The sequence below is a fragment of the Phoca vitulina genome, unplaced genomic scaffold (assembly GCF_004348235.1).
Source record: "Phoca vitulina isolate PV1807 unplaced genomic scaffold, GSC_HSeal_1.0 scaffold40, whole genome shotgun sequence".
Taxonomy (NCBI): Eukaryota; Metazoa; Chordata; class Mammalia; order Carnivora; family Phocidae; genus Phoca; species Phoca vitulina.
In genome coordinates, this window is record NW_022589743.1 from 16,843,387 (window position 1) to 16,985,032 (window position 141,646).

At 54.0% G+C, this 141,646-nt stretch overlaps 1 protein-coding gene and 1 pseudogene across 1 annotated transcript; both read right to left on the reverse strand.

Annotated features, from left to right (window-relative positions):
* Positions 1–2,382: 2,382 nt before the first annotated feature.
* On the reverse strand, positions 2,383–2,504 carry LOC116647780 (annotated as a pseudogene).
* Positions 2,505–48,451: 45,947 nt separating this feature from the next.
* Positions 48,452–101,565, reverse strand: TMEM132E (transmembrane protein 132E). Its single transcript, XM_032429109.1, has 9 exons — positions 101,490–101,565; positions 60,270–61,200; positions 58,702–58,848; positions 58,252–58,444; positions 57,239–57,382; positions 54,706–54,911; positions 52,570–52,858; positions 51,438–51,629; positions 48,452–50,575 (listed from the first exon to the last, which is right to left on the reverse strand). Exons 1-9 carry the CDS (start codon positions 101,554–101,556, stop codon positions 49,520–49,522), a joined length of 3,225 nt encoding a protein of 1,074 aa, XP_032285000.1. The 5' UTR covers positions 101,557–101,565; the 3' UTR covers positions 48,452–49,519.
* Between the last annotated feature and the right edge of the window lie 40,081 nt (positions 101,566–141,646).

Consider the following 141,646-nt stretch of genomic DNA (forward strand, 5'->3'; position numbering starts at 1 on the left):
CATGAGACAGCAGGGGTGGGGGAGAGAGAGAGGGGGGGGAGAGAGAATGAGATATGGGGGAGATATACTAGTTGTCTCATGGAGTCCTCTAAAGAAGAGAAGCTCTTCCCTCTCTCTCTTTTGCTGTCTGTTCTTCTTCCTGGGGCCTTAGCACCATCCCCCTTTCTCTGGATATCTGGGCACACCCCACCCTCAGTTCCTATGAGCCCAGGTGTGTGAAGGCGGATGTGCTCCCACCTGCCCAATAAGCTGTTGAGCGCTGTGACCTGCTGCCAATGCCTGGGGGTGACGTTGCCCAGCTACAGTTGCTGGGGGAACCTCAAGTTAGAATTTCTTCACTTTAGGGCGTGTAAAGTCTCAATCACTACACTGAATTAATGTTGCTTTTCCCTGGCTAAATGTAAGTGAGTGTCGGCTTCTGGGATGATTGAAGTTAGAGCATTCCTGCTTGGATACTGTCAATCACTCCTCCCTCACTTTCGGCTGAGTGCACTCAGCCTACACAGTCCAAGTGGAAATCATGGAGGAAACACAGGAAACCATTGGCAGGCCTCTGAAAAGCCCCTATCAAATGGCATTTACATCCAGGGAGGCCTTCTGATGGTGGAGTTAGTCCCCATCCTGAGAGTTCCCAAGCAGATGGAAAAGACAACTTCTAGCCTAAGGAAGCTCCTGGTGTGATGGGGAAGACCTAGGTCCTATTTAAAGTAAGCACTTAGTCTGATAGGGGATACCTAGTCCCTGCCCTGGGAACCTCCGGTTTTATGGGGAGGACACTCTCATTGGGAGATGGAAAATGTGATGGCACCATGCTGTCCTTCAGATGTCCTATCGGATAGGTGTGATCAGGCTGGCTAGGCAGGACTGTTGACAGAGAACTGCTGGGACTCATGCTGACTGGCTTTCTGACACACAAGGGCTGTAGAACCCTAGCTGAACCCTATTTTACCCAGGAAATCCTGACCACTCCTTCCTGCTCTCACCCCAAGGCAATTCTTAGTTTTTTCCATTCTTGACCAGCTTCGCATTCCCTCTTTGGACTCCCCTTCCCCCAAAGGTTTATTATAAAATTTTAAACCTGAAAAGAAGTGTGAGTACTCACAATTGAGTACTCAGCATGTAGATTCTACAAATGTGAACATTTTGCTATATCGCCTTCAAATATCTATCCATATAGCTACCCTTCAATACATCTTATTTTTGGTATATTTTAAAGATGCAGACCATCAGTATATGTCACTCCAAAACACTTCATCATGTGTATCATTAAGCAGAATTCAGTATTTGCTAGTGGTTCTTTGTGTGTGTGAATGTGTCAGGGGGTGTTAAATTTATATCAGTGATATGGTAAAATACACAGATTATAAGTATATTCTTCCAGAAGATTTGACAAATGCTTACACATGTGTAACCCAAATCCCTATCAAGATATGGAACATTTCTATCACACAGGAAGTCTGTTCATGCCCCTTTCCAGTCAATCACTGTTCTCATCTTGCAGAAGCAATCAGTTTTCATTTTTAAAAAAATCTTTCTAGAATTTCATGTAAATGGAACCAAATAGTATGTACACATCATGTTTTGGGGATTCATCCATTTTGCTGCAAGTGTTGATACTCTGTTCCTTTGTATCATTGAGTAGTGGTTATAATTTGTTTATCCATTTTTCCTGTTATGTGGTGTTGTTTCCAGTTAGGGGCTACTGTGAACGAAGCTTCCATGGATATTCTTGTAAAAGTATTTTTGTGGATTATGTTTTCTTTTCTTTTGGGTAAATACCTAGAAGTGGAAATGCTGGGTCATAGGGTAGGCATACATTTAGTGCATCCATCTTATTTTGAAATGTCTGTTCAAATATTTTGCCCTTCTCTTTATCGGGTTGTTTGTGTTTTTATTCCTTATTTATACTTGATATAATTCCTTTAATGGACATGTTTTGCAAATATTTCCTCCCAGTCTGTGACTTGTTATGCATTTTCTTTCTTGGATAGGAAGTAGGGATTTATTGGTGGGTGTGAGTAAGGAGGGGGCGACGCAGAAGCTCTCAGGAGTGCAGGGCTCACCATTTGTCCAAGGGGGTCACAATTGGGGATGTATTTGACCCTACAGCCATCCAGGATAAACTGCTTTTCAGCTGCCCTGTCTTCAAATTCATCCGTATTAAACTTGGTAAAACCCCCACTTCTTGGAGATGTGGGTCACCTGGCCACCTGGGAACTTGAACTTGGCTCTGTGAAGGGCTTCAATCACATGCTCCTTGTTCTGCAACTTGGTGTGGATGGGTGAACCATGGTCACTATGCCCTGGAGCTTTCCAAAGGCACCTAGTCTGGAGCCTAGACTGGGGACAGCATGAGGTCGGACATGCATGTTCACTGGAAAGTGTGGTCTCCAAGGTCCCTTAGGACAACCCCTAGGAGCAACAGGCTGCATTCACTACTGAGGAGGCCACTGTGTGCAGCCACTGCACACCATCATTTTCTTAACTAGGTTTTTGATGAGCAGAAATTTTTAATTTTTATAAAATCTAAATTACGATTTTTTCCTTGGTAATTATTATTTTTTGCCTCCTGCCGAAGAAAATTTTGCCCATCTGCAGGTCATGAAGATACTGTCCTATGTTTTATTCTAGAAGTTATATAGTTTTAGCTTTTACATTGAAATCTATCATTCATCTCAAATTAAGTTTTGTGTATTTTGTGAGATAGGGATCAGTGTTCATGTTTCTCCATATTAATAGAGAGTTGTGCCAGCCACACCTGTTGAAAAGACTGCTTTATCCATAGGATCGTTTTGGTTCCTCATTGAAAATCAAATGACCATATACATGTGGGTCTATTTCTGGACTCTCTATTGTGTTCCATTGAACTATACATATCTCTTTACACTACCATCCTGTCTTGAAGATTGTTTACTAGCTTTATAGCAAGCCTTGAAGTTAGGTAGTGTTAAGTCCTCTAACTTTGTTTCTCTTTATCAAGATTGCCTTCAATATTCTAGGTCCTTCGCATTTCCATATAAATTTTAGAATAAGTCTATCAAGTTTTACAAATAAAGCCTGCTAGAAAATGGGATTGGGATTGTGTTGCACTTGTAGATCAAATTGGAGAGAATTGATGTTTAAACAGTATTGAGTCTTCCCAGAAGAAACATTTATTTAAGGCTTCCTTAACTTATCTCAGTATTTTTTAAGCAGTTTTCAGTGTGTAGTTCTTGTACATCTTTTGTTAAATCTATTCCTAAGTATTTTTTAATTTTTTTTGCCTTACTGTAAATGAAAATTTTTAAAAATGTCTTTATCCAATGATTTGCTGCTAGTATATGGGAATATAATTGATCTGTAAGTATTGCTCTTTTACCTTGTGGTTTTTTTTTTTTTAGATTTTATTTATTTATTTGAGAGAGAGAGTTAGAGAGAGAGCACAAGCAGGGGGAGGGGCAGAGGGAGCGGGAGAAGCAGGCTCCCCATTAAGCATGGAGCCCAATGTGGGGCTCGAATCCAGGATCCTGGGATCATGACCTGAGCCGAAAGTAGCCACTTAACCTACTGAGCCACCCAGGTGCCCTTTATCTTGTGACTTTGCTAAATTCATGTATTTGTTCTAGTTGCTATTTGTAGGGATTTTCTACATAAAAAAATCACATCACCTGTGCATAAAATTTTAGTTCTTCCTTTCTGATCTCTGTGCCTTTTACTTCTTTATCTTGCCTTATTGCCTTGGCCAAAGCCTCCAACGAAATATTAAATAAATGTAGTGAGAGTGGACACACTTGCTTTGTCATAGATGTACTTTATCAGGTTGAAGAAATTCCTTCTCTTCCTAATTTGCTCAGATTTAAAAAAAATGATGAACAGGTGTTGGATTTTATAAAAACAGTCACGGTTTTTCTTCTTTATGCTGTTAATGTAGTGAATCACATTAATGAGTTGGAGTGTTCAAACAATCTTGCATTCCTAGGATAAACCTACTTGGTCATGATGTATATTTTTGTGTATTACTGGTTTTATTTGCTAATAATCTGTTAAGGATCTATGTTCATGAAGGATATTGGTTTGTCTTTTTTTTTTTTCTTTTTGTAATGCTTTTGTCAGGTTTTAGTATCAGGGTTAATCTAGCACCATGAAACAAGTTGGGAATGTTCACGTTCCTCTATTTTCTGAGTTTGTATAGGATTAATATTATTTCTTTCTAAAATGTTGGATCAAATTCATAGTGAAACCATCCAGTTATGGAGTTTTGCTTGTGGGGAGGTTTTTGATAACAAATTAACTTTAATAGATAAAAAGCTATTTAGATTTTTCTATCTAATCTTGTGTCAGTTTTATTAACTTACATTTTTCAAGGAATATGTCCAGTTTGTCTAAAGTTGTTTATAATGTTATTACCCTTCTAACGTCTGTGGGAAATGTAGTAACAGTCCCTCTTTCAGTAGTCCCTCTTAAGTCCCTGATATTAGTAATTGTGTTCTTTTTTTCCTTCATCAACCTATGGACCCTCCCCTACTCCCTACTTTTTTGTTTTAACTGATGCTCTTGTCTCTGACTTTTCTGGAAAAGTCAAGGGTGGACCTCCTAGGCCACTCAGTTCTCCACTCTCTACTTCAACACGCCTTTATCTTCTTTCTTCCTTCCCTCCGACCTTAAAAGAAGAATTATCATTGATTCTTCCTGTTTGAATGCTCCTCTGACAGGAAACACATGTCCTGAACTCCCATTAGGGTTCCAATATTCCCAACACAACATTTTTCTTGATCCTTCCCTCTTTCCATATTATGGCCCACACTGCTATCTATGCCATGCTGTCTTTAGGCATCTCCAGCCTCAGCTCTGGATCTGATAGTCCCAAGTATCAGAGTGACTTATAAGTCTAGAACATGTTATGTTTCACTCCCTGGTATTTTCCTCAGGCTTTCCCTCCATATGGAGTATGTTTTCCCCCACAGTCTTCCTGGAGAACATTTACACAGTTCTTGAGTAACTTCCTCCTTGAAGTCTGGTGAAATCAATCATTTCCTTGTTCTGCGGTCTACTTGGACTGCTACTGTGGATAAAAGCATCTGTTATACTTCATTGCATGCACTTGTTGATGTCTTTGCTTCCTCCACTGATACCATAAAGTCCCTGGGGCAGGAACCATGTCTATTTATATTTATATTCTTAGGGCCTGACACACTGTAGGCTCAACATATGTTTGTTGACTGAATATAGAACATTCGCATTTTGTGAAGATCAGGGTTTCCAATGTGGAACCACACACCCTTTCCCCATCAGTCCTTTCTTCTCCTATTCTCTTACTCCCCCTCCCTTTCTTAAAAGTGTGATGTCACTGGTGAGTCCTTGCTCTTCATTATTTGCCAAATTCTGCTCTGCTGAGTCCTTTTCTTTTGCTTCCTATCAGTCTCTGTTGTCTCCACTAAATTTTGAAGCAGCATTACATTACTCATGAACCATTACCTCAAAATCTAGCTCTTGGACTTTCCCTTTGCCCCACTCTAATCCATCCTTCCTACCATGCAATGATTAATTTCCTTAAAACATATCGTGAAAAATGGGACTACATCAAAATAAAAAGCTTCTGCACAGCCAAGGGAACAGTCAACAAAACAAAAACAACCTACTAAATGGGTGAAGATATTTGCAAATGACATATCTGATAAAGCGTTAGTATCCAAATATATCAATACAACTCAAATTGTAAAAACCCCCAAATAATCCAATTAAAAATGGGCAGAAGATATGAACAGACATTTCTCCAAAGAAGACAGATGGTCAACAAACACATGAAAAGATGCTCAACATCACTCATCATCATGGAAACTCAACTCAAAGCCAAAATGAGATATCACCTCACATCTGTCAGAATGGCTAAAATAAAAAACACAAGAAACAACAAATGTTGGCAAGGATGTGGAGAAAAAGGAACCCTCATGCACTGTTGGTGGGAATGCAAACTGGTGCAACCACTGTGGAAAACAATATGGAGATTCCTCAAAAAATTAAAAATAGTATTACCATATGATCCAGTAATTCCACTACTGGGTATTTACCCATGGAATATGAAAACACTACTTTGAAAAGATATATGCACCCCTAGGTTTATTGCATCATTATTTACAATAGCCAAGATATGGAAGCAGCACAAATGTCCACTGATAGATGAATGGATAAGGACACACACACACAATGTAAAAAAGAATGAAATCTTATGATTTGCAACATGAATGGATCTAGAGGATATAATGTTAAGTAAAATAAGTCAGTCAGAGAAAGACAAATACCATATGATTTCACTCTTATGTGGAATTTAAGAAACAAAATAAACGAACAAAGGAAAAAGGAGACAAACCAAGAAACAGACTCTCAACTACAGAGAACAAACTGATGGTCACTAGAGGGGAGGTGTGTGGGGGGATGGGTGAAATACATGAAGGGGATTAAGAGTGCACTTATTGTGATGAGCGCTGAGTAATGTATGGAAGTACTGTATCACTATACTGTACACCTGAAACTAATATAACACTGTATGTTAACTATATTGGAATTAAAAAAATGTATATCAGGGAAAAGCTTCCCTTACTCTTCATCACTCACAGGACAAACCATAGCTCCCTTGAGTACCGTTGTTTTCCAGGTGCTGCATAAATGTTAGCTTAGTGTTACTTTTTAGGGGCATGTATTAGCGTCCTGGTAAGGATAAGAAAACTGAGGCTTAGAACCATAACTTACTCAAGGTCACTCAAGTACTAGGAGGAAGTGGACCCAGATCTCTGCCTTCCCTGGCAAGCTCGAACCTTGTTGCTTGAACCTTGTTTCCTAATTCTCTTCTCTCCCCACCTTCAGGCAAAGATGCCTATAGTGGAAGCCCGGACAGTTTTTTCTTTTTACTTTTTTGTAATGCAAGGGCTGGCTTATGCTTTGATTACCAAGGCATCCACATCAAAGACCGCGATCTCACCATCTGGAATAAACACTTAGCTGGCCACAGGCTGGGTAAAGAGCCAGGCCGCCTCCTCCAACTGAGGCTTCTTTGTTTTAGAGATCATGGCTGATTTTGATAAGTGACCATTGGGGCCACTAGTCTTTTCTCTTCCCTGTGCTTTCAATTCCCACCTATATATTTTAAATTCACCAATAAAGAGTGAGCCTGAGAAACCTTCAGCCTCCAACCCTGACCCCAATAAAAACAGAACCCCGGTCCAGATGGGCTCTCTCTCCACCTGTGACCTCACTGTTTGGCCCCAGGTGTGCTGTGTAATTTCCAGGCCTTATAAGTAATAATCCTCTCTCTCTCTTTTTTAAGTTTCCTGATGGTTGTTGCTGAAGCGTGTCTTGCAATCATAACGAGAACCACAAGGGCTGATCTAGTCATGACGTTGGTTTGGAAAGGGGAAATGTCTGTGGGAAACTCACCCAGGCCCAGGTGAGTGCCCCCAGGCATTTCTAGCCCATAGCATTACCGCTGTTGGTTGAGACTTCACAAAAAAAATACCCTGTAGAGAAACCCTGGGGCCTATCCTTGTGTGTTCTTCACTATCTTCCAGAAAGGCCATGTGCTGCTACCCTGGGTCTTGGCTCTCACTGATCCCCTTTCCAGAATGCTTCCTCCCCAGCCCCCACCCCCATTTCTGGACACTTGCCAAATTTCCACCCCTCCTTCATGCCTCATGCAACTCTCTCCTCTTCCAGGAAGCCTGACTGGTTATACAATCGGGATATCATGACCCTTTGATCGTTTCTTCCTGAAGGTGCTGGTTGCCTAAACTCCACATGAGCCCTGCAAGGGCAGGTGCTCTGCCTTCTGTCAGCCAGCATAGGGCAGGTTCTCACAAATGCTTCTTGTCGTTGAGGGTTTCCTGTTCACCTCAGAGCTGGCTCATTTGCTCACTTGATCTTTATTCCCACCCCCCGCCAGCTTTACTGAGATTTAATTGACATATAATATTGTGCAAGTTTAAGGTGTATAACGTGATGGTCTGATACATTTATATATTGCAAAGTGATCACTACGGGAGGGTTAGTAAACACCTCCATCACCTCACATAATTACCATTTTCTTTTTATGGCGAGAACATTTAAGATCTACTCTTTCTGCAACTTTTAAGTCTATAAGATAGTCGTCACCATGCTGTACATTAGGTCTCAAGCTTATTCTCCTTGTTACTGGAAGTTTGTGCCCATTGACTGACATCTCCCCATTTCCCCACCTCCCAGCCCCTGGTATCAACATGACATACTCACTATGTCAAACATCAAGCTACAATCTGTTTCTACAGGATTGGCTTTTTAAAATTCCACATGTAAGTGATAGCATACAGTATTTGTCTTTCTCTGTCTGACTTATTTAACTTAGGATAATGTCCTCAAATTCTATCCATGTTGCCACAAATGACAGGATCTCATTCTTTTTTAAGGCCGAGTAATATTCTGTGGTATATATATACCACATCTTCCTTATGCACTCACCCATAGGTAGACACTTAGGTTGTTTCCATGTCTTGGCTTACTGTGAATAATGCTGCAGTGACCACGGGAGTACAGATATTTCTTCAAAATTCTGATTTCATTTCCTTTGGCTATGTACCCAGAAGTGGGATTGCTAGATCATCGGGTAGTCTTAATTTTGTGAGGACCCTCTACCCTGTTTTCCATAGTGGCTGCACCTATTTGCATTCCCACCAAGAGTGTACAGAGGTTCCATTTCCTCTGCATCCTAGCCTGCGTTTATTATGTCTTGTCTTTCCCCACCCCCCAGCTTTATGGATGTATAATTGACAAATAAAATTATAAGATATTTAAAGTGTATGTGTGATGATTTGATATGCATATACGTTGTGAAGGGATCCCCCCATCAAGTTAAGTAACACATCCATCACCTCACATAGGGCATTATGCTAAGTGAAATAAACCAAACAGAGAAAGACAAATACTCTTTACTATCACTCATATGTGGAATCTAAAAAAAAGAGTCGAGCCCATAGAAATAGAGTAAAAAGGTGGTTGGCAGGGACTGAGGAGTGGGGAAAATAGGAAGAGGTTGGTAAAAGGGTCAAACTTTCAGGTATAAGATCAATAAGGTCTGAGGATCTAATGTATAACATATGACTATAATTGATAACACTGTGGTGTATAACTGAAATTTGTTAATAGTAGAATTTAGATGTTCTCACCCTCCCAACAAAAAAACACACAAAATCCCAAACAAAAAACCCCACTTTGATCTTTAAATAGGCCCTAACAAGAATCAGTCATTGAGAAGGTGACCTAAAGCTGAAGCTCTAGGGATCCCGGGATGATGACGTGAGCACACAGGTCCTGGACACTTTTTCTGTGCTAGGTTCTATTCTAAACCTTTTACACAGATTATAAATTCAATCTTCACAATAATCCCTTGAGGTAAGAACTATTATTAGCCTCATTTTACAGATGAGGAAACAGGCACAGAGAGATTTTTTTTTTCTTTTAAGAAATTTGTCAGATGGTAACTACACGTGTGGTGGGCAGACCATAATGTATAGAGATGTTGAATCACTATGTCATATACTTGAAACTAATGTAACATTGTGTGTCAATTATACTCAAAAAAAAAAAAAGAGAGAGAGAGAGAGAGAGAGAAATCTGCCCACGATCACACAGTGAATGGCAGATCAGGAGCCAGGCATCTTGGCTGAGTCCAATCCAAACAGCTGGGGAGCTCCTGTTCCTGCATAGGTTTACTCATTACAGACTAATAATGATAACCGCCACTTATTGGGTACTTAGTATGTGCAACATATTATTCTAAGCACTTTAGATGCCTTGTTTCACTTTAATCCTTTCCCCCAAAAAATCCTATGAAGCCGGTATTATGACTCACATTTCACAGGTGAGGAAATAGATACTCAGAGAAAGTTAACTTGCTCAAGGTCACACCGTAAATAAGCTGCAGAGCTGGGACCTGAGCCCAGGTCTGTCTGTCTGAATTCCAAAGTGCTTGCTCGTAACTGTCCCATCCCACTGCCTCTGCTATCACAAGATCTCAGAATTAGAAGAGCCGCCTTTAGAATCTCCTACTTGAGGTGGAAGTTGTTCTGTTAATCTCTGACAGAGGATCTTCCGGGCCCGGTTTGAATGTTTCCAGGGGTGGGGAGTTCACTCCCTCCTGGGGCAGCCCAGCCGTCGTTGCACAGGGCTGATTGCCAGAGGACTCTTTTTTCCAATGAGCCCAAGAAGTCAGTCTCCCTAAGTCCCCAGAGAGTCCCTTCCAGAACTGCCTCTATCCCCATCCTTCAGGACAGACTGTGTGTTCCTCCAGCTTTGCCTGTGGGAAGATGGAGTCAAATTTCCTGGGCCAGAGAGGGGCTGACTGGCCTAAAGTTGTGCAGTGGGGGTGGGGAACCAGGATGTAGCAGGCATCCCTGGGAAGAGATGTTCCTGGGTCTTTCATCTTAAGTGGTTTCTGATCTGTCTGCCTGAGCGATTGCCTAGAGCCACTCCTGTTTAACATTCGCGTAGACTCCAGGCTGGGCTGTTACAGGAGTAAATCACCCTGGCCTGACTTAGCCCCCACCCAATCCTAGCCCCCCAGGACACGTAGCTCCCTGGTCTCCATGGCAACAGGACCATCTGTTTCACACAGCATCCCAGGCCAGGAGAAGTTCATTCTGTCCCAACTCTGCTAAGTTATGGGTCATGCAGGAAGAAGTGGGAGAAAGGAGCCTCAGGGGAGGAGGGTGGGCTTTCGTAGTTCCTTGTGATTCCATTTAGAACAAGAGAGCCTGTCAGAACTGGAAGAGCCCTTAGAGGTCCACTGGCCCAACACCCTCACTTTATGTATAGACACTGCCTTGAGAGACGAAAGTGGTAGTCACACAGCATGTTAGGGACAAAGCTGGGGCTAGTGGGTAACCAATAAACATTTGCTAAATGAATCATAGAATCATAAAGAGTTGGAGGCAGCCAACAGATTATGCCAAAATTCTCATCCAGTGCATGCAAGTGTCCAGAAATTATACTCTACAACAGACGGTCATCCAAACTGCTTGAATGCTTGAATTTAGCTTGATCACTATCTTAACTGCCTCCATTACTGGCCACTGTGAATAGAGAAAGCTTCTTCCACATACTGAGTGGAAGCCTGAATGCCTGTCTGTTTACCCATGGGTTGTGATTCTGTCCTTTGGAGCCACAAAGATTCTTCCAGCCCTTCGCCAGTGATGTCTTGTTTGACTAGCTCTAGGGGGACGTCTGAGAAGAGGTGATTCTTCATCTTCTAGGAGTCTCGGGGGTGAAGTAACTGACCAGAGGTTGAGTGAGAGCTAGTTAAGAGTGCCCTGGCCCTGGGGTGGGGGCAGTTGTCTTCTATCTCCTCTGGGTGCTTCCCATTTTCCTCCCATCTGGTGGGCTGGCCCAGCCCATTTCTTGTCTGTACCATCGGCGGAGTAAGTTTCCCAGCTGCCTCTTTTGCCTGCCCTGCTGCCTGCCCCGGCCTCCCAGGGACCTCCGGTCTCTGTAAGGCAAGAAAGCAGCCCCCTGCCTGACCTCAGGCCCAGGCCTTGTGAATGGGTGCAGATGGTGTCAGGTCCTGAGTCCCCAACCCAGCCCGTCCCCCCCAGCTCCTCCACAGCAGCCTCCGTGATCCCCGGTGTGGAGGCTGGAGAAACGCAGAAGGGACACGGCATCTCTCACCTTCCTGCTGTAGAGACTCTGTTCTGTAATTTGGGGGGAGCTATGAAGCTCCTCCAAACATTCCTGTTTCCCTTCTCAATGCCCCCAGTGCCTTGTATTTCTTGCAAGAAGCTACACGTGGGGAAGGGCTTGAGGGGGGTGGGCTGCGGGCCATAGTTCCCCAAGGGGCAGACGGGGACAAAGGAATGAGTGTTTGGGGCAGGAGGCAGAGTTAGGGCTGAGAAAGGCGCAGCAGAAGGTGATTTTGGGAGACTCTCCTCTTTCCTTCCTTCCCACGCATCTTAAATTCTGCCCCTTACTCCTATTCTTCCAATGAGGCTAAGAAGCTCAGAACGGTAACAGACCATCCTTCCTGGACCTCAAAATAAGCCAAATGCTTTTGGGTGGATTCATATCTGGATTCCCTCTGCCTTAACTGGGAGCTTGCCCTCCACCACAGGGGGCAGTGGTTTAGCCAATCAGTGCAGGCATGCAAATGAGAGAATCCTGAGTAGCCTTTCCCCTGGCCATTCATCAGCAGAGTTACACCCTCAGCTCTATGATTGGTCCATCACAAGACTGAGCTTGGGAGTTCAGGCTGTTATTTTCTTTAATAACTGGGCCAGTGGGCAGGGGAGGGAACACAAGAGTAGATAATTAGAACACACGCACACACTTTCAGTTTACTTTGGAATGCATTATATCACAATTTTTACATCCTGTTTGACTTCAAATAATGCAACAATTAGTTGACTTTTGTTAGGTGGTGTGGGGGATTGGGAGGGGTTGAGAAGGGCAGCCAGGGACAAACATGGGGTGGATATGGTAGCTACCACCGCCACCCCTACCCAGTCACACTTCCCCACATTATGTCCTGTCTCCTTTCTGGTTGGTGTCAGACCCCTCTCTGTTGCCCCCTCCCTCAGATGTGTTCACTGAGACCGCTCCAACATTTAGCACCAAGACCTCGGGTGTGCCCTGAGTGGGGCTCTGTGTGCACAGACCAGACATGAAGATGGATTGTTCCCTGCAATAAATATCGACTGGTTCATAAATCTGGTTGCCAGATTCAATCAAAGTCGCTGCCTGCATAATCCAGGAGCATAAGACCCCAGCTAAGTGTGTGCTGGGCCGGCTGATTCCCAGCGGAAGATGTTGTATAAACGTCAATGTCTCTTAGCTCCGTGCAACCTGGAGGCTGTGTGCAGGGGCTGGGAGAACAAATTTTCCCAGCCGAGAGGGCAGGTGGTGAAGACAGAGTGAGCCAAGGGGCAGAAGGTTCCACAGGGCAGGACTGCCACTGCTTCTCCCTCACCGTCCCCTGGCCTCCTCAACTCCAACCTGTCTCTACAGCAAACCACTGTCAGCCTGAACCTAGGGAATGCTGAACATCTGGACGAAAAGCATAACCAGCCAGTCCATCACTCAGATGTTTCTAAATACCTAGAGCTTTGTATGGGGGGGCGGGGAGGGGGGAATAAACCACCTTGACAATGATGATTTTTCACTTTACATCCAGATGTTGGATGTCAGGTAAATACAGCCTTGGGGGCCTTAATTGCTCTTTCTTAGAACCCCCTCTTATTGGCTTGGGATCCCACAGCCCCTGTGAGGAATTTAATAAAAGGGAGAAGGCAGTTGCTCTTGCTGGCACATTCCTTTTGGGTGCTTTGGGGAGGTTTCTACTTATACTGTGGCTGGCTGTGTGGCTGGTGCCGCTGGGGTTATTTGAGGGGGAGATAGAGGGGACCCGCCCCATCTGCCCTCCTTCACCCCTCCAGCACTTGGACCCAGCCCCCACTCACCTTCACTCTCACTCATTCCCTCGTGAGGCATCCTTTCATTTTCTTGCTTTGTGCAGCCCTTCTGCTCTCGTTCTGTTCTAGGCTCAGAGTCAATAATCCAAACTGCTCTCTCATCCCCTGCCTATTACAGGAGTGACTCCAAGAAACCAGCCCTGCCCTGCCCAACCCTGGACAAGACTGGGTTCCCTGTGCTCCTGATGGAGGAGGGGCAGGGCTGGGAGGGTACAGGAGACAGGGGTGGTCAGGCCAGGGGCTTGGGGAGGGCCCGCAGTAGGTACAGCTGCTAAGAACGTGGGCTAGGCTGCCGGACCCTCCGGGCTCTCATCCCAGCTTTGCCACCAGCTCTGTGGCCTCAGGCGGTCCCCTGAGCCTCAGTGTTCTCATCTGGAAGACAGGGGTGGTAACAGCGCCTGCCTCACAGGATCATCGTGGGGTGAAGTCGGTCAGTGCGCGAATGAGCCGGAGCAGTGACTGGAACAGGACATGCACTCGGGCGTTGGTGGGGACTTCATTCTACCAAGTGTGTGGAGCACCCAGAGGGCGCAGGTCCCTGGCTGATGCACGGAGCCTGCAAAAGTCAGTCAGAAATAGTCCCCGTCATGCTCCTCTGTGATGTCCATAACGACTGCAGGCAATGGGCAGAGGGCAGGCCTGGGTCAAATGTTCCAACCGTTTGGAGAGTCAGGGAAGGTCTAATGGAGAGAGGGAGGATGGCCTTTGGCGGAGTCCCTGGAGGATGAGTGAATCGTTATGACTGGCATGGGTGGGCACTCAAGGAGGGGGCCCTAGTGTGAGCAAAGGCACGGAGATGGGAAAGCACAGGGTCTGGAGAACAGAGGACGAGATGGGGAGCCGAACTGGGAAAGGGAAGGTGGTGCTAAATCGTGGGGGGCCTTGACTGCTCTGGGAGGGTCTGTGCCCGATCCCGTAGGCAGCGGGGAGCCATCGAAGGATCTGCAGGGGGGTGGCAATCAGAGCCACGCGGTGATATGGTCTCTCTGGCGGAGGTGTGACAGCGGAGAGAAGGGGGCGAGACTGCAGAGGTGGTGGGGTGCCCTGGGCCTGAGCGAGGCCCCGTGGAATGGAGTGGACAGCGACCCCACTAAAGCGAAGGGTGGGATTCCAAGAGCTGGCATATGCCACCAGGAGAAAGAGGGCGTGGGCAGCGGGGGGGGACACACGCGTCTCTTTTGGTGCTGACTCAGTTTCCCTCCAGGGAAGGGGAGCAGCCGCCTCCCTCCGGGGGTAGGTCATGGAATTTGGAACAAAACCCTCTTAAAGCCACGAAACATTAGAGCTGTTGACACCCAGAGAGACCACGTGCTGCAGCCCTTTATTTCCTGGGCGCCCGAACGAGGTCTCCAGAGGGTGGTGAGCCGTCACTAAGGGGCAGAACAGGAGGAACCCACCGCTGCCCCCGCCCCGGCCCAACCGAGTCAGTTCCTCAGAGGCGGGCCGGGCAGCGCTGCCCGCGGGGCACCAGTGAGGCGAGCGGGAGGGCAAAGCAAGAGCGGCACTCGCCCCCCCTTGCAAGAGGCCGCGCCGCGGCGGGAGAGGGACCCGTGCAGGCCCAGCCACACGTGTGGTCGTGCAGCCAGAATTCCAACAGCATGAGGGGCCGCCGCCTTCCAGCAACTGCGAGATATTCTAGGCAACTCGAGCTCTCCCGTTCTCCCCCTCTGCTTTCCCGGCAGTCTCTGGCTGCCTGTTGACTCTGAATATCTTTTTCTAAATTTTCCCCTCTCCTTTCCCTCCCTCCCTTCCTCCCTCCCACTCACACCTTCCGTGGCTGGTCTGGACCCTCCTGATCGAATAGAAGCATATGCTGCAGTGGGGAGAAATGGGCAGCTGTAATGACCACGATAATTGGGACCACCCAGCGGAAATTTCCTGCCTGGCCCGGCCTGACTCCCGCTACCCTCACTCACACACTTGTTCGCAGTTGGGTGGTTTTACAGGTGCCCGGATGTGACATCTTCTCCTCGCTTCCGAACACCAACCCAGACTGTGGCCCAGGTGGGCCTGGCTCCCACCTTCAGAAGGTGAAAGACCCAGGGATGATGCACACATGTGCCAGGCACAGTGAGATGCTCCGGGGACAAAATCCCTGCCCTCCCAGAGTGCGTGTGGGACAGACAAACACATACATACATTAGGACAAAATGTATTATACTAGATGGCCGGAGGTATTAAGGAGAAAAGGCAAAGAAAGGAGTTAGGCCATGGTGGGGTTGACTTGCAATTCTAGCTGGTGTCGCTGGGGGTGGGGGGATATTTGAGTCAAGACCAGAAGAAAGTGAGCCAACCATGTGATGTCTGAAGGACGTGCGGGCAGAGGGAACCACAATTGCGAAGGCCCAGAGGCAGGACTGAGCCTGTGGTGTCTGAGGAATGGGGAGGTGGCCCATGCAACTGGGGAGGGATGAGCAGCGAAGACGGAAGTAGGACGTGAGGTCAGTGAGGTCACAGGGCCCGGGTCATACAGGTCTCTGGTGGCCAGCACAGGACTGTGGGCTTTTCCTCTGGCTGAGCTCCAACCCCTGGGAGAATCCTCCTAAGACCCAAGCCCCGAAGGAGAGCAGCTTCGATGTTCTCCACCAAGAGCCTCCTCCTCCTCCTCCCCTTCTTCCTCCTCCTCCTCCCCTTCTTCCACCAACCATCCAGAACTTTCTGGGATGGGGGTGAGTCCTTCCATGTTCCTGGTGCAGTGTGTGAGTTTCCATCTAGTCTACACACCTGTTCTGGGGGTGTCCAGGTGCCCGGGCCTTGGGGCGGCTGGGCTGTCCACACAGGCAGGGCGAGCCTCTGAAGGGAGAGAAGAAAGGCCAGATCCCAGGCGACCATCTGATCTGTGGGTGCTGCGGGCTGGGGTCCACCCTGGCTGGAAGCAAGGTCAGCTGTCTGTTGCTTTGCTCAGACCTAGCACTCCTGACAGACAGCATTGTTTTTGTTTTTTTTTTTTTTAATTTTTTTATTGTTATGTTAATCCCCATACATTACCAGACAGCATTGTTTTTTAGTGGATGAGATGATTCCCAGCCCTACTCTGACCCTCTCCACCTGGCTTCTTCCCAGCTTGTGGGATTTCCAAAAATTGAATCCGAGGGTAGTCTTGGGAAGAGCGTGGGCTCTGAGGCCAGACAGCTTGCAGTTCTAGATCTACCATATGCCTGCTGTGTGATCTTGAACAAGTTGCTCAGCTCCTCTGAGCCTCAGTTTCCTTATCAGTAGAGTGGGCAGAGTGGAATGGTGCTGCTGTGGGAGGGCTGGATATGACGATCATGCCCGGCACGTAGCAAGCCCTCAGTGAACCTCGGCAGCAGCCAGAACAAGGGTAGATCCTGGGGACCCAGCCTCACTTGGGGGGGTCAGGAAGGCAGAGGCATGAGAGCCACTATTTCTCAGTGCCCAAGGCCCTGCTTGGGGCCCAGAGGGCTCTGGAGGTGGCTATGGTTCTAGCATTACGGGTCACCCAGGGACTGTCCTCATTATCGTGCTACTCTCTGTGCGGCTACTGCCTTCTCTCAGGTGCCGCTTGCTGGTTCAGTGACCTCCTGCTTTTCTCTTTAAGTGCATGGTTTCTGCAAGTTATAAAAAATGACCATGTGTAGCAGAGGGAGGAGAGAGAAATCCACACAAGGGGACTCAGGAAACGTGGGTTCTCACCCTACCTGTGCTGTGTGGCCTTGGTCGGGTCACCTCTCCTCCCTGGTTCCACGCAATCATTTCTATAAATGCTCCAGTTTGGCCCAGAGGATCAGGGGGTCCCTCAGGCTGGGAAAAAAAAAAATCTATTCTGAGGATCAAAAAATAAATCAAACCCAAGTTCTAGTGCCAAAGTTGAAAGCCTCTCATCTGTGAAAAGAGGGTTTAAATTACCCTGTGTTTAAAAAAGAAGAGAGAGGGAAAAAATTAATGGGGCTTAGAATGGAAAGTCCAAGTGTGACCCGCTCTGTGGGCAAAAGGGGTGGGGGGGGCAGGGTTATTATCTTCAGCATCTGAGCTTTTGGAATCTGTAATCTCTGATTTAAAAAGTTTGGCAGGTGTGGGGAGAGGGTGGGGGAGTTCCAGATTAGGTATTAGAAGGGGAGGAGGTAGGCCCCAGAGTGGGAAACTGGGGAAGATTGGGGGCGGGGGGGACAGCTGGAGGAATCTGGCCAAATATGGCTGGTCTGAGGGTGGGGGTAGCTCAGAGGCTGGGCCAGGCTGGTGAGAAATTTTCTCAATCTAGAGAAGGAGTCAATTTTGCTGAGGAAATCCTGGCAAATGGTTTTTGCCAGTGAGGTAGGCTCACAGGCCTGATTGGGTCATCAGAATTTGCATTTGCTTCCCCCTATAGAATTTGCTCGAACATCAATGCTGGCCGCTGGAGTCAAGGTGAGGGCACGAAGGATGTGCCCAGTGCAATTTGGGGCCAGGCAGGACCGAATCAGGCTGTGTGGGGAGAGCCGGGACAGGCCAGGAGTGCGTCTTTGGTGGTGGCCATGGTGTAAGAGGTGGGGTATGGGGCCATCTCAAGTGTTTGGGGGACAAGTGTTGTTAACCAACTGGAGGACTGGAACAATCAGATAACCTGGTGTGGACCACGAAGGACAAAGATTTGTGGGTAGGGTGTTCCAGGTGGAGGGATGGCATGAGTCAAGGCTTGGAGGTGGACAAGTATAGGTCTGTTGGAGGAACAGGAAGTGACCCAATGTCAACCATTGCTTCTAGGCCTATTGCTCATTTTAGAGACCCATGACCCTCTGACAGGACACTCATGTCTAGGGAACTCTGGCTCTTGTTGGCACAGCTGATTGGATCACGGTATGCTGAGCCAGTCAGAGAGCCCCACTCCTGGGAATTGGGAATTTGGACTCAGAACTAGTCAGATGGATGGTGAGGAGGTGAGGTGACAGGAAGCTCATTACGGGAGCAGGGATTGGGGGCAGACCAGGTAAAGCCGCCTGCCGGCCCAGGTTATGGGGCCCTGAGTAAGCAGAGAAAGCTGGTGTGCAACAAGGAGCAGGAGAGGATAGCAGAGAGCAGAGGGAAGCGGATACGGACCCTGGAGACCCATACGAGGTGTCCTGTTCTGCTTCCATTAAACTCCCTTGAGTTAGTACCAGTGGGTTTATGTTCCTGGCCACCAGCGACCCCTGGGCTGGGACCCCTGGCTTGCTACAAGATGGAGCACATGTGCTGGGGAGGTGGCAGGTGTTAGAGAGGAGTCTGAGGTGTTGGGGGCCAGGCCGGGCAGGGCTTTGAACGGCAGGTTTCCAGATCCCATGTAACTCTGTAGGTCATATGTGGACGGAGGGTCACTGAAGTTTTTGAGTGCCTCGGAAGCCCAGATGTAGTGGAAGGGAAGGGGACAGACGGAACCTGAAATGAAAATCCTGAGTGTTCCCAGACAGAGAGCCTCAAGGGCAGGAGGCCGCTCAGAGAGTTGCCAGTGCTCCTTGCAAGGCATGGGCCCAGATCCCCAGTGGATGAAGGAGGCACCTTCCATCAGATTCCATAGCCTGCTCCCTCCTCCCAGGACTGGCAGTCTTGAGGAGCCTGCTCCCAAACCCAGTAACCCCCAGCCATCCATAGGTTCATGCCTGCCCAGCCCAGCCCATGAAAACAAGAGCCCTCCAGCTCCCAGCACGGTGGTATCAAAAGAGCTGGGCATTTGGATTCTGACAGATCTGGGTTCCGATTCTGGCTCATACTTAAGAGCTGTGTGACTTTGAGCAAACCCCTTAACTTCTCTGAGCCGCAGGGACCTCATCTATAAATCTCGGTTGATAATCCTCCCGCCTAGAATTGTCCTGAGGATTAAATGAGGCACGAATGTGAGAGGCCCAGCACTTGCTTGGCACGCTGTGAGTACCCAGAATTCCCTCCCCTCCCTCCACTTTCCTCCCGCAGGGGGTAGGGCTGGTCACGTCTACACTGCTATAATCACTGTGCTGTAGGGTCCAAGAAGGTCTCCCCCCTCCAATGACGAGGGCGCACCTGGCACTACCTAAGTGTTTAGTATGCGCTCATTGAATAAATGAATGCGAGTAGAAATGATTCCTGGAGATCCCGTTCCTGGAATCCAGAGGCTACCACCTCTTCACTTAATTCTTCCTTCTCTCCACCATGAGCATCCAGTGTATGGAGCTGGCCTTCTGCTCGGTCCGGGGAAACCAGTTCCTTGTCTGCTCTCAGCTGGCGGAATCCCTGGGGGCTAGACCCAGCTTCCAGCTACTTCTCATCTCCTTGTCCAGTGGCCTCTCCCACTGGTGTCTGGGTACCATGTCCCCCTGCCCCCCGCCCTGTCCCCACCCCAGACTTTTGGCTGAAGCTTCCTGCCTCCCTGGTGCTGGGTCCCTCTGAGGCTGTGAGTGGCCCCAAGTTTGCCTCCCACCCTATAACTTGATATCAGTCTTGCTGTCTCTGATACCCTACCCTTTCCTCTTTTACCCCCTCAACCCTCTCTCCTCAGTGATAGCCACTGTTCAGAGCATGACAAGTGTTCCTCCAGACCTTTTTCTATACATAGCTTAAAATCCTTCCCTTAATATAAAATCCAAACTCCAGACCTTAGCTGACAAAACCTTTTCTGAACTGGCCTCTGCCTTCCTCTCTGACCTCACTCTCCCTTCTTCCCTTCCTCCCCTCCTCCCCTCCTCCCCTGCCCCCACCACGCACATACCAGGCTTCTGTCTGGCTTCCAAACACAATAAGCTCCTTCCTACCTCAGGGCCTTTGCACGGGCTGTTCTTTCTGCCAGGAACCATCTTGGCCTCATGGTCACATGACCAGCTCCTCATACTTAAGTTTCCACAAAATGCTACCTTCTTTTTCTTTTTTTTAAAGTTTTATTTATTTATTTGACAGAGTGAGAGAGCACAAGCAGGGCGAGCAGAAGGAGAGGGAGAAGCAGGCTCCCCACTGAGAGCAGGGAGCCCGACGCGGGGCTCGATCCCAGGACCCTGGGATCATGACCTGAGCTGAAGGCAGACGCTTAACGACTGAGCGACCCAGGAGCCCAAAATGCTACCTCTTGGAGAAATCTTCTCTAGCGATGTTCCCTATTTTTTTTCACAGTATGTATTACTGTTTAAAATTACTAACTGCTGATTTACTCATCAGTGGACCATCTCTCTCTCTGGAATATAAGTTCCACGAGGGTGGGGCCTTACTTTTTTTTTGCTACCCTGTATTCCCTAGTAGCTAGATGAGAAACAGTGCACAAAGCTCTGGTGAATATCTGTTGAAGGAATGAATCTTTCTGTGTGTGTGTGTGTGTGTGTGTGTGTGGTGTTCATTTAGGTGAAGTGGGAACACACTGTAGGTTTTTTTTTTAACTTGCTTCTTTCGCTCAGCTGTGGGGCAGGGCCATCTTCTACCTCCAGGGTTCACTGTTGGTTTGTCTGCCTGTTACCGCTAGTCTGAGCGCTCCCAAGGCAGGGCTCCCCCAGGGAGGAGGGGAAGGGAGAGGCAGGGGTCTGCCTATAGCATCTCACAGATCTGGCTTTGGTCCTGCCACAGGCTGGCTCCGTGGCCCCAGGCAAGTTCCCTGGACGCTTTTGTTGCCTCAGCTGGGGTACTGATGGCTCTCGCTTTTCGTTCCAGCTGCTGAGGGTGAGTGACAGCGTGACAGGTGAGTGACAGGCCCGGGCAAGCTGGCTCAGGATACACGGCCTGCAAACCAAACGAGGGCTTTAGCTGGATTTGTGGCACCAGGTGCCGGGCTGTAAACACAGAGGGTGGCCCTGCCCCTCTGCCCCACAGCCCTGGCCTCTGGCCTCCCACCTCTTTCCCCTGGGCAGGGAACCTGAGGCCCCAGGTGGAAGCGGAAAGGCTGTCCCCAAGGAGACTGGACAGCCCTGAACAGTCAGCCTGGCCGACTCAGCAGCATCTGCCTCTCTGCTGGGAAAGCAAAGAACGAAGACAAACCTTGCTGTCATCATGCAATTAGTAGAAATCAAATAATCCCAAGAACAGACAAGCCAATTAATAAAGGAGCAATGGAAACTAACAGAACCACGGGGGCTGTGAGGAAATGTTGCGCAAACACAAACAGAGCCGGATGCTGGAGGTTGTCGGGAGATGGCTGGGCTCTGGGCTGTGGTCTGGAGGGGGGCCTGTCTGAAGGTGCCCTGCCATGGGGGATCCTCTTGGGCACAGCCCAGCCCAAGCGGGCTGCCAGACTCACTGAGGAGACATGGTCTCTGCCCTGGAGATTAGGGATTCGAGTTTATTAAGCTGCTGTTATATGTCAGACCCGGTGCAAGGTATTTTTACACAACATTAATTCCCCAAAAGTTATTACCTTCAACTTGACCATCTCGTTTGGCATAAAACCCAAAGTGCTCCCTCCCATGGCTCACCAGGCCCTTCTCACTGCGGCCCCCATTGCCTCTCCAAAGTCCTCACCTACAACTTGCTTCCTTCTACCATCCTGGTGCCCTCATGCTCCTTAAGCACTGCAGGCACACTCCTGCCTCAGGGCCTTTGCACTTACTGTTTCTGCCTGCCCGGAACATGCTTCCCCTAGACATTCACAGGCCTTGATCCACTCACTTCATTTTGCTCAAATGTCACCTCATCCTCGAGGCTTTTCTTAACCACTTTTCCTAAAATAGCACCCTACCCCACCCTTCAGTCCTCATTCCCTTTCCCTGCTAACTTTCCTCCATAACAATTATTCCCACCTCCTGACCTTTTGTATGTTGATTTGGTTCTTTCCCATCTCCTTCCTACTAGAACATAATGTCCATGAGAGGAAGAGTCCTTACTTTATCCCCCACACTTAGACCAGCATATAGTAGGTATTCCACGCATAGGTGTTAAATGAATGACACAAGTGAAGCACAGGGAGGTGAAGTTACTTGCCTAGGATCACCCAGCATTAAGTGGCAGACCTCCTCACCTGCTAGCCCAGACCCTTTTGCCCTCACTACACGGCGTTCCAGGCTCCATGGCTCCTGGCAGGATGTAAGCAGCCAGGGGCCTCCCAAATGTGCCCACATCCTACCCCCGGCACGGTGAATGTGTTAGGTGAACAGCAAAGGGGAAATAAGGTTGCAGATGGAATCATTTGTTAACTGGCTAAGCTTACGAAGAGGCAGAACATGACCCGTTATGCACGTGGGCCCAGAGTAATCACAAGGGTCTTTTGATATGGAAGGGGAGGGCAGAAGAGTCAGGGCGGGTGTGATGGCAAAGGCAGGAGTGAAATGATTCAATGGGAGGGTTCCGCAGGCCCTCACCGCCCAAGCTGGGGATCTCCGGGGGCCTCTAGAAGCTGGGAAAGGCAAGGAAGCAGGTTCTTTCTCAGAGCCTCCAGAAGGAACCCAGACCTGCTGACACCTCGATTTCCACCCAGTGAGACCCGTTTCAGACTTCTGACCTCCAGAACTGTACAATATTAAATCTGTATTGGTTAAGACACATCATGTCCAAAAGCTGCCTGGTCTCAGGGGGGCAGGAGCCTGAGCAGAGGAGGTGGCTGGGCCTGGGGACAGCACAGGGCACAGGCCTTCAGTAAACCCGAGCCCCTCAGGGCTGGGGCGTGGCCCCCCAGGGAAAGGGGCGGCCCTGTGGGCTGGGGGGAGGCAGGCAGGAGGAGGTCTCAAGCTTGTACCCTTGGTCTGGTGGCTGTGGTGGGGCTGGGGTGGAGAGGTTTTTCCGGAGCACCGTGAAGCCATGCCCCGGACCCACAGTCCCTCAGTCATTGCAGGGCGCTCTGTCCTGATCCCTCCCACTCCATGTTTGCCTTTGGCTCACCATTAAGCACACACATACCCCAGTGGGTACCAAGAGCGGTGGACCTCTGCCCCTGGCCTGAGTGAGGCTGGGGGAAGGGTTGGAAAGAGAGGCCAGCTAGGCAGGGAGGTGGGGAGCAGCAAGGACAAACCGCGTCACTCCCTGGTCTGGGGCAGACGTTAAAGCCTCCCAGGCTGCTCCTCAGAGGCTGACGGGATAGAAGGGAAATCCTGACCTGAAGGCACCGGTTAGGAGGCACAAGGCCAAATCACATACTGACACCTCCCAGTGTGCGGGGGCCAGGGAAGGGCTCAGGCCCCAGATGTGGCCATGCCGGAACCCCATGTGTGGCCCTGCTCACACTCACCCGGTGTCCCTGGGCACGTTTGTTGCCGGAGCCCTCTTGGCTTCTGGCTTCAGTTGCCACATCCATAAAATGGGGGACAGTGACTCAGGTCCACATTCCTTACCTGGAATTCAGGAAGCCAACAATCCCTGAAAACTAAGCTGGTTTTCAAAACTCATTTGGTGACAGACTTGATTTGAATTGACATGAGGCTGTAAACACGGAGTTTACTTACTTTGCTTGATGTGAAGAGTCACATGTCTCACTGCAGATACGTTAATGTATTTGATGATGGGATGCACTCCTGGAGGCTTTATCAAATAAACATTTTATGCACTGAATTACTTTTAAAACATCTGGTTCCCAGGGTTTTTGAAAACGATTTGGACCCATTGCATCCATGCTATGGGGCTGAAAGGAAGCAGTCTTCTTGGGGCTCCTGGGATGCTGTGGGCACTCAGCAGATGCTCAGATGACCCCTGTAAGGAGGAGGTAGTGTTCTCATTCTACACATCAGAAAACAGAGGTTCAGAGAGGTTAAGTAACTTTCCCGGGGGCATCTAGCAGCTAAGAAGCAGAGCTGCACACAAACACAAAATTCCCGGGCTTAGTCACTCTACAAGTCCCTGAATTAGAATGTCCACCGTCAGGTGACTCGTTCTTCCGAGAGTCAATCCAGGATGAATTCTATCCCATGACTTCTGCCCTGTGCACCCCCACCTTGGTCCTGCTAGACGCAGGACTTAGAGAAAGGCTGGCTGGAGTTCTCGGCTCTTCCTTTCTGACCAGGTAGAGGTTGGGAACCCATAACTTCCACATTCCCGGATGACCTATGTGCAGAGAGCTCTTGAATGCCAGTCCTGGGAAACTGCTCTGTCATCCAATACCCTTCCCTCCCTGGCCACTTTTACCAAGGTCTCTGGGCATTGGAGGTGCAGGTTCTTGCTTACTCATAGCTCTAGCTGGGTGGGGTGGGGGGTGGCATTGAGGCCCCTCTTTGCTATCTGAAGCCTGTGTGATTTCTAAGTTCATGGAGTCAGGGAACTGTGGGGTGCTCGGGGGTTAGGGAGGGCTGGCGGGAGGTGCCTTGGCACCACTGGACCACCTGGAGCCATGCGGGGGCATGTCTCGTGAAACCAGGGTCCCCAGTGAGGCTCTCCGGTGTGTCTAGGCAACAACATGCAGTATGAATGGAAGGCCTGATGGCAGTGGGCAGTTCAGGGAGCCAGAACAGCCCACGCATGGATCACCCTCCGAAGAGTCAGGGGAGATGCGGGTACCTTGTGCCCGACGACACCCAGAGTGCCCCCAGCGATGCTCAGGAGCCCAGCCACCAGAGGTGGAATAGAGGCCAGAAAGGACTAGAGAATAAACTGGATGATAGAATCAGAGACCACGAGGATCTCGGTTGATTGGAGCAAACACCAGAACTGGACAAGATGAAGCTTAACAGGGACCAAGGGGACATCCTGCTGTGGGTGTCCCAAGAGCCAAGGCAGGGCCCAGCAGCAGGAGGGACGATGACCTGGGGGCTTTAGCAAATAGTCAGACAGCAGACACCAGGCAGCAATGATTCTTTTGGGGGGAGGTATGGATGCGCAGGCAGGAGATGTTCTGCTGGGCTCTGTTCACACAAGAGCTGCAGCCAAAATAAGGGGCGAGATGGTTCTTCTGGGGCCAAGTCCAGTTCCTAGTGTAAGATTCAGGAAGGGTATTGACAAAGCGGGACGTCCACATCCAGGGGTGGCCCCGGGGGTCTGGAGCCTGACTCTATACATCAGGGTTTAGAGTTAGGGATAAAAAAATTCCTAAGGGGCGCCTGGGTGGCTCAGTAGGTTGAGCGTCTGCCTTCGGGCTCAGGTCATGATCCCAGGACCCTGGGATCGAGTCCTGCATTGGGGGGGTCCCTGCTCAGCGGTGAGCCTGCTTCTCTCTCTGCCTCCCCCCACCCCCACCTCCCCCGGCTTGTGCTCTCTCTCTAGCTTACTCTCTATCTCTCAAATATATAAATATATAAATAAAATCTTACAAAAAAGAAAAGAAACTCCCTATCTGAGAGGCCCTGTCCCCCGTCCGGTTTTAGACAGCTGTGACCAAGAAAGCCTCAGGTCTAAAAGCTGTAGGGCATGGAAAAACAGGAGGGACGGGGCCAGAGACAAAGCACTTTGTGAACCGTTAGGAATGCCAGGTTCAGTCAGGCGTCTGTTGGGACTAAGATGCCCTCCATGGTGGGTGGGCTGACTCAGGGCAGGGCAATGGCCCAGGTGCCCACGGGGTGTCCCTCCCAGCCCCCCAGCATGGCTGTGACCCACCCCGGAGCCAGGAAGAGAGGAGCACAGTGGGGAGTGGGGTGAGGAGCCCGGGGACCGCTCTGTCTGAGACAGACTGGCAGCCTCAGCTGGTTCCAAGGCCCTGGGAGGGAAGGAGGCGGGCAGGGGCCTAGCGGAGCGCATTCTCCCTTTTAATTACCCCCTCGGCCTAATTGGGCTCCCAGCCTCCCCTCCTGCTGTGAGGAAGAGGCCTTTGTTTGCTGCCTGCATGTTTACCAAGCAAATGGTTTTTAAAAGCTTTCATAGACACAGAGAACCCATTTAGGAGGCTTGGCGGATAAAATTATTTATAGAGATGAATGGTTATCGTTCCCATGCCTTTAGAAAATCAGGAGCCATATGCCCAGGCCGGGGTGGGGGGGGTGGTGGGGGGGTGCGCTTCTGCTCGGCTCCCCGCCTCCCCTGCACTCCTGGACGGTCCCTGGTCCCGGTCCTTTCCGTGTCCTCTGCATCTTGTCTGTTTCCCCTTCGGAGTTCCCTGCAGCTTTCTGCGCCTCTGCTCTCCCCCAGCCCACCTTCCTGCTCTTCCCCAGTCCTCTAGCCCCTGCTTCCCTTGGCAGGCTTCCTCAGCTCTCCGTTTGCTTTTGTCCAGGTGTCTCTGCCCTTCTCTGTGTTCTCCGTCTCCCTGAATCTCTGGCCCTCCTTTCTCTGCTTCTGTCTTTGTAAGCCTGCAGCTCTGTCTCTCTGTCTCTCTCTCTGTCCTCCATCTTTGTGTCTCTCTCTCTTCCATCTCTGTCTCTATCTCTCCTCTATCTCTGTCTCTATCTCTCCAACCTTTCTGTCTCTACTCTCCTCCATCTCTCTGTCTCTATCTCTCCAACATCTCTGTCTTTCTCCTCTATCTGTCTCTATCTCTCTGTCCCCCCTCCATCTCTCTGTCCATTTTGCTCTGTCTCTCTGTCATTTCTCTCTCCCCCATGTCTTTGTCTTGGCCCCTCTTTCCCTTTCCCCCCTCTCTCTCCCTCTTTCGGGCTGTACCCTGTGTGTTTTGTCTGGCCCACCACACTGGGCTACAGGCAGTGAGGGTGAGTCCCTCTCTCCAAGGGTCTCCTAGGCCATTGTGAAGCCCTGTGAGTGGCTGGTGGGGTGGGTTCCTGAATGATCTGGGCCTGGCTGCCTTGGCTGGGGTGAGTACATCATGGCTCCGCGTGTGCGGGGTCTTGAGGGTGGGACCTCTGCTTCCCCCGCAGAAGCAAGGCCAAGGAGGGGAGCAGAGAGAGATGAAGCTGGGAGCTAGAGCACCCCTCAAGCCCTTGCTTGTCCTCAGGCTCAGACTCCCTGGGATAGGGGGAAGTCCTAAGAGGGTATGCGAGGCTCCAGGGGTCAAGGATTCCAGGAGAGCTCTTGAGAACTGGGCAGACTTTGTGAAATTTCTCTGAGATCAGGTCCACAGAGGCCTGCCCCAAACAGTGCCTGCTGTCTACCCACTAAGCCTACCAAATGCACCCCAGTCCTTCCCTCCAGTCTGATGGGGACCCTCAGGGATGGGAAACCCTACAGTAAGCCTACTAGTCTGCCTTCAGGCAGCCGTGCCTGAGGAAGCATCAGCTGTACACTGAGACACTCCCAGGTGGGGACTCTGCGTCTGGAAATAGAGGGTCAAGCAAGCCCCTGACTTTGGGAGGGCCTGGTCCAACGGGGAAGACGTAGCCTCCACCTACGTGAGGTAGTACTGTGGTATCCCAGAAAACAGTGGTGCTTGGAGAGTGGGGACAGCCTGGGCTCCAGTGCTGATTAATGCGTCACTAGCCCTGTGCCCTGGACTAGTCACTTGGCCCTTGAAAGCCTGGTTTCTTCCTCTAGAAAATGATTTGGTGATAATACATCTCAGGGTCGATGACAATATGACATGGTAACTAAAGCCCAGACTCAGGGTGGGAGATCACTAAAAAACCCAGGTCCTAAGTCATATTCCCTTTCTTCTTAGCTGTGTGGTATTAGGCAAGTTACTTAACCTCTCTGAGCCATGGTTTCTTTCTCTATAAAATGGTGATAAAAATAGTCCCTTTCACCATAGAGCTGTTGTGAGCACAGTTCAATAAGATCGTGCATGCACAGTCTTGGCTTGGACAAGTTACTTAACCTCTTTGTGCCTCAGTTTCCTAGTGTGTGCAATGGGGGTAATAATGGCACTCACCTCCCATGGTGGTGAGGAGGCTAAGTGAAATAGCACTTGGAAAGCACTGCTGCTTGGTAAGGAGTAGGCGCCGCCCGAGGCTCACCTGTTGTTACTAGCACAATGCCTGGCCTGCAGTAGGATGTGGTCCCATCCACGTCCCACCCCCCACGGACACTGACCCACTTCCTCGGATGCGGGGAGCTCCCTTTATCCCTGTCCTGTCCGCTATGACTGGCAAGAGAGGAAGCAGGGGGCTGTGGTCTCCTGGGAAGATCTCCACATTCCTGCTCATCCATCCATCCACCTGTGGACTTGCAGCTGGAACCTCCAAAAATCTCTTTAATGAGCCCCCATGGGGGCTTTCAGCTCACCTGCTTCCCAGGAGGCCCACGTGTTGTTCCCAGTGGGCTCGTGCAGCCCAGCGGAGGTGGGGTGGGAATGGGGTAGAGCATCCTGAGCGGACGCCCCTAGGTGGAGGAACCTCTTGCCCCCCATACTTCCTGGCAGGGGTACCTGGCATTTCAAGCCAGCATCGGGAGCAGTGTGCTACCCGCGTGGCTCCTTCACTACACCGAGGTGGACACAGCAAACTGGGCACGGGACTCCTGAGATTTGGGTGGCTGGGCCTCTCTGGTCATCCTTATTGTCCTGCCTGATCTGCTCATTAGATGGTCCTGCCCTTCTCCCTCCCTGGGGAATTGATGAGGGGAATTCAAATCAGGGCTGTGGGTGGCCCACGATTCAGGTTTTCTGACTTTGTACTTGAACTTACGTTGAGACATTTTGAATCTCCTTATCATCTGGACCTCAATTTGCCGGTTTGTAGGATGGAATTAACAACTCTGACCCCACTTAGCCTTTTATGGGGGGGTGGATTAATAATTAATAACCATACTGATGCCAGCTAGCGTTCATTCAGAGTTTAGTGTGTGCTGGGCACCGTGCTAAGGTCTTTTTCATGGTCCTATTTACTGCTTGCAACCTTATGGGGTAGGGGCTATTAGGGTCCCTGTCCCCCATGTGAGAAAGCAGACAGGTGAAGCCCTGGGCCCAAGGTCACACAGCGAGTAATTTGTGGAGGAGCTGGGGCTCCAGCCTCGATCTATCCGATGCACTTTCCACTGAACCACACTGGGGGCTCTAAAGACCCAGGAACTTTGGTGGGGAAGGGTGCTCATTTCCAATCTGGGGAAGGAGGACCCACTGTAAGGAGGTCTTCCCAGGGGATGCTGTGGCATTGAGGCAGGCCAGCTGCCCTGGAGTCTGGAGAGCCCTGGCTTTTGGGAGGGAGGATTTTTGGCCAGGCTTGTTTGGAGGGGTGGGGTAAGGACATAGGGTCTCTCTGGTTCCTTAAGGCCCTACGTGATGCCAGGGCCAGTTGGAACATGAGTGACACCAGGCCTGACTGAGGTCTAGGGAAGTTGAGAGAGACCCAAAGGGGGAGCCCTCCTGTTTGGCTCTGCTCTCAGAGCACTTGGCACAGAGCAGGTGCTCAGTTAATGCTGCTCGAATGATGACTGAGGAGCCCAGCAAAAAAGATCCTGAGCTAGCTCCCTGCTTTCCAGAGCCCCCTTCTGTGAAGCCCACGTTCTGGACATGACTGAGAAGAGGGAGGCCCCTTTCTGTTCAGAATGTGGGGCTGAGGCGTCTCTTTGGGAGGGAACCGTGAGGTCTTTCCATGTTTCTGTTAGCAACCATGTAGTGCAACAGCTGTTGGGAGAGCTCACTAGAAGTCCCCCGCCGCCTTGGTCATGTCCCATGAGCGGTACTGGGACCGGTCAGACAAGTGGGGTGCACCATGCCCCTAACCCCTGCCATCCCAGTTTCCAGATGAGAAATTGCCAGCCATCTTGGGAGTATTAAAGGATAATTTATTTTGAAAAAGTACCATCATGATTCTCATACAGAAATAAAGTGAACATGTGTCAAGATTGTATTTAACTCATTAATTAGTGAGGGACCCCATGAGATGTTACAACCTGTTCAAAGGAGAATTCAAAGTACCTCTCATATATAGTCAAATAAGGTATGCTGGAATGAATTTATGAACAGATGCAAAAACTGGCAAATCTAGTCTGTATCCACACAACAACAATCAATGGCATGCCTCGGAAAGCAATTTGCGTTTCTATGGGCAAGAATGATTTGCATTATCATCACTTGGGATGTGAATGACAGCAGGGCAGGGGTCCAGGGAAGGAGATCAGAAGGGCCCCACGTTTTCGCATTTGCCTCCCTGCACTTGGCTGGCCCGCTCCCTGTGGGCGGGCATCACCTGCAGGGGCTGTACGCAGCGCACCTGCGCACAACCTGGAAGCAGGCTGAGCTGAGCGGCCCCTCCGAGACCTGCGTTTTACCTGCTGGTGAGCAGCTTGTGGCCTGAGCACTCCACCCGGAGTAGTCAAAGGGTGCCCGTGACCCCACCCCTGGAGGTGCCCTCTGCATTATGGACAAGAGGCCATGGGGGGCAGATCTGGGAGGAGGTGGAGAAAGGAGGAGGAGCCCTGGCTGGGATGGCGGGCTGGGGAGAGAAAGTTTGCAGGGAGAGAGGGCGAAAAGCTGAGAGGTGGTTTGATGAGGAAACAAAAGTGGCAGCCTGGAAATCTGGGGCTGAGGTCCCACACTCAGCCCTAGCTGCCTGGCCTTGGTGGGTGGAGCCTTGGTTGAAGGGGTGACCTAAGATCTGCAGGGCCCCATTAATTCTGACTTCTCTTTGGGTCTGGCGGTACCCGGGAGGGCGCTGTTCCCCAGACCTGCCACTCCCTTCCACGCCTCTGTGCCTTTGTCCATGCTGTTCCCTTTGCTTGGAATGCTTTTCTTCCTTGTCCGCCTGATAAAGTCCTATTCCCTGGCAAGGCCCGTCCTTGTCAGAAAGGCATCTTTCTTTACCGTTCCAGATTCTCCCATGCATCATCAGCTCCTCGTCCCTCGGCTGTGCCGGGTTATGAGGTGGTAGGTAAAGAACAAGGGACTTGAGTTCGGACAGACTGGGTCTCAACTCTGGCTCTGCCACGTAGACGTGCTACCTCGAGCGAGGCTAGCCTCTCTGAGCCTCAGTGTTCCTGGGTCTGAAAACAGGACTATTTCATTCCAGTAATGGCACCCACCTCCCAGTGTGGTGATGTTTCCGGGGATCATGCTTGGAAATCCCCCCACCCTGTCCCTGGAGCCTGTGAGATGTTAATATACACCTGTAAGCTGGCGCATGGCTCTCTGGTCACTGCGGTCAGTTGTGACCATATGCCCCACCGAGCCGGGCTGTGTCTCATTTACTTGTGTGCCCCCATGCTGGGTCCAGTGCCTGGACCTTATCAGGCTCACAGTGAATCCCAGTAGGATGCAGTGATTTTGGAAATAAAAGGCAGAAGTGGAGCGACGGGGAAGGACTGATAGGAGGAGAGGCCGAGCTGGGCAAGGTGTGGAGGTCTGAGCTGCCAAGAGGAGCTGCCGGGGACAGCGATAATTAGCTTGGGAGGGAGGGGACAGGCCCAGCCAAGGCTGGCTGCTGGTAGGAGAGCTGGCATCTGGCTGGGGACTTATCTCTCAGGGCAGGAACCCTCTGGATTTTCTCCAGGACACGGGAACTCCCTCCGGACATTCCCAAGGATGGATGTAGACGGGCGTGTGTGTGAGACTCAATCCTTGGCTTTCTTGAAGGGAAAGAAAAGAAAACTTGATGCTCATCCCAGGCGGCTCCAGCTAGGAGATGCTCTCACCCTTCTCCCTGAGATGGGGACCAGGGCAGGAAAGAGCGATGCACTTACTAGCTTCTTTCCTAGGGCTGCCTCAGGAACTGAAGCACAGAGAAAGGCAGTTACTTGCTTAAAGTCACACAGCAAGTCGATCCATTCGACTTGCATGATCTCATTTTACAACCACAGAGTTGCGGGAGGTAGGGAGGACAGCGCGGGTTCTTTGCATTTGACAGATGAGAAAATGGGCACTTGGAGGAGGCAGGCACAAGCCCAGGACCAAGACTGAGGCAGCAGCAGAGCAGTGAGCTCGAGCTCAGGATCTCGGTCTTCTGTGTGGAGCCAGAGGCTGTCCCTGGGCTTGGGCAGGGCTTTGTTCCAGAACAGCTTATAATCAAGCTTGGTGACGGGAGCTGCCCTGTCAGGGCCCAGGCAGGGGCAGCTCACCCCACTGGTAACTAGTGTGGCAGAGTCCCAGGCTCCCAGGCTACTCTGGAAACGGAGGGACCAGGGGCTGCCAGGTTTGTTGGCAATGTGGCAGCCCCACCCCGGGAATGGGGAGAAGATGGGATTTGGGAAGCGGCGTTGGGCGGCCCTCCAGCATCCTGAGCCCGCTCCTGGCAGTGCCCACTTAGATCCCAGTTGCTCTGGGCCTGTCCTGCCGCCACACAGGGTCCATCTTGGCAGCTGATCCCAAGCCTGGATGCTGCTTAGAGAAGCCGCCTCTTCCCTACCCTTCGCTACATTACAGAGCGGAACCAATTCACCCCATCCCTCGGGGGGCGGGGCAGGGAACTCAGGGGCCCAGAGCTTCCAGCCTGCCTCTGTCCTGCTCACTCCCTGTTCTAGCTGCCTGTCTGCTCGGCCAGGCTACGCAGAGGCTCTAAGGGCAGGTGAGGGGGGTCAACTCCCCTCCTGCGGGGGTCCTGGACCTTCCAAGCAAAGGTGGGAGGATGGGGGGCAGGTGAACACTAACATTTACTCAGAGTCTGTATGTGCCTGTAGACATCATTAATCCTCCAGAAAACCCTATGAGGTAACTGTCCTTGTTCCCATTGTACAGACCGGGAAATAGGCGCAGAGACACTAATTCACCTGGACAAAGTCATAGCTTGTAGCTGGTGGAACCAGGACTCAAACGCAGCCCTCAAGCTCATCCCTCCCCCATCTCCTGGCCCCCAGCAGAGAACTCTCAGTGGGGGGAGGTACAGATGCAGTGACCAATGACCCCCCCATCTAACCTGATGCAGGAGATAACAGAAGGGAGAGGAAGGTGCCCCGGGAGCTCAGGGGAAGGGGCACAAACTTCAGATGGGGACAGCAGGAAAGCTTTTTCACAGGGGAGGCCTTTGGAGCTGGGCCTGGCTGAACAGGTAGGGACATCTTCAGGCAGAAGAAAGAGCCAGAAGGCTCTGCTCTGCCAGAGAAGGCGGCAGCAATAGGGCTTGAATGTCCATCTAGAAAGTTTGGGCTGGATCCTGTAGGCTTTATCCCTTGTGGGTGTGACTATTTGATTAAGATCTGTCTCTCTTCCCAGTTTGTAAGCTCCCTGAGTGTAGAGGGCATGTCTTTTATTTATATCTCCTTCCCAAACTTGGCACACGGGGGATGCACAACAGATGCTCAGTACATCTTTGTCAGTTGAATGAGAAGGGCCTGTCTGAGCCTAGAACTCAGGACCCCTCGCTCTGCCCCTCCCTTCACCTCTCTCCCACCCACCCTGAGCTTTCCAGCCCTTCGTCCTTTGTAAGGGATTTCTCCTCTGGGGCTGAGTCACACCACCCAGCCGGGCTCCTGAGCTCTGGGTGGAGGCTCTTCTGCTGCTTTGGCCTCTCTTCTCTCCCTCCTCGGCCCACCCATGCCTACCATCTGCAGGGCCCTGGGCAACAGTGCAAAGGGAGGCCCGCACACCGCACGTCTAAATACCTAAATATCATCGAGACAGCCATCCGACTGGCAAACATACCTTCGTAATGACAAAATTGCAAAGAATGTATGAGGCTACAGTGATAAACTATCAAACAATTTAATGATGACTATGCATGTCCCGGAGTCCTGTTGGTGGGTTGCTGTCTGGATGAGTAATAAAATAAAAACACATAGAAGAAGCTGGATGCCAAAAAGTAGATGATACAGGATTCTGTTCATGTGAGGTTCAAGAACAGTCAGAATGCATCTGTGGTGACAGAAATCAGAACATCAATTGCTTCTGGGAGGTGGGTTTCAGGGAGAAGGAATACGAGGGACCTATCTGGGATCTGGGGTTGTCTTCTATCTAGATGGGGGCATTGGGAGAATGGGAATATACACCGACCCAAACTCATCCAACTGGACACTTAAAATGAGGGCGTGGCACCATACGTCAATTATACCTCAAACATGGTAACAGAAAACCCAATAACATCAGACTCATGAGAAATTTAGAACAACTCAGGATTAAAAAATCACACAAAAATAGCTGTGCACAATGCTTAAACTGTCACATATTTACTCCACAAAATTTATTTTTCCTGCCATCATGTCAGCAAATCACCAATTTTGCAATCAGGATTTTTATATAATTTGTGTTCTATTTACAGGAATGATCTAAGGCAACCTTTTCCGGTAGAAATAACATGAGTCAAAGATGCGAGTCACATTTATAATTTTCTAGCAGCCACATTTTAAAAAGAGAAAATAAACTGGTGAAATTCATTTTAATAATATATGTTATTCAATCCAAGGTATCTAAAATGTTTATTTCAACAAGTAATCGATATAAAAACTTATTGACATAGTTTGTGTTCCTTTTTTCTTACTAGGTCTCTCTCTGGAATTTGGTGTGTATTTTACACTTATAGTACATCTCAATTCAAACTGGTCACCGTTTAGGGGTGCCCGGGAGGCTCAGTGGGTTAAGTATCTGCCTTCCGTCAGAGTGTGATCCCCCAATCCTGGGATGCTCAGCAGGGAATCTTCTCTTTCTCCCTCTGCCCCTCCCCACCACTCATTCTCTTGCTCTCAAATAAATAAATAAAATCTTAAAAAAAAAAAAAACTGGCCACATTTCAAGTGTTCAATTATTATATATAGAGTGGCTACTGTCTAGGACAGCTCAGCTAAAGGATGAAAAAAATCATAGCAATCTTATTCCAAGTGTACAAAATTTGAATATATTTTCATTGAACACTTAAGTTCAACTGATAGAAAAAAATTCAAAAATTAAATTTTGTTCATGTTTTTTAAAAACATGCAAGATGATTGATTAAAACCAAAAGATGTAATTACCTGTTGTAATTATATATTATAATTAATGATATCAAAAATTTATTTTTTAATTTTTTGTTGTTATGTTAATCACCATACATTACATCATTAGTTTTTGATGTAGTGTTCCATGATTCATTGTTTGTGCATAACACCCAGTGCTCCATGCAGAACGTGCCCTCTTTAATACCTATCACCAGGCTAACCCATCGCCCCACCCCCCTCCCCTCTAGAACCCTCAGTTTGTTTTTCAGAGTCCATCGTCTCTCAGGGTTCGTCTCCCCCTCCGATTTCCCCCCCTTCATTCTTCCCCTCCTGCTATCTTCTTCTTTTTTTTTTTCTTAACATATATTGCATTATTTGTTTCAGAGGTACAGATCTGTGATTCAACAGTCTTCCACAATTCACAGCCCTCACCATAACACATACCCTCCCCAGTGTCTATCACCCAGCCACCCCATCCCTCCCACGCGAATATCAAAAATTTAAATCAAAATTATTTGCATAATGAGGAAATTTTATTTTAATTTTTTGGAAAAGATATTTATCATTCAATATTTTTGTAAAAAATTTTATAAGAAAATAGCATTAGCTGTTCACTTTTTTGTTATTGTAATGGATCAGTATCATGCTTTTTACATCTGGACCTGCATAAAGACCATATGATTAATGTGAATTGCTCAACGTAACAAACTGTCCCTTAGTTGCTGTGTCAACTGTAGCAAATACTACACGTAATAACTTGGTAATTGTGAGCACTTCCAGAACCATTAATTGGAGCAGTCAGATAGCTAGAAAAGGACACTTGACGTTACTTGGAAGCGATATTTGTTTTTCAAGAATCTATTGCATTCATGCTATCTAAGAGCAAGGATATTCGAAAAGCTAATTAATTCTTCTTCTTGGTTTCCTAAGGGCTTCCGCGGCTCTATGCTTTTCCACGTTCCCCATTCCATCAAGTGGAGCATGATGTCAGCGGCAGCAGGTCCCAGAAAACTTCTCAGATATCTGACTATTGTTTATTTTGCAAACCTGGAGCAAATGATGTGGATGGGGAGATGCATGTTCCTGGGGCCTTCACTGGGCAATCACGAGGGTGGGTATTTAGGATTATGGGCCATCTGATGCCGGCACTGAGCATAATGTTCCTGAGTGACAAAAGGTGCCCTTGTGTTCTTTATGAGGGTGTGTATGTAGTGAGTTCCAGCAGCTAGCTGCCTGGTTTTATAAATAAAGTTGTACCACAGTCACCCTGATTTGCTCAGGGATTGTCTGAGGCTGCTTTCGAGCTACAGGGGAGAGACCACGGTGTGTGGCTTGCAGGCCTGAAATAGTTGCTATCTGGGGCTTTAAGATAATTTGTTGACCCAGGGCACGGTCTTGCCTGGGTCTGAGTGGATCTTCTCCTTGGGGCTCCTTGAGCTGAGATCTCACATGCAGTCCAGATTCATACCAGACTTCTGCTGTGGCTGTGAGCCTCTTAAAGGAGGAGATCTAGGGGACCAGGGAGGTCACCCAAAGCAGGTCCTCCAAATTCAATTCTGAGGGCCTCAGGTGAATTTGCTCTATGCATGGCATTTGGGATCATATTCTTTCCTTAGTGAGGCCAAAGTAAGCAAGGGGTTGGGGCTGACCAAGATAATGGTTCTTTTCCTTCCCTGCTTCTGTCAGCCACTCTCCATCCCTCCACTCTCCATCCCTTATAAGAAGAGCCGTGATGGAATTTCCCATAATTCTCCACTCTCCTCTGAACGAGCAGAGCTGACGCTAGGCTCTGTCTCCTGGCCCCAGTGTCCTGGACAGGGCATGCTGGTAAGCTGGGCCCTTGCCTGCCTGGGGAAGCCCGATTCAGCTCCAGAGGATGTGCCAATGTGGCCAGAGATGCGGGGTGAGTAGATAAAGGGCAAAGTGTTGGAGTGGGGGCTGCTCACCCCTATTGCAGTACTGGTCACAGTAGCATTTTGTTTGATTCCATACCCATCTCCTCTAGTAGATGCATCGTTCTTGGTCAGCCCCGTTGGGCCCACGCAGCACCCGGCACATGGCAGCTCCCCAGTCAGTGCCCGTGGTCAGCCATCTTGGCATGTTGTTCAATGCCAGGCATATAGGTATGGGTTACAAAGATGAATCCAATGGGTTTGTGCCCTCAAGTAGCTCACTGTCCAGTGGGGGAGACAGAGAGACTAGCAGCTTGGGTCCTCAGTTTGAGGGCAGAAGCCTCAAGGAAGAACTCCCTCTGAGAGCTCCAAGTAGGACACCATAATTCAGCTTGCAGGGATGGGAAGGCTTGGGCAAAGGGTGACAAATTAGACGACTTGTTGAATGAATGCGTGAACAAATGAGAGATGAGGGTCTAATGCTGGGTCTGTGAACTTCAAAAATGTGGGAAGGGATTGCTTCTGAAGTTTTAAATTGAATCCGTTTAAAGTGTTCCTGGGCTGAAAGAGGGAAGGGAGGCGAGGCCTGGAGGGAGGGACTGAACTGGGAGGGGCTGCCGGGAGCAGGAGGACCAAGGCCAAGGGGATGGACTCCTGGGCCTCCTGCCCAGACTCACTGGGCAATCCCCACAGAGCCGCCAGCCCAGGAAGGTTGTCGCTGCGGGCGGGGGAGAGAGATGAGCTGTCACAGCGGCTGGAGGACAAATCTCTTTTAATTTTGTTCTTTGGAGGAAGGGGTGGGGTGAGGCCAGTGTCGGAGTGAGAGATTGGCTGCGTGAGTAATGGCCATGCCATCTCCACTAACACCCCTGCTGAGGGATGAGGAGAGAGAGAGGCCCCCTCCCCTCACCTTTCCCGGGGCTTGCCACCAGGGCACAGGGAGGGACTTCTGTCCTCCTGGCCTCCACCTGGCCAAGCAGAGGCCGACCATCTCAGAAAGCTGAAGCTGGAAAGGTCCTTAGGAACCATTTTCCAAGAGCTTCTGAAGTGGCCTCCATGGAGTTTTAAGGAGGAGTCCATGGGAGGGTCTTCAGGGGTCCACCACCCCCACTGAGAAGCAGGTGAAATTTTGTATGTGTAGGAATTTGTTTTAGAAAAGTGGTGGGGGTACATTCATGGTTTTCCTTGGCTTCTCCGAAGTGTTCATACTTCTCACCCCAAGTTAAGATTCTGCCCTCTTGCTTAGCAGATGGGGAAGGAGAGCGGCTTGTTCCATGTCCCATGGCAGATGTGTGGATCCTGGGGGCTGCGCTGTATTCATCTTCATCTCCCCATGATCTCTGCTAAAGGGAGGTACCGAATGAGAGAATCCCAGTCTCCCCATCTTCCCTGCATGGCCTTTCTCCTTGTGAACCATGTGGTGGAAGGGCTGGAGGGGTGAGAGGTAGGGGTGAGACCAGGGGGTTCCAGCAAAGCCTGTTATGTGTGGTGTGTGCATGAACTGCCCCACCTGCTTCTCCAGAGGTCACGAGGGGTGGCGAGGGGGCTTTGGTGCTCTAGGAGGCAGACTGAAAGCACCTGCAAGGACCCCTCAGCTGGGGCAGCCTTTCTCTGTACTCCCCCAAAAGACACCTGTGTGGGGCAGGGGGAGGGGCATAGGGCAGCCTCACTGAGGGGTGAGGCGACCACAGGTTGCAGTGGAGGCCAGGTAGGAGGGTGTTGTAGAGGTCCTGGTGAGAAGTAGGAGGAGGGAGGACAGAGAGAAAGAGCAATGGAGTGGTCCCCGTCCCTTGTGGTGACAAAGGGGGGTAGGGCGGACTTTATGCTGGTGCTGGGAAATTTGAAAATGTGGAAAGGGATTGCTTCTGAGGGTTCAGACTATATCTAGCCCTAGTCCCTGCTTTGGCTTCGTGTCACTCTAGGCAAGACTGGTCTATGGGTCTAACAGTTTTCTCGTCTGTTAAATGGGAAATAATCATAGTAGCATCCCTTCTTAGTAAACAAGGCCAGAAGGCGGGGGGGGGGGGCATGAAAGCACTTTGATGCCTACGGAGAACAGATGTGGGATTGTTGACAAGCCTTCCAGAAAGGTTGCATGGGAAGAAGCGATAGGGGTGGGGAGGAGAGGACGGGGCAGGGAGGGCCAGAGAAGGAAGCATCAAACTCCGCTCAAGGTGTCTACTTGCCTTCCCCAAAGCACAAGCTACTTGACAAGAGCATCTGACAGAGCCTGACAAGAGGCGGCCTTCGACCGGGGAGGGAAATGGTGAACTATGATTTTCCGCATGTTCTAGCCCAGTCCCCGACTGCCCTGGAATACAGATAACTCACTACAGGGGAAGATGGGAGGAACGAAGTCCAGAAATAATACAGCTGCGGGAAGCAGAAGCGGGATAAGAATTATTCAAATGTTGAAAGCCAAATTGCTCGTAAGATCCATACTCAGGGCAGTGGGAAATAAAGAAATAAAGCTGGGAGGATCTGGGAAGGCTCCCCAGGGGAGGTGGCTTGTGTGTGGGCTCTAGGTAGGATCCCGAGAGGGACAAGGGGAGAGGCACAGCCCAGTGCGGGGGACCACACAGGCAAAAGCAGGGCATCAGGAACAAGGGGAGCCCAGCCGTTTTTTTCCTGGATCCATCTCGGAGGCAAGAGAGGTCACGAGGTGGGCTCATGGTCCAGCTGACTTCCCAACTTTTGCTTCTTGAGGGTGTGTGTGACTCCACCGAGGGTCCCAGCCCGTGGGCACCCACGACTGGGAAACGCATCCCAGTGCTTTCTGTCAGCCTCCCAGCCCCTGCGGGAGGCCCGCTGAGCTAGGCTCAGCTCCAGGCTATTCTCCGAGAAGCTCGCCTGTTTACCACTTCGCTGCAGAGCAGATGGATGATGCGGAGGCCACATTTTTCTCCCCGAGCAGCGGGGAAAATGAATCTCACCAAGTGCTGCCGACACCATCCTACCAGGTTCCACATCCATCTCGGACCGGGGCTGCTGACAGAGCACCGGCCTGTCCCTCAGCCGTGCTCTGGGACCCAGGAGAGAGAGTAAGACAGAGGAACATTCCTCCCTGCGGCTCCTTCTCTCCCCACGCTGGGCCTCCAACCTGGTTAGCACTTGGAAGCAGATGCGGCTCCAAGACAGAGGGAAGATGAGGCTGTGGTTGGGGGAGAGGAGATGGAAGGCTTTGCATTCAGGCCTGATAGACTTACACAGTCTTAAAGCGTGACGCAGGGCTGTCACTTCACTGAAACCCCAAAGGGTAAGGCCTCCCGGGGATGAGGCAGCTGGCTAGATGGGACAGTGGTCTGCAGACCCCGATCTGAATCCTGGCCCCTTCCGTGAAGTTCTAGGACTTGGGGCAAATCACTCTACTGCTCTGGGTCTTGTTTTCTTCCCAAATTGGAATGGATTCCTCCCAGTGTTTGTGAGTGATGACGCACTGGGGATTGAAAGATATGATACGAATTGTCCCACCATTTATTGAGCACTTACTGTGTGCTTTAGACTGTATGGAAAAAGAGGGCTGATCCTCACAGGAACCTTGGGTCGAGGCCAACTTCAGCCCCATTTTACACTTGGGGTAACTGAGATGCTGATTCAAGGTGACTTTTGAGAAGGAAACCGCAGCCCCAAGGCTCAAACCCAGCCCTGTCATCTCCACAGTCTTTTCTTCTTACTCGATGATGTGCCCATCCCAGGGCGCAGGGACTCTTGGGGGCCTGGAACTTGGGGAATCTCACGGAGAAATAAATAATTGAAAGGAGGGATTTGAGAGTCTTGAGAGAGCCCTTGGGGAAAGCACTCCCATTCCGGGACTCAGGTAGCACCTCGCGTAGCTCTCTCTCTCAGTGGGCCCCAGGCCCCCGCTGCCATCTTTCCAAGAGCTGATCTTCTGGGGCCACTCTCTCAGTCCCCATGGGTGCACACTGGCCCCAGGAGACAGTCCACACTCCTAGTTCAGCCCCACCTGCCTCCCCAGTTTGCCTGCTGAGTTCTGGGGTGGGGAGAAGCCTTGTGCGTCTCCCCAATCCCCGGGCCCTTCTCTTACTTCTCTGTCTCTCTGGAGTCTGGGTTTCCTTCCAGCGTGAGTTCTCCTTATGCTGTTTCTAGAAGAAAGTTTTGACCTTCCTTAGGCCTTTTCTATTTGGCCATTGGACTTTGTTCGACCTCCTTCCCTAGCCCTCGGGAAACCCTCCAGGCAAAAAGGTAGAGCCTATTTTTACAAGAGACTGAGGCACAGGCAGGGGTGAGCCTGAGCACTCGAGGGTAGGGCTTCTTCCAGTCTGGTCTTTGAGCGCAGCTCCGGCCATGCCTGCCTGGGGCCTATGGGTTGTGGGTGGGCCAGGGAAGGCAGGCACTGCCCACCGTGTCACTGGGGACCAGCTGGGGCAGCCTCTCTGCCTGTGGGCCCCGGTGGGTGAGAAACAAGGTCGATGCACATTCATTCCCTTCCAGCAGAGGGGCCTGGAGGACAGAGTAGCCCAAATAGAATCACACACCCTATCCCGGTGCACAGTCTCATGGGGGGACTGAGTTTCAGGCCTCGGAAGGGGAGAAGAATGGGGAATGGAGTGGGGAGCCCTGGTTGCAGGCCCCCCAGCCTGTGAGCACAGCCCAGAGAAAGGCCAGTGTGAGACAAGCTCCCTGCCGTTAGGCTGGGCCTTATCTCCAACCTGCAGATATCTATCTCTGCCCAGCTGCATGCTTATGGCCCACAGTGGTCCTCTGAGCTCTGTACCAGGTTGAGGAGTGGGAGCAGGGTCTGTGTGGCCTGGCAGGCTGCTCCCTGGCCCGCCTTAGCTGAGGGCCTGCTTCTCCAAGCTGAGTGTCCTGGCCTCGGTTCCAGGGGCCCGCTCTCTCCAAGCATTCCTATCCCTTATGATGTCACCTGGACCAAGATTAAGTCACTCCACCCCTCTCCTCCCTGCACACACACAAGAGTCAGTTCAGACCTCCTAGTTTTAGAATAGCTCCAAGGAATATCAGTAAAGGGTCTGTCCTGAAGATGATTTTAAATGTAGGTATTATGACACCAACCTGGATTCAGATCTCTTTTGGGTTGTCAGACCAATTGATTGAACCCCTCCTGCCCCCCAGATTAGCAAAACATCAATATCTCTCTTTTAGGGACTCCAAGCCTCTCCTCTAAATTGTTGAAATACCCCAGAGAGGTGGCTCAGTCTAAGAGGGAAGTCCCACATCTAAACACCAAGCTGAAAAAAATGGGAGTATCATATGGAGAATCAGATCATGTGTCATATCACTTTAGAAAATTCATCTTTCCCTGGAAAATGATAAAATAATAGCTAGCATTTACTAAGGTGAGCCACAGGCTGGACATTTTCTGTTCTTCATATGCAAGAACTCATTTCATCTTCTCCAGAACCCTGTGAGGTGAGTGCTATCTTGTCCCCATTTCACAGACAGGGAACAGAGCTCAGGGAGGAATCGATTTTGCTGCTTTCCATGGCAAAGCCATATTGGCTGGGGTGACCCCCAAGTCACTTGGGGTGCCCTTCCTGTCCAGCCAGCCTCAGCGGGGCTCCTTCCATCCACAGGAGAGGTGTTAATCTCTCCAGATCTCTGTCCCCTTTTCCCGCAGGAGTCTTCATGACTTCTGTGCAAAGAATATCAACCCAGAGAACCAGGGCGCACCCCACCCCCCATGAGGCTTCTGGTCCTAGGTTCTACCTCACTAGGCACCAGTCCAAAATAAATCATTTCATTAGAGTTAATAACATAGTCCCTTTAACTGCAAAGTGTTTCCAAATAGAGGGTCCTCCAGTCTGCTTTAATGAACAGATAAGAATCTTTGTAATTAACTCAGTGATGGCTTGCATGTAAATGGGAATGCTTCTGAGTGCCAGGAGACTATTTACTTATTGTTTTAAGTATGGGGTAAATATGGCAGGGCAAAATATGCTCCTGACCAGCCCTCCCTCCAACAAGGTCCTATGCAGTCAACCAACCCCCCACCCCCACCCCGCCAAGTTTATTTCTGCGGATGGGCAGCAACACCTCTTTGCAGAGACCCCCTGGGTACACGAGAGCCCAGAGTGCTGCCTGTCTTCATTCCACCCCCTCTTCATTAGGCCCACCGTCCTTCCCTCTGCAACTCTGGGCCTTCCTGTCCACTGGCGCGGTGGGGCTGGGAGGGCTCTGCCCCATGATGCGCTCAAGCATTAGCCACTCCTGCTCATTCCCGCGCTGGGGCTGTAGCGAGCATGTGCCGTGTGCGCGCGTGCATTTGCAGGCCTGTGTGTTCTCGTGTGTATGCGCGCGCGTGTGTGTGTGTGCATTCTGTGTGCACGCATGCGTGTTGGGGGCAGCGAGCTTGGCGGGCATGTGAGCGTGTAGCGGCGCTCAGAGAACGTGCATTTCTGAGTGCTCTGCCCGCGCGCTCAGCCACTCACCAGAGCCTGGTTCCTCATCTTTTGACAAAGGCAGCAATTTAATCATCTGATGTTTCTGGTGCTTTGTGGTGTCTGTTCATGGAGCAGGGTTTGCTGGGGTGGAGGGTCACCTCGTGGCTCTGGCATCTCTGCAGATTTCCTGGAGGAGCCCAGCTGCTGATGGATGCTTCTCCTCCCTTCTCCCCTCCCTGGGAGAGGTAGTCCTTGCCCAGAGGGCTAACCACTAGCTCCCCTCCCCTGGGCCCACCCTTCCTTGGATACCTGGTTAGAAAGCCATCTCACCAGGGGACTGGAATCTGGACCAGAGCAACGAGGAGGAGGGGGGCAGAGGCAGGAGGACCCCGTAGGGTGGGCAAGTGTGTGTGAGGGAGGAGGCCCGGGACCAGTGTCCTAGCTCCAGGGGAGGGCGGAGTATGTGTGGAGGTGGGGGGGGGGCGGGTAAATAATTAAGGAGAGGCAGAGAGGGGGGAGGCTGGGGGGACCCTTCACTCTGTAGCTTTCTCCCGCCCCCTCCCTGATAGGTCCGGGGTGCAGGGCTGTAGGTGGAGTCCACTTTCAGGGCCAGAGCTGGGCTGCAGGGCTAGGTGTTAACCATGGGGCCCAGAGATCCACGCCAGGGCCCTGATCACGTTCCCTCCTTCCCTCGGCTTGCTGTCAGTTCTCCTAGCTGGCAGGACCCCTCCTGGAGGGAGGAGCTACAGGGAGCACCCCCAGTGCCCCTGCTTGAGGTCCATGCTTAGCACCCAGGGCGGGGTTGCCAGGCACCGTGATGTCTGTGCTTGAATTTATGTATATAGGTCTGCATATGGGTCCCCTCTGGGCTTCTGATGGGAAGGCACAAAGGCACAGTCCCGGGAGGGCCCTCTGACGACATCCAGTCCACACCCCTTGCCTCTCAGAGGAGGGCCAGAGACTCCTGCCAGGTCACACTGAGGGGGGTTGCCCAGGGGACTGGAAGCCAAGCCTCGTGGCCCCGATCCAGGCGTCCCCGCTGTGCACCAGCCTCCTTTTCCTCCCTGAGGGGCAGAAAGGGTTGGGGCCTCTCCCCGGCCTCTCCCATGCCTGGACAGCAGCGCTCTCCCCAGCAGCCTGGGGCTTCTCCAGGGTCACCCAAGGGAGGGTCACTTCCTCCCCTCCTCACACCCACTCCTCTTGGTTGGGTTCCCGTAGAGCTCCCTCCGTTCAGCCAGGAGAAATCCATCCCACCTCCCAAGCCCCTGAGTGCCGGGTCCCGACTTCCCAGCCACCTGGTAGAAACCACCTCATGCCTCCCCTGAGCACCGCAGACAACCCGGCTCCAGGCTGCCTTTCTGGATTCGTGCCTGCCTTCCACGTTTACTTCATTCCCTCTGCTCTGTGGGCTAAGTGCGTGCATCAGGTACTTTGGGCTTACTTGCACCAGTTTGTATGTCTGTCTGAATACACGATGTCCTTTAGTCAGGGTGTGACCAGTCTCCCTCATCGGACGGGGTGTTTGTCAAGGGCAGGTGGCTTGTTTTCCCCCTCAGATTGGGAGCTGCTGTAGGACAGGGCCTGTTCCTCTTCTCTAAGACTGGGAGCTCCCATGGAACAGAATCTGGTCTCTCCCCTCAGACTGGGAGCTCCCTGAGGACAGGGGACCTTTCAAGCTCTGTCTTAACCCTGAGACTCACTGCCCCTCTGGCACGCACAGGATAGTCACCATTCCCACCCCCCTTTGCTCCTCCACTATGCTCTTCCCACCCCAACATGGCAAATGCAAACCCATGGTGGCATCAGGTAGAGGATGGCAGAGCTGACAAAGCTTTGAGGATAGCCAAAGACCACTGGAGCCTGTGACCCTCCCTCCTCCCCCACAGTAGCTATATCTCTATGGTGGGGGAGGTGTGACGTGGCAGGGCTGGGTGGTGCCCAGGACTTCACACCTAAAGACACACAAACCATCAAGATTGAAGGCACTCGAAGGACCATCTGGGCCCTGGATTCTAGCTGAGGGTCCTGGCTTATTCCACACATGGGGCTCAGTCTGTGGCTGAGTGAGAACCCACACCAAACCGCTGGGCTTCCAGCCCGGTGTTCTTACCTCTGCATCAGAACGATCCTCCGAACTCCAGGTCCCCGAGAGGTGGGCAGTGTGGGGCAGTGGGAAGATCTGGAACTTGGAGCCATGTAATCTGGGTTTGAATCCTGCCTGACGCTGTCTGCTATTTATTTGTTCGGTGCCATGAGACACGTCGTATGATGCTCTCAGTAAGGGAGGGGGTATTGTCCCGCTAACAGCTGCAGCGAGGCCATGGTGCTCAGTGTTCCGTCTGTCCCCCCACACCACCCATGATCTATGCCTTCAGCGGTGGCCCCACGAGCTGCCCCCATCCCTGAGCACATCAAATCTTTAGAGACCCCTCCTTAATCCCCCTCTCAACCTCCAAATCTCTGCAACCTCATTCCCCTCCAACTGCCAATGTGGCCTAAAGATGTAGCAGAAAGAGGGTAGATTTGTGGGTGCCCGCCAGGTCACTTCCGAGCTGGAGGCCATCGGAAAGTCACTCGCCCCCTCTGTGTTCCTATCTCTTTAACATGGCAGTTATAATTCCTATCTATCTAGACTCTTGTTGGCGATATAGGTGTTGAAACAGTGGGGCCTCGTGAGGGAGGTCAGTGGACACTGCCTAGCAGTGGTGATTTCCATGTTTGTCCAGTTGGGGAAACGAGGGCCCAGAGCTGGTGATAGACTGGCTGAAGGTCACACAGCAAATGTGCTGTCAGATTCCGGGAGTCCTTGCCGACTTGTCATAGGAAGTATCCTCCCTTCAAGTGAGGGTTTCCTTTCTCTGGCCCATTTATTGCATTTTCAGCGTTCTCAGTTTGGCTCCAAGACCTCTCCCTCTCCTCCCGAAGCCTTCTCTTAAGGGGAGCATCATGCCTGGCACTTAGTAGGTGACTATGAAGATTTGTTGAAGACAGGCATGGAGGCACATGCAGGGCTGGGGTGGGCAGGGAGCTGGCAGGGGGGTGGGGGGTGGGCAGGGAGCTGAGCACCAGGGTGGGCACAGGCTTGAGGTCATTTCGCCGTCCCTCTGGCTCTGCCTTTGCCAGGCCTGGCTGTTTGAGAAATCTCATTTTGCTAGCAAGCTGATTCATGGGCCTGGGGTCCTGGTGTTCCCTGAGCAGCTCTCTGTCAGTAGCTATTCTTTACAAGGTCCCTCGATTCGTTTTCGGGGTTGAAGACAAATTTTTAAAGGGAAGTTCAGTGCCAGGGTCATTCCAGAGGGGCTGTTAACTTAATGTCCTGCCTTGTTCCCTCCATGCCTGCTCTCTTTTGAACTACACGAGGGTCAAGACTTGCCATTTCTAGCAATTGCTTCTGAGTTCTCGCATTTGGACAAGGGGTGAGGAATGGAGAGGAAGGGGCACGGATTACAGGACAGGGCGGCAGGCAGGGCTCTGGCTCCATTATGAAGTTTGCCAGGTGACTCTGGGCCAACAGTCCCCTTCTGTGGGGTTCCCTGTGTGTGAAAACGTGGGTGCTGACAAGACACCATTATGGTAGCATCCACTTTGTCTCTTGGAGTGGCCTGGTCTCCAAGGTTCATTTGGGCAGGAAGTCTCGGTGTCCAGCAGTGGCTCATGTCCCCTCCCCCTCATCCCCACGCGGGACAAGGCGGTTGGCAATTCCATAGCCGAATGCCACGGTGTCCACCCAGCTCTGTTCCTGCTGCCCTGGTTCTTGTCCCTTCTGCTGCAGCATCCTCTGAACTGGTTCCCCTGCCCCCCCAAATCTTCCTTCCATCACCAGGTCAGAGGGAAACAGTCTGAACCACAAGTCTGAGCCTGACCCCCCAGTCCATGCTGAACCCACCACACTGCCTCTGGCCTCTACAACTTTGCATGTGTGTTTCGTGTTTCTCCCACCACTGGGGACTCATATTCCAGAAATACGTGCATAGAAAAACAAAGGAAACATGCGCAGAGATATGGCAGCAAAAAAAAGCACGGGGTTTGGGGTATGCGGCCTCCGGGCCTTTATGCCCACTGGCTTTCCCTCCTGGAATGCCCTTGGCTCCGTCCTCAGCAAACTCAGTTTGAGAATGTCTCCTCCCTCCTCCTTTGTGTCCCACCAACCCATGGTGAAGCTATCACACATGGCATCAATCATTCCAGATAACCGTGGCCAGCTGACATGTCCATCTTCCCAGCAGGGCTGGGGCTCCTAGGGGACAGGCCCCTGGGTTTGCCTCCATGCTCCCCGGGAGGGCCCGATGCACAGTAGGAGCTTAGTGTGCTGAGTAAACCAATGGATCCTGAACATTAAGGCCTGAGAAACTCCATTTGCTGAGAGCCTCTCCGAGCAGGGTCTGTGCTAGGAGCTTTGGTCCTCACAGCACCCCGAGGGCTGCCGTGATCCGTTGAGCAGATGACTATGGAAGGCAGGTTTCCTTCCGTGGTGGGCAACAGCATGTTGGGGCGGGTGCCAGTGCAGCCCTAGGCCTGTCCCTGGTCCCTTGTGGGACAGATGTTGATGGCTGTAGCTCCCTGGCTGGGGCCCTGGAGGCTGGCCAGGCAGCCTTGGCTGGGCTCTTGCCTCTGGCCAGGCCCCCCATCTCACCTCCGCTCCTCGGGCTACTGCCCGTTCTGGGGAGTGGTGACCCAGGGCCATGGGAGGCCCCGTGCATACACACAGGCCAGATGTACCCTGACGGGCGGTGGGCTAGCCCTTGGCCTGCTGAGAGGGAGAGGCCTACCCAACAGCCTTTGCTTTCTCCTGCCTGGCTCTCTACCATAGAGACCCCCCAGGCTTTCCTCCATGGAGACGGGCAGCCTCCCTGAGCGGTGACAGTGACAGTGAGCGGGACGGACCTGCTCTGGGGGATGGGCTGAAGGTGGAGAAGGAGTCCAGAGTGAGCTCAGGTGTGCACACCAATCCTTTCCCACCCCTTTCCTTACTCTTCTGTGCCCCCACCCCCCGGCCCAGCCTTTTCTCTGTAGGCCCTGAGGTTTGCCCCACCCTCCCAAGTCAATCAGGGCAACTCCTAGAGGAGATGCCTCTTTGTAAGGGCACTTTCTGGGTCAGCGAATCCTTCATCTCCCGAGGAGGGCAGCCCCTCAGCCCTAGAGGGTCCGAAGGGATGTGGATGCTGGAGGAGCAGAAGGACTGTGGCCCGGTTCAGCCGCGTTTTGAATCTCATGTCATTTAGCGTGTCCACCGTGTGCGGGTGCATGTGCGTGTGCACACATGCACAAGGACGAGACACAGAGCCGGGCACTATGCACTTTCTGTTCTCCAGGAGCCGTTGCTCTGGTCCAGTCTGGTCACCCCCATTTATTTAAGAAAATCCGACACAGTGGTGGGTAGAACCCAAGAGAGAAGTGGTGGTGGGCTGAGAGGGGTATGGGAGACGCCCGGCTCCCTCTTGCCTTTGCCCATCCCAAAGTCCTCCACAGCATCCCCTGGTACCCTCTCCCCCTCCCACCAGATTCCACTTCCTGGGGAGATGGGTGGCTGCCCCTGCAGAGAGGAAGGAGTGGTCAGCAGAGCGGGAGGGGCAGGGCTAAGGCGCAGTGTTGACCTCGCTCTGGGCTCAGCAGGGAGACCCGGCCTCCCTGGGCCGCCCAGACCACAGTGCTGGGGTGTGGCTTACTAGGGGCGGGCCCAGGGCTCCTCCCCATTTAGGCCCCTGCCCATAGCCGGTGGGGACAGAGGAGGGAGTCCTGAGATCTCAGGAAGGTGCCCGGCTTGGCCCAAGACCCCACTGTAGGGTCAGCTCCCAGGTCCTGGGAAGGGGCTGGGGAGCACCTGGAAGCCAGCAGATGCTACAAGTGTCCCCCCATCCTCCCGATATTTTGTCCACAGCAAGATCCTTGGCAGGGCAGGCAGCCACCGCCTCCCCACCCTGCAGGACAGAAATCCCTGAATAGTGGTTTGAGAAAAGTCTTTGTGCAGCTTGTGACACAAGACCCCCCAAAGCCCCCCCACACAGGGGGAAGACAGGGGACATGGGGGGCAGGGGCACAGTGTGGGCCCGCCTCACCCCAAGCTTGGCCTCCATGCCTCACTTTTGGGGCAGGGGGTTGTCTAAGATGGGAGGAGGTCTGGAAAGGGTAGAACAAGGGCTGGGATTGCTTTCCTCCTAGCAAGCTCCTGAGGAAGGAGCCCTCCACCTTCAGTGGCAGAATCGGGTACGGGGTGAAGTGGCGGGAAGGACCACGTGGGGTAGGCGGCCGCCCAGCACAGAGCAAAGCTGCAGGGGCAGGGAGTACAAAATCCACTTCAGCCGCCCTGCATCGGTGTGAGCAGGGCTCCCAGCCGTGGCCCACACAGAGCCCACCCCCTGGGCGGACTGCGCCTCTATGCCATCTCTTTGATTCTGCGCATGTAATTGTGCAGGTCTGGGGGCGCAGTGGGCCGCGTGGTGCCCGCCACGTCCGGGCAGCCCCAACCCAGGTCCTCTTCGTCCTCCTCCTCCTCCTCGCCGGCGGGCACCGAGTCATAGCCAAGCTCCTCCGTGGGCAGCGTGGTGAAGGTGGTAAACTTGACCCGCTTGCGCTTGGAGGTGGGCGAGCTGGCAGCGTCCTCGGCCTGGTCCCGGGCCGAGCCGCCCGAGGAGCCGTCGCCCCGCCCGTGCACCTGGCTCTGCACGCTGGTCTGCGAGCTGCCGCTGCTGGGGTGGTCGCCGTGGCAGCAGGCGGGCACGGTCTCCAGCGGGTTGCCCGTGGGCGGGGACAGCTCCCCCTGCACCCGCAGCGGCTGCCCGTTGCCCAGGAACACCCAGTGGTGAGAGTGGTCCATGCTGGTCTGGCCCTCGGGCGGGATGCGCTTGTGCCGGTAGCGCAGCACAAAGACGATGCAGTTGATGAGGAAGACGAGGATGGCGAGGCAGAAGACGCCCAGCAGCGCGTACATGCCGATCTCCAGGTCCGTCAGCCCGCGCGGCATCTGCAGGAAGCCAGTGGGCAGCGGCAGGAAGTCTTCCGTGGGCGGCACGGCGGGGCTGGCGGTGCCCGGGCCCGGGGCCTCGGCTGCCGGCACTGCTGTGCCCAGTGGGCCAGCTCCCCGGGCCTCGTCCTCGCCCCCACCGGGGCCCGGCTGGCTGGGCCCTGGGTAGTCGTAAGTGGGGTCCTCCTCGTCCCGCCCAAAGTGCACCCGCAGACCCACAGGGGTCGTGGCCAGCACACTCTTGCGCTTGGTTTTCTGGCAGCTCTCGGCGATGGTGAGCTCGGCACGCAGCAGTTCCCCTGTCCCCTCAGCCTCCGCCACCACCAGTGGGAAGGCCCGGTCCTGGGTCACTGTGGCCACCCGCTCGTCCAGGCTGCTCACCAGCAGCCCGTAGTCCCGGGGGCTGTAGAGGGAGAGGGGGGCGGTGGTGCCATCACTGTAGGAGAGCCAGAGGCTCAGGAGGGCTTCCTGGAGGAAGAGGAGGAGGAGTCGGAGAAGGGGACAGGAGTCAGAGAGCTAGTCCTGGCTGGCTTCACCGCTAGGTGCTGAGCAGATGCCAAGCTCTATGAGGACAGGGACTGCGGTACTCTGGCTCCCGGATGTATTCCCGGCACTGCAACCGTGCCTGGCAAGTGGCAGGTGCTTAGGAACAATTGTGGGAGCAGGAAGTCCTCCTCTAGAGGTTGTGGGCAGGTAAGGGGTATGTTATGGCCTCATACCGCCCTAAGAATTTCCTTGTCCACTCATCCTTCTCCCCTTGATGAGCTGAACGTATGTTCTGCCTTGGGTCTACCTCAAGTCCCTTTTGCTGCAGGAGTAACCCCGTATCTCCATGCCTGACTTGGGATCATCCCCATTAGACATGTGGAGATTGAGAACACATACCCCACCCCAGCCTTCTCCTCTGTTAAAACATTCTGAGAATTGCCTTCCCTACAGATGAGGAAGCAGGGCCCTAAGAGAAGGGATTGGCCTGTGGTCATGGAGCAAGTTAGGGGCAGGGGGACTCTTGGCTCAGTGCTCAACACCTGCCTTCTTGCTCCCTGTGCTCCTGCCTGTCACCTTTCCACTCTGTCTTGTGCCCCGGTGTGTGGGGCTGCAGCTGGGGCTCCAGAGATGGGTGGGGGTAATTCCTAGGGGTGGAGGCGGCCAGACTCCCCGTGCAGATGTCAGGGGAATGGGGTGAGCCAGGTGTGTTGGGCACCAAGGGTAGACAGATCTTCCATTAAAGCCTGAATTTGGGGGACTGATGGCACAAGGACAGACTGGAGTTTCCTTCTTCCTCCCACACCCCCAAGCCCCCAGTTTGGCAGGCTGGGCATCTGGTTACCTGCTTGAGGAAGCTGAGGGTCTGCTGGGCGGCCGTGGTGGCCAGGATGGTGTGGCTGCTCCCTGGGCTGGGCCGCAGGGAGAGGGCAAGGCTGGCCACCACCTGGGCCTGCAGCTGTGTGATGCTGACCTTCTCCTCCGTCACTGTTAGCAGCGTCTCCCCAAGCACAGACTCCGTCAGTGGGGACACCACCTGCGGCAGAGTGGGGCAGGGGTGAGCGAAGGCCAGGAAAGCAGCACCCCCCAGGATTCCCAGCCACAGAGGAGTCCCAGTGCTGCTGGAAGAGAGGCCCGGAGTGCAGGGCGGGGTGGAGGGGTGGGGGTGGGGGGTGGCAGGCTGGGAGGCTGGACTCTTAGGCTCTGCCTTAGGGCTGCAGCTGGAAATCAGGGTCCAGGGGCTCACAGGAGCCAGGCAGGAACACAGATGAGAAGAGGTGGGCAGAATTTAAGGTAAACAATAGCCCCACACAGTGATGAATAGCAATTGATGTTTGGCCTCAATGAGAGACAAAAGGGAGTGGTGGGGACTGTGACAAATAGGAGAACTCGTGCTCATGGGGGGGGGGGGCACCAGTATTGACTCTAGCCAGTTACTGCCAGGTGGGAATGTAGGCCCAGGGTTGCCAGATTCATATTTTGTAAAACCGGAAGTCTAGATTTTTAAAAATGAAAGAGCTGCCAATTGTTTCAATGTTGGATCAGTTGCTTTACAGATAAATACATCTGCAGGCAGATTCTAGCCAATGGGTCACACTATTCACCATCTCTTAGAGGGATGATTTCTACCCAGGCACCCAGATGTAGAGGAGGAGGCTCAGCTTTGAGTTCCTAGGTCCCTGAATTCCCTTTCCTGAGCCCCCTCCTCTCACCCACACCTGCTCTCTGGGACCACACCGAGCCATACGGGGTTGGTAAAGGTCGACAGGGCTTGCAGGGAGATCCTTCGCCAAGCGGAAGTGAAAGGAGCTTACCTCTGATGGTGGGGTTTCAGGCAGGGGGGGTGGGGGCGGGCTGAGGGGCAGAGAGTGTGTTTTGGGGGCCTGCCGGGGCTGATCCCAGAGGCCGAGGCCCTAGAAACCCTGTCCCAGGGACGTCTGTGTTGTTCTCTGCCCACGCAGTGCCCCTGTGCCTACCTTGAAGGGGGTAGTGCCCGGCTCCAGGCCCGCCAGCGTGCTGCTGTCCACCATGCGTGCCACTCGGGGGTCCCCCACCCGCATGAAGTCGCTGACCAGGTCGGTGACCTCCACCAGCCAGTCCGGGCCCAGCATGGGGACCACCTGGTCGGCGCCCTCGGACGACGTCGTGTGGAACTGGGTGAAGACCTGCAGGGTGGCGTGCTGGTACTGCAGGGTGCAGCCTCGACTGGCGCTCTGCCGCCGCTCCTCCTCCTCCTCGTCCTCGTCCTCGCTCTCCCGGGCCGACCTGGGGTGGGGAGGCCGGGGCTCAGGGCTCCCCGCCTGCCCCCGACCTGCACAAGTCACCTCCCTCACCCGTGTGGGCTGCAGGCTCCTCCCCGCCTCCCATGGGTGGGCACTGGGCACACGGCAGCCTCCCCCCCAGCCCCATTCCTTCTGTCTCTGACCAGCTTAGAGCCAGGAGTCCCCAGCCTTTTCGCTCCTAGAAAGGGGCCTTCTTGCCCCCCACCCGCACCCCTTGGCCCTCTCGGCCTCTGCGGGGCTTCACCGATGCCTGACAATAGCCAGGGTCCGATCCTGACAAGCGCGGTCTCTTTTTCAGCGCTAAGCCGGCGCCTGGCCCTGTTCTCCGCTCTAAACTGGAGCGAAGGCATTCCTTGTTCAGAGGGCCAGACCGCTTGGCTGGGGGGTGCCCTTGCAGCTGGGGGCGAGCAGAACTTGGAAGTGATGCGCTTGGATATTTGGCTGAGGAGATTTCCAGGCACCGCGTGGAATGTGTGGCCTGGTTCCTCTTGCTGCTTATAGGAAAACCCAAGAGGAGAGAGGTAAACTGAGGGAAGCACCAATAAGCAAAAGGGAGCCAGGACTGGATGATTCGGGAAATTCAGCCTATCCAGGTTGCCGAAGATGCTAAAACCAGGAGATCCGCGGTCAGGAGAGCATGCTCTGGAAGAGCGAGCCAAGGACACGGCTCGTGCTTTGCTACTGCTGTGGATGGATCAAACAACCAAAATATCCATTCACAGGGGGCTCTTTTACCTGGGTTAACCCATCCTCACAACCACGCTGAGGTAAGTGTCAACGTGCCCATTTGCAGATGAAGAAACGGGGCGCACAGAGAGGTTGTGTAAGTAGTCCAAGGTTGCCCAGCTTGGAAACAGCAGTCAGGATTTAAACCCAGCCTGTCTCCCTTCAGAGTTCACTACGCCCTCGTGACTCAAAGCTGGCCCGGGAGCTGGGCCCAGGGCAGAATCACAGGCCCCCTCCCAGACCCACGGGATCAGAATGTGCACTTTAATAGGCTCCTCGGGAGCTCATGTGCACGTTCAAATTTGAGAGGCTCTGATCCACACGGTCTGGCTTTTCCTCATCTCTGTAGAATTGAACTGAGCCCAGCTCTCCCTTGGCCACCGGCTTCTCCCCCAGCCCAGCCCCTCCCCTGTTAGTTGCCCACCCCTCTTCCTCCCTCTGCCCTGCCGGCTCCCCTCTCCAGCAGCAGAGTGAGGGGCGAGTGGAGTGCATGCCCCAGAGATGCACACTCAGGTGTGTGAGGTCCCCCCCAACAAGGGAGCCTGGTGTGAGTCACTGTATGCCTGGGCTGATGCACTCACGAGTGTGCCCCTGGTGTGCACAGGCTGAGGTACATGTATATAGGTGTATGTGCTTCTGTGTTGCATGTCTGCTCCATTTTGTCTGTGGCCTGGCTACTCTCTCACCCTGTCTTCCCAGCCAACTCCTTTCCACTCATTCTTTAAGACTTAGCCAAGAGTCACCTCTTCCAGGAAGCCTGCCTTGACTTGTCCTAGAGGAAGAGGCGGTTCTCTCCTTTGCGTCACTTGATTCCCCGCACAGAGGGCTTCCTGTGTCTACTGTGTCCTGTGGCACGTACAGGACGGCCTCCCTGATAGACCCAGAGCTTGGCTGGGTCAGGCCCTGGCCACACTCACCCCATGTCTCAAGCACCCATCAGTGCCTGGCACACAGTAGCTGCTCAATAAAAGTTTGTTGACTGCCCAACCGACCTGCAGCCTGTGTACACTTAGGGCCTTACACACATATGTGGATCAGACCATGGGCCAGGGCTGTGTCCACCTGTGAGTATGCCGAGTATCCACTGTGTGTGGAAGGCTGTACCTCCGGTCGGGGAGGATGGGCACCCTCCAGCCCTTCACTTGGCTGAGGCGTGCGTCCGAGAGTTCGATGTGCAGGGGCAGCTTGGGGACCCAGACTGTCATTTCCAGGGGGGCACTGAGGATGTCATAGCGGAAGGTGACCCTGGCATTCATGGACCCGCGCGACTCCTTTCCGCTCACAAACACGTAGTCGCAGCTGCTGGATACCTGGGGAGGGGGAAGGAGGTTGGTTGGCACGGCTTGCCCTACAGGGCCTCCTGTGGGCTGAAAGAGAGGAGCGGGGGCGGGGGGGGAGGCACCAGATTTATTTCCCCTGGGAGGTGTCAGCTTTGGGTGTCCCTGTTCCCATTATTTCTTCACAGATCATCTCTCAGCGCTTCTATGGGAGGTGTTTCCTCCCTGGCAAGGAGCCACCATGCACCTGACTACAGGAGACTGTTTCTGATGGGGCAGACCACACCTCAGAGGAGCCTTCAGGCTGAGGGGCCCCTGGGCTGGTGCTCTGGCAGAGGTGTCTTTTGGTGGCATCCTCCACAGTACAGAGGGGCATGTCCTGAACCCATGATTCCTCCACGGCCCATCTGGCCCTGCGGCAGCAGGAAAATAAGCAGCTGGTTCATTTCAGGTGCGGGGACGGTTCTAGCCAGGGGTGGAGGTGGGGATGGGGAGAGGAAAAATTAGGACAGACGGGTGGATGGCTGCTACCAGTGGGTGCAGCTTTTACAAATGCATGCCCACCAGGACCCCAACTCATATTCCTAGAGGTTCCTTGGATGACCACGCACCTGCCGAACACATCTCGAGGAACACCTGTGCCAGTACTCAGGACAGATGTAGGTGGGTGTGTATACGTCAAGTGTGCCCAGTATGTACCTGGCACACTCTGGAGTGAATCTCATGTGCAATGCATTGAGGTGTTCCTGCTGGTACACGCCCATGGGTGCACACCCTCGCATTTGGGGAGGGTCTAATCATGCGGCTGGTGGGCTCATGACATTCTGAAGGCTCTGGTGGGGGGCAGGGAGGGTGCCGGCACGGTGGCTCATCTCTGATGAGCCCCTGGCTATTCCCAAACTCCTGCTAGCTCCCTTAACCATCTCGGATGGGGGTGGTAGAACGTGGGAGAGCAGCCCCGCCAGAAATGCTCATTTCCCACTTCAGAAGGCAGAGAATTCCATCTGAAGGCTGGTAAATTCCATTCCGAGTGTTTGCAAACTCCATAAAGAACCTGAGTGTATTTCATTGAGAGTGGAAACAAATTCCATTTAGAATCTTTGTGAATTCCCTTTGGTATCTAAGCAGTCAAGACTTTGTTCTGGTCCACTTTGAGGCCGGAGGTGGGGAGTGGGGGAGTCTGGGGGGCAGAGGCAGATGCTGGATGAGGGCCTTTGAAAGCAGGTCCATTTTTTTTTCCTGTCCCAGCCTGCAAGCCCTGGAAAGCCCCAGGGGCCTGGGCAAGGCTTCTACTCTGCAGGGGATGGGGGTGTGGCATCAAGCCATCTGCTCTGGCTCACCTGGGGGGCATTCTTCCTGGGTGGGGGAGGGATGAGGTGAGGCTCCAGCTCCCCAGACCTGAGGGATCTGGGGCAGAGTGTGGAGAGAGAGAGTGCACACACCCCAGGCTAGCCCCAGTTAGCTTGAGGGAGAAGGACACCCACGGCCCACTCCTCCTGCTCTCTTTCAGGCTGAGCTATTTACAGGCTCAGGGAACAGACACCCTTGTCTGATCATCTGATTTGGGCACCTGCTGGAGGCTGGCCTGATAAACAGCTCACCCACCACACCGACACCAGGACTGCCACTCCCCTGCGTCACTGTCTGTCCCACTGCCTGAGACGGCTGTCCGAAGGGGCAAATCTGGAGGCCCTCCTGGGGAGGTGGCAAACTGGGTCATTTGAGTCAGACGGCTGTCCTGTTTGTTGGGCTGTGAGGACCTGGGGCCCAGAGTGGGTCTCTGGCGAGGGAGCTGTGGAAGGGGCCCACAGGAGTTGGAGGATTTGGGGGGGGTGTGCCTTGAGCGGGTCCTTCCTTACACAACCTTCACTCCTGGCCTAACTTCTTACACGACCTTCACTCCATGCTTCTGGGGCTTCCGCTCTGAGCTGAATCTCCTCCATTTGGGCATGAGCACCTGGGTTCAGGGTGTCAGGGTGTGTCCTTGAGGCCCCCCCCCCCCCCCCGCCCAGTTGCCTTGCCCAGTGTCTGTCCAGGCAGGGGCTCAATCATCACTTGCTGCACTGGATTGAGCTCAGGCTGTCAACACTGCCTTCTCCCCTCTGCCTGCCAAATGGTCTCTTTCATATTCCTGCAGGAAGCCCTCCAGGACCAGTAGTACCCGGGGCTTTTCCTCACCCCCACCAGCCACGGATGCCTGAAGCTATTCCCACTGGCACCTCCCTGCCCCACCACGTTTCTCCTCCTTTTGCCTGCAACAGGAAGCTGCCTGGGATGCCAATTCCCCTCTGGCTTGGAGTTCCACTCCCCCTGAAGGTCTGAGGCCTTCTTCCCAGGGTCCCCACCTCCAGGAAGCCCACCTTGATGATGTCCTCATTGTCAGATTCGCATTCCACCAAGGCAGAGACATCTAGGACGAGGCCAGTCACCTCGATGGCGATGACCTTGACCGGGATGGCCACTGTCCTGCCAGTCAGAATAGCCGTGTTGATGATCTCGGTGTCCTGCAGGAAGGGTGGGGCTCTGCTGAGTGGGGACACTTGTGGTCCTCTGCTCTCCCAGGACACGCCAGCCAAGGCCCAGGCACCTGGCTGCCCTACTCCTCAGATGCGCAGCCTTCCCCTGGGGACCCCTGCACACATGTGCGGAGAGGTGCAGCCGCTCAGTCTCACGAGTCTTCTCAGACACTCTGCTCACTTGGCCTCCTGCAGTAGCCTTCTGGTCTACCTCAGCCCGCTGCCAGGAAACAGTCCTTCCCCAGTGCCCCATCATCTTCTTTTGATGCCTTACATGCTCCTCCGCACTCACGGAGTTGCATCCAACACATCTGCCCGGCCATTCCAGGTACCCTTGGGCTGTTTGCCGACGATCCCTCCAGCCTTACCACCCCATGGCACCCTTCCCCCATCCACCGCACCTTAGAACAAACTACTCACATTCCCATCACCACACCTTTGTCTGCGTGATCCCCTGCCTAGAGCACCCTCCTCACCGTCTCTGGTTGTATGAGCCCTTCCTTCCACATGTCCTTCAAAGCTCAACTGCACGGCCACCTCCTCCAGGAAGCCTCCCCTGAGTGGCTTCTCCATCGGTGACTTCTTCCACCTCTGTCCCCCTGAGCATCTGCTGTCCTACTCCAGCACGAGGCACAGAGCACCGCCTGCCTCCAGTGAGTGCGCGTGCACATACACACACACACACACCCCTACACTCACAGGCACACCTGGGTGCAGGAGGCACTCACACTCTCGGGCACGGGCCCACATGTACACACACATCGATCCATATGCACGCTCAGTGGGGCACATGCCGGTCACGCACACACACCCGCGACAGACGCACGCATCCACTGGCCAGTCACCGCCCCGCTCACCATGGCTAGGGGCAGGATTGCTTGGACATCCCGCTGGATGACTGTCAACTCAGTGACCGCCCGCTCCAGGTCAGGCCGGGCGCTGGGGCTGCGGTAGTCGATGTGCCACATGATCCTCCGCTTGACCGACTGGCTGGTGAAGTTCTCCATCTCAAAGTCCAGCTGCAGGATCTCCAGGGGCCCCTGGCCTTCCCTGCAGGGTAGGGGCAGGAAGCAGAGCCCAGGAGGAAGGGCTGGGAGCAGCCCAGAAGCTCTGAAATCCCTGGTGGGGCCCCCAGCCCTCCTCGGCAGCCTGCCTGCTGGTGCCTTCTGAGCCACCTGAGGTGCCCCAGCCTGGACCTCAGAGTCCCCACCACCTGAGCGCCTGTCCTTCTGCCAGCCTGGCTTCCTCCATCAAGAATGCCCCCATCCCTTCAGGTGCTGTCCTGCAGAGAGGACAGAGGTGCTTACCAGTGGGGCAGCGGGGTGCCCTGGGCCCAGGCCACATCCACGGTGGCTGTTGAGTGCTTTGCCCCAGTCAGCAGCTCCGAGGTCACATGCCACTGGCCACTCCGTGACTTGGTGCCCAGAAGGGTCACACCCTTCTTGGCCTTCACCCTGGGACAAAGTGGGAAGAAAGAGAGGGAGACGGTCAGCCTAGGTCCCAGTGGCTGCCCAGCTGGCCACTCCCCTCTTGGCTGGGGCTGGGAGTAGGGGGAGTAGGTGAGTAAATGACCTCAGTAAATTATCTTGGACTCAATGCTGGAGATGAACCTGGGGAATCTGGTATCATGTAGCTGAAACCTCCGACCCTCCGTGGAGGCTACAATTGCTTCCACCATATCTCTCTGCCAAGTTCTTATCAAATCTCTACTTGCATACCTCAGTGACAGGGGACTCACTACCGCACACATCCAATTCCATTCTCAGAAAGCCCCTAAGGACTAGAAATGCCTTTCCTATATTTAGCTGAAGTCTAACAGTCATGGGTTCTGCTGGGGCAAGAGAGAACAACTCTCCTTCACCTCAATTGTAACAGTTCTTTGGACAGCAGGAGGGAAGCAAGTGTTCCCTGAGTCTTCTTTTCTCCAGGCCTAAAATCTCTAGTTCCTCCAATTATTACTTTCTGCCATAGTTTCAAGTCAAACTTTGCAACTAGGGTTCAACCCTTGCAATCCTCCTCTGGACACTCAACACACAGGCGTTGTGGCCTATACTAAATACAACACTTCAGCTGTGCTCTGATTAATACTGACTAAAGCAGAACTGTGACCTCCTTAATTCTACATGTTCTACTCCTATTAATGCAGCCCAAAATCTGTGATGAGTGATTTAAGTCATATTCACATTCAGGTATTAATCATTGGATCAGGTCTATCCCTTCCAGGAATATCTGAACTTTAAGGTGGTACACTCAGGAAAGAGGGCAATACTTAACTCAAAAAAGTTGGAGGTTAATGGTGATGTTTTGAGTCCTATGCATAATGTCTGGGGTGGGGGGAATATTTTGGTGGGGCCTTGATACGACTTAAGGTATTTCTGAATTTGTAAACTGTATCCCGTTCAGGGTGTAGAAAAGGCTGGGACTCCTGAAATGTTTTCTCCCATCTCCAGGATTGGGCAAATGTCCTGACACATGGACGAGACTCCTGCTCATCTTTTGGCTCCCAGCCAATGGGCTGCTCTCTGATCTCCATTTCTTCTCTTTGGCTTCGTCTCCTCATCTGTAAAATGGGAGAGTTGCACCAGCTAACATCTAAGGGCCCTTCCAACTCCATTCTATCATTTTGACACCTATGCTTGTGGGAACTGACATTTCTGTGAGCTACAGAGGTCGAGCAGAAATTTTTGTTGTCATCAAGCCGATGAGAACACAGGCTTAAGTAAATAAGGTGTCTTCCTGAGGTTTCTCAAGCGATGAATGGAAGAGGTAGGATTAGGGTGCTGGCCAGGCAGGCGTGGGCGCACCCCTAAAGGGAGCGAGCTATGCATTTGACCTCGGAAGGGAAGGCAGACCCCTCTACCCACAAGCCCCCTACCTGAGTGTGAAATGCTCCACACTGGGGCTGGAGGGAGAGGAGGAGTTGGGGGCCAGGTAGAGGAGGATGCTGAGCACCTCCCCAGGCTTGAGGGGCCGATCTGGCAGGCGGATCATCAGGTTGCTGTCCAGCCGGTGCTCCTGCAGGGTCCTCCTGGGCGGCGGGCGGAACAGGCTGATGCTGCCGATGCGCAGCAGGGGGTGCTGGGTGGGGCTCTCGGCGCGGGCGCCCGGCCCCGGCCCCGCCCCTCGACGGGCGCCCCCGCAGCCCCCCGACGCGTCCGGGGGGTGGAGGGTGTAATAGAGCTCGGCCTGCTGACTCTCCCCCGCGGCCTCGGGGTCCAGCCCGTCCGGAGACTTGCGGCGGGCGGCGGGCGGCGCGGCGGGGGCCGGGGGCCCGAACCAGGCCAAGGGCAGCTCGGCCCGCACTAGGCAGGTGGCCAGGCCCCCGCTGAGGCGGCAGGAGCTCTTGACCTCCCGGGCATCCCGGAAGGCGTGCAGGCGGACACAGGGCAGCCGCTCGGTGACGCCGAAGTCGTCCCAGTCGCGGCCGGCCACGTAGAACAGCACCTGGGCCACGGGCTGCGAGGCGGGCACGCGGGCGCGGACGATGAAGGCCCGCACCTTCCAGTTGACCGTCAGGCGCTCGGGGATGTCCAGGGTGCTGGACGGCTGCAGCAGCTCCCGGGCCACCACCTGGCTGGTGCTGAAGGGCCCTAGGGAGACGTTGAGGACGGGCAGCTCCTTGGTCTGGAACACGACGAAGGGCTCGGAGCGCTGCAGGGAGCCGTTGGCGACCGCAGGCGGCGGGGGCCGCGCCTCCCGCAGGAAGAAGGCCAGTCGCGTCCGTGACAGGTGGTAGCTGACCGGCAGCACTGGGCTGGCCTGCGGCCCCGGAGGGCTGGGGCTGGCCGGGTGGGAGCGGCCGGAGGCTGGGGACAGACAGAGGCAAGAGCCCGGAGGGGTCAGCAGAGGCTGTGCTGGGACCGCAGGGCATCCCAGCCTCCCACCCGGCAGAGGGCATCAGCTCCGAGCCTGCCCTGCCTGTGCTGGCATGACAACTGTCCCCTCACCATTGCCTCTTTTGCCCCAGCGTGGGGGTGGACCTAATACCACCGCAAAGCACTGTGAGGCTTTAGAGAGGTTTTATTCCCGGGCATCCTCATCTGAAAAATGAGGATAAAATGGGTTTCTGCCTCTAAGTGCGGTTGTGAAGATTTACCAAGTAGTGTGTAGAAAGGGCTGAGGGCAGAGTGTGGCGTCGGGAAAGTTCGGACTCTTGCCGTTAAACAACCTGCTCAGCGCTCTGCAGGCATTAGTTTGCTTGATCCTCAGATGGATCCTCCCAGCTAGGTATTCTACCATCTCCCTGGATTCAATCCGTTTTCTATCAATAATTTCTCTTTTTTGAGAGCCTATTCTTATATCTTACAGGTCAAGGTGAAGAGTGCTTAACTAACTTACCCAAGTCACATGAGGGACAGGGGCCAGAACTAAGATTCGAACCCAGGGCCACCTGACTCTCAAAGCCAAGCCCGTTCCTGTTCCAGCTGCCTCAGATGGGGCAGGGCCCTCAGATATCCCTTATTTCCCCCTACTCCCTCCCCCCATGTCACTATACATACAGGGAATTTGACCCCAGTCTCCCAAACCCAACATGGGCCTTGGATCTGATGTCTCTGGTCCCCTCCCCACATCCGTGCAGGACCCTGCCAAATTCTAGCAATTCCACCTGTTGATTCTGTAGTGTGTCCTGAGCTACCCCTGTCCTCCATCCCCAGAACCCTGCCCCAGTTCTGGCCTGGATCCTGTTGCTATGACAACGTAACATGGCACGACTGGGTCTCCCTTCTCCCCCTAACCACCTCCCTGGCATATCCTCCCCTCCACAGCAGCAGAGTGATGTGTTTGCCCTGGACACAAATGGGACTTGGCTGGCCCCTTGCTGCTGGCTCAACTCCTGTTGGATACTGTCAAGGAATAGGAAGGAACAAGATGTGGGGGTTTGAGGTTTGAGAAGCAGTTCTGGATCTTTCCATGGACCCCCGAGTCACTTTCCTCACCTTTAAAAATCAGGGTAATAATAATAATGCTGATCTTGAAGGATGTGGTGCTGTCATTGTTCTGTTTTCGAGAATCAAGTAAGAAAACTCTCAACTGTGCAACACAATGCCACCGTCTGTTAGTATTATGAAAGAATCTCTCCCTTCTGCTTACAAAACACAATCCAAATTCACCTTGAGCCTGAGTGTGGCCCTCAGGGTCCTCTACAATGGGGTTTCAGGCTCCCCTTTCCCCAGGACTGCTCCCTCCAAGTCCCCGCTGCCAGCATAACTGGACAACTTCTGGCTTTAGCACTCGCCGATGCCACCTTATCTCCCCTCCTTTGCTCATGCTGTGCCCTCTGACTCAAATCCTCTTCTTTCCTAACTGTACACGTCCAGGTAGGAATCTTCCTCCGCGGGCCAGCTCCAATGCCACCTCCTCCATGAAGCCCTCCAGGATATGACCTCAATTCCTGGGATTTTCCTTCTCAGAGGGAACCTCTCATCCTGTCTTGTATGGAAGCTAGTTATCTGTGAGGCCGTTCACTGAGCAAGCCTTCAACAAATCATGGCTGATTTATGCTGAGTGATTTGTGCGGACCTGTGTCCCAAGGAGGAGACTCCTAATCAATGCTATAGTGGTTACTTGCAGTTGATGCACATTTATCATTTTATCACCATCAATGAAACCTTGACAGTTCTACAAACCTTCATAGCCAATTCCTCATAAAGGCAATGAACTAAAAATTCCCAGCTCTGGAGACTCTTGTGGCTCTGGTGTCTATGTCCTTTTTTTTTTTTTTTTAAATCTGTGGTTTAATTTCCTCATTCAAAAAAAGAGGTATTTGGCTTGGGGCAGGGCATTGGCCCTTTGGGTCAGGTGATCTAAGAGGAGTGGCACCTGGTCTCATGTACCTACTTAGGGCTCTCTCTGAGCGGCCCTTAGGACCAGCTGGGGAGACCACCCATGGGGGTGCAGCCCACGCTCTGACCACCAGACTGCTTCTTCCATTCCCAGGAGAACTCTGTTCCTGGGCCACCTTCCCCCCTGGATGCTCTGCACCCTGCAAGGTACACCGGCTGCCAGTGGTGGGGTACAGGAGGGCAGCCAAGTTCAAGAGGAGGACAGGAGGATGTCTGGAGAGATGGGGAGAGCCTTCCTGGCTGGAATCCCCACCCCACAGTTACCCCAGGAGTCTCCGAGGTACCCCTGCCATCGGGGTGTGGGGGAGGCTGGCCCAAGTCACACATGTTGGGGTCCAGGGTAACAATCTGAGCCAGGGCACAAGGAGCCAGCCAACTGCTTTGGAAGCAGCAGGAAGCAGGCAAAGATTTCAAGACTCAAGTTCAAGGTTCTCCCTGTGACACTCGCTGGCCATTTACTTCCCACGTTGGGCCTTGGTTCCCACATCAGAAACTGAGTGACATTGGCTCCTTCACAGGGATGTTGGCTAAGAGGCCAAGGGGGAGGAGGGGGGCACTGCTCTGTATGGCAGGATGGCCAGGGCCGAGATGGGGAGGGCCACCATGCTTGTCCCGCTGGGCTTGGAGAAGGGCAGCTGCTGCAGCTGGAAGCACTCACTGCCCCCAAGCCGGGGTGCACAGGACGGGGCTGCCGAAATCGTTACCACCGACCCTGCCTTGCCTACCGTCCCCAGAGGCTGCTGAGTGGCGCTTAGTTCCCTCAGACTCTCTCACTGTCCCAACCCCACGGTGGGCCATCTGGACCCCTGGGAGGCCTAGTGGGGGCAGGAACCACCAGGTGGGCAGCAGATGGGGGCACGGAGGAAGGGACTGGACACCACGTTTGCACGCACCCCTCTGCCCTCAGTAGATTTTTGTGGAATGAGTGGGGCTCTCGGAGTGAGCTGCCCACCACTGACGGGGCTGCCGTGTGGGGTAGGAGCGCCTCCTCCTGCAGCAGAGGCGACTGGGTGGCCGCTCAGGGGGAGGGGGCCTGGCGCAGGGCCGTAGCCTCGCAGATAAGGAATCTGAGTTTCTGAAAGGGGGAGCGACTTGTGTTAAGAAAACAGCTTGCTTTCAGAAAGGGGAGCCAGAAGAGACAGTATTAGGGTGCTACGGCTTTTGTATTTATGTCGTCGTGACACACGACACCCCCTCCAGTCACCACCGTGAGTCATTCTCTCCTCCGGGGCCCTGAGGCCTCCGCTGTGGGGGAGGCGAGTGTTTCTGAGATTGCAGCACTAACCCCTGTTCTCCTGTGCTCACTTACTCTGGAGCCTGAGTAAGGAGTTGCTTGATCTCTCTGGGCCTCGGTTTCCCCAGGGACGTGGGAGAGGCCCTGGAAGAGTTCTGGGGTGGCGGGGGCTGGAAGGGAGGAAGGTGAGACCTGCGGAGCTGTCGGCAGACAGGTCAGGTTTTCAGGGACGCTCTGTGGGAAGGTGTGTGCACGCTTGGGTGTGTGTGCAAGTGTGCACGCTGGCCTGCATCTCGGCATGGAGCAGGGCCCGGCCGGGGAAGGAAGGACCACAGATGGGGGAGGGGAAGATCTACACGGATCTGAGGTGCTGTAGGGGCGTGACGGGGGGACTTGGCGGCCTGGATCCCCAACAGAGGGAGAGCTGCTAACCCGGGCTGGAGCACACTTGCCCCTCAGGCCCCACACCAGGCAGCCCACACACAGCGGGTCTTCAGGCTTGGCTCTGAACCCCGGCCACGCTTGGCCCCTCACCCCGCTCCACTTGTTCCCCAGCGCACTTGCCCTCCAGGCCCCCACCTCCCGCTCTCGTGTCCTGGGCCCTGCTCACCCTGCACACCAGGCTTGCCGTGGCCTCGGCTCCCCCCCGGAGCGGCTCCCAACAGAGGAGCAGCCGGGCTCCCCTCTGTGTACACAGCCTTGGGCCTCCTGAGGCATTTGAGCCCAGCCCTGGGATCCTCTCCTTCTAGAAATGGCTTCTCCGCATCCTCTCGGGCGCATGAGGGGTGTCATGAGTTGAATTGTGACCCCCACGCCGACTCATTCATGCAAGGCCTGACCCCCAGGACCTCAGAGTGCGGCTGTGTTTGGAGACAGGGCCTGCAAAGAGGGGATTAGAGTAAAACGAGGTCCCTAGGGTGGGGCCCAATCCAATATGACTGGTGTCCTTACAAGCAGAGGGGATCAAGACACGGACGTGCAGAGGGAAGGCCACGGGAAGACGCAGGGAGGAGGCGGCCATCTGCAGGGCAAGGAGAGAGGCCCCAGAGCAACCCGCCCCGCTGACCCTCTCGCCTCGGACTTCTAGCCTCCAGCACTGAGAAGCAAGTGTCTGTTGTTTTAGCCCTCCAGCCTGTGGCGCTTTGGGAGGGCCGCCCAAGCAGACTCACACAGGGGGTTGGCTATGTATGCCCCTCACAGCCTCAGTTTCCCCAATGAGAGGAGACACCGTATCAGGGGAAAAAGATGGGCTGGGGTCGCGCGGGTCTTGCACACAGGGATAATGATGGTGGCCGAGGCACTCCCAGCCCCTTCCTGACACCATACCTCGCATGTGACCCTTCCCAGCTGATCCGAGCAAGTTCCTTCCCACAACCCCGGAAGGCACACCCAGCTCTTTACAGCGTGGTAACTAAGAATGGGGTGCCTGTGGATGCCACAGCCCGCACTCCCATCCTCCTGGAATCCTCCCCCACGACCTCCCTGGGCCTGAATCTGCCCAGCCCCTTGGGGAGCACCAACCCAGGGCCGCTTCGGGGTTATGCTCAGCTGAGAGGCAGCAGCCTTCATTCTTTCTTGTTCCAGAAAGAGATGATGGCGTGAATAGAAGCTTCACTGGCCCTGTGTACAAGGGCATTGGACTGGACCCACTAGCACCCAAGAGAAGAAGACAGGAGATGGGGTGTGGGGTCCCCTCATCCTTCCATGCCTGGTGCTGGCACTGCTTCTCCCCACAGCCACCTGGATGGTACTTTGCTACTCCTTGGCTCTGTCCAGCCCCGGCCCCGACTGACCTGGAGCGTGGCCCTGGTGTGAGTATGAGCTGCCAATGACCATCGAACTGTTTCCTCCGTCACTTCTGTGAATGCCCCCTGCAGGCAGGACGCCGGCCCACGTGCCCCTTCACCTGTGCAGAGACCTCTCAGGCCAACCCCAACACCAGAAGGCACCTACTTATTTATGCTTTTGCTTTTCCAGCTGGACTGGGATATGGGCAGACACTGGGTTCACGGATCTCCCTTCTACCCTCTTATAAGGCCTGGGGCACCTGTGCAGGCCAGAGGCCCTCCTTTCTCATCTCAGGCTGGCTGTTGGTGTCTGGGAGCACAGCAGGGGCCTCTGGCCACCCCCACAAAACCTTCCCAATTTCTCTCCAGGCACACAGGCCAGCCCCCGTCCCCGCCCCCCAAACCGATCGAAAATATAATCTACATGGAGGCTTAGAGCCAGGCAGCCTGGGAATGGGGGTGCCTCTGGCCATCTCCCTGCTTCTAATCAAGATCAGATACCTCCTGCTTCTACCTCTAATTGTCCCAAAATTAAAACTAATCGCTGGCAAATCAGAAAAAAAAAGATTGTCATTAGCTTTGGTGAGTTTGAGGCTGAGGGACACGGCAGGGTGTGCTAGTAGGGCCTGAGGGCGCTGGGCTGTGCTGGGAGCGGGCTTGGTTACTCACGTGTTTGTGTGTGTGTGTGTGTGTGTGTGTGTGTGTGTGTGTGTGTGCATGTGCGCCTGCAAGGGCCACACCAGATGTCAGTGTTGGGGGATCCTTCGGCTGAACTTGCCTGAATGTAAGATTCAGCAGGAGCAAACAAAACAAGAGCAAACCGACTCTAGGGCTGGACCCAGGCTTAACACAATCCGAATCACCAGGGGAGAGACCTGACCGTCTGTATCTTTATCAAGCATCCCAGGCCTTGTTATCACAGGCTTTGGAAAACAACAGTGCTAAGCAGGAAGGGCTGGGAGACACTGAAGGCTGTGACTTGTATGGCATAATTTGATGTTGCTGACAGTGGATGATGAAGGACCCAGAGTCTAGAACAGTGTCTGGCATATACAAGCGTCGAATCTATGAATGGATGAAGGAATGAATGAGAGGCCGCAAGAGACACGGTTGCTGCAGGTGGCAAGGATCCTAGGGTCCATGTGTCCACTGTCAAGAGGTCAGGGATGGCCTTTGTGCAGTGACCCTCCGCCCCCCAGCTCAAACCTCTAGGCCCACAGCAGGGGTGGGACTTCGGGGAAAACATCTCTGGCCCAGGAGAGCTTCAGGGAAGGAAGCTTCCCTCTGAGGGTGCCTGGAAGAGGGCTCTGGCCAGGAGGAGGGGCGCCTGGGTTCCAGTCCTGCTCTTCCTTGGCTAATGGGTTAGATCTCCCCAGGGCAAGCATGCCATTTCTGAGGCCCCATTTCCCCATCAGCAAAACGGGGAATCATCAACCAATATACCAGGTACCACGGAGCTGGGTGCCAAAGTGAGGCTGAGGGAGGTTGTTTGTTTTTGTGTTTTAAATTAGTGATACCAGTATTAGCAAGGGTTTTAAGGAATGGGACATCCGCACACCCTACTTACTGTCAGAGGGTACACTAGACAATTTTCTAGACAGCACTTTCAAAATATGCTTTAAAGGCCTTGACACTGTTCATGCTCCTTGTCCCAGGGACTCCCCTTTGGGAGTCCCGTGCGTAGACATCAGCTCAAAGATTTATGTAAAAAGATATTCACTGTGATGTTACATTTATTAGTAAAAAATTAGAAACACCTAAATGGCCAAAAGCAGGGTATGGTTAAATAAAAGCAAATGCTTAAGAATGGATGTGTGCAGCCATTACAGATCTAGTTTTCAAAAAAAATATTGACTCCAATGGGAAAATGCTCACAAAATAGTTTGAACTAAACAAAGAAGGGTGTAAAACTGGCTATACGGTGTGATACCAATTTTACATAAAAAGATGTAGACATTGGGAGGAAAGACATCAAAATGCTAATGGTGGTTATACCTGGGGGGTGGGGATTATGGGTGATTGTTATTTTTTACTTTAGGCTTTGATGTATTTTCCAGTTGTCTGCAATGAACATGTATTGCTTGTAAAATTAGAAAGGAAACAATAAATGTCATTAAAAATGAAGGAAAGTGTTTGAAGCTATTCCAAGATTTTTTTTTAAAGGATATTGGGAAAAAAAAGAAAGAAAAGAAAGAAAGTACCTGTGTGGTTGGGGGGGCCACACAAACCCCCGCTCAGATCCCAGCTTTGACACTTCCTCGCTGTGTGAACTTAGGTAAGTTACTTAACCTCTCTGGGCCTCAATTTCCACACCTGTAAAATGAGGATCCTAGAACGTATTTCATAATGTTGTCATGATTAAATAAGCAAATTGCTGGTACAGAGTCAGTGCTCAGTGTTCATTTGTTTATTCATTCAACACTTACTGGTTATTTCATCCTGAGGAGAGAAGTGCTGACCCGCTTTTCTCTAGCACTTGATGCATTGTTCAGCTCACGGCAGGTCGTCTGTCAGTGTCTCTCAAGTTAAAAAGGACAAGTACAGAGATGATAGGTGCGTGGAGCAGAGCGTCCCAGGGAGTTCAAAAGTGGCACAAGGCTGGAAGGAGTACTAGTTTTGGGGGGGGGCCCTGAAATACACCTCCGGCAAATCTGCTGTGTGACCTCAGGCGGTGTCCTCCCTTCTCTGGGCCTCATCGGGGAGAAGCGGATAGTCCCTGCCCTGCCTGCTGCATGGGTGACCTAGGCGTGGACAGGTGCCATGTGTGCAGGGAGTCTGGTGGGTTCCGGACCAAGCCGGGGTCAGCGGGATAAAGGGGAGGTGACAGCTGGGCCCAGTGGGCCCCGAACACTGCCCTCCCCTATCTGCTAGGACAGGGCTTCCACATCCTGGGAAATAGTTTGGGTCTTGCACAGAGATGCTGGGCCCAGGGAGCCAGCAGGGGATTAAACCCAGCCCCAGGCTCTGTTCATCAAGCCCAGCGCCTAGTGCAGAAATGCTTCTGTCTTTCTCCGAGTTGACAAAGATGCCATATAGGCTGGTCCATAGAGGTATGTCCCCACCCAAGGCTGGGGCTGCCCTAAACCACCTCTTTGAGGAGGAGCCCAGCATAGGAATGGGGGCCTCCCTGAGGTCTGGGGCCTGGGCTGTCCACCCTCCCCCTGAGCCCCACTGTCCCTCCCTCCCCCACTTTGCTATACCCCTTCCCAAGGCAGCTCTGTCAGGGTGGGGCTGTCCCCCTCTCAACCCCCACACTGAGGCCCCGTGTGCCTGGAGCCTCGGCTGGTCTGGGAGCAGTCAGTGTGTATGAGAACTAACCACTCCCGTCATGGGTCGTGGAGGGCGGGCTGGAAGCAATCGAAGCTTCCAGAAGCCCATAGCCCCCAGGTGGCTCTTGCTCTCCTCCTTGGAGGCTGTAAATCCTGGGGAGGTGGCTTCCCTGTACTGTCACACCCCCTGCGACACCTGGCTGGAACAAGCTTGGGGAGGGGCCAGTGGGAGGGGCACCCGTCCCCCACTCTGCCTCAATTCCCCGAGGCCTGCTCACCGCAGGAGCACCGGTGATGGGCCACCAGGTCACCTCCTGCGTCTACCGGGGAACTCCCTCTTAGCTGCAGGGACGGCAGGGTCCCTACCCCAAAACGGAGGGTCAGGAAGCCTCCCCTCAGATGGGCTCTGCCACTCATCAGCTGTGTGAGCTTGGGTGAGCAGCAGCTGAGCATGCCTCTTCCTCAGTTTCCTAAACTGTCCCAGGGGGTGAAAAGGAAATGCACGTGTTGTAAGATGACCCATAAAGCCCTTCAGCCAGGACTGGCACACAGTCAGCCTTTTTTTTTTTTTTTAAAGATTTTATTTATTTATCTGACAGAGAGAGAGAACAAGTAGGCAGAGAGACAGGCAGAGGGAGAGGGAGAAGCAGGCTCCCCGCTGAGGAGGGAGCCCGATGTGGGGCTCGATCTCAGGACCCTGGGATCATGACCTGAGCCGAAGGCAGCCGCTTAACCGGCTGAGCCACCCAGGCGCCCCCACAGTCAGCCTTTTTAAATGTCAGCTTTTGTTTGGGAGTTACTGTCCTTGTCACGGAACGGAACTCATACAGCCTCCTGAGTCATGGCCCAGGGATCCCCCGAAACCCAGCGACCGGCTCCCCTCCTCGCTGTGTCTGAGCCTTTTGCTGCTTTGACTGGGGGTGACCAGCCTGCTGCGAGGTTGCTTCCTTTACCCCGGCCCCCAGCACAGAGCCATGAACAAATGAACGACTGGGGGTCCTGGGAGGTCGTGCCTGCTGCTGCACACGCATGCACACACGCACACACACTGGGTCTGTACCAGGGGGCCCTGGGAGGTCGTGCCTGCTGATGCACGTGTGCGCGCGCACACACACACACACACATGCACACGTACACAGGATCTGTACGCATCTTCCCCTTGCAGGCACCCCGCCCTTCCCCCTGTCCTGGGACAGCTATCCCAACTGGGCCACTCCTTTTGCTCCCTCAGCCTAAAATCCTTCCCTCCACCAGCTGTGACCCATCATGTTCGAGAATCAGGAAGGAAATCAGAGAGACGCAGGTGGTAGAATGGAGGGGAGGAGGACCCACTGGTGGAGAAGAGAAAGAACCAAGCTCAGCTAAGTCAGGGGCTAGGAGCTCAGCTAAGTCGGGGGCTTCCCAAGGGCCCAAAGGAGGGCCAGGGCCCCAGGGGTTCAGGCAGCCACAACCCCCAAGGTGCTGCCGCTGGGAGGGCCCTGCTTGCTGGCCCTGACCACCTGGTCCTTCTCCAGGGCACCTGAAGCCAGGAAGGAAAGAGCTGCTCAGTACGCAGCACAGCAGATCGGAGACCCACTGGAGCCAGGGCTCTTGTGTCCTGGCTCCCTGCTGGCCCCAGGGCCACCTTCCTGCCAGCCCCGGAGCCTCGGAGCCAGAGGGAAGCGACTCCAGGAATGGTTTCCTGGTCCTGAGAGCCTGGCTGGGCCCACTCCCTCCCTCCCCCTTCAACCTCTGCTCTCTCTCTGTGGGATGCTGTAAGCTACACCAGTGAGGCCAGAGGGTACAGAGTCTGTGGGCCCATGAAGAGAGGGAGGGGGAGAAAGGAAAGCCCAGGAGGGGGTGAGACAGACCTCCTGGGGGAGTCAGGATGGTGACCCTGGGCTGAAGAAACCTGAGCACAGAGGCAGGGTTCCTGGGCTGGGCAAGTCCAGGAGAGGAGGGGTTATCAGCTTCAGGGACAGAAGCTCTGTCCCTTCCAGAATGCGCAGTGGCCCTGGCCCCCGTCCGAGTGCCTGCTCTGGGGGCCTGCCCTTCAGAGCTGTGAGTGTGTGTCTGTCAGTCTGTCTGCACCTGTGAACTCAGGATGGGGACCAGAGGCTCAAACAGGCTGGTGAAGACAAGGAGGCTTTGTATTTCCAGGCAAGCATCCCTCACCCCTGCGGAACAGCTCTTTTATTGATTTCTGAAAATCCAGAGGGGACCCCATCCTCACCTCTGCCCCCTGCCACAACTCTCAGGGCGAGGGCAAACCTCAGTCTGCCCAGCTGTAATGGGCCTGATGAGAGGTCCCCTTTGTGGTAGAAAGGGCTGGGAGGGGGGCTCCGGGGTGGAGGAAGAGGGGTGGGGGGATCATATGTGGTCAGGTCTGGAGACTCCTAGTGGCCGTGGGGCTCAGAACAAAAGGAAACTACTGGAGTAGCCCCTGGTACTCGGCTGCCCTGTCCACCTCGGGCCGTGTGAGATGGAGGATCTCCCCACCTACACCCCCCAGAACCCCAACTCGCTCCAAACACCACTGTTTCTGGGATTTCAGGAAGACCACAGGTGCATGGGGGAATAGGGCAAAGGAGTCCCACTGCTGTGCTCATGGGAGGGGGCTTTTGCAGACAGAGCCCTGCTCTGCCAGTCAGGTCCTCGGGCCTAGAGCAGGGAGGAGGGAGGGGAGGGCAGCTAGAAGCAGGGCGCCCTCCAGGGAAGCAGGCCTGAGGGAGGCGGGCCCCCACGAGGTCACACCCTACACTAGAACTGCCCCTGCCCAGGGCCTGGAAACCCAGGCTTGACCTCCTCGGCTGGCCAACCTGCCCAGACCTCTGCTTCTGGCTCCCAGGAGGGCTGGGGAGGGGGGACAGTGGAAATGAGGCAAGGGTGAGGAAGCCCGGGGTCGGGGGGCGGGGGGCGGTGGTTGGGAAAAGGAGAGAGAGAGCTAGAGTCAGGAGAGAAGAGGGGAGGTAGAGAAAGAAACCAGGAGAGGGAGAAGGGGGGGAGGGAGGAACACCTCAGCCTGGCAGGTGCCGGGTGGGGGGGATGGAAGGATGGGGCAGGGAGGTGGGCAGAGGGCAGGGGTGGGGTACACGGGCCACCTGGCCTGGGAGCTGCAGCAGGAGCTGCGGGGGAGGGGCTGCTCTCTGAGTTACACTAAATGACTAACGTGCATTATCCTAATTATAGCGGAGCAAGCTGAGCCTTCCCACTGGCGCAGTCGCCTGCATCTCCTAATAAACAATTAGCCGCAAACAACAGAAAAAGAAAGAGTGTATGCGCATGTGCGTGTGTGCGTGTGTGCGTGTCTCCAGCATGTGTCTCCCTGCCCTGGGTGGGGGTGGGTTTGGAGCTGGGCCTTGGGAGGGGGCAGGCTCGGGGACAGCAGGGGAACTCCATCACCCCTGCAGCCCACTCCATCCCGGTCTGGGGGTCAGGGCTGCAGAGCACAGAAGGGCCACGAAGGGCAGGGCAAGCTCCTCGGGGGCCCGGCTCATCCTTAGAGGCTGCTTGTGGAGTGCAAGCACTGGGCTAAGTGTGTCACTCCTGTCCCCACAATAAATCCAGGAAATAACATCTCTCTTTCTGCCAATGAAGGAACCACAGCTCAGAGAGGCTAAGAGGCTTGCCCCAGGCCCCCATCAGGCCTCCTGATTTCCCTGGCCCCGGCCTCACTTCCTGGGAGCACTGGCACCTGGAAGTTGAGGACCCGGCGTATGGACTGACTGAGCTGTGTTTCCAGAGCCGCTCTGGTGGAGGGTGCTGTTATGAACGCAGGACTTGAGGCTCGTCCGCAGTGCATGTGTACGCGAACCATCTCTGATGTTCTGACAACAGTCCCGAGAGGTGGACTTTCCTCCGATCCCGTTTTCAGGGAGGCCTAGTGACAGGAAGGTAATTTGTTCACAGTCCCAGAGATCTCATGGCAGAACAGGGTTCGGAAGTCAGACTCCGGGGTGGGGCGTCTGCTGGGGCAGCAGGGCTGGGCCCTGGGAGCCAAAGTCCAGAGTTTCCAGTTGGGGAGGAGAGAGCCACCCACCGAGGGGCAGAGCACATTCCAAGCCAGTCTGGGCATCCGGACCTGGAGGAGGAGCCCAAGATGGTCCTAAGGCTGAGCCTTGGCTGGGTTTCCCTGACTCAGTTACAAACTATCTAGGGCCTTCCCTAGAAGTCTTTGGTGGCCCCCAGCTTGGGGCCTTGGGAACTGGGAGGTTGGGGAGGGAGGCCCCTTCTTGAGCTGGCCCCTGGGCTGGAATATATGTGTGTACTGGAGGTGGGGCAAATTTGGGGACCAGGGCATTTGCCACCTGCAAGGAGTGACCTGGGCCTCAGTTTACCACCTGCAGATGAGTAGTCTGACCCATCTGTCTTGGTTTGCTTGGTGTCATGGGTTTCATACTGACAGCCCCTCAGTCCTGGGCAAACTGACAGAGCCGGTCACCTTAAGAACTCCTTCTAACCCTCTAACCTTCTAACCATCTAACCATCCCTTCCTGCTCTGCCCCATAGGGTAGTGACAGGGCCGAGACAGAAGAACGACAAAGTGTGCAGGGTGACTGCAGGGCCTGGGCCAGTTTCCCATGGGTGGGTGGGGTGGAGGGTGGGAGCCTTGGGTGATGGGATCTGCCTGCCAGTTGGGGGGAGATCAAGCCACTTAATCTTTGGACCTCAAATCCCTCACCCACAAAATGGGGCCAACAAAACCCACCTATATACGGGTGTGGTGAAGAGTAGATATGGGAATCCATACTGAATGTTCTCACGGACCCCAGCTCTGGGGTGCCCCCCATCGCCCCCGTGGAACCCTCCTGATCTGCTCTGCCCCACCCTAACTGCCCCTCAAAGCCTAGGCCCTCTTGTACCTGGTTTCTCTTGGTGCCACACTGACTGACTGATGGGCAGTCGTCTAGTTGAGGCTCCATGGGCATTTCTAATCCAGAGCAGGTCAGGGGTCTTCAAGATTCTCTGATTGGAACCACCCACTTTACAGGTGAGAAGACTGAGGTTCAGAGAAGACAAAAACCCTGCCCAGGTCTCAGAGCTCCCGCCTCCCCCACGGACCACGCAGCCTCATTGCAGCCCATTCCTCCTCCTTGTGGGATGCTTTCTATCCTGCTCCCCGGGCCAACATCCTCAGGAGTGTTTCATTCCTACAGTGCCCTGCGTTGTGCGTCCCTACCTGCTCTTGAGTCATCTCCCACTCCCCACCTCATACACTTGGGTCTGGGCCACCGAGCGGCAGAGCACATTCCAAGCCAGTCTGGGCATGAGAGCCATGCTCCCTGCCTCTGTGCCTTTGCAATTCTGTTCCCCCTGCCTGCGATGCTGTTCCCCATGCACTCTGCTTGGTAGGTGTTGCTTGTCCTTTGACTTCTCCCGAGTGTCACCTCCTCTATGATGCCCTCCTTGACCACCCCCAAGGCTGGGTTAGGCACTTCTGAGCTGCTTGCCTCCCACATTCTGCGTTTTTCTCTGTATGGCGACTGTCATTTTCCAGGTTTTGCTTTCTCTCAGACCGAAGCCTTGCTGAGGGCAGGGCCTTTCACCTTGAAGCCTGACTGCCCAATACTCAATAAAGCACTCAATAAAGATATTCAACAAGTAAATATTTACTCAGCCCCTATTCTGCTCAAGACCCTGCTGGGAACTGCCAGGGAGACAGAGATAAAGAAGATAGTTTCTGCCTGTAAGGAATTTATCAGCTAACAGGGAGGCCAGACAGGTATATAAATAACCATGCTAAAAGGTAGGAAGTGCTGCGAGGCTCAGGGGGAGCCAGATGCCCTGGGGGGAGGAGGAGGGACAGAGTGGCAGGGCTTCCTAGAAGAATGGGAGAAATGGATCAACTAAGGAGTGTGATGGGATCCAGCGGGGTGGGGGGGCTTCCAGGCAGAGCGAGCAGGGTGGCAAATGGGGCCAGGGATCAAGGTAGCTCTGGGCTGGGTGGCATGAAACAGGGAGCTGGGGAGGATGGCACGGTGACAGTGGCAGGGGGGTGGGGGTGGGCGGGGGGGGGAAGGGCCTTGGGTGCCAGATGGAGGAATCTGGGGATTTTATCCCAGGGGTTTTCTAGCTGTATTCCCTGGAGCCCTGGGGCACTGCAGATGGCCTGAGGCCCTACAAGGCCCAGGGTGGCCCAAGGAGGGGGGTGCTACAGGGGTCCTCAGCAGCTTTTGTAGTCAGGGATTTTCACAGAGGCTTTCACAGGCATAATAGCTTTTAAAAGTTCGCCCATCATGCCGAGGGTGATGGGGAGCCACTAGGGTTCTGGAGCAGGGCAGTGATGCCATGAGGTGGTGCCTGGCCTTATTTCCCAGCCCCCTCCCATACACCCTGCCCCCAACATAGGCTCAGGACAGCAGGGCAAAAGCAGGGGACCTGGATGAATCTGCCGCTCTGAGGGGCTGATACATGGCATGAGAAGCAAGCGCTACAATTGTAAAGAATTTCCCGAGCTTATGTTATTGCAACAACATGTCAGGTGAGCCTGAGCTCCAGGCATCCTCAGGCGAAGGGCCCAGACCCCCCGCAGGAACCTGCCCTGGCCCGCAGCTCACCCAACAGCCCCCTCTGCTCCCAACGGCCTTTTTCTTCCTCCTCTCCCGCCCGGTCCCTGTCCCCAGTCTACTCAACACCAGCCCCGCCTGCTCTGTCTCTTGAGCCCCTGATGGGAGGGCAGGAGGACTGAGCACAGGGCCTTCCCCATCCACACCTGGAACGTGCTCTCCCCTCGACTCCTTCAGGAAGCCTGCGTGGGCTGCTGTAAAGCAAGACTGGTTGAGGAACTCCTATTGCTCATGTGGAGGAGCCCGAGTTGAGGGTGACTGTGAGTCTGAGTCCACACTCAGTGGAAGAAGAGAGCCGTAAATGCTGAACTATGTCTGCTGTGAGGGCTGGATGGGGACACAGTGGCCCCTGCGTCCGTCTTTAGTGTCCTGACCCTCCTGACTCCAAGCACTGAGATGGGGTATTCAACGAGACATTTTGAGCTTCCTTACAGCCCTCAGATTCCAGAAGAGGCCATACAAGAGCAGATGACATCTCTTCCGTGCGAAGGCCACCTGCTCCCTGATCTCTGTGGAAGAGATGCGCCCTAAGGTGTCTGGGGTCCTAATGCCGCCGGTGGTTCTCCGGGCACAGTGACTCCGGTCCTCCTTTCTGAGAGGAAGCGACAAGAAGGCAGACAACAGACTCTCATTCTCAAAAGTCCTTTGCTCACTCCAACTTGGGGGTGACTGTGAAGTCCCGCTCTGAAGGTCAAAGTTTGAACTTGCTGAGTGCAGATGTGCTAACCGCTGACTCCATCTCGGGGCACAGGATAAACAACGATGATGGCAACAGTGCCATTCACGGAGCCCTTCTGTGTGCCAAGAGCTTTAGGCACCCTTCCTTCCATCCTCCCACGGGGGCACGTGTCCATTATCCCAGGGTTATACAGGAGGACACTAGGCCTAGCCATGCCCAAGGTCATGGCTAATAGATGATGAGTCCGGAATTCAAACCCAGGTCTGACTAGCACCAGAGCATCTCAAGATGTCCTGGGGAAGAGATCTGTCTGTTGCCCCAGGAGGCGGGAAGGTTAGGACACCTCCCAAGGACAACCATGATTCCCTGACCCGAAAACCTGTCACCTCGTACCCTTGTCTGCCTCCCCTGTGGTCTGCGGTCCCTTGGGCGTGAGGACAGACTCTCATCTCATCTCTGTATCCCCAGGCCCCAGCAGACATGTACGTTTTCCTAAATATTGGACTAAGATTAATGAGTGGAATTTTGGGGCAGGCAGACTTGGAACTAAAAATGAGTTGGTAATTTCTTGGGGTCTGAGCTGCCTAGCAACAGAAGGGACGGGCTTGTGGGGGTAGTGAGCTCCCCATCCCTGGAAGGAACCCAGCCACCTGAGGCTGACGATCTCCCCCAGGGGCTTCTGCCCAGGCAGAGGGTTGGCCTGGAGGACCTCCCAACCATGAGATTTTGTGAGGCTACCGTTCTTAGGAACTGCGTCTACTGTGTAAAGCTGGAGGAAGAGAGGAAGGAGTAAGGGAAAGGAAGAGAGAGGGAAGGGCTGAATGGGAGAGGCAGAGTGGGGAGGGGTCCTTCGGGCAGGGCAGGTGTAGCCAGGGAGGGCAGCTGGAGAAATTCAAGCAGTCATGTCTCTGCTCTTTAGGGGAGGTCATGGGATTGGGGTGGCATACTGCCCCCAACCCCAGGTAGTCCAGTCCCTCCCTCTCTCCAGGGAACACAAGCACAAATGCAGGGTATGAGCCTGGGTCCCATGTCTCCCTGGGCACATCCTGTCTCGTCCCTGGGCCTCAGTTTCTATGCCTGTGATCTCTGGGGCCCTTTCCAGCTCTGAGCCCGGCTCACTTTCTCCCTGGGTGGCAGACGGAATGGTTGGTCTCGGTTCTTCACTGCCCTGTACCCAGCCATAGCCTTGTGTAGGTGGGGTCGACTTCCCCACCTCCTGATTTGGAGTTTGGCCATGGCACTTGCTTTAGCTAATGAGATTCCAGCAAATGAAACACACACAGAGACTTGAAACGTGCTTGCACCGTTGGGTCTTTTCACCATGAGAAGAATATGCCTTAAGTAGCACCTGGTCCAAAGAGGATGCGAGAAACATGGAGGGACCAGCGCCCGAACAGCAGCCTGGAGTCCAGCCGGCCAAGCCCAGTGCAGAATAGCCAAACCCCAGATACCAAACTCACGAGAAAGAGGCACCCCTCGATATAGAGGGGAGTAGTCTGTTATGCGGCCTGATCGTGGCAGGAGCTGACTGCTAATCGTTCCTAGCTGCATGGAATCCTGATGCTGACAAGGGGCTTTGAAAGGTTGTCTCAGCCCTTCTTCTGCCAGTTGACAAGCCCACAGCTTACTGGAGGCATAGGGCAGTCTCCCGTCTGTCTGCAGCCTAGGTGGGACAGCAGGACAGGGTCAGGCTGCCCTGAGGCTAGGGGTGTATTTGGGGGAGGCTGGCGCCTCATCCAGGCTGGCTCTGGATGACAAGGGAAGGGCCTCCATAGGAGCTTGCCTGGAAGGGGCAACCCTTCCTGTCCCATGTAGCCATTGAGATGGGGGTGCCGAGCTCACCTGACCCCCTTATTCTAAAAAGAAATACCTTCGCAGGGCCCAGCGGTGAAGAGCCACGTAGTTCCGGCACTGGGCTGAACCTCACTCATCATATGGTTCATGCTCGGAGGGCCCCAATTGCCCGTGTGACAGTCAGGAACAAGGGACCTGAGTCTGCTCACTTAGGACTTCGTGGCCGATTACATTCGGAAATGCAAGCAGCTCGTCAGGCAGCGAGGACAGGCACATCCCTCTCAGCGCTGCCCACGCACGCACGACCCCTCCAGGCTCGCCCCGCTTTTCTGGGCAGTTCTGGGCAACGGGGTTGCCAGCAGTGGGGGTCTGCAGCTCAAGTTTGGAAGAAACCTGGCTTTGAATCCCAGCCCCACTTTTCTCCAGCTGTGTGACCTTGAGCAAGCTGCTCAACCTCGCTGAGCCTCAGCCACCTGTCCATTAAAGGGCTGACAACAGTAATGGATACTTCACGGGGCTGCCGTGAAGATAGGAGGGTATGATGCAGGCTCTGCGCGTGGTGCCCGGCAGATACGTGCTCAGTAATAAATGCTAGCAATTGCTATTAATAATAAATCACTTTCATTAGACTTAGGACTTTATCTTCCTGAAAATGCATTTGTTCCTTTATTCAGTCCTTCAAAGGCTTTCCGCGTGCCAGGTAGGGGAGAGAGAGGTCACCATTGGACTCTGAGGGGGACAGACCCACAGGTAGCTAACTTGGCTGCTAAGGGTGTATAGGGCAGGGAATCATGGGGTCCGCCTGGGAGGCTCAGCAGGCCCCTCCGCTGGGGCGCGTGAGTAGGATTTTGCCAGGAAGAGCCAGGGCTGGGTGGGTGAGCACGGTGACATGGGACACTTGGGATGTGGTGAGTTTAGGCACCAACGGCCATCTGGGTGGGGGGAGCACCCCGAGAGCATGTGTTTAGCGGGAGAGGGCAGAGAGGTGGGTGAAGGCACAGGAGAATGGGCGAGGCCAGATCAGGGCTCTGGATGCCACCATGAGGAGCTTGGAGGATTCCATCCTATACCTGGGCAGTGGGAGAGGGAGGCTGGTAAAGGCAGGAGCATGGTGGTGACATGGTCAGATTTTCATGTTGAAAACAGACCCCCTGGACACAGGATGCAGTTGCGGTGGTCTGGGGGAGAGACGCGGGGCCCGAGTGGGGTGGTGACGGTGAGGAAACAGAGGACCCTTCCTGAGAAGCCACTGTGAAGCCCAGACTCAAGGGCCCATCTGTCTGAGCCTGGTCCCAGCTCCACAGCCCAGCTGCTGTGTGGCCTTGGGCAAATTACCACCCTCTCTGGGCCTGCTTCCTTGTCTGCAAAGTGGAGACAGTACTGGTACCCACCAGGGTTGTTGGGAGGATTCAATGAGTTAATATGTGCAAACCCCTTAGAAAAAATGCCAGGTCATGAGTAAGCACCAGCAGGTGACAACTATCTGTCACTTTATAGCAGCATTGCCAACCAGACCCAGGCCAGGTGAGGGAGGAAGGAGGCGGGAGAGGGAGAGGTCTAGATGGTGGGCACTTTGCCCACTTTGGCCTCCGGGTGGAAGGAGGGCAGCTCCACTGAGGGAGGCAAGGCTCAGGGGGGTGACCGGGCCCGGTGGGTGACAGAAGTGAGGAAGCCGTGCCATATCCCGAGCAGACGTGGCTGGGTGGCTGCGTCTGGCGCCCAGGGCTCCGAGCGTGTTTGAGACGGCCGAGGGGGAGGACAGCCCCCAGGGCACATGGCTGAGAGAGGAGGAAGGAGAGGAGCTGCAAGGAGGCTGAGAAGGCGGGGTTGGGGTGGGGGGGCGGTGCATGGGGACGCCCAGGGGAGAGAGCTGGCCAGAAGAGGACAGCGCCACAGATCACACCCAGGGAAGGAATGGCCCCCGCGGGCTCCCTCCAAGGTTGGGGCCAAAGTCCGCTCAGCATCACCACCCACGTCGCCCTGTGTCCCCCGTCCAATGGATGCCTATGCAGGAGCAGGCACGGCACACACCCTCCCTGTCCACGGCACCTCCCACGGCGTGGCGGTTTAGTTAATATGACCAGGAAGGCACCACTTGGCTAAGCCTCGGAGTCCTCAGCTGGCTTCCGTGGAGCACGTCTGCACGGTGTGCTGGCCGCTGAGCTGTCTCCTCCCTTGTGACCTCTCTGGGCCTCGGTCTCTCTCCCAGGAACGATAGCAAGGGGCTAAGTGGCCCCTCCCCGGGCCCCTTCCAGTCCTGACAACCTCTGCCCCAAGGCCACAGGTGGTCTGTGGGTCTGTCACTCCAGCCTCCTGCCCTGGGGGCCCCCGAGACCCACAGACTGGGCAATCTGAGGTCCCTCACATCCGAGAGGCCACCCTGGCTTATCCTCGAAGGGAGTGTCCCAGGAGAGGACACCTGGGAGGTGAGGGTCTCCTGCATTTGTCACTGTCCTGCACCCTGACCCTCACCCACCCTACTTCTTGTCAGCCAAGATGCAGCCCCAAAGAGCACTTCACGGAAGAGCTTAGCACCAAGAAACTACCTCTGGGCCCCGCACAGGCCAGCTGGTCTACCTCCATCCCTGGTAAGCCAGGCCTAGGCTAGGTGACAGGTCTCACAGGAAGACCTCCTCGGGAGGCCATGTCCCCACGTGGCCCTGCACAGCTGCCTCTGGTGTTCTGCACCAGCACTTCTGGGGACGTCTCCTGAGAGGTGACTCTCTTCTCTCTGCAGACAGTTCACTTACTTCAGCCCACTTGGACCTGCTTCCCCATCTTCTGCCCTTGGCGTAAGTGAGTCTGGTCACGAGGCGGGTGAAGAAAGCCATGTGGTAGGGTCTCCAAGGGAAGCTCAACTCATTCCATGGTGGACGCTGACCCTGTGTGTGGCCTGCTTCCAGATTCTCTTCTCCTGCCCACCTCCCCCAGAAACCAGTGCCCTGGGCGATGCCCTCCCTCTGCCCTGAGTGTTAGGCCCAGATTGAGTCCATGGGGAGGAAATCTGAGCCGTAGTGGCTTTCAGGAGACGTGTAAAGGCATGGAAGAGAGAAGGGCTCCTTCCCCTCCACCCCCCACCCCTTCTAGGATGACTTGTCAAATGTGAGAGCTGTAGGGCCCTAGCCCAACTTCCTCTCCAGGTCCGGAGTTGGGTAAACTGAGGCCCAGAGGAGTGAAGGGGCCTGTCTCAGCTCCCACAACTCAGGGTAGATGGAGCTACGTGTTGGTCTGGGGACCCTCGCCTCAAGTGCTGCTACCCCCACTCCTCTTGTGGGCGAGGCCAGGCCCAGGTACTCATAGGGCCCAGCTTCCGGGCAGCACTGTTGTCCCTTCCAGAAGATGGCTGTTCTCTCCGTGGCTGGGCGGAGGCAGCTGGCTTTTCTCTGGAGACATGGATTTTTGTCCCCACTTCCCTTTTCTGGTGGAAGGTGGAGCCTGATAGAGTGGGGAAGTGGTTTCCAAACCGTGTTCCTTGGCACCTCTTGGGGGCACAGACCGAGCGCCTTCGGGAAACTGTAGGGTCCAAATGGTGTGGGGAGAGGGGCGCGGGACCAGGCTCCGAATGCCAGGCGCAGATCCTTCTATTCCGCTGACTTGGAGCCATCTCCTCCCTGGAGGACCCCTAATTGCTCATCTCTGGAGCAGGGATTAACCCTGCCTGACCTACCTTATGGGGCAACTGCAGGGGTGACAGCTGTGGAGGCCCTCAGGAAGTGCACTGGGAGGGGTCACAAGGTTCAGGACTGTCCCTGAGCCTGGGGCTTTGGGATGGGGGTGGGAGAAAGAGGCCAGGGCACTGTGTCCTCCTTCCCTCCGCACTGCTTCCTCCCTTGGAAGCCCCAGAGGGACCACAGCCATTACAGAGAAGGGACTTCAAGTCGACAAAGACAAATTGGCTTAATTGACCCAAATTAGCAGCAGGGAGGGCCCTGATGGCCCAGCTGCTGGTACATTTAATCACTGTCACCCTGTGTGGTCAGGGATGGGCCCCCTCCCCCAAGGCCATCAGGGTCACCTCCCCTCTGAATGGCCGCCTCTCTGGAGTCCTCTGGCAGCAGGAAGTAGGGCTGGGACTTTGGGGACAAAGACAGCTCTCGGCCAGAGGTCGGAACACCCTGCAGAGCTGAGCCCGGCACTCAGGAGAGACACCCTGGTCTGGGATGGGGCCGCCTCAGGAGCTGGGGGGCCCTCTCAAGGCCCTCAGTCTGAGTTCTGTGGCTGCCCTTTGCGGCTGGCTGGCCCCCAGACGGACCATCATCCCTCCCCTGAGATGCTGCCCCACTCCTGCACTCTCGAGGCTCAGCGGAGGGAGGGCGCTGGCCAGACCTCTGGACCAGCCTCTTCTCTGTCAGTTGTCCCCCGCATTCCTTAATGACTCTGGGATGATGGTCAAGTCGGGGTCTCCTGCAAACCTCCAGAAGGTTGTGAGCCAGAGCCCTCCTTGGTGTCTGGTGACACCCTTCCCAGGACTCTGGTCAGCTGTTACCGCCCAAATCCTGTGTCCTGAGAAGGCAGTAAGGACACTCCTCCCCACCCCAGCCCCCTTCAGGTTTCTGCCTGCTCCCTGGTGGGGACCGTCCCCTCTCTCTTCCCACAGCAAACACTGTTAGACACGCACTGGGAGCTGGGCCTGGGCTGGACCTCCAGGTCGGGGGGGGTCCCGTGACCTCATGGCCTCCCTCTCCCAGCTCCCCATCTCCAGCTGCACATTTTTTTCTGCTTGGAATCTCTGATCTGCCAGAGCTGTCCTTGCATGCCCTGTGGAGGCCGTGTGTGCAAAGGACCCTGACGTCTGTGTCCTTCACAGCTGCGTCCCGGGCCCCAGCTCTGCCCTGGCCACTCTAACCCCTGGCCCTCTGCCTGCCCCGGACACCTCAGCCCTTCTCTGGCTTCTCTCCTCAACTGCCACTCAGCCCCCCTCCCTCTGACTCCTCTCTGCCATCTCCACAGATGCCCCACGGAGTTCAATCCAGGTACTTAGGTCCCAACTCAGCACAGGCCCCAAGGGTGGGGCCCATGTTTGGCTCACTGGGAGTGGAACATTCTCTCCCTCTCCCTCCCTCCCTCCCTCTCTCTCTCTCTCTCTCTCTCTCACACACACACACACACACACACACACACACACACACTCCAACTGATAGACAGACTGCTTATCAAAAGTTCCCTGGAAATTGGGTATTAGGACCCGGAAGCGCATTCCAATGCCTTCCTCCACAGAGCCAGTGTTATCAACAGCAGTTCTGTTCCCAGGCTAGCCCACCAAACGGAGGTTGCCTATAATGTGTCCAAAAAATATTTATTGGGCACCTACTAGGTGTCTCATGAAACTGCACAGCGGTTCTAACAGTGTCCCCTTGAGTTCTGTGCCCTGAAACAGAGGACTACGTGAGAGAATGAGAAGACAAAAAAAACAAAACTAAGTCTCTCTTAAAAATCACTTAAAAATAGGACAGGCCTGTCCTTCCTATCACCTTCTCTATCCCCTTCCTCCTTCCGAGGGCTCCCAGCCTCTGGACCTCAGGGCCTCCAAGTCCCCTCTGCACAGGACCCCAGCATGGCGGCAGCCCCCCTGGGCTCATCCCGGTTCTAGAAGCTTTATAAGATGCAGGTTCCCAGGCCCCTCCCCAGGCACACAGGTCAGCAGGTCTGGGCGGGTCCTAGAAGGGGACACCTGCCTACTACCAGCCCTCCCGTCTTGTTCTAGTAGTGCGTCTCAAGGATCACCCGGGAGCCCATGCCCCACCCCAGACCAGTGGCTTCAGAATCACTAGGGCTGGGACCCAAGGCACAAGCAGTTTTTTAAAAAACTCCTGAATGTGTGGCCAAGATTCAGAAGTGCTGTCTGAGTTGTTCTATTTCTTTTTGTCTCCCCTTTCCCTACACCTGAACCCCCAGACACTATAACTCACACCTGCCCCCTCCCCCTTTTCACTCCCGTGTCTTCTGGGGACCCACGTCCCTGCCTCGATGGTGACACTTAATTCCATACACCCGGAGTCAGACCAAGCAAGTGTCTGCGGGACCTGGGATGAGGAGTCCACATCTTGGGGCAATCAAGTTTGGCTGAATGGGATCCCGGAGGCTGGAGGCCAAAGGCTGTGTTTAGGCCTGGACAGGACTGCCCTGCATCTCTCCCAGCTGGGGGTCCAGGGTCCTGTGGGTTACCACTTCCTCAGCCCCGGAAACCCTGCACTACTGGGCCAGGGCTGGGGTCCCCAGCCTGGGTCCCACAAGCTCATGACGAGTGCAGGCTCACAAACCCAAATTGGTGGAAGGTGATTTCACATTTGTAACAATTACTCACTTAATTGGGTTCCAATTAAATTGGAGAGGAAGCGGAGGGCTGTGTCTGTGTTTATTCTCCTCCTTCCTCCTTCTGTACATCAAAGAGAGTGCAGGGAGGGTGACAAACGGGCTTTATTCCATCTGGAACAATCCGCCTCCTGTCAGGGGCAGGGAGGGCTGCCCTGGGGCCCCACCTGCCGCCTTCTGAGCAGCTCTCATGCCTGCATTTCTCATCAGAAGCTGGACTCATTCAAGGGTCCTGGGGGGGCTGGGTGCCCAGGCAGGAGCCAAGTCTTCTCATGGGCTTCACCCCCACCAGGGGGGCTGAATGTGGACCCAGGCGATCAGGGGCAGGGAGGTGGAGCGACTGCCCCCAGTTGAGCAGCACTATCCAGGCAGAGTGGATGGGGCCTCAGAGATGGATTAAGGAGACTCCGGGCTTGCCAGCTGGGCTCACTAGGGTGTCTCCAGGGCCATCCCAGGGTGACAGGGGAAGGTGGGGCAGATGAGCCCTCAGGGAGACACCTCTACTCTCCATTTAACCCATAGCTCTTTGACCTACATCATCTATTAACTGTATTATATATAATTTATGTAATATATATTATATATTATGTATTTCCCTGGCCAGAAAAGAAAATTACTGATTGAGTCCAATTCTGTCACATCTTAGAAAGGGAAACTGAGGCCCAGAAGGGGGAAGAGACTTGTTCAAGTCCGTGCCGCCATTTTAGGGCCTAGTTTGTTAGGATCAAGGTCTTCTGGTCCTGATCTCAGTCCCCTGTGGCCAAGAGATGGTCAGGGCAGCAGGGGGAGGGGGTAGAGGGGACTTGTGGAGAGGTTGTGGAGTGAAGGATGGCCAGGCCAGGGTCTCGTGGAAGCACCTCCCTCCTGCCTCTGACCTCTGACCTCTGCTCCCCAAGAGGGCCCCCTCTGTGGTCCACACTGCAAAGAGGCCAGGAGGTCATGATGGTGACCAGGGGCTGAGGCTGGGCTCATGTCCCCAGGGGATGCTAGCTCATCCCCTCTGGCTGGATACCCTACCCCCAGGAGAACCAGGCTTGTGCCTGGGGGCCCTGGTCACAGGAGGACCTCAAAGGGGCCAAATATGCGGAAAGACACCTACCTCGTCAGTGTCTGGTGCACAGGAGATATTTAGGAAAGCTTTGTACAATGAATGAATGAATGAATGCTTGATTGAGTCATGGAAATGGAGCCCAGTCTAGGAATCAGGGCCTAAGCTCCTAATGTGGGGTGAAGGAAATGAGGCTCTACAAAGAAGTGGTTGCAGAACAAAGGAAGTTAGCCCTGCCCAGAGAGAAGCCCCTGCTTGATGGGGCAGGCACAATCTCTCCTGGGAAAGCCTCTCATCTGATGAGAGAGGCACTGTCTTCTCTGGAGGAGCCCCAGACTGATGAGGGAGGCACAACTTCACCCTGGGAGAGTCCCCAGCCTGGTGGGGGAAGGAAGAATGTCCCTGTCCTGGGGAGCTCCCTGTCTGATGGGGGATGCACCTGACTTGGGCAGCCTCCTGCCTGAGGGAGGAGGCAAAGTCTGGTCTATGAGGAGGTGGTACCTCTTCCTGGGTTAAGGGGCAGAGAGAGGGCTCTGTGTCTGGGTGCCAGGCAGGAAGGAGCTGGGAGTGGGGACCAGGCAGGAGGAGAGCCATCCACATTCTGGTCAGGCAGCCACTCGCTGAGTTATTATTATTTCTTTTTTTTTTTTTTTTTTTGAGCTACTTAGAGCAATTTACAGAAATCATTTAGGGGCCATTTAGGGAGAAGAGAAAAGATGAAGACTTTTAAAGGCAGGGCCCGGGGATGGTTTTATGCAGATCAGCTTTGCAGGGCTGCCAAGGAGAATCTGGATTCTGAGGGGTGTGGAGAAAGGGAGGGGGCCTGCAGGGTTTCTGCTCTGACAAATCTCCCGCTGGGGTCCCAAGGCAGCAGCCAGGGACCGAGGAAAGGGATGGGTGCGGAGCATATGTTGGGCAGAGGGCTGAGACACATGAGGATGGAAGCCAGCACCAGTGGATGAACCAGTCACTTTGTGCCTTGGTTTCCCCTCTGGTAACTGGGGCATCTGCATGGGTGAGTTGACGGCCCTGGGACCAAGCTGAACGGGGGTGACACTTCCTCTATGATATCGGGGCGATATCACAGGGGGCCCTTGGACCTGGAGCTAGGGCCCAGCGGGAGTGGAAGGCACAGTGTCCAGAGAAGAGGCAGACTTCCCCATCCGTGACCTGGGCCCATCACTTCTCCCTTCTCATCCCCTCCTCATCCGTGTAATGGGGATCAGGATCGCCCATTTCACAGGTTGGGCTTACCTGTGATAAGGTGATAGAGTGTGCGCTAGCCGTTTTTGAGCTGCCCAGGGCACCACGCTCCTTGGTCTTGGCGGGGAATGGTGGCAAACATCAGGGGTGAGAGACTGACCTGTGAATACCCCCTCCTCCTGCCCACCCTCCAGACAGGAGAAATTGCTCTTCGAGGGCTGAACAGGGACCTAAGTGACCTACGCTGGGCTGGGACCAAAGGCCTGAACCCGATGCCTGGGGAATGCAGGTCACTTGCGTGTGTATCCATGTGTGGGTGTGTGATGCGGCAGCAAGAGAAGGGGAGAGGGCGGGTGGAGGGAAAATAAGAAAACGGGTCGCACATTTAGCAAAGGCTTCCCCACAGTTCACATTTCACGCTGTTTGTGATGTGATTATTGGAGATGGAATCTGGTTACTCCGTGTAAACCTCGTGCCTGCTGAGACAGATCCCCCAGATACAGCCGCTGGGGAAGCTGGACGTGGCAGGGGTACCCAGATCTGTGACCAACTGGCTTCCTCCAGCGATTGTTGGCCTTGCTGCCCCCTCACCCACCTCCAACACCCTCATGCAAGACCTCTGAAGACACATGACAAGCCCACTGGGCCGGGCATCAGGACCCTGGGTCTTAGGTGTGGCTTTGCCGTGCCCCATCGCTGTGTAATCTGTCCCTTTCTGGACCTTCGTGTTCTTATCTTTCAAAATAGGGATGGCTCAAGGATGAGAGGGGGGCCTGAAGCTCCCATCTAGCTCCCCTGACCCAAGGCGCTCTGACTTTAAGTATCTTGCTGCACTGAGCGGCCCCTGTGTGCCACGGTGCAGAAAGGATTTTAGAGGGCACCAGCTTTCAGTACGCTCATCAAGCACGGATGGCGCGCCAGCCGCAGGGAGGGCGCTATGCATGGGGATCCCCGCTGTCTGCCTTCCCTCCGGCCAGAACTTCAGTAGCGAGGGTAATAATCTATCTAGTATGTCTTGTCTGCCCGGCATCCAGACAGAGCCGGGGCTGTCACATGCACCAGCTCCTGGAACCCCCGTGACCTCAGGTGTAGGTGCTGTTTGCAAGGAGGTTCCCTCGCCGCTAGCTGGACTCTCTCCAGCACTCGGCAGGAGCTGGTTGGGTGCGGCGGGGGACAGAATGGCCACCCCTGCTGCCACTGGGGCTCAGCTCACCAGTTCACAGAGACTTGGGCACTGATTGTTGCAAAATGACAGGACACCGCAGCCGCCCCTTTCCAGAGTCCAGGGGAGGCCGGTCACCTGCCCCTCTGCCACCCTGGCACGGATCCTACTGCACGACAAGTGTTTGCATCCTTGTCCCACATCCGCCGGTGACCGCATTGTCACTGCTGCATGACCACTGTTTGTCACAGCACTTGGCGCGGAGTAGGTATTCAAAACCATGTGCTGAACAAAAGTATCGTTACCGTTTCCTGAGCATTTAACTACCAGCCAGGCGCTGCTCCAAGCACATTATGCGCATTTATTGATTCATTACAACAACCGTATGAGACAGGTACTCTTGTTCTCCCATTTTATAGATGTGGAAACTGAGCCACGAGCAGTGACGTAATTTTCCCAAGACCACAAAGTTAGGATATGGCAGATGAGTGTGGGAAGGAAGGAAGGAAGGGAGGAAGGAAGGAAGGAAGGAAGAAATTATTTCTCTCTGGTCTCTGTCACCCATTTAACGCTCAGATCTCTTGTCCCAGTGGCTTTCTGGGGAGAAAGGTGAGAGGAGGGGAAGGAGCAACGTTTTTATTCTTTCATTCCACACGTGTGTACTGAGCATCTCGTGTGTGCCGGGCATGGATCCAGGCGCTGGGAATGAATATAGCAGTGAACAAGACAGCCGGGGTCTCAGCTCTCAGGAGCTTCCATCCCAAGGGGGGTGTCAGTCAGGAGACACATAACTACACACCATGTCAGGTAAAGGGAGACAGTGGGGGGCAGAGTGAGGTGTGGGCAGGGCTACCATGGATAGGGGATGGCCAGGGAGGGCCACTCTGAGACATGCATTTGAGGGGAGGCCTGAAGAGGGTGGGGGCATGAGTCACGCTTATTGGGGGGAAGAGGCCAGGTGGAGGGGCACCAAGAGACAAGTCGCTAAGGCTCGGTGCCTGGTGTGTGTGAGGACAGCGGAGGACAGGGCTGGGGGGCCCAAGCAGCTGAGAAGGAAGATCCGGCCAGGAAAAGGGACAGATCATGCCAGCCTTGTCACCCACCGTGAGGACTCTGGCTTTCCCGCTTAGTGAGGTAGAGGGTTCTGAGCAGGAGAGTGACTTGATCTGACGCATGGTTTACAGGATCTCAGGGCAGAGACGGAAGAAAGGTGGCCTCCGGGAGGGGACTGGGAGCCCCTGCATGGATAGGTCACCTTGGCCAGCATGAGTCACACCAGGGCTGGGAAGGAGCTGAGTAGGCTCTCGTGGGCAGGGAATCTCCAAGGACTGCATTTGAAAGGCCAGTGGCCCAGCTCACCAATCCCAGGGCCCCTGAAGGAAGCTCCCAGGGGAGAATTTGGTAGCGTCCTTGGGGAGTACCTGGCCCTGCCCTGTCCAGGACGGCAGCTACTCTCTCGGCTTTGCTACTGAGCAACTGAAATGGGGCTAGCTGGAATTGCCATGTGCTTCTGTAGAAGTTAACCACAAGAGACTTCGAAGATTTAATACAGAATTAAAAAGAAACAACGTAAAATACCTCCTTACTAATTTTTATGCTGATTACATGTTGAAATGATAACCTTTTGTATATATTGGTTAAAATATATTAAAATTCATTTCACCTGTTTCTTTTTACTTCTTCTCTGTGATAACTAGGAAAATGTAACTTATAGAGGTGGCTCCGGGTCTATCTCCATTGGATTTCAGAGACCCAGAGACCCACCTCCAGCGGGAGGAAGGCTCTATCTGAGGCAGGTGGCTGATGGAGATAGCCCAGAGGCAGAGGAAGGACACAGTGGGAGGCTGGGGAGACAGGGGCCCTGTGGGTGGGTCGGATCATTTGAGGTGACTCCTAGGGGCTCATGATGAATAAGAAATGGTTACAGTGACCTGTACCAAATTCTGACTCGCCAGCAGGGTGAATGACCTCAGTTACCCTGCCCCCAACTGCCCTACAGGACGGGTTTGCTTTTTTCCCTCCTGTCTGCAGATGAAGAACCTGAGACCCAAGAGGGAGACGAGGCAGCCCTGCGACCAGGATCTGCATGTGCTTTGGGCTGCAGGATGCATCAGACCAAGTGTTTCAGGAGCGCCCCGGACTCTGCATCTATAACCCCAGACCTATTTTTGGCAACGGCGCAGAACTACCGTGCAAGCAATGCAAATATCCACAAGCCATGGCCTCACCAGCCCAGTATGACCCAGGCATTGCGGTGGGGCCAGATGTGGGACCCAGGAATGCCTCCCCCGCCCGGGGACAGGAAGAAGAATGGAGGGAGGGAGAGGGTCTGGCTGCTGGCCGCTGCTGCGTTTAAAGCAGGCAGCATGTTGCTAGGAGGCATCAAGGGTAAGAAAAATAAGACCCCAAACAAAACAAAACAGAAAAACCCAACCACCAGAAAAGCGATCTCCGGGAAGTCTTTGGCACCGTCTTAACTGTGCTTCCCAGCAGCGAGGCCTGGCTCCAGGCAAGAAAAGAAGGACACAAACCAAGCCTACCATGTTTACTGAGCCCTCCAGCAGGCCCACGGCTTTTGTTCTGGGCACTTCCATCCTTGCACCCTTGCAGCAGCCCCGCCCCAGAGAGGTGACGCCATTACTCCCATTCTGCTGACGGGGAAGCCGAGGCTCAGGGAGACAGGCAGGCAAATGCTTCTGGGTCACCCAGCTGCACTGCAGTGGGGCTGAGATTCAAATCTACATTTGTGTGACTCGAAAAACCTACACCATTCTCTGAGCTGACATGGCTTCTTCTGAGGCTTTCCTGGGGTCCAAGCGCTGGCTGTGACCCCTGGGGATCTGACCCCTTGACCTCTGGCTGCCAGTTGGGCTGGGGAACGAGGGGAGAGGCTGGGCGTTTGTTGAAAATACTGAGGGTGCTCTCGTCTCTCTCACTTCTCCTACCAGGCCACGTTCCCCAGGACTCCTGACACTCGTGGACCCCCAGGGGGTCAGAAATGGTTGTGGGCCTTAGGCGAGTCCCTTTGGCTCTCTGGGCCTTAGCTGTTGGGATAATCAAGACAGCTCCAAACAATGAGCCTTAGGCTGCAGGCTCTGGATCTCACATCTGCCATCAGATCTCAACAGAGGCAGGAACCAAGAAGTAGAAAGAAGTCAGGCCATGGGCAAGTGGCTGAGTCAGCACTCAGATCTGTCTCTCTGGTTCTAAGGGTGGGCTCTTTGCCATATGGTGGTACCTCTTATGACAGCTAGTGGTCACTTCCCATCCCCAGAGTCCTCACTCAACAGCGTCCTTCAGCATTGCTCCAATCTGCAAATTGTCCCCAACCAAGTCATTACAGAGAACCCTGCTTTGATCACGTCACTCCCTCACTCCAGAACACTCAGTAGCTCCTCAGCACTCCACAGAACATAGGGTCAAAGTTATGAGGGGTCTCAAAAGAGCATCCAGGTAAAGAATTACCAACGATATACCCTGCATTTAGCCCCCTGTCCTGCTACTCCTTCCTAGGCAACCGTGGTTCTCCCTCATTGGACTGAATTTGTAGGCCAAGAGCCATTTTTGTCCTGTGTTTCTGTCCTCCCCAGGGTATCAGACACACAGTAGATGCTGATTGATTAGTCTTCAGAGGCAGAACTCTCAAACCTTGTTAAGGCCTCCTGAAGTGGTACCTCTTCTGGGAAGCCTCCCCTGATCTCTGGACTAGTTATGAGATTTCCCCCTCCATGACCCTCTTTATCCCTCCCGACACACCTATGACTGCCTTGTATCACAGTCTGTGCAGACACAGCTCATCTGCCCCGGGCACCCCCTTAGAAGCCCCTCCTGGGACAGGCACCATATTTTCTTCATTTTTACATTTAACACAGTGCCTAGCATGCACTAGCCATGTTAATAACAACAACATTGACAGCCATCATTTTGGGGCACTTAGCATGTGCCGGGCACTATCCTCAGTGTCTGACATGAAACAAAGACTCATGTATGTAATCGTAACAACCCCGGAAGCTGGGTATTTTCATAATCATTTGCAGATGAGTAAACCGAGGCACAGAGTCACATAGGAAGTGACAAAGCCAGGCAGGTTGGTTTTAGAGTCCAGGGCAGGGAAAAAGTGAGGGTAGAGGAGGAGAGCTATGAGCATCAGGACTAAAACAAAATGGAACAAAGTCTACTCCTGGCCCCATGGGAAAGATGCCTGGTGCCCAGCACAGGGTGGGGCACATAGTAAGTGCTCAGTTAACAGAAGTGACAACTGAGGTAATCAGATAATTCAATAGGTGTTCTGACACAGGCTTGTGGTCAGTGGGGGCTGGGCTGGAGGAGGGCTGCAGGGCCTGAGTGGGGAGCCCAGCCCCCTGCACGATGCAAGTCCCCCCCACTGCTCACCCCACCACCTCCCCCAGCTCCAGCCTCCCTTCTCCAGCATTTCAGACCTCTCATGCATGGGGCAGGCGGCTGGCAGTTTTTCTCCTGCCGAGAACAGCCACAGAAAATTGAGATCATTTCTCTGCTGTGCTGGCAGCTGAGAAAATGGTAATTTTTCCTATTTTCAATCCAAGAGTTCCTTCCTATTGGACAAAGGCCCCATACCACCTCGCTCTCCCCAAGAGGGACAGGGCCGGGGAGGGTGTGGTTCACCCCCCCCCCCACCGCCACCCCAGGGCAGGTCACCTCCCGGCCTAAGAGGCGTGGGCTGCCATGGTCCTGCAGGGGCAGGGGCTGGTGGTGGAAGGAGGGGCCCCCAACTGAGCACTTGCAGACATAAAGTGGGGACAGGCAGAGAGGTCAAAGCAACAGGTAATCCGGAGTCCCTGTAGGGCGCTCAGGGATCCAGGGAAATGGGGTTTTGCTTTCCCTGCCCACAGAGCCTGCACACATCCTGGCTGTCATCCTCCCCAAATCAGAGTGGTGTAAGATCGCCATCCAAACAAGTGCCTATAATCCCCCTTGCTTCTGGAGTGAATTTTTTGCAAAAGGAGACAATTAGTTAAAAAATCAGAATCTGTGAAACAAACCGAGGCTAGCTCAGCATCCCAAATGTCTCAGCTGAGATGAAGGCGCTGGGGTCTGGCTTCCGCCACGGAGGCGACGGTGGGGGTTTGAGCAAGAAGAGGCCGAGGAAGCATCCAGTGCTGCAGCCCCATTTTACAGACAAGCGGTCCAAGCCCGCCGGAAGAGGCCAGGACAGCCACACGGTTCCTTTGGCCAGGCAGGGCTGGACATCAGCTTGGCCACTCCTTGGATGGTCTCTGCTGCAGCCGGCCCCCGGCATACCCTGCTCCTGCCCCCCTAGCATGGGGTGGTGGTGGGGCAGCAGGGAAGGTGGCCACAGCCAGGACTGTGAGGATCAATGGGCTGAAGGGAGTAGCAGAGGTCCCCTCCCTGCGGCACTGAGTGTGTGTGTGGGGGCAGTCCCTGACCCTGCAGTTTCTGGAGCTCTGCAAGCCTGCAGCTGTGGGTCAGCTCAGGTCGCCCCTGCTCTAAACTCTGCTATGGCTCCCCCTTTCACTGAGCCTACAAGTCAATGTTCTTACAAGAGCCTCCCTCGCCCCCACCCATTTCCCCCGATCCTCCTCATCTCGCAGTGTCCAGACCCTCTGGCCTCCACCCCTAGGGCCTCCTCGCTGTATCTGAATGGTCAAGCCCACTCCTGCCCGACGGCTGCCATCTGCAATATTCGCATACTCAGTGTGCTTCCTCACCTCCCGCAAGTGTGCTTAATGCCCCTCTATCAGACGAGCATTCATTCTATACTGCACAACCTCTCCCAACACATACACGCATCCCCAATGCCCTTACCCTACCTTTTTTACTTTCCTTAGCCCCTTTTGCCTTCTAACAGATGATACAGTCCACTTATTTAACATATGTATTACTTGCTGTCTGCCTTTCTCCCCGCCTTCCACAAGAATACAGGTTGCATGAATACAGAGATTTGTGCTATACTCCCTGATCGCGGCAAGTGCCTAGAACAGTGCCTGGCCCACAGGAAGCACCAACTGAATACTCACTGAGTGACAAGGAAGATGTCTATATGTGCAAGTATGTGCACAAGGGTACATTCATTGACTCATCTGACAAATCATTATATGCCTATTTTATTCCAGACATCCCAATAGACCCCGGGAATACAGCGGCAGGGAAGAAGCCACACACCGTCCAGGTCCACTCAGGCTATGGCCAGCAGAGAGGCCATGCAGTACAGTTATACACAGGGCAAATCGGCAATGAGTTGCAGAAGGCAGTGGGTCTTTGTCGATCTGAGAATCAGGGTGGGCTTCCAAGAGGAGGTGTGGTTACATTCTGACCTGAAGGCCGAGTAGGAGACAGGTATGGGAAGGTGTTTTGGTCAGAGGCCACAGCACGTACAGAGGCTCTGACACGGAAAAGAGCACCATTCATTCAAGAGACTGAAAGAAGCCTAGAGAGCAAGGGGGAAGAGGGGCTCGAGATGAGGGGGACCCACTCGGGTCTATGGGTCCACATGTCTGTCTGTCCACGTCTGTGCTTCTTCCCTGTATGTGTGAGATGGGGAGGTACGGCAAAAAGACTTCCGTATTCAGGGTCAGAACGTGTGACCTCAAGAGCTGGTGTGGCGAGGACTCTGTGGAGCCTCAGTTTTGCTCTCTGTAAAATGGGGATCTACTGTGGAGATCCAATGAGAGGCTGCATCTGAACTCCAAGGAGCCGTCTGAGCTCTCAAGCGCGTCTGGGTGTGCCCATGACCGAGTGGGCGTGCATGCGAGCTCCCAGCGACACCGTTCTCCTGCCGTGACAAGTCTGCTGTGTCATCCGTACCAAGCCACCAAAAATATACTTGCTCCTGGCCCAGAGCCATGCTCTCCAACAGCCCCCGGGGGCGGTGGGGAGCGGAGGAGGAGGCCTGCAAGGTGGGGCCCTACACTTCTGGGCAGAGGTGGCCCTCTTGTCTCTCACCGTCAGGCCGTCACCAAGCAAGAGGACAGAGGCTACCTCTGAGGGCTGGGGCTGTGCTTCCTCCATCAGACTGGGGACTCTCTGGCATGAGACTGTGTCCCCCTTGTCGTACTGGGCACTCCTGGGGGGCAGAAACCATTTTCCCTTCTCTCTGTCTCTCCCTCAGAAAAACAGAGAGGCTATCACTCAGTGTAGCTGTGGCTCATTCTGTGTGAGGGCTGGCCACCTCCGGGGCCGTGTCCCTGGGCAGGGCTTCAGGGTTCAGGGTGTCCTGGCTGCCAGAGGGCCTGCCCTGTAAGGTCCGACGCCGTTCAGACCTGGATTCTTGGGGGGAGATGCCTCTGAAAACCTCAACTATCATGAGTGTCATCCCGATTATCTAGGTGACCCTGGGCATATCACTCTCCCAGCTCTGAGGGCCCCGAGGTACGGGCCTAGGACGTGGAGACAAGCTGCAGAATCCACCAGCACGCATGTATCCTGCGCCCTGCATCCAGTGTGGACAGAGAAGGAAGAGTCCCTCAAGAGAAGAGAGCAACCAGTTGTCCATCCTTAACAGGCCAAAAAGGTGTGGGCAAGAATGCAGGAAGGGAATGTAGGAGGGATTCAAGGTTGATAAAAAGCAGGACTTTCCAAAGGCAGATAATCCTCTAGATAATTTAGGCAAAAGGGATTTTATTCAATTACCTTTTTTACCTTTTTCTGCACTGAGTTATTTGTTCTCGCATTCATTCCCTCCTGCAACAAGCCTTGAGTACCAGGCAATCGCTTCCATCATCCACTTCATCCTGTGTGTGCCAGCCCACAGGGGTGGATGTGTGGGCAGGGGGGGTTGGGGAAGGAGGGGCCGAAAGGGGCAAACACGACAGAAGAAAGGAGAAAATGACTTCTGGCCTCTCCCGCCTGTGTCCCCAGAGGGGCTAGCCCCTCTCTGTTACTGCACTGGCCTCACCTGGCTCGGTGTTTCCCTCCCCGGGGCGGGCTGTTTGTCCAGCAGCAGCCAGCCCAGCGCTGGTGCTCCCTGATACACTGCCCCATCCTTGGGCATAGCTGGAGTACGGCAGAGCTGGCCGAATTGATGGTCAGGAGGCCCACTTTTCATGTCAAAAGACAGAAAAGGAAAATAGAAAAAGAAATTCATTTTCTTAAAAAAACAAACAACGCACCACAACTGGTTCATTAATCTCTTATTAAAATTCTGTGCTGAGTACTGGCAAGGAAGAAGTAAGGAGGACCCTGAGGAGGGAATGGGGAGAAAGAAGTTAGCATCTGCTGGGGCCATCAGTGGAGGGAGGCCCCTCATGGGGCGGAGAAACATAAGGGACGAAACAGCAGGCTTGTCCATCACAAGAAGAGATGTGGGAGTGGGCGTGCCGGGCACTGTCCCCTCCTTGGCACAGGAGGAAAAAACTCAGAGAGGGAGATCCTTTACTGTGGTTGCATGGCAAGTGGATGACAAAGTCAGGTTTTGAACCCCTGTTTCCTGTCTGCTGGGGACTCTGATTTCAAACTGCCTTGAATTTCAGAATCTGGCCCTTTTTCTAGTCTCCTCAACTGGACTTCGAGCTCATGAAAGAGAGCTGAAGATCAAGTTCTGGAACTCCTCCATGCTCCCCTGTAGTGCTCCCCGAGGCCTATTACCACCATTGTGATTGGCTATCCTGACTGGTTGGGACTCCAGGTGGGCTTGAGGCCAGAAGTGTATCTTTGGACAAAAAGCCCTTGGGAGATGGGATAGCAGAGGTGGCAGGATCTCTGCAGAGTGGCCCACCAATCCAGGAACCCCCTTTAGGCTCTGGTGTTGGTTCTGATTCCAGAACACACTGGCAGGGTGACCTTGGCCAGGCCCCTTCCCTCTCTGAGCGCCCAAGTCCTCATTTGCATGAAGATTGGGGTGGTGGCTCTGTGTGGTTCTTTCAGTTTCAGGTTGTGGATGGACATCACCATGGGTAGGGCAGCAAAGCCCACCCTTCCCCTACCCCCACCATGCAAGCCCCCCCTGCCGCCCCCCGCCCCAGGTGGGCAGGCAGACCCTGGTGGTTGGAGTTGGTGCCTCTAAGGGTCTCGGTTTCTGATTTCTGCAGCCTCACGAGCACTCACTGCCAATCTCAGGTCTGGGGGCCATCAGTTCCAGACAGGCCCCCAGCAAGGGTCTAGGAGATGCCCACGTCCTCCCCTCGTGTTCCAACGTGGCCTTACCTCCTCCAGCCAAGCACTGAGTTATCCTCAGGATTCTAATAAAGCTCATTTTCTGCCACCAAGTTTATAACACATCCCCACCTACTGGTCTTAAACATAACAAGGCTGCGTTGTGGTGTAGGGCTCCATGTGGCCAGGATGAAGATGGGTGTGTGTGCTTGCAGGGGGAGCGGGGGAGCATCACTTCTCACTCCCAGCAGTGACGGAGCATCCCAAAGGTCAGTGCTGACCCTGTTCTGTGGTCCCTCCTGCCTCTCCAAAGGAGCCCAGAGCTTGGGTCATCAGTGGGGTGGAAAGAGCGCGGACCAAACCCACCGGGGAAACTCGCGGTTGCCAGTTGCACGTAAGGACACATGCATTTGAGGTCATGTAGTCAGAATGCCATGGGACACTACACTCATAACCTCTGGAGCGATGTTATAACATGTCACTCCAGATACGTGTACCCTGTATGTGCCCCTCTAGAGGGTGTGGTGTGGCTCTGCCCCATTCCTTTGCTCTCTTCCTGGTGTCTCTGCCTAGCCCCTCCCTGTCCCGGCTTTTGCCCCACGCCCCAGAGCTCCCTTTCCAATTGTCACTGGGCAAATGAAACAACTCTCCATACAGAGTTGTCTTCCCAGCCCATTCATTTCTTCTGAACACCTACTATGTGTCAAGCGCTGGAGAATGGGGCAAAAATGAAGAATTTTAGAGCAGCACCTGCTCTAAATGCAAGGATATGGAGACCAAGACGGGTGCACACATAGATATGCCCACGCCCCCCCTTCACACACACACACGTGTGCACACACACGCACGCACACACACTGTGGCCCCGGAGGAGTGCTGGGAAGGTGGCACGAAGAGCTGAGGCTGCACTGGAAAGAGCACTCGCCTCTGTTACAGGGTGGGAGCCACTGGTGGGAAGCCAAGGGGGAAGAGAGGCAGCCTCCCTGGAGGAGATGAGGTTGGAATTGGGTTTTGATGTCTGGGTAAGGACTTCTGGAGGCTGGTATTCCAGAGCGAGGAGCTGCTGGGCACAAAAGCAGAGAGGCAGGGAGGTGAGTAGGGTGATACCTCCTAAGATGCATGGAGGATGCCGGGCAGGCAGTGCCTGCCCCCGAGGTGAAGATGCGGCTCGAGACAAGATCATATAGGGCCTTTGATTCTGGGGGCCAAAGAGGGGATCCTTGATCCTATAGGCAGCAGTGAAGGTTACTGAGTAGGAGGCTGACATTATCAGCTCTACCACAGACTTCACCAGCACCCTACCCCCCTAAACTCCCATTCAAACTAAAAATGGAGCAGAAAGCCTCCCCAAAGGCCAGATGCGGGAAAGTGGCCTTCTCAGATGTTCTCTGGCAGAAGCCTGGAGACCAAGAGTGGAGTCTGGGCTGTCACCCCACAGGCTGAGCTGGGCCCTGAAAGATAGTGGGGCTCCGTTCACACATGGTATCTGCCCAGCGGTCCTGGCAGAAAGTGAGAAAGGAGAGGGACGGGAGGCCACACTGCTTGTGGAAGATGGGGAACATGAGGGAGACAGCCCAAGGTCACCCTGCCCGATGGCGCCAGAGTCAGACAGCAACCCAGGCTATTTGGCTCTCAGTCTGGCTGTGTGGTCAGAAGTCTGTGGGCTCAGTAGCCTGCCAGGCACCAAAACCTGCAACTTCCCCCTCCCGAACCCCGGCATCTTTGAAGAGCCCAGAGATCCCAACCAAGAGCAAGCCTGAAGTGAGACGAAGTCCATGTACCCTTTTCTTGATAGAGGAACTGTTTGGGTGGGTAGGTGTCAGGCAGCCTTAAAGGAAGAAGGTCCAGGGAAGATGGGTTTTTTTGGGGGGGTGGATCTTCTGTGATTCTGGCCTTATCCATCTTTGGGGGGTGTTTCCCTAAGCTTTGAGCATCTGCTGGCACTCTTCCTCAAGGAAGGGGAGAATGAGGCAAGGGATGGGGACTCAGGGAAGGAGCTCGGAAAGGGAGCGGGGATAATGAGGAAGGGAAAATGCCTGCTCAGTGGGGGGGACTCCCACCCCACCTCTGTCAACAGCTTCTTTCAGCTCACCAGCCAGCCCTGGGTCCTGTGTGTACCCGCACCGGGCTAAGCACTGGTTGTGCGGAGGGACAGTGGAGAATAAGCCCACAGGTCTGCCTCCACCACTCCAGGACTAACAGGGCACAGGGAAGACAGGGACGTCTAAGGAGAAAATGAAGCAGACGGCTAACGCTCCAGAGAAGCAGCGCCAGGAGGGCAAGGCCCTACTGGGGCTGGATCTTAGGAAGCAGGCAGGATTCTGGCACGTGAGGAAAGAGAAAGGGTCTTTAACGCCAGGCTTGAGGGCTCGGGAAGCTGGGCAGTGGGAACCTAATAAGAGCGTCTGAGCTGCCCCCAGGTGGGGCCACGGCTGGGTTTTAGAAAGGGAACTCAGGCGACAAGACACAAGGCGCAGAGTGGGGCAGAACCACGCCTAGACCCAGGCCTGGGCTCAGTTTCCTCCTGCTAGGCGCCCAGATCCCCTGCTCACCAGGGCCAGGTCCCCAGCGCAGCCCCTACAGCTCCAGTGCGCAGACCCGCAGAGCCCACCGCCCCACCCCCTCCCCGCCCTCACTCTTGCACACGGAGCCGAGATTTCTGGTTCCCAGCTGCATTCCCCCTGCCCCCACCCCCTCCCGCTGCCCTGCCCATTCTTCTGATAAAGAACTGAGCTTGGCTGTGTCTGGTGAACTGAACTCCAAACAGCTCCCATCCCAGGGTCACCCCCAGCCGGGAAGAACCAATCCACCCTCGAGGGAGGTCAGCCTGTTCCCCACCCCTACTAACCCCAGGACCCTAGATTCCCGGAGCCGATTCCTTTCCTTATTCTTCCAACCTTGAGAACGCGCCTTGGTCAGGATGAGAGGCAGCTGGTTAGAGGCCGTGGGCGCGCTCAAGGGGAGCTTGGGCAGCCTCAGGACTGGGCAGATGTGGGCAAAAGCTGAGCACGACATACCGAGGGTCTTGCATCAACAGGAGAGCCTACTGGTCTCTCCATCTAAGTCCCTCTCCAGCCTGTCCAGGCTGGGTGCACCCCTCAGCAGAGGGCAACAAAGCCCCCCCACCCCCACCCCCGTTGGGGAAATGTGTCCCAGGTCTTCCGGCTTCACGTTGGGAGGGGGCAGAGGGCCTCTCTTTTCCATTCTCCTCCTCCGCCCCAGCTCTCTCCCTCCCCACTCGGTCAGCGCCCCTCGCCTCCTGGAGCGCCTGCAGCTTGCAGAAGGCCCGCTGCAGCCTCCTCCCGTCGGATCGGAGTTTCCACTCTGGGGGGTGTTCAGAGACCCTCTGTCCCCTACCCGTACCCCTGCTGTCCCACTGCCAGAGCGCGCCAGCCCCGGCCCCTCCCTCTCCCACCCCCTTTACCGCGGAGCCCCGGGCGAGCCTAGGGAGCAGACGCAACAGATTGCAGAACGCGAGAGCGCGGAGCCCGCTCCCTCCGCGCGCCGCCCGCCGCCCCGGCCTGTGCCCGTGGCCCAGACCCCCGCCCTCCGGGCTCGGCTAAGCCGGCCATTTAGATGCAGCTCACAGGACCGTGGGCGGCGAGCGGCGAGCAGCCGCGGCTCCCCGGGCCCCCGTCAGTCCACTTCCCTTCCCGAGGACCTCCGCAGGAAGCTAGGCGGCGGGCGGCACGGCCCCGCACCGGCCTGCACACCAGGGGCGGAGAAGACACGATCCCCGCGAACCCAGCCGGCCCCCAGCCCCGCCGGCTGCGGGGGTGCGAGTGGAAGGAGGGGCGGCCCGGACACGATCTAGCGGATCCCTTGGATCCCCACAGATTTCCGTGGGCGGACACGCCCCCAGACTCTCGGGTTTGGACCCTTCTTGTGGAGTGCCCCCCCCGCCCTTTTCTGGGGCCGGGTTCGGTCCCCAGGGCGGGGCTCGCAGCCTCCGCTCCCGCCAAAGGGCTGGGGGAGCTGGAGGTAACTCGAGCTGCAGCCCGAGATGCCCGGCTGGGAGCGGCGGCTGCGAGTCCGGGGGGTGGAGGCTCGCCTTTCTCCAGTCTCCTCTGTGCCCCCTCCAGCGGCGCACGCCGCATCTTCACTCCCGAGTCCGCGCCGCGACACTTACCGTGGGCGAGCAGCGCCGAGAGGCAGAGCAGGGCGGCGCCGCCGCGGCCCGACATCCTTGGGGCCATGGCCGAGGCTGGAGCGGGAAGGGGCCGAGGGGGCAACAGTCGTCGACGACTTGGCCCCAGGCTGGGCTCGGTCACATCCAACTCAGGGTGGCCGCGGCGCCCGAATGTCTCTGCTGAAGCTCTGGGGGCCAGGGAGTGCAATTCGGGGACACTTTGAGGGGAGGGGGCGTCCCAGGCGCGGCCGGCTACACCCTCGGAGCTGGTAGGGGCGCAGCTCCGGGCGGGAGGAGCCTCCACCTCCCTGGGCTGGTGCCCCCTGCAGGATCTGTGCGGCGAGGGGGGAGCCGCACGTGCGGTCCCGGAGCCCAGTGGCCACTGGCGTCTCGGGGACTGCCTAGAGCCAAGTGCTGGATCCCCCAGGCCCGAGGCCCAGCTCGAATCCGAACTCGCTCGAGGGTGCAGATTTCCGACGCAAGCCCCAGTTTCTTCGGTTTCGGTAGTAATCCCACATAGATAGCGCGGCTTCCTTCCTCCAAGCGCCCTGCAGCAGCCCCAGCATAAAAATCCCAGGTTAGGTGCAAATGAATGATTTCTTTCGCAAAGAAAGAGAAAATCCAGGCAACTTTAATCCATCTGGAGCAGGAAAAGTTTCCGTGCAGTGCTGAGACCGGCGACGCGGGTCGCCACCACCCTAGGCGACGCCGGGACAAAATGCCCGAGGCTGGCGGCCAGCGGCTCGTCCCCTCGCAGAGCTCGCTGCTCGGCTCCAGCGCGCTCTCTCCAGTCTCGACCAGGGACCGGGCTCCACGCAGGCTGGCTCAGCGCCGCCTGCCCGGGCAGCGGCTCCGCGGCTGGGGCGAGGGTGGTGCGGCCGGAACGGGCTGCCCCATGGAGACCCGGCTTGGAGAAGCGGGGGAGCGGGACAGCCGGCTAAGGCGCCGGACCCGCGCCCTCCCTGCCCGGGGCGCCGACTCCAGCCTCCCGGCCGTCAGCCGTAGTACGATGGAGAGGGGCTCGGCCAACCCGCGGCGGCTCCGGGCCGTCCCCCTCTCCTCCCAGGTCTCGCTGTCTCAGCAGACGGGCGCGCAGCTCCGCCTCGCTCGTCGCCTTCCCCGGGGGGACCTGCACAAACCTTGAACTTTTCCGGGGTTCAGAGTCTCCGACGTCTCCGTCTCCCCGCCGCCCCCGGCCTGCCCCCGGACGCCCGCTCGCCCGCTGTCTTGGTGCAGCTGGGCATCGGCTCCCTCTCTCTCGGAGTCAGTTTGGGCGAGCGGAGCGCCGCGCCAGCCGGGGCTGCGGGCGGCGAGACCCGGGCGCCACGCCAGGGGCCGGGGCACCGGGCGCCCGCGCAGCCCGCGGCCAGGGAGACGGCAGCTGGTGCCTAGGGGGCCGAGCGGAGAGGAGGTGCCGGCAGGGGGGCCGGCTCCCCATGGACGTGTGTGGGGGGAGAAGAATCAAGGAGCAAAAAGCGAGAGGAGGTGGCGGGGGGGGGGAGCCACAGTTGCACGAAGCCGGCGCCGCCGCCGCCGCCGCTGCCTCCTCGGCGCTCGCGCCGGCTGCTCCGCCGTAAATGACTCGAGAGAGACACACACACTCGCGCCCGCCCGCCCTCCTCCCCCGTCCGGCATTCAGCGCCCACCCCGGCAGGAGCGGGCGCCGAGCCTGGCGCGCTCGCTCCCTTCCCCTCCCCTCCCAGATTCCCCGTGGTCACGTGGGCCCGGAGCGCGCGGCCCACGACTCGCGCGCCTCGGAGACCCCCCCAACACCGCTCCCCCCCCACCCGGGTCCACGTGTCCATTCCGCATTCCCAGCCTGGGGGCGCGCGCGGCTCCTTAATGAGACTCGGGCCGCGGCAGACCTCGCGATTCCGTTCGCCTCTCTTTTATGTTTTATTTTTCCTCCCCACTGTAGGCTGGCGCTGGGGCCCGAGTGGGGCCGGCCGGCTGCGGTGGCTGCATTTCCCCCGGGGTAGACGCCACCGCAGCCACCGATGTCCCTTTTGAAAGGAAGCACCTTCCTCGTCAGGCGCCCGCCGTGCTTTACAGCGGCTCTGCCGGAGGCGCGGGGAGGGGGCACCCTACCCCCACCCCCAGAGTCTGTGCGGGGCTCTCGGGGCCACTGGGTGGGAACCGACCGAGCTGCCGCGCCCAGCCCCTCCGCCGCGCCGGAGCTCGCCGGCTCAGCTCCGTTCGGGATGGAACCGGGGCGCAGCTGGGGAAAAACCCGTCCGCTGCTGGGGGTGGGGGGTGGAGAGGAGGGGACATGCCTTCCTACAGGTTGTTTTGCAAGCCTTTAAAGGGACCTGGGGTGGGGGTAGGGAACTGCCCCTCCTGCACACTCACCCAGGCACCTGCTGACGAGGGGGAGGGGAGCCTGGGGTGGCGTCTTTCCCACCGTCAGGCCGGTTCCATTAGAGCGCAACCCAGATCAGACCCGACAAGTCAACCGTCAACAGTCAGCCAGGCGTTCGATCAATGGCAATGATTTTATAGCATCCTTGGGTATCGTGCCCCAACCCCCAGGGGCCGCATCACAATCCCACTCAACTCGGGACAGACAGGGTCTTCAATCCTATGGACGTAGCTCTTATGGGCGGGGGGGGGGGGGGGGCGGCGCGGTGGCTATGGATCTTGAGAGTCACTCCCTCATACTTCTGCGCTCAACCAGTCTGAGAGTGTGGGGTGAGGTAGCTCGGAGCAAGGCCAGCTGGGGTGCTCAGTCTCTGCCCCCCATGTACCTGACTCTGCCCCAGACTTCTTGACCCTGTGAGTTTCCTTTTCATCCAGGAAAGTGACATCTTCTTTTTGGAAAATAGGCTTGGAGCGATCCTGGAAGCTTCCCCTCTCCCTGGCTGCCGGCTGTTGTCCCTCAGCTTAGAACTGGGGCCTGCGGAGAGCCGCTGGTGCCCCTCCCCCACGCCCACATCTGTCTGGAGCTCTGAGGTGCCGCTAGGGAGGGCTGGTCCGGCTCTGGGAGGCCCTTGGGATGGAAGGTGCTGGATTCTCATTAGGCCCCTAATGCCTGATGGCAATTAATGTCACCCAAGGGCTTATTAACCATCCCACTGAGAGGCAAGCCAGCAATCAGGCTCCGTGTGCGGGAGAAAGGGGGAAAGAAGCCACCTTCAGAGATGGGGGCGGGGGCTCCAGGAAGAGGAGGAAGGAAGCAGGAAGGTCTTCCACTCCTTCCCACCTCCCCAGCTGGAAGGGGCACAGGGCCTGTAAAGAGTAAGTCTAGGGGAGGGACACAGTTGCTTTTCTCAGCTGAGGACACACTGCCCCCAGTGAGGTGGTCCAAGCTGTCTTCCACAGGTGTTTGCAGCTGACGTGGGTCAGCAGTTTCAGCCCATTCTCCTGGACTTCTCTGGAAACTGAACCCTGTGTTCTGGTTCTTCTCTCTACCCCCCCCCCCCCCCTTTCTTGGGGGAGGGGAAAATAGCCCCCCCCCCCCCCCCCCCGTTTCCCCCCCCCCCCCACCCCTTCACCACACTTTGGTGAGTATCTCCAACATCACAGGACCACAGGCCCTGCTCATGACAGAGAGCAAGGTAGACCTAGCTGGTCCTCATGGAACTTATATTCTAGAGGGGAAGACAGACATTAAGCTTACGATTGCTCACCACTGTTATAGGTTATAGGGTAGCATGCATTTTTGCTCTTATGGCAGAGACTGAGGCCCAGGGTCAGGAAGGGGGCATGGCCTGCTATGTCATTTCAGTCCCAGGTTTTTCTGGTACCCCCTCGGTGGATCTACCCTTCACGGACCAGGAGTCTCCTGCCCGGGCAGCTGGTCGGATTACCCTCTGTTGCTCCAAATGGCAATATATCCTCCTTGCCCTAGGGAAGCAGAGGGCTGCTGACAGCCCACCTGGGGCATAAAATGCCCAAATTACTGCAACCCCCATGCCCCATGGGCCTGTTACTCTTGGCAATGCCAGTTCTAGGACTCAGGGAGAAAGCGGTTGACAATGAGGTAGACACAGCCTGCTGACCCAACTATTCCAATCCCATGTGTCATTTACCTGGAAAGGGGGCTCGTACCTACCTGCAGTCCTTTTCTACCAGCCCCGCAGACTGCCCTGACCTCCCCTGTGAGGTCTACTCGTGGAGCCCAACTGGAACCTGGGTAGGAGGTCAGAGGAGCAAACCCAGGGGGAGCCCAGCCTGGAGGAAGGGCCTGGCGTATGTGAACTCTTCTGCCCCAAACCTTACTCATCCTGGTGGCGGCATCTCCTTTCTGCTATTCCCATTTTGTTTGGGGCCAAGTATCTTTCCAGTGAGAGGACTGGCAATGGTGGGGGGTTTCCTAGATCCCCAGCTCCTGGGTGGTCCGTGGAACAGCCCCACTCTCTGGCCAGGCAGCCGAACAGCAAGCGGGGGGGGGGGGGGGGCTCTGTGTCAGGTCCCTGTGCCCTGCATGGGTGTCTCTGAAGGACCCAGGCTGAAACTGGCACCCATTTCCCCCACTGCTGGACGTGCCACCATGATGGACCTGTGTTGGATGCCTGCCAACAGGGGAGGATAGGACAGGCCAGTGTGGGACTTCACCAAGGGGAGCTTACCATTTGTGGGGAGTTACCGGGATTCCCTAGAATCCTAGTCTGGCCCTGCTGGCGAGGGGCTGGGTGATGTCCTAAGCTAGGCCTCTTGTTTTCCAGCTGCAAAACTAGAGGTTGTTCAATTCATTCATTTTCTTAAATTAATTCATTAATTCAGTCATTTTATTAAATACTTTGACCTTTTTTGTTGAGCTCTAATTCTGCGTGAAGCATTGTGCTAGGTCCGGGAACACAGAGGTTGGATAAGACAGATGAGAGCCAGATGGGGAAGTTCAAGAGCTTAGTTCTACAAACCCATATTGAGTGCCTGGTCACATTAATAGCTAACATTTACTGAATGTTTTTGATATGCCAGGCATCGTGCTGGGCATTTTGCACACATTATCTGGATGCTCACCACAACCCTGTTCAGTAGATACTGTTCTTATTGCTATTTTCCAGAGGAGGAACCTGAGGCTCAGAGAAGGTAAATGTCTTGCCTAGGCTCACACAGCTAGAGAGTAGCTGAGCCCCAACTCAGTAACCCGTCCGTGTAACCACTTTTACTGTGAGATGTTAAGTTCTCACGCTTCCATATGTCAAAGCTTTTGCCTCTGGCTGGAGAAGCTCATGGTCAATGGGGGCACCAGACACAAACAGGCCATTCAGTGCTGGGAGGGCAGCTCAGGGGCCCAGGAGTCTCTGATACCCTGGTGGTGTTCTCTCCACAGCACCATGCTATGACTAATTCCCCAGCGTGAATCCTCTGCCCCAGTCAGGCCAGGCCAGCCAGCACCCTCCCCAGACATGTCCCTCCACATGCAGGCTCATTCCTCTCCCCACACCCTGGCTCCTGCTAACCCCCTGCCTCCTTACCGCTCTTCTTCACCAGTTAAAATCCTGCCCATCTTAATGTGTCCGCTCAGGGGCCTCCAATATGAAGCCTTCCCAGATTCAATGTGATATGGATACATGGCCTCATGAGAAAAAGGTAAGGAATCAGCCAGGGTCCAAATCCTGACTGCACTACCCTCTGCTCAGTTTCTCTCTGTGTCCTGAGCAGCCAGTCTTTACTATACAGTTAATCCCCGCCAGCAATGGGGTCATGTTGTCATCATGAGGATTATGATCAGAATCCACTCCCTTCCTATTCTATAGATAAGAAACCCAAGGTCCAGAGAGGGCTAGTGACTGGCCCAAAGTCACACAGCCAGTTATTGACAGATAGGAAGATAACCTCGTGTAAGGATAGGCCCGGCTCCCTGCCCCACGGTGTGGCCATCCCCAAAGTTTAACCACCTGTCTCAGTCCTGCTGTGGCCTTGGGAGCCAAGCTTCTCTTTGATGGAGGGAATGAAGCTCCCCAGGTCACTATTTTGGGGGTTCAGCCCTGATTCAGTTCAGCTCAGACCTTGGATTCGTTTTGTAACTGCATTTACATACTCATTCACTCATTCCATCTCACCTGAGACACCTGTTCCCCTCCGAAGCCTTCCCCGACGCTGCCCATACCCATCCCTATTCTGTGCCCCTCAGAGGGCCTTGTTTCCCAAATCTAAGCATGCATGGCATTGTGTCGATGTGTCTTCTGTTCTCTCTAAGGGGGAGACCCAGGAGGGCAGGCACCACATATCCGTTGTCCCTGTTGTATGCCCCTGGAGTGGCATCTGTTGGGTGTTCCGTTAGTGGCTATTGAATAAAGGAATTATTGACCACCTACTATGTGTCTGGAGCTAAGCTAGTTGAATAAAATGGTCTCTGCCCTCAGAGAGCTCACCATTGTTGGAAGAGGTAAGTGGGCAGACATAGGGATTATGAGGCAGGGTAGCTGGGGTGCTTCCAGAGAGGGAGGCACAGGTGCTGTGGGGGCTGGAACGAAGGGCATCTAGCTCAGCCTAGGTCTTGAGTATTACAGGAAATGGGAGGGCTTCCTGAAGGAGGTGAGCTTTGAGCTGCTCTGAAGAAAGACAAGCTAGGCTATGCTAAGAAAGTGTGTGTGTGGGGGGTGAGAAACAGGAGAAGAGGCTGCTGCAGGAGGAGGGTGCAGCTTTCCTAAGGGCCTGGAGCTGGAGGAGTAGGGGGGGCGGATAGGGTGTGATCGGGAAACAACAGGGCTGGGGCATGGAGAGCTGGAGTGGCGCAGGAGAGGGAGGCTGGAGGGGCAAGCCGGCACACAAAGCTATATGCCTGTGATGACACACACTCTCACGTTATATTCAGTTACACACAACTTCACACGTACACGAGCAAAGACACTGAGATGCTTATAAAGCATCTTAACGGTGCATGCCTGTGCACAGTCCCACATGCATGCACATCCCCCCAACTCTCTTCAAAATGAGTTTGCCCCCCGAACCATCTGTTTACAGTCTTTCTAGTTTCATTTCCCGAGAGCACTCCACCATTGGTTCCTCGTCAGGCAGCACACTCTTGCAACCCCCACCCTCTGCCGGCCTTACCTCTAGCTGTCCCCCTTCCCTTCCTCCCCTGGGCACACACTGACAGTAAGCTGGGACCACCCCTGGGCTCCTGGCCAAGGGAGGATTTGGACTCCGGCCATGTGGGCTGGGCTCTGCTCTACCATCTTTTCCTCCCCACCCCCCACATGGCTTCACTTAATTCCAGGGCAAAGCTCTGATCAAATGTGAAGCAGAGAAACAGAGAGCCAGAACCAGAGAGAGAGAGAGAGAGAGAGAGAGAAACACAGAGTGAGCAAGCACACTGTCTTTGCCACGGCCCAGCAGCTAAATGGCAGTAAACTCTTGGTTTTCCTACAACTCACTCAACTTCTCTTTTGTTAGCCAACTTGGCTACCAGGTGTAGGTAGAAGAGGAAGAGCCAGGGGCCCAGCTCCTCCGCAGACCCTCCCAAACCGCCGTGATGCCAAAGAGGTATCGAGCCAGCTCTGCCAGGCTCCTGGGCTTGGCCATGCCCGGGACTCCTGCTTTGGGTGGAGAATGCCAGGCTGGGCTGCTGGGGAAGCTGAGAGGGGGAGCCAAGTGTGCTGAGGACTGGCAAGGAAGCCCTGACCCCTTAGGCCTGTGTGGCCGTTCCGGGTCACCTGGGAGGTCCGTGCATGTTACAAGTGGGGACAGGAGACCCAGTGCCGTGGGCAAAGCGCCTGACTTCGCACAGGAGCTCATTCAGAGTTGGGATCCAAACTGAGGTTCTCCTTCCTGTGCCCGTGGGAGGGGAACCCTTGGTTTAGTTTCCCACCCCACCCCCAAATCTGATTCTCAGCTTCCTTAGGTCTCATTCTTGCCAGGAGGCCAGCTCCCCGTGCCCCACTGCCTGCAGGATTAATTCCGAATTTCCCAGGTTTGCGTTTAGTGCTTGGCACACACCTGCTCCTCACCTTCTAGCCACTCTCCCTCTAACGTGAGCTGTATACTTCTCTGCCTTGGGGCCCTTGGCCTGCTCTTCTCTCTGCTTGGATTGTTCCTCCTTCCCCATTGCCTCATGGAGCCTTTTCTGCAAAGCCTTATTCCTCACTCCAGATGGACTCAGTCACTGTCTGCCTTGTAGTTAGGATTCCCCTGATCTCTTAGCTTCCCCTATTCACTTATAAAATCCTTAAGGACAAAGATGATATCTTAGTCATTGTTAAGTCTCCCACAACACCGAGCACAGTTCCATATATGCATTAAATGTTCGATAAATGTTTCGTGAACAAACGAATGAATGAATACATGAAGGGCAGAGGGGCAATGGCTCAGGTACTTCCTATCCATCACCTCTTTGAAACTTCACTGTGATGCTGAGTGGTGCATAAATATCCTCCCCATTGGGTGATGAGGAAGCCGAAGCCCAGAGAAGCAAAGTAACTTGCTCACAGTTGCACAGCTTAGAAAGCGGAGGAGCTGGGGTTCGATTCAAGTCTGTCTACCTCTAACACTTGTGTTCTTTTCACCTGCTCAGAGCACATGGATGATAAATGTCCTCTGAGGCTGATCTCCCCAGGACTTCTCGTGCTTACCATCAAAATCCATCAGCAGGGGACACTCGAAGAGAGTCTAGGGTGACTGCAGTGTTTTCTTCCCTTGGAGACCCCCCTCCTTGGGCTAAGTGAGGGCATCCTTGTTTCCAGCTCACCACTGGTCTTTCAGATCCTCACGGGCAGCTACCAGGGGCCGTCTAGTGGGTGGTTCGGAACCTAATCCCTGGAGCCAGACTGCTTGAGATCAAATCCTAGCTCTGCTGTCTACTAGCTCTGTGACCTTGGGCAACTTACTGAACCTCTCTGTGCCCAGTTCCCCATATCTAAAATGAGGCTATTGATAGTACCTACCTTGCAGTGTTACAAAGCACTTTGGAGCAGTGACTGGCTCATGGTAAATCGTGTATTTGCTATCATTACTATCCACACCATGTTTCTCCTCTGGGATGTAAGCCCCAGAGGGCTTGCCTTCTCCCTTCTCTTTCTGAGAAGAGTGGTCTCCATTTTTCCCTGTGTGTTCTTGATGGGCCCTCTAAACTCTCTAGGCCTCCTATGTGAGATAAGGAAGTAAAATTGGGCAGGGAGAACAGCTCCAAGGAAAAGCCAAATCAAAGTGACTTTTGTGGTGACAAATGCTTAATAATAACTTTACAAATCCAGTCAAATTACTATGAATAACAACGCTCTTTTTTTTTTCTTGTATGGATACCGCTCCCGTCTCCCAGAGAACACGCAGCTACAACCCTGAAATCCACCCAAAAGAATCATTACCGGGAAAACAAGCTAAAAATAACCCCAAAGGAAGCAGTGTGAGATCAGAAGCAGTTCTTTGGAGGTGGGAGGGGGGATGTCCAAAGAACTCTTCTATTGCTTCTGGGGTAATAGAGTAGAATTCTTAAATCTGGAATTGCTTTGGGAGGTTGGCCTGTCTCCCTGCCCCCACATAGTCCGGGCCCCTAGGTCATCTTCAGGATGGCCCCTGGGCCTCTGGCCTCCTGCCATCTTTGAGTGACCCAAGGAAGGCTGTGGCATGTTGGGGCTCTGCTTCTGGTCCCACTGCTGACTTGGTTACTGCCTTGTGGGACCTGGCCTCCCTTTTCCCTCGAGAGCCAGGATCCCTGAGCTGGCTGGGCTGCCTCTCTGCCCCATCCTGTGAGTTGGCCTGACCCAGAGGCTGCTCCCCACCACTGAGGGTCTCCCTGTGCCAGACAGCCTCACCGCTTGCTCCTCAAAGCAGGTCCCATTTTCCAGGTAAAGAAAAGAGGCTCAGAGAGGCTGAGTCACTGGTTCAAGGACACACAGGAAGGAAAGCACAGAGTTGGAATTCGAACACAGGCAAGTCTTCCTAATGCCAAAGATGAGAAGCGTTCCTTTAGGAAGCCCTGAATTGAGGAGCTCTTCCTCTCCAGGGCCCACACGGGGTGGGGTACAGGGGGGCACTCAGGATGTGGCAGAGACCATGTCTGCCATTCAGGTGGAGTTTCCCAAGGCAGGTGCTTTGTCTCCGCCACCAGGAAGGAGCTATGTTCCCCTTTAGGCCTGGGGCATCCCCTTGGCAGGGCCTGTGTCTCTCAGACAGGGCTTTCCACAAGGGAAGGTGATGTCTCCCTGACCAGGAAGAGGGTTCCCAAGGGCAGGGCTCCCCACTCAGCCTGGCACTTCCCCCAAACAAGACTATCTCCTGTCAGCCTGGAAGAGGCCTCGGGGCAGGGGTCTCCCAGATTGAGGGCTGCCTCAGGGAAGGGCTGGAGTTGCCCCATCAGGCAAGGGCTCCCCCACCAGGGGCCCCACCCTCCTCAAACCAAGTCCCTCAGACCTTTTCCCTTTCCCCTTGCTTGCCACTTCCTTGGGATTCCAGAGTTCCTGGCTGGCCGGTTACAGCCCAATTAATGGGAAGAGCAGAGGCATAAACATGGGGCTCCCCTTGGTGGGGCCCAGGACTGTTTTTCTCCTCCCAGAGAGATGGATGCTTGTCCCTGAGAAGGCTGACGGCTTCTCTTCCTCAGAGTGCTGCAGTCCTCTTGATTGAAATGTGTCCCTGTGGTGATGAGGCCGGCTCCGGGCATGGGGGCTGCTGGTCCCCCCGCCTGGCCTGCAGGCTCCGTCCGTCTGGGGAAGATAGATGACGTTATTCCAAGCCGAGATGATGCAACCAAGGTCAGAGTGAAGTGTTTAATTGGAATGTCAGGGGCCGGGGCCTGGCTCTGCCGAGGTGATTGATTTCCTGGTGGTGCCTGTCAGAAGCGTCGCCGCGGCACAGGGGGAGGAGGGGTGGGCAGCCTGTGAGTGACCCTGGGGAGGCCAGGGTGGTGGGAGTCTGCCAGCCCCTGTCCACTCTGCTGTGAGGGCCACCAGTGCGCCTCTGCATCTGTCAGTGGCTATGCCTCCTGCAGAGGGGAAACTGAGGCACCAGGAGAGACGGTGACATAATGGGAAGCATTACTGGATGAGAATGCTGGAGCTCCAAACCTCAGCCTTCACTTCTGGCTGACAGCTCTCTGTCTCCCTTCTGCTCTCAGTCCTTCCTGGTTTGGGTCCTGAGTCCTCCCTGTGCTAAGAGGAGGGCCCTGGAAGAGGGCGTGGTTGTCCCAGGACACGGACAGGACACGGCTCATCCTACAGCCTCCCCCACCCCTCTGGCTCCAGCCTGCCGAGGATCGGCAGAGTGGCAACAGAGTTTAGAAGCCACTGACCCTCATCCGCAATGGCAGGAAACTCTTTCGTAGTCTCCAGAGACTAAGTGGTCACTCCCATGTGGCAGAAACAAGCAGAAGGCTGGGCTTGGGGCCACCCCATGAGCAGCCCTCTTACATCCCACGGTGGTCCTGTCCCAGGAGTTGAGGAAGAGCCTTGGGTAGGAAGCAAGCAGCCCTGTCCATCCTGCCTCCCGTCTTAGAAAGCCGACTGCAGGGCAGTGCGGATGGAAGGAGGCCAAGACAGGGGAAACGTGAGCTGTTCCTGGGTATAAAGAGCCATGGTGAGTGCGTTCATGCTCCTTGCCTGGGTTTAGCCATGAGTCCAGGGAAAGAACTGGCTGCGGAGGTGGCCAGGGAAGGGTTGCTGAGGCTACAGAGAGAGAGGGGACACTTGGGCTCGGGATAGAGTGGCATCTGCAAAGGAGGGGCTGGAGGAGATGGGAAAGCTGAAGGTCTGGAGTTTGGATCTGCAGTTTGGGGTAATTTGAAGGGGAAGTTGGGATTGTAGGCCTGGGCTTGCAGAGGGTGGAGAGAAGTCCCTGGGTGTGAGGTGGAGGGGGGCTGCTGTCTCCGAAGCATACCCATTGTTTTACATCTCAGTCTCAGAAGGCTGGATCCAGGGCATTACATTGTGTTACTGTGAACATGATCACCACGGTCACCATCACAGATCACAGTGGTCACCTTCATCACAGCTCTCATAACCACCATCACCATTGTCCCCATCATTCTACCAACGCCATCGCCTCCATCGCCATCACCATCAACATCATCACCACCACCACCATCACCATCACTGACATCATCACTATCACCATCATCGCTGTCATCCCTACCACTACCATCATTTACAACCACCACCATCACCATTGTCACCATCATTCTACCAACACCATCACCACCATCAACATCATCACTACCACCACCACCACCATCACTGACATCATCACTATCACCATCATCACTGTCATCCCCACCACTACCATCATTTACAACCACCACCATCACCACCATCACCATTGTTGCCATCATTCTACTACCATCATCACCACCATCGCCATCACCACCATTTATAACCATCATCATCATCACCACCACTATCATCACCATCACCACTGCCACCATCATTACCACTGCCATCATCACCATCACCATGATCACCACCATCACCACCACCACCATCACTACCAGCACCATCACCAGCACCATCATCACCATCACCATGACCATCACCACCATCACCATTGTCACCATCATTCTACCACCACCACCATCACCATCACCACCACCATCACCATCACCACCACCACCATCACTACCACCACCATCACCATGATCACTGCCATTACCATCACCACCACCACCATCACTACCAGCACCATCACCACCACCACCATCACTACCAGCACCATCACCACCACCATCATCACCATGACCATGACCATCACCACCATCACCAGGGTTATCATTATCACCGATCGTCAACCATTGCCCTTGTCCTGCCTTCCATTACTGCCCAATGCCTTACAATTTATTCTAGAGCACTTCCATATCCTTGTTCTAATGAGAAATTAATCAGAGGCTTGTGAAGCAGGCAGGGTTGCTCTGATTATCTCCATTTCTTAGCAGAGGAAACTGAGGCTGTAAGTGACATGAGCAAGGTCTATGTTCATGGACCAGCTGTTACTAAAACTGAGTTCTTGTCCACTGGCCCAAAGCTCTTCTTACTCCACCTTGCTGCTGTAAGGTCACCATTGCCCTCTCTCTCCTGCACATCCTGCTCCTACTCGGCATCAGCATGAATTGGCAATGAAGACTCTGGCTTTGATAAAACAAGAGAGGCTTTAGCCACAGTAGTACAAGCTTAGGTGTATACCCAGGGGCAGGCCCCTTCCCCTTGTTGGGCCCCAATTCCCTCATTTCCACAAGTACATTTGGGGTCTGATGAAGTCTAAAGCCTCTCTCTACCTGTTAGTCTGTGATGGTGCCACAGAAAAAGTCCTAGAAAAAGAGAAAGAGATAGAAAAGGACAGTGACGTGGAGACGTATACACACATAGACCAATACAGAGAGCCAGAGAGACCTAGGGAGACGTAGCTGGAAGACTCATTAAGATCCAGGAAGATATGGGAATAGAGACAGAGACAGGAAGCAGCATCGGGGCTGAGAACCCGTCAGAGGAGATCAAGAAGCCAGAGCCCAGGAGGAAAAGCCCGATGAAGCAGCCACTGCTCTGTGTGGTGCTCTCTGTGCTGTGCCCCTGCCCGATTTCAGAGCGAGAGGTGCCTGAAGAAGGGGCAGCCGGTGCGGCTCACCTCGGAAGGTCTGCGGCTGTGTCCGCAACTCCCCCTGCTTCCGGGTCTGCATGTCTCTGCGTGTGTGGGGTTGCTGCTTCGGAATTCTTCCGTCCGGACACCAGGAGGGGTGTTGGGACTCCTCTCACAGCTTTCTACCTCCCTGTAGCCTGGGCCCCCATGGCTGGGAGGTTGCTGACTCAGCTATCTCTGGTCATGTCACTGGAAGTCCCGAAAAATGGGATGTGGTGGCAGTGGGGCTCGAGGTGTAGGCTGCGTCCATACGGGAGCTGGGGTGGGGGCCTGTGGGGGCTCCCCACTCTCGTACACAGAGTTGCGGATGGCTTCGTCCCTCTTGCCAGGCTCCCATGTCAACTTACAGCTACAGAGCCTCTGCAACACTGGACTCAAGTTCAGCGTGGGCACCAACTCACACAGTGATCTTGAGCAAGACTCTTGCCCCTTATGTACTTGGAGAGGCGGGGAGGGATGAGCTCTACCTCCTACCAGTGTGAGGAATGCTCTTCTTTGGCAACTAGCTCCCATCACTCTGCTCCATGCCCCAAAGCCCCTGCTTTATGGGAAGACGGGCCAGGGCTGCCTCCCTGCCGAGCAGTCCAGCAGGCCCTACATGGCCAAGCACTCGGCGGGGTCATCGCTTGCATCTATCTATCATCTGTTTAATTCACAAATCCAGCATTATCATGTCCCCCCCTTTAGGACCTTTCTATGACTTCCCATTGCACTCAGAATGGAACCCAAGTGTTTCCATCAAGGCCCCCTGGGAACTGCTGTAGCGCTAGACCTGGAGGTGACGGGGCCTTTCCCACCTCACCCCTGCCCATGCTAGCCTCCTCTCTGCAGAGCCCTCACTGCAGGGGCAGCCGCAGGGCCCCCTCTGGGTCTCAGCTGGCTGGACCTGGGATGGGCCTCCCTCCAGGGCAGGTAACCCAAGGCTGCAGGAGAGTCCAGGAAAAGGAGGTGTCCTGGAGAGCGAGCACAAGCGGAGAGGGGGGCATGAAGCTAGGAGGATGCACACGCTCCAGGCAAGAGGCTTGGTTGGACCTGGGCTCTGCTAGGGGATGGCCAGCAGTCTCCAGCTCCCAGGTGTCCCAGCAGAAACACCCCCAGCGGCAGAGGGAAGGACCCAGCAAAGCAACACGGATATGTATTCCCTGCTTGCTTTGCACTCTTGTTTCCCCCACTCATTCCTTTCTCCTGGTTTCCCACCGTATGTGTTGGCCACAGAGGACTGTGTTCTCGGAACACATCATGCTGTTTAACTGTTTTGCACACGCTGTGCCCTTTGCCTGGAATGCCCCCTCCCAGCTGTGCCCAGGACACTCAGCCCTCAGACTGCCTCCTCTGGGAGGTTTTCCTGACCCACCCCCTGCCTCGCCTGCAAGGTTGAGCACTCTCTCCTCTGCCCCATAGGCCCCTGCAGTTGCCCAGCGGTGCTGGGTCTCCATCTTCCCTGTTAGACTGAGAACTTGCCAAGGGCTGGGACCAGGGCTTTCATCTCAGCATCCCCAGCTGCTGGCACAGGGCCTGGCATGCAGGCAGCATTGAAGTTGTGTTGGACAAATGAATGGCTTCAGAAGTTCCTGCACTGACAGTGGGAATGTGGGAGGAAGATCAGGTTGGGGTGGGCTGGGAACAGAAGGTGAGTGGGGTCTGGCAGGCTGAATTTGGGCTGTCTGAGGATTTGGACATGAAGGTGCCCAGGATGAAAGGGGCATTTGGGTCTGGAGCTGGGGAGCAGGTCTGGACTGGGGAGAGATGTGGGAGCTGCACATTTATGGGTGGTAGCTGGAGCAATGGTGTACATGCACGTGCTCAGGGAGAAAGAATAGAGAAAGGAGATAAGGCAGCTGAGCAAGGATGGGCTGGAGGAGGACAGACTTCCCCCTTTCTCCAGCTACCTGAGCTGGGGGCTGCCCACCAGTCCTTCTGGGGCCAGAAGCAGCCAGCTACATTTTGTGGAGGAGGGAGGTGCTCTGGATGAGGGGATCTCGGCTGCTCGGAACAGCTATGTCCCTCCCCCCAGTCCCTAGGTTGCAGTGGATGACAATTTTCCTCATTAATGAGCATGCAGACAAGCCACTGAGATTTTTGTTGGCTCAGTTTCTACCGGGGAGCCAGCATCCCCCTCTCTCCTTCCCTGGGTGGGCCCTACCAGTGAGGGATGGGTCAGCCTCACTACAAGGCATGATGGGACTGCAAAAATCCAGTGACAGCAGTGGGTAGCCAGGGGGAAATAGACTGGGGAGGGCAAGGCCAGGCTCGGAGGCTGGGACCAGGGTGGAGGACAGGTCTCTTTAGTGCCTTAGCCCTTGGGAGAAACAGCCACCGTGTCTGTAGTGCCCCCTATGTGCCAGGTCTGGTGGCAGGCACAATAGAAGTGCTATCTCTATGACATCCTTTCTGGCAGGGAGCTTGCTACTTTATAGATGAGGAAACAGGCTCAGAGAGGCTATGACTCTCCCATAGTCACACAGCAGGAAGTTGCAGACCAAGTGCTCAAATTTAGGCCTCTGGGACTCCATAGTCCAGATCCTTCTGGAAAGTCACACCAAGAAGGAACATTTCACAGAACTGGGCACGCTTGTCACAGAGGCTGGATCCACCCCAGGAGCTGTGGCCTTGGGACAGAGTGCACCTGGTGTCCTGGCTCTCCTCTTTGGAGTCATCATTAGCATTGCTACATAGTTACTACCAGCTGCTCCACCCCCCCTTCCTACGTAGTAGGATTGCACTGCCTGGTCACCTCGAGTGGGGCTCTGTGTTAGTTCTGACTCCCGACTTGTGAGCAGAATTGACACCTCTCACTTCCAGGCCAAGCACAATTGTCAAAGTGAGACCCTCCATGGTAGATGACTGGCGACAAGAAAGATGTTAGCTGCTCCATCAGTCTGGGGCCCAGTGATGCCTGGAATCAGAGTCCCCTGTTGACTAGTGATGGATATCAGTGTGAGCGAGGAATAACGTGGCTTTCAGACACTGAGATTCGAGGGTTACTTGTGGTGTGGTGTAGCCAATTCTGACCCAGACGTACTTTTTCCTCATTGCTGTAAAGAGGCAGGTAGGCTTCAAAGCTCTGCCCCTGCGGGCCCCGGGCCATCGTTCCCTGAGCACTTCTTCAGAAGGACTGCGGGATATGTGGATCTTCCCACCAGCGTTAGATTTGGATCCTGATGCTGCCCTGAGTGCAGAATCTGAGAGCCAGGATTTCTGGGAGCTTCCCAGCTCTCGGATGCTGCCATCGATGTCTGTAGATAGCTCCGGAGCTTACCAAGACTGCTCATGCTCATGTGTATGCCCAATCTCTCTGAAGGAGACACAGCCATTCCCATTTCCCAGATGGGCTGACTGGAAGCCAGAGGGAGTAAGGAACTTAGCCAGGCCACCACTCCTGGGGTGGATCCAGCCTCTGTGGCAAGCGTGCCTAGTCCTGTGAAGCATTCCTTTCTAGTGTGACTTTCTGGAAGGATATGGACTATTTGAGTTGACAGACCAGGAAGTAGAATTCAGATTCTTGGCTCCATTCCCCTTGGGTTTCCCATACCGTGGACCAAGAGGAAAGCCTAGGTTCCTAGGAAAGAATGCAAACCAGAGAGGAGGTCTTGATAGCCAGTGAGAAAATCTCCTGCAGATATGGAGAGTAGGAGTCAAAGGGGAAAACCCAGTACCATTCAAAGGGCCTGGAGTTCACGTTGAGGGTGGCTGCGGGGGTAAGCAGGCTGAGCTGGCAGGGACTCTGCAGGGACTCTGGAGCTGCCTACTGCTTTGCCTTACTCTATCTCTTTGTGCCTCATTTTTCCTTAACCGTGAACTGGAGCTAATGACAGATCCTCTTTCCTATGGTTGTTATGAAAATAAAATGAGATAACATATAATGAAAATTCAGCAGTAGCTGGCTCTCATAAGTGCAAAATAAGCATCTGCTTTTGTGTCATGGTCATCATCATCCCCCTCCACCCAACCACCATCGTTCTTATGACCTTGGATAAGTCACTTCTGCCCTCTGGGCCTCAGCTTCCTTACTTATGAAATGGGGGTAGGAAGTGTGCGTAAGCCCTGTGATAATTACAGAGTGTATTGCATGTTCCCCCATGTGCTTGGTACCATTTCTAAGTTCACGACCTCGATTAATTTTCACTCGCCCCCTCCAACATCAGCTGGTAAATAGAACTGGGTTCCAACCCAGACGGCCTGACTCCAAGGGAGTCTGTTAACCACTACCCCAGAAGCTTTACACATACTGTGTAAAGGCCCCCAGGGGGTGGCGGGTTGCTTGTGCAAGACAGCGTGTGATGCCGCTGGATGGGTTTAGGGCCTCTGATAGGTAAACTGTATTTGTAATGATGTGCAAGCTGTGTTGAGTCCATGAGTGTTAAAGGCATGTGTGTGTGTGTGCGCATGTATTTGTGTGTGTGTCCCTGGGACAGATCATGCGTATGTTCTGTGTAGGTGTTGGTCCACCTGTGATACAGTTTAATATATGATTATTGGTCTCTCTGTGTTTAAGTCACACGTACATTTGTGGGTGTGATGCCTTGTGAATGGAGTGTGTGTAGGTGTTACTGTGTGGGCTGTATGTATTTGTGATGATATGTGAGTTATGTGGTCTGGTTGTGTATGTGATAGAGCATTGGGTGTGTGTGTGTGTGTGTGCGTGCGTGAGAGAGAGAGAGTTGGCCATGCGCTCTGGATGTGAGTATGTGGTGTGTATCTGGGTGCCATGAGTGTGTGTTCACATGTGCGTCTGTGTGAGAACCAATAGGCTCTGCATGTGCGTGTGTGTGTGTGTGGCTAATTATGTCCTATATGCAGGGTGCTGAGTGTATTAGCATGTGTGCCAGTGGGCTGAGGGCCCTGTGTGTGTCTCCGAGAGCCAGAAGGCCGGTGCTACGTGGGTTGGGGAAGCTGTGAGTGAGAGGGGTTTGAACAGGCTTCCTGGCTGGCCTAGCTCCAGTGTTCCCCTCCCAGCCTCTGCAAACACTGCCTGGCAGACGGGCTGAGTTTTTATACATGTGGAAACAGCCCTCTAAATATTTACTCGCCAGCCTGGTGGAATGGCCTGCTTCCCTTCTCTGCCTGCCCTCTGCAAGCAGAGCCCCAAGTGGGAGCTTAGCTCTCCTGCCACTCTGCCCTCTGCCCTCCCTGGGGCTTAGCCCACATCCCTGCTGCTTCCCAGGAGCAATGAGAAGGGGAGCTGGAAGCCTGAGAGCAGCCCAGCTCTAGCCCTGTGTTGATCTCGTTTGCACATCTCTCATACCTGCCACCACATCCACTCAAATGAACAGACATACTCTTACACGCGCATGGACATCCCATTTCTGTTGACCTCACTCTCATGCTCACGTACACCTGAACTCATAACCCTTAGCCTTGACATTCACTCCCACCTCCTTTCATGTGCCTGCCCTTCACCCTCACTCTGCTCTCAGCCCTGCCCATGCCCGTAGCTTCAGGCTCCTCCTTTTCCACCCTCTCTGGTTCTAGAAACTTCTTTCCATACTGCTCAGCCTCCTCCCACCCTGTTCACCAGGACGGGGAGCCTGTGGGCAGCACCTGCATCCTCAGAGCTCGGAGATCCTAGCCTGGCCAAGGTAGAACTCTGTCCATGGTTCTGAACCATCCCATCGCCAAGGCACTTTACCCCTCAATCTTGGGACAGCGGTGGGAACTCTTATGTAAAAGTTTTCAGGGATTCTGAACGAGTCAGTAGTAGGAGAAGAAAGATTGCATATGCATGTACATGCACACAAAGACTGAGAGACAAAAGAGAGGGAAAGAGATAAAGGGAGACAAAGAGGGAGAGACAGAAAAGGACACAGAGACAGGAACACACACACACACACACACACACACACAGAGGCAGACAGATAGGAGAAGCCACTGGAAAGTCAGAAATGCTGAGAGATTTCAAGAGGGGGAAAAATGGTTTTTGTTTTGACACCACTTTCAAATCATCCTACTTACTAAGAAGTCATATTATTTTCCTCTGGGAAGTTGGGGGAATACATGCCCCCTGACTCTATCTGCTGGAACAACAACTAATTAAGGGCAACCCTCAGATGTTGCAATTCCCTGCAAGGGCTGGTATTCATTTAAAAGGGGAGGCTGGTGTAATCCTGTACACAGACTTAGGATCCGTAATAGGGCCGTAATGCCCTCCTTAATCCAGGGCTGGCATCCTGGCAGGGTCCTGTCTTCCCATGCCACCCAGGTCTGCTAATCCCTCACCTCCCCCACCTGCCCTGGCTGATTAGGATTTTTAAGGTCAGACATCATCTGGAGGAAACAGCTCAAAACAGGCAGACCCCCTGCTTGCGGCCTGACCATATTTGACATCAAGGCATGTGTTTGGCTCACATCCCTCCCCAACTTCCAATCAAGCTGTCTTCTCCCACCCTTGCAGGCGACTCCCATGGGTCACTTTCTTCCTGCCTCGATTGTCAGGCATCTTTCATGCGCTGGGCACTCTGCTAGCCACAGTGAACACATTTAAGCCTCACAATTACATTGGGAGGTGGTGGTTATTCCCAGTTGACAGATGAGACAGCTGAGACACAGAGAGGTTAAGTAACTTGCCTGAGGTCCCACAGCTAGTAAGTGGTTCAGCTCGGGGCCTAACATCCTCTTTGAATGGGGTTTTCTTGAAGGTTGGGTGTGTAACATCTTCTGCTGGCGGCTCTCCAAGGGTCACACTGTGTGGTTGTGAGACAGCATGGGTTTCAAAGTTAGGAGTCCTGGAGGTGACATGGAGTTTCCACGTGTTCTGGTGGGATCCAGCTGGGGCCCCTCGGGAGTACCTGAGGAAGTCGGGGTGGGGGGGTTGCCGCAGCAGCCCAATCTGGGCAGGCTGAGTGCATTCAGCCAACCTCGAAATGCCATGGCCTCTGGCTGTAGGCGCGGGTGCCCCTGCCCACAGCAGCAGAGCCCGGGTGGCAGGGCGGAAGCCCAGCTAATGGCCATGTTTATAGCTCAAAGCATTATTAGCTCTTAGGAGCGCTCAGCTCTCGATTGTTGTCAACAGCTGAGCTTATTGATTGAGTGACTTGATGTTTTTGCTTATTAAGTGCCCGGGAGTGTCGGCAGCTTTGGGCTAGCCTTGGCTGTGGGGAGGACTATGTGAACAGGGGGGGAGGCCGTCTGTCTGCAAACACATTCCAGCCTTGCTCATTTGTTCGGGCGCATGTGTTGGGATGATGGTCCCATGTGTGTTCCCACATGGTTTCTGAGTGCAGCTTTAGGAGGAGAAACCTTGTTTTCTGTACACAGCAATCAGGGCAGCCCTGAGGAGGGGGGCGCTGGGATTTGGATTTGGAAGGCCTGGCTTTGAGTCCTGGCCTTATCCTTCCAAGCTGCAAGCTTGGACAAATCCCTTACCGTCTCTGAGCCTTGGCTTCCTTATCTGGAAAATGGGGATTAAAATAATACCAGCTTTGCCTACCTTTGAGATGGAGAGTTAATGAGGTACGCAGTTTGTAAACTGTAAAGTGCTGCACACATGCCAGAGAGTATAACTATTGTAACTTCTGGGAGATGAGCTGTGAAGCTGTAATTAGGTTTATGTTTTGGCAACAGGTTGGCAGAGTGGAAAAAGAACAAGGGGAGTCCTAGGGGAGTGTTGGGAACCCCAGCTCTGAGGGACCTGGGCTAGGCTTAGCAGCTCGTATTTTAAGAGACCACTAAAACTGGGCACCTGGAGACCTGGGTTCCAGGCCTGGCTCTGGCATCCAGATGCTGTGCAGCCTCAGGAAAGTTGCTTTTCTTCTCTGGGCTTTTTCCTTCACTTATCAAAAGAAGGGCTCTAAGCTCAATGGTCCTTAGGGCCCTTTTCAGCTTTGCCTTTTAATGCCTATAGGAATCACTGAGTCTTTTCCATCCATATGTGTGGACATTGGTGGGAGTCACGATATTCTGTGTCCAAAATATCCTGTGTAAGTTGCACTGTGCATGTGCGCAGGGTTCAGATGCCCCCGAGCTAGTGTGTATTGGCACTTTGACAGCTTCCCCCCCCCCGCCGCACCCCCCAGTGCCTGAACACATATGCGCCAGCGCATTTGCTCCTTGTTAAGGCAGAGGGGCTGGAAAGCTAGCTGACCGCCTGGACTCCGGCAGCTAATGACGAAAGCCCATTTTAATAGCTGATAACAAGATGGATCCATTAAAAGAACAAATTAACTGCAAACCAAAAGATTACTTCTGTTCTGCTGGTGAAGGGCTATGGAATGCCGGCTCCACTTGTTAAATGAGCCCCCCAGCCCCCTGCTTCCCCAAGGGTGGCTGCTATCTGGATGAGCCTGCCAGCCTGCCCCTACCCTCTTCTTTTCTTATGAAAGTGCTTCTTGCTCCCATTCAAAGCCCTGCATGGCTACCTCCTCCATAAGGACTCCCCGTCCTTCTGCCCTGGTTGGAGGGAGCCGCCTCCCTCCTTGCTCAGCACCCCAGGTCTCGGCTGAATGAGGCGGAAGCTGACCTTCCTTGACTTACAGTTTAGCTCTGCAGGTTTCCCACCTTTGATTCTGCTCTCCATCAGGGCGGTAACTTTTTTTTTCTTTTGGATCGCTTGGTGGTTCATCCGTTCACACATTTAGCCAGTGTTTTGAAGATCTCCTGTGTGCCAGACAGTGTGCTAGGGCTAGTCTCTGCCCTGGAAGAAGGGCACACTGAGAGGCAAATCTCTCGTGCTGTGCAGAGGGCCCTGCAGAGGGGAGGGAAGCAGAGGAGGGGGTGACAGGTCCCGCTTGGGGGAGGTCACAGAAGTGGCATCTGAGCAGCATCATGAAGCATTTGTGTTCTTCAGGGGGTGAAGGACTCTATGTCAGGGGACCAGCATGGGCCTGACATGTGTAGAGCTGATTTAGGAGTAGGACCTGGTAGAGGGTCTTGCATACAGTTGGTGCTCAATTCATGTTTATGGGGAAATGAAATGTTTATGAAGTGTCCCTTATAGACCAGGCATTAGCAGGTGCTGGAATGGCAGCCTCCATTTCCTCATCTGTGAAATGGGGATAACAGTGTGACTTCCCTCACAAGGAGAGAAGACATGGATATGATGTGCCTGGCACATGGTGTCATTAGGAGGGAGGCAGCCTGGACCCCTGGCTTCTCCCACCTGGGGAAGGCTAGCTCTTCCCTTCCAGAGCAGGAGAGAAATCAATCTGTCTGAGGCCAGAAGGCCATCCTGGGTGGGCAGAGGACTGGCCCTAGGATGCCAGAGGGAGCACTGTTCCAGGCCTCCGGGCCTTTGCATGTGCTGTTTCCCCTGCCTGGAGTGCCCTTTCTACAATCTCATTGTGGAAAATGCTCACTCATTCCTTAAAGCTCTGCTAAATATGCTCTGCTTGGGGATGTTTCTACCAAGTCTCCTTGGGGAGGATGAATCCCTGCTTCTCTGGGTTCTTGTGCATTTCCTCAATTGTAAGATGCCATCAATTGTGAGATGCACCATCGATTTAATAATAGCTTTAGGGAGAAAAGAAACCTGCTTTAAATGTACATATCTGCATTTCAGTAATGTGCAAATGTTTTTGAGACGTGCCTTTTAGAAACAGGGAAATGCAGTAGATGCTTCTCTTGTGGTACAAGGGCCGCAAGGACTGATTTCATTCATTCATTCATTCATTCATTCATTTATTCAATCGATATTTATGGAGCTCGGTTCCAGGCACTGAGATGGAGCAGTGAACAAAACCAAGTCTCTAACCTCATGTGGCTTATGTTCCATTGGGAGAAACAAATAATAAACAAATAAAAATCTAATGTAAATAATTTAAAAGGAAGGTCACAGTAAGAGCTTTGAGAAACATAAGGCAGGGTAGGAGGATGGGGAGGGATCAGGGATTGTTCTTTTTTTAAAAGATTTTATTTATTTATTTGAGAGAGAGAGAGGAGGCAACAAGCTGGGAGGAGGGGCAGAGGGAGAGGGAGAAGCAGACTCCCTGCTGAGTAGGGAACCCCACACGGGGGCTCCATCCCAGGACCCCAGGATCATGACCTGAGCCAAAGGCAGATGCTCAACCGACTGAGCCACCCAGGTGCCCCAGGGATTGTTCTTTTAACGTGGGTGATCAGGGAAGCCCTCTCTGGGGAGGGGACATTTGTGCAGACACTTGAACGAAGGGAGGGAGGGACCCACGTGGGGATTTGGGAAGGAGCGTTCCAGGCAAAGGGTATGGAAGGGCAAAGACCTGGTGGTGGGACTGTTCCTGGTCTGTTTGAAGAAAAGGTGGGGTGTGTGTGGCTGAAGAGGTAGGAGTGAAGAGTGGTCCTGGCACATGTGGTCAGTGTGGCCAAAAGGGCCCTGAGACAAGGGAAGGTTTGGGCTTTTTATCCTGTGTGATGAGAAATATTATCTGTTTGCAGATGGGACCCCGATGCACCTCAGGCCTATCAGACTATAAATTCTCTGAGGGCAGATAGCCCGGCCCTTAGCACGGTGCCTGGCATATGACACAGAATTGTTGAATGAGTATTGGTGGCCTTCCAGCAGCCCTTCCCTGGGATGATAGGCTGGGGGAGATCTCAGGGTCCTGGAGGGAGTGTGGGTAAGGCTTGAGGCAGCAAGGGGGTCCTGGCAGGAAGGACCCACATGCTGAAATGCACCAGCCGCCAGTGCCCAGAGCCGGGAGAGAGGGGGCGGTTCCCACTGAGGCCCCTGTGTTAGTCATGTCTACGTGCCCCATGGTGCACAGAGGCTTATTTGGAATGGAGCAGGCACGGGCCAAATACCCGTTAAAGGAGTAAGGATGAAACTAGGAAGCCGTTATCTATCTGCAGTGCTTTCCAGTTCAAAAAGCCTTTCACATGTGTGTTCCTCTTCAATCCACACTTCCAGACCCTCTGGTTCTCTTTTTACAGTTGGGGAAACTGAGGCTCCGGGAGGGTCAGGAAGTTGCACAGTAACACGAACAATCACTGTACAATGTCTCTGCTTTGAGTCAGGACCCCTGGACTCTGTTCCCAGCTCGGCCACCTGCTCACAGGGTGACCTTCAGCAAGTCACCACCCTCCCTGGGCCTCCATTTCCAAGACCGTCAAACGAGAGGGTTGATCTAGATGTTTCTCAAAGGCCCACTCTAGCTTGGACATTCACAGCTGTGTCTTCCAGGGGGAGGCACGAGGGCAAGTCACTGCATAGGCTGGACTTGAGGCCGACATCCTCCTTGAGGGAATGCAGGCACGGGGATGAGTGGCCCCTTCCTCCGTAAGAGGCTTTTGCCCCAGACCCAGCATCTCTGCCAGGCCGGTGTGCCCCTGCTTCTGTCCTCAGAGGCACTGCCGTCTGCCCACCCAGCCAAAATGTCCAGAGTCGCCCCTCTGCCTCCATCCCACATTCCGCCGCCGTGGCCCTTTGCCTGCCCTTGGTGACCCTTCCCAGGAGTTGCTGGCCCTTCTGTCTTCCCGCTCCCGCCTGGGCCAGTCCATGAGCCTCCTCACCGCTCCGCCTGGCCCCGGGCCCCCTCACCTCTAATCCATTCTCCACACCTCAGCCAGAGCCATCTCTCCAAACTGCAATTCTGGTCATGTCACCCCCCCGGCTTAAAACCCTTCAATAACTTCCCTTTGCCCTCAGGACAAAGTCCAAACTCTTTAGCATGCTCACAGAGGACTTTGTGGCCTGGCCGCTGCCAGCATCCACCCACCATCCCTCTCTCCCTCCCTCCTCACCTTCCAGCCCCAGTTCTGCTCCCACTGAGCTTTCCTTAGCTCTCTGAACATGCCACGTCCATCCCCTCTCACCTCCCCACCTTCGCACATGCTGTCCCCTCTGCGGGAACACTCTTCTCAGGTCAGTATGGCCCCCGACCCCGACCCCAGCTCCTGTCCTTCACATTTCATTGCTCTTCAGGACCCCACTTCAAGAAACCTCCTCCTGGAAGCCCCTGTCAATCCCGCTCTTCGCCTGGCCAAGCCCCCTTGGGTGCACGCATCGTGCAGACTACAATCATCTGTCCACTGGCCTGTGAGCTCGTAGGTAGGGATCTCATTCAGCTCTGCATCCCCAGGTACTATAGGTGCTCAACAGGTATTTGAAGTGGGGGGAAGCCCCGAATGAATGAATAAATGGATGTGGAAGAGTCCGCTTACATTCATTCATTCATTCATTTCTTCAACAAATATTTGCTGATTACCTATTAGATGCAGGGGCTGGGGATGCAACCCTGAGTCTGACAAGCAGGGCCCCTGCCTTATGGAGCCTGTGTGTCTGCAGGCAGGGGAATGAATATGTCTCTCTTCTATCTCGGATGCTTGGGAACTTCTGCCTGAACCACTGAAGAAATCCTTTTGAGTTAAGAAAGCAAGACAGGCGCCTGGGCTGGGTGGAGGCTGAGGCCAGGCCCGGCCTTGCCTGCTTTCTCTCTGCCCCTCCTGAGGCTGTCCTAGCCTTGAAGGAAGATCGCTCCCCTTCTCCGGGCCCCACCCTTCCTCTTCCTCCCCCTCCTCTCCCTCGGCTGTTCCGTTTCCAACCAGGCAGCTTAACTTAGGCCTCCCGGTTGGGCTTTTAATTTGGATTTATTGCCAGCCGTGATTGTATGTTAAACAAACTCCAGGCGATTATTAAAAACATGATTATCACGGTTTATTGTCTTGCTAGGTCCTTGGTGGGTGTTCTCATGCTGAGAGCCAGTCCGGCCTCCCTGATGCTGAGGGGTGAGGAACCCCAGAAAGGATCTGCCCTCCTTCCTGGCCCTGTCACACATCTGAAGGAGGCCAGAGGCCTTGGGGACGTGCAGTGATGTGGCAGGGAGAGCCCTAACCTGGCACCTGGGAGGCCTCGTGCCAACTCACCCCAGGACTTCTCTGGGCTACAGTTTCCTCTTCTGCAAACTGGAGAGCTGGCCCGGATGACCCAGCGCTCCGAGGTCTGGAGTCCAAGTGTCCCCTGGGGCTGGAGGGACTGCTCTGTGCTCCACAGGAAGGCTCAAGCCAGGGACACTTACAAGGCATCCAGGACATTTCATTATGGGTGTCGGGTGAGATCTACCCAACCTACTTATGCTGACCCTGGAACATCCTCCTGAGGTCAGGCAAGCTGGCTGCTGTTGGCAAGTTTACCTCTGGTTTGGGGGACCAAGGGACACACCCAGACAGTGGCATTGGCAAGGTGAGGTGGGTGGAGAAGAGAGAAGGGCTCCTGGCTTGGGAGCCACGACCCTGGCTTCTAGTCCCAGCTCTGCCACTGACCAACTGACCGAATGGCCTTGGGCAAGTCATATGTCCACTTAGGCCCTCAGTTTCCTCTTCTGTAAAATGAAGGGGTAGACGGGTCAATGATTTGCAAACTTTAAAAAATTAATGGTGGGGTTTTTTTTTTCTTTCCCCAAACAGACTTTCCTATAGCAGCCAAAGATACAAGGCAGAGGTGGAAAGGAGATGCTTGGAAGCCCAGAGCCAAGAACCTGGCCCACCGATCTCTCCCTTGGCCACTGCATCTGCCCAGTCTGGAATGCTGGTCTACCCCACCAGCTCTCGATGCCTTACTTTAAAGACAGTTGGGATGTGGCTCAGTCTGCTTCCCGGTGTGCCTCCTTGACCCTCCCCACCTCCCATTAAATGGGGAAGGCAGACAGGCTATACTCCCACCTGGGGGAAAGTGAGGCCCAGACTGCTGAAGAGGGGGTTGGTCTCCCAGAGCTGAGATCAAACCTCCTGACTCCTTTGTCTCCAGCCCCCCATCAAGCACACAGGGCAGAGGCAGGCAGAGCACCCGTGTAGCTCCAGATGCCCACATGCCCGCACAGCCCGCCAGCCTCCTGCCTTCCTCCCCCATTCCACCTCCACTTGGCTCCTCAGGCAAATGCTTGGGCCAATCCCAAGCCTGATGAATCTTTGATGAATTCTGAGCAAAGGCACTTTTAAAAATTCAGAAAGGTAGGGAGGTGTCAGGACCGAGGGAGGCGAGATGCTTTTGCTCTCCTCTCATCCTTCTCCCCACGTTGGTTGGCTAGCCTAAGCCCGGGAGTGTGGGGCTAGGGGCGAAGGACAGGATGCAGCTGAGCCACCTAGACCAAGAGTGCCTGCAAAACAAGGCTGCCTCCCTCGAGAAGGCTTCCCGCTAGCCCTTCTGATTGAAGCAGGGGCAAATTCTAGAACTGATGGCTACTAGAGATAGAAACTACTTAGAAATACGATCTAAGTCAACCTCCCTGCTCTGTAAGGAGGTAAGGAAAGTAAGTCTCCTCAAAGTAAGGAGGTACATGCCCCAAGTCAGGCCCGAGGTGGCCGTGGCAGGGCTGGATCTCAGACTCCTGTCTCCCAGGGCAGTGCCAAACTCAGAGGCTACCTCTGGACCCAAGTGCCTGAGACAGGCTTCCTGCTTCACATTCAGAGCTTTGCATTTCAGTTCGTCCCTGACCCAGCAGAGCCATGTCCATGATGTACAGGACCCAGCGGACAGCTTGGCTATCCCTCAGTGAGAGCTGGAAGGGCAGAGACTCTGGGAGGTGGGAACAGAATGAGGCATCTCCCCTCTGCTGCTGGTTTTCACTGATGCTCAACAATGCCCCCCAGCCCTCGTCCCCCCAGTCCTCAAGGCTTAGCGGAACTGGGTCCCTTTCCCCCTCTATTTATCCCCAAACCCCTCAAGTTGACTTTCTGTGGCTTAATTTCCTCTTCGCATCTGCTCCTGATGGCTCTTTCAGCCCAGTTTGGCCTCGATGAATCCATGTCCAGATGGGTGCAGTCTTCCCAGCTGACAGCTGGATGTAGAGGGGTCACTATTCCAGGTTCCAGTCCTGCCTCGACCACTCCCTAGCTATGTGACTGTGGGAGGTCGCAGAACCTCTCTGAGCATCTTTCCTTCTCATTAAAATGGGAGATGCTGAGGATGACATGCAACGAAATGGAAGAAACAGAGCCTGATGGTATTCCTGTCACCTTCCAAAATCTGGTCTCCGAGTCCTAAGAAAGTCAGGACATTTCCCACGACTTTGTTCATGATCTTTCTTGAATCCCCACCACGTGTGATGTCCTTAGGAATCCTCCTAACCTGGGGGCAGGGAGAGCTGCCCCACCGCACAACTCAAGGGGGCACTGTTCATACTACTGAACATGCAAATGGCGCCCCCTGGGGTTGTGGGCAATCTTCATGGCTCTATGTGGTGCTGCCCTCGGCAAGATCTCAGTCCTTCACCTCTCAGAGGGAGAACTCTATCGGGTTTGTTTTTCTCCTGCTGAAGTTCCATTCCCTTCTCTTGGCAGTGATACCTGCTATCTTGTCTGGTTCTCTGTGTTTTGAACTTTACTCCCAGAGCCGAGATTTTGACTTGATTCCCATAATTTAGACTTCAGCTTTGGAAACAACTTCTCCCTTCACCAACATGTCCTGCTTTGATTTCTAAGCACGTAAGATTCTAGAGACACATTTTTGGTCTATTTCAATTGCACATTTGTAGGACTTGTAAATATAAAAGGGGTCCATAAACCGAGAAATGCTAGGTAATGGCCTCAAAACAATACCTTTTATATCAGAACCTGAAGGGCCGGCCCTAAATCGGGCCCCTGGGCTCGCACCCTCCAAGTCTTCGGATCCAAGGTGAGATTCTGCACGTGCTTCCGGGGGAAAGGGGGGCATCTATGTGCCCGGAGCCCAGACCCACATTTGTATTTATATTTGGAACCCTACCACTTCCCCCTGCCCCCAGCTGGGTGACCTTGGACGTATCACACAACCTCTCTGAGTCTCAACTTCCTCTCAACAAAATGAGGCTAATATTACCCACCCACCTCATGGGGTTGTGGGACAGTAAAATGACCGCCATCGTAAACTCCCTGAGACGTTAGGTCTTGCCCCCTGTCCCCATATCACATAGGAGAAAGTGGAAGCTCAGAGAGGTCAAGTCGGGTTTCCCAGAGACAGCTGGGATTCACCCTAGACCTGCCTGACTCTGAAGTTCATGGTTCACCCGCTAGTCTAGCTTGACGGTATGCACGTGTGTTCCGCATATGTGTGTGCTAAAAATACACACAACCCAAAACCTAGCCTGTTAGCTGTGTTAAGCATACAGGTCAGTGTAGGAACCTACACTGTACATTCACACTGTTGTGCATGGATGTACCACCGTCCATCTCCAGAACCTTTTCGTCTTACCAGACGGAAACTCCATACCCCGCAACACTAACGCTCCATCCCCCTCTGCCTCCAGCCCCTGGCATCCACCATTCGACCTCATGTCTCTGTCAATTTGACCACTCTAAGATCCGTATATAAGTGGAATCATCCAGAATTTACCTTTTATGCCTGGCTTATTTCACTTGGCACAATGTCTTCAAGGTTCCTCGATGTGGTAGCATGGGTCAACACGCTGAATACTATTAAGGCTGAGCACTCTTCCCCTGCATGGATACGCCACATTTGTGTGTGTAAGGATGGGCTCTAATGCATGTAATGGACCCAGTACATGGTGGGTACGAGTCCTGCGGTATTATCACCGTTGGTCCTTATTATCTAATTATGGTGACTGTTCAAAGCACCTGCTGCAAAACTCAATTCTTCAGTAATTTACTAATGGCAATGACAATAATAAATACCCACCAAAGAGAGAAATCCTTTCCTTTATCCCGTTTCAGGATTTCCCTGGTCTGGTGGGCTCAAACTCTCGTGTCTCGGGAGTCACCAGGGGAGCTCATTAACTATCTCAGTGTCTGGTGTCAGAAAGCTCCCCGAGGTCTGAGGTGCACCAAAGTCTGAGTGCTCTTATCCTGGTCTTTGAAATTTTCCCTGGTAGTATCTGGGAAGCTGCCCCAAGACCAAGGTCAGCAGGATGTGAGGGCAGAGGAGGGGAAGCCCGGAGCTTCTGAGCAGCTTCTCCGAGACCGCAGGCTCTGGCTTTGTGACCGACCCCATTCTGACTTGCCTGTGTTGGACAAGCCTACCCTTTCTGGGGGAAATGCCGGACATAAGAAATGACCTATTCAGACCCGCAATTGGAACTCAGGCAGACAGCTGTGACCCGGTGGGTCAGGAGGGGATTTTCAGCTGGAGGCTGGCATAATTAAGAGCTTTGGTGAACAGGCAGGATGGGGCTCTTTGTTTATAACTCGCTCATGTGGAGTGAACGTTTGTGTGTCCCCCCCCGTCCTCCAAGAGTCATCTGCTGGAGCTCTAATCCCCAGGGTGGTGGTATGAGGAGGTGGGGCTTTTGAGAGATAATCAGGCCATGGGGTGGAGCCCTTATGGTGGGATTAGTGCCCTTGAAAAAGAGCCCCTCGAAGTGATCTGATCTCTTTCTGGATCATGTGAGGATACCAGCAGAAGTTCAGGCAGGAAGTCAATCCTGGCTGAGACAGGGAATGCGCTAGCATCTTCAGCATCCCCTTGTCCAAACCAGAACAGCCAGGGGCCCAAGCAGGGTGGAGAGAGAGAGAGAGCACTGAAGGGGCAAATGGAAGGCATCTGGTGCACTGGCTTCTGCCTTTCCATTTGCCTGGATATCCTTCCACTCGCTCTCCCTCGTGGGACTGGCAACCTTATACTGATCCTTCAGGACTCAGCCCAAAGCCACCTCCTCTGGGAAGGCTTCCCTAATCTCTGCAGGCAGAGCTGGATCCTTCTGCCTCAGGAAGCTTGCTGTTGTAGCCTTGTATCCACTGCACAGTTGTGATTGAGACCTCTGTTCATTCATCCCATTACCCAGGGTCTTTTTGGGGTGAAGGGAGAAGGCTGAAAGGCTCAGATTTACTCATATTACAAAGATAGAGCTGAACAGCACACCGTGGCATTTTTATAAAATGATCGCATTTTCCTTCTAAGAATCACATTCTGATTAAAAATCCTGTCAGTTACTGTGAAACAGAGTCCCAGATTTAGGCTTTGGTTTGTTGAATTGGTCTGGAGATCAGCTAGAGATTTTGAATGTAATAAGATTTTGAGTGACGAAAATAAGGCAGTCAGAATGTTACACAATTCAGAATTCAGCAGACAGTCTTTCCCAAGCCCTCCATCACTTCCTTCCCATTGTCTTGTTTTCCCTGTAGCCTTCAGGTTAGATGTCCTGGATAATGTCCTGGCCGCGAGAAGCTATATTCTTACTGGAAAAAAAAATTACTGTGTTACTTTAAAGTCAATAATTTTGAAAAAGAAACAAAAAAAGAAGTATGAAGTCCACTTGCTTATTCAAAATGATGGTTCTCCCAAATCTTGCCATGTTCTGCAATTCCCACTCGGGATTCTATCCTGTGACTTTGTCACTTCCCAGGGACATGACATCAATAGAAACCAATATACATAAATGAAAATGTCAAATTATTGACCACTGTGGATGTGGCTTAAAACACCCCTAAAACACCTGGGATTATCTGTTAGGTATTCCCTGATTTCAGGGTCCACATCCTTTGCATATGACAGATAATCACTTCTAGATGCCCTCCGAATGGTCCATTTGGACCACTCAAGATTGTTTCAGCGGGCATGGATGGAGAACCTACCGTGTGTCGGGAACTGTGTCCATGTGAGTGGCGCCCCCTGGAGTGTCAAATAGGAACAGCACCACTGCCGAGTGGAGAGAAGAGTTAGGTTCTACCTGTCACTTTTTTTTTTTTTTTTTATAATTCTTTAATTTTGGAATACGTTTAGATTTATCGGAAAGTTGCAAATATAGTACAGTATAGCACAGATTGTTCCCATATACTCCCCACCTGGTTGTCAGGGCTCTTCTTTAGAACGACCTGGAGAGGAAATTCTCACAGGTCCCAGCACCAGAATTGCTTATGCCTCTCCGGAGTTATTCCTGTGCTTTAAGGAACACTGTGAATTGCACAACGTTGAGGCTTTCTCCTCTTGCACTGACTGCTAGGAAGCTCAGAGACAAGCATGCAGCTCCATTCCAGCAAGGGTGTGGAACTCCCAGCAGATGTCTTGGGTATTAGCTTTGTCCTTGCTTTCACCCTGTTCTTCCAATAGCATTTTTCTTTCCCCGTTTACTTAATTTTCACATAGTTTTTCTGTGTTGAGCTTTGCTGGCCTCTTCAAACCATTTTTGGAACAGGGTGAAGGCACATATAGTTGGATAAACAGACCATTTTCTCTGAGTTCCCCAGGTGCCTGATGCAGACTTCTAGTCTAGCATTTATCATGTTTTATTATAATTGCTTGTTTACGTGTTTGACTCCCCCCCTGGGCTGTGACTGCCACCTGGCTTCCCCATAACTGGACTCCTCTGCAGAATGGAATATGTCAGGATGGGCTCTTGCCTGAAGCACACTTTTCAGACCCTGAGTATACCACTGCCATCCTACGCCTGCCCTACACAGGACCCCCCCACCCCCCCACGCATGCATGCACGTGGGCTCAGAGGCAGGCTTAGCATTTCTCAGCATCTCTCCTGCCCTGATGGCTGTTCTGTATGTGCCACTTTGAGGCATGGGCAGGCAGAGCTGGTCAATACCCAGAGGGAAAGAGAATCAAGAACCAGTGCCTGAGAAGACGGAGAGGGAAAGTAAGGGTGCAGACTCTTTTCTCCTCCTGCTCAGCCCCTGGGTGGCACCTCTCCCCTTCTTCCCTCCCTCGCCCTTGGCCATCCAGGTGATGGGGTGGGGAGGCCACCATGACCAAAGGAATCACAGGATCCCACGGTTGTAAGCTCAAGATTATTCCCGTCTTATCCAGGAACTCAATTTGGACCATTCTCTTACCCAATTCCCCCCTTCCACTAACCACTCCTCATTGTGTCGAAGAAGCAACTGAGGCCCAGAAAGGGAGAATGATTTCTTCAAGGTCACACAGTGAATTCAAGGTAGACCTACCTGGGGAGTGAGCTCTGTGCTCCGTGAGCATCATGCATAAGCTGAGCTGGTGGGGGGAGCAGTTCAGGGATCAGGGGAGCTTTCCTAGGGCCCTGGAGGCAGCCACCCAAGGGGCTTGAAGGCTGGTCAATCTTGATTCTGGAGAAACTCTCTTCTCTGCCCTGCCCCCACCATATGATTCTTCCTGGAACTGTGCAGATTCTGGAGGTTTGTTTTGAAGGAGGAAAAAGAATGACAAAGGGGCAGTGTGGGGGGGGGCGGATGGAGGGAAAGTTGGCCCAAGTGACTTCCTGTGTGAGGTGGGAGAGAGAGACTTGAACCGTCTAGAGCAGGCCTCCAGGGGTCCTGCTGCCCTGGGGAGGCAAGGTGGTGGGGAAGCGGAGTGCGGGTCCTCTTCCCGAGAGCATGCTGTGGCTTGGTACTGCTGCCAAGTCGCCAATCTTGCAGTTGTTTTTTTTTTTTCAAAAGAAGCTGAAAATCTGATGTTGATGTGAAACCCAGAGTTTCACATTTGACAACCGATTCAAAAATTTAAAAGCTCTGTGTGAATACAAAGTGTAGACCTGATTTGGATCCCGATTCAAACAAACCATCTGTGAAAAGACATTTTTGAGGCAATTAGGGAAATTTAAATACAAATGCAGTATAGGGGCTAATAAGGAATTATTCTTCATTTTGTTAGGGGGATGATGCTTGTGTGGCTCTGTTTTTAAAAAGTCCTTATCTGCTAGAGAGATGTGCTGAAGTATTTATGGGTGAAATAACGTGATGTCTGAATTTGTCTTAAAATACTTCAGAAAATAAAATGTGTGTGGGGGGACAGATGACACGGGATTGGCAAAGTGGTGATAGTTGCTGAAGCTGGGTGATGAGTTCATGTGGCTTCATTGCTGTAGTCTCTGCTTTGGGGATATGTTTAAAATGTCCTTCAAAACAAACACTCCGTTGGTGGGCTGGATGGGGCTGAGACCACCATTTTTCAACCTCTAGTCTGGGACTTTCCCACATAAGGCACAGAGTACCAGGGTGCGAAAAAACCCCAGAGATCACACTGATCAGAGGTTGGCAAACAATAGCCCTGGGGACTAACTCCGGCTTGCTGCCCATTTTGGGGAGGGTCAATAAAGTTTTATTGGGACACAGCCACTAACTGATTTGGTGCTGGGACAGCTGAGGGGAGTAGATGAGATGGAAGGCCCTGTATTTTGGAGAGCGTGAGATACTTACCATCTCATACTTTACAGAAGGGGGGCTGTGGAGACCCCCAATCCAGGTCAACAGCCATCCATCCTTAGCAGACCCTTGTGCCACATCTTCCAAGCCCAGGGCTACTTCTGTGGGGCTAGAGGGAAAGTGGACCCTGCTGGTGGAGGGGAGGAGACCCAGGAAAACCGGTCTCGGGGATGGAATGAGGTCAGTCACACACAGTTAGAGCTTTGAACACCAGTGCCAGGGCCCGTTGACATGCCAGCATGAGCCAAGGGCCACTCTGACTATGAGGTCGCATGAGGCAGGCAGGGAACTTGGGCTTTGGAGCCAGACAAGGCTCATGTCCAATCCTGACCCTGTCACTTAGTGCCATGGCCAAGTTTATGCCTTAGTTTCTTCTTCTGGAAAATATAAATAAGTTATAAGTTGGTGTGGCAGGTTAGAGGTACTGATATTTGCATATTGCAAACAGTAGGTGTTTAATAAATGGTAGATATTATTCCTACTATATCCCTGTGCTGTAATCATTGAGCTTTTGGACCATAAAGACTCAATGTTACTCAATTTTATTGTTAACCTGAGACATATCCTCTAATAAAAGGAAATAAATGTGGATTATAGAGCATTCGCACCACCACTGTTGAAGGCAAAACAAGAAGTTTATTGATCTTTTAAGAGAAAACAAAAGAGAAAATTGTATTCTTCATGCATATAAAAATGTTGTGCCTCTATGTGAGTGAGATACGTGAAGTTAACATCTGATGCCAACTGCAAATAAGTTTTCACATGCAAGCGTACATATGACACTGTATTCTTTATGTAATCCAGTTCAGACAGTTGTAGGAAGATTCTGGAAAGCTTCCAGATATATGGTAGGGAGGCCATGGTTTGGCCTGGTTTCTCTAGATGTTGCCCATGTGGGCATCTAGGATGCATCTAGGGATGTTGTGGAAAGAGGAGACAAAGTGTCTAGTATGAAGTACCCAGCATGGCGCCTGGCTTTTGTTAGGTGTTCACCAGATTTTAACTCCACCAGCCCATCCATCCTTCCACCATCCACAGTTCATCTGTCTTCTGTTCGCCCCCATCCCAAATGCCCCGCATTTGGCCAACGGGGCGAGTAGTTTGGTTTGCTGGTGATGTATCCTGTGTTCATGTTTTTTTCAGACCACGTTTTCCAAACATTACTCTAAGCACAGATTCTTATTTGGTAGCCCCGAGAAACAAGCTCCCAGGTGACGCCGCATCTTTGTCACACATTCAATGTCAAGGGTGTAGATGTTGAGCAGGGTCACGACCTTGACACTACTGACTTTTTGAGCCAGATAACTCCTTGTTATGGGCCTGTCCTGTGCTTCTTAAGACCCTAAATAACATCTCTGGCCTTTGCTCATTAGTGAAGTGACAACTCCCCAGGTTGCGACAACCCAAGTGTCTCTAGACATTGCCAAATGTTCCTGGGGGAGGGGGGAGTAAGATAAGCCCCCTCCCCCAAGTTGAGAACCATTGGTGCAGAGAATAACGTATCCCCAGGCAACGGCAGGGCTCACGCCACTCTCTACAAACAGCCCTCCCCCATTACGGTGTGCAATCGGACATTGAGTGCCAGTGTTCGGATGACAGTGACAATGATAGGGATGATGGTGTCAATGACAGTGGCTCCCACAGAGCCCCACGCCCAGGACCTGGTATAGCTTTCCCACCTCCTTAAGGCCCCAAAAGTCCTGCTGACTTTGATCACGCTGCTTCGCCCCAGGTGTACCTGCCAATGCGTCCCTGATGCTCACCGTCATTTTGACCATACGTGAGGCTGTCACTGCCATTACCCACACTGCAGAAGGGCAGGCGTTATTACTTTTGCTCTGCAGTTAAGAGAACTCTTCAGTGTGAAGTGAACAGTCCAGGGTCACAAGACATCTTGTAGCCAGAGCTGGGGAGCTACTAAGATGTCACAGCTGTCCCCGGAGGAGGTCAGTTTAACCATTTTTCCCCGAAGGGTGAAAGGTTGCCATCCTTCCCTCCTTTCCTCCTTGTCCCCTCGGCCAAGGGTCACTGGAATAGTAATGCCTGGCCATTACGAAACATCATTTAAAGCATTTTGCAAGTAATTACTCTGCTAGTCCTTCATGACAACACCTCAGTGGTTATAGACATGAGGACCTAGGCATAGAGAGAGTTAAATAACTTCCCCGATGTTGTAGAGCTGGGAAGTGGGAGAGGCAGGACTCAAACTAGGGCCGTGTGGCTCCAGAGCCCATGTGCTCTGTTGCCTGTTGGGACTTGGAAGTGGAATCTGAAGTCTCTACCTCCTTTTGACAGCATGGAGCCCGAGGTCATGGTCACCAGTTGCCAGACGCACCCAGGATGAGACCTCTGCACCTGAGTGTGGCCACTGCTGTGTGCCCGGACCGCACCTAACACCATCGGAGCCCCTCCCGCCACTCCTGCTTGGCAGGAGACAGCCCTTCTGCGCCAGGCTTCAAAGCTTCCTCGGGTGCTGCGACTGAGTGGCAGACGCACAGGCTTGTTAGCCTTGTAATGAATGTCCCAGCCTCCTCTGGTGGGAGCCAGCCTGCCCAAGGATGATGGGGAACGGAGAGAGGCAGAGGACCCTCCTTCAAAAGCCTTCAGTCATTATCAGGAAATGCAGAGAACACACCTGTGCAGGCCGATGGAGCGCAAACACCAGCTGGCTGCAGGGTTTCCACCAAGGAGAGGGAACAAGGCAGAAGAGGATCCGATATTGATTTAGAGCTTGAATCCCAGCGCAGCCACTTTCTAGCTGTGTGACTTTAGGCAACTGGCTTGACCTCCCTGAGCCTCAGGTTCTTTGTCTGTAAAATGGAAGTGCTCACACCCAGTTGTGTAGATTAGAGAAAGTCCATGGGAGGTGCTTGGCAGGCCCTGGGCATTTAATACAAGGAAGGGGTTATTATGAGATTGAGACTAAACATCGCATGAGCTGGGCACTGGGAGGTCTATGATACTTACTGAGAAGGTTGAAAAGTCATGTAATGGAGGGGCACCTGGATGGCTCAGTCGGTTAAGTGTCCAACTCTTGATTTTAGCTCAGGTCATGATCTCAGGTTGTGAGATCGAGGCCTGTGTTGGGTTCTGTGCTGGGCGTGGAGCCTGCTTAAGATTCTCTCTCTCCCTCTGCCCTTCCCCTCTCCCTTTCTGGAAAAAAAAAAAAAAATGCAATGGAGCACTGCTGTGTTTGTCTTTTCAAGAGCCCCTTCTTGGGGGATCTTTCCTTTGGAGAAAGTCCCTTCCTCCACTCCATGTAGTGTTGGTGGGACTGCCAATCCCAGAGTTGTGACCCCATTTAAACCTCAGGGTGGGCACACGCTATACTACAGGGCATGTGGCCTAAGCCAGACCTATCAGAATCCACCCCTGGAATTTTATATACAGACCGTAGGGGACAAGGCTCTTTTCCTGTCTTCTGAGATTACTAAACTGGATATATTTAAGCCTAGAAATATCTGAGACATGGCTCCTATCCCCACCCCTCTGTCCCACCTGCCCCACCCCACGGAGAAGCCTGTGTCCAGGAGAAGGCTGCAGACAGACGGACACATAAGGGAGAGAATGCTGACCTGGTGATTTCTTTTTTTTTTTTTTAAAGATCTTATTTATTTGGCAGAGAGAGAGAGAGACAGCCAGAGAGAGAACACAAGCAGGGGGAGCTGGAGAGGGAGAAGCAGGCTTCCCGCAGAGCAGGGAGCCTGACGCAGGGCTCGATCCAGGACCCTGGGACCATGACCTGAGCCAAAGGCAGACATTCATTAGACATTCAACCATCCGAGCCACCCACGCGCCCCTGACCTGGTGATTTCATTTAAAATGCCCCCGATCCCATCCAGGCTTCTCCACTAAATAGAATCCCCTCTTAGCTCCAGCTCCCTTGGGTTGGGTCTTCGTCACTTTCAACCATGAAGAAGCCTGGCTACTACAAACAAGGTATTCTGAGAGACTTGGGGTGGGCTGTGGTGGGCATCCTGCTAAGGGTGTAGAGGTCCAAAGTCAGGAAATGCTGTCTTGGATGAACTCCCCATTCCAGAGTTCTTTGGCACCTTGCATGTCCTTTTATCTTGGACAGCGTTACAGCCTCCTTGGAGGGAGCCCGAGGTAGTCAAGGCTGGAATCCTGTGCCTCGACAGGCCCTGTTTACTGCACTTATCTGCAGATACTGGGTGTTGGGCAGGACACACATGGTCTGAGTTGTCACCCAGTGCCAAGCACCCGCAGATTCCTGACTTGGATGTGGGCTTCTAAGTACACCTGGCCAGTGCAGCTACACAGGAGCCTGGGAGTAGGAACCGCAGTCTCGAAGGGTGGCTTAGCCAAGAGCTGGCCCTTCCAACCACGTTAGGAGGACAAGAGAGTGTGGTGCTATGAGGGGCTCCCAGAATGCCCCTGGCCACATGGGGCGGGTTCCATTTGAGGAACCATCGCTGCACAAATGGGGTATAAATTGGAAAGAGAAACTCTGCCTTGGATTCAGAACAAGGCCAGTGGGGTGGCTTTTGGAAAATTTGGAGGCATTGGGACACTGATATATTAATAAAGAAAGGGAAAAGGGAAGCTACTCTTCTTTTCCCACTACTTGCTAGGCATAAACATCATCTCAGACCAACCTTATAAGAACAACCCCGGGCCTCAGACATTGCTGGTGGGGTTGTAAAGTGGGGCAGTGACTTTATTATTCATTTATTTAAGTAGGCTCCACGCCCAGCCAGCACGGAGTCTGACTCAGGGCTTAAACTCACCACCCTGAGATCAAGCAAGACCTGAGCTGAGATCAAGAGTCAGACCCTTCACCGACGGAGCCACCCAGGTGCCTGTACAGTGCCGCTGATTTAAGGAAATAGTCTGGGGGGTCCTCAATGGTTTACACAGAGAGTTACCAAATGACCCAGCACTTCCCCTCTTAGGTGGGCACCCAAGAGAAATGCAAAAACATCCACGCGCAAATGTGTATACGTATGTTCATCCTGCCTTATTCACGGCAGCTGGAAGGAAAAACCACTGAAATGTTCATCGTGGGACAAAGGGGTAAATAGAACATGGAAGAGCCACATAATGGGAAATTATTAGGCAAAAAGCGTGTGAAGGACTGACACCAGCTACAACATGGGTGAACCTTAATAACATGATGCTAAAGCAAAGGAGCCGGTCGCAAAGGACCACGTATTGTATGATTCCATCACATGAGATGTCTAGAGCAGGCAAATCCCTAGGGACCAAAGGTAGATTACTGGCTGCCTAGGGCTGGGGCTGGGGAGGCAGAGTTGGTGACTAAGGGGTGTGGGGATTTTTGGGGGGAGGTAATAAAAATGTTCTAACATGAATGGTGGTGATGGATGCACCCTCTGTGAATACACTAAAAGCCATTGAACTGTACGCTTTAAAAGGGCGAACCGTGTGGTATGTGGATTATACCTCAATAAAGCTGTTAAAAAGGTTGAAAGTGTTTTCCTTAGGGAAGTGAGAAATGGAGGTGGAAATGGGACAGGGAGTTGCTGTTTTTCATAAAAGTCTCATATAATGATTTGAGGTTTAACTAGGAGCACGGATAACTTAGAATAAAATAAAAATTAAATTAAATTAAAAATATCCCACACTAATCCTAAAAAAAACAAACAAATGGAATGACCCTACTGTATCACGGTTTCGACTCTCCAGAAGAAGCAGCCGAGACTCCGAGAGGAATAAAT

Excerpts from the sequence above, each read along its gene's own strand:
- TMEM132E (XM_032429109.1), bottom strand. The coding sequence starts at position 101,556 with ATGGCCCCAAGGATGTCGGGCCGCGGCGGCGCCGCCCTGCTCTGCCTC. Across the intron at positions 61,201-101,489 it reads CTCGGCGCTGCTCGCCCACG|CCTCCGGCCGCTCCCACCCG; the intron begins GTAAGTGTCGCG and ends GTCTGTCCCCAG. Across the intron at positions 54,912-57,238 it reads ACAATGAGGACATCATCAAG|GTATCCAGCAGCTGCGACTA; the intron begins GTGGGCTTCCTG and ends CCCCCTCCCCAG.